Here is a 144179-nt window from a genome sequence, read left to right on the forward strand (position 1 = left end):
TGTTAGAACAATATTGATGTTGGACGTCTCCTGCTGAGTAATTGAAAACACAGATACTGTAACGCCGAGCTGTAACATCTGCATTTACTGAGGTAGGGCTGTGGTCGCCAACCTGTGGATCTCCAGAAGTTGCAAAACTATAACTCTCATCATGCCCTGACAGCCTGCATAACGGACGTTGGAGGAGCTGAGCTGATTGGTATATAGCTTTGGAAGAAAATAATTAGTATAACTTGTATTTTATTCATTTTCATCTCTCTTCATTCTATGCTTTGGAGTCCAGTGGGCGGTCCTATGAATTATTGACAGCCTTCCCTATACGACTCTGCAGAGAGAGAGCTATCTATTACTGATAGGACCGCCCATTGGACTCTTCCTCATAGGAAGAGCAAGGATTTAAACTAATCAAACACAAGTTGCAAGCATTTCCCACAAAACTATATATTAACCTCTTCAGCTCCTCCTGTTCTGCACCAGGCTGCACACAGATTAGACACAATATTCAATGTCATAGGTTCCCTTTAAAATGACCCTTTGATTTCAGGACAAACTTCTGTCTCAGGACAGGAGGGAGAGGGGTATATTACCTGCAGTTTTTGTTCTCAGCCACCCTTTTGATCCGCCAATTTCAGGCAATGCTTTCAGTCATCCAAGATGGCTGAAACAATTTTCCAACTACCTAATGTACACTTCTCTCTGATTGGCCAGTGCTAATCATGTGTGTAGCTCTGTCCAATCAGAGAGCAGGTATAGTGCATTGGTAGTCTAACACTACCAATGCACTTGGGGGAATAGTCTGAAGATGCCGTCAGCCATCTTGGAAGTCAAAAACAAGACTTGGAAGGGGACGGCAAAGAAGAACAGCTGCAGGTAATATACCCCCTCCTGTCCCGGGAGAGAAATGTGTACCAAACATGGAATGTTACTTTAAGCTGTATTTAATGCACCATACAATGCAGACACTCAGTTCAAAAAGTCCCAAGAAAGCCACACATGCATGACTATTGTACAACTGCTCCCATGCTGTAGTGTGACTCAAAAAGGGCAATGTTGCATGAAGTCATCTCATGTAGTTTACACCTGGGGTCCTCCATCCCTGGATTTCATTGCAGTCCTCCACTCTTCATGTTCTGGATCTCTGGACTCTCCTCCTTGTATATGCAGCTGCTTCTCGTCATTACGCAGCAGAATACACCTCCTCCCTATTCTCATAGCGTTCACAAGACAATGACGTCAAAGAGCAGATGGCATCCTCCTCCTCCAGTGCCCAACAGGTCAGAACCATTGAGATTGTGTTGATAAAACTTATCTCCCCATCACAGAAGTAATTACCGTGGTCAAACTCCTGCCAACCTCTCCTGGCCAGGAAGCCAGCTTTGTACTCTTCCCTCCTGGAGAAACAAGTCTCATTGAGTCGCAGGGTCACTCCATCCTGATTACAGAGATCACAATCTCTGTAACAATGAAGGCATTTTCTATTCCCTTCCATTGTGCGTCAAAGTCAGACGAGATGATTGGGTGGATAAATGTTTCTACTTTGCAGCAATTTGGAGACTTAATTATTACATTAGTGGTTAAGGAGAGGTAAGGGTCCTGTAGTCTTTAAGTGGATTATTCCTTTATTGTTTTATTAATCTACAAACAGTACATAAGGGTGTACTTACCACAGAGGCAGCCAAAAGAGTGATATGGGGTCCATGGCGGAGAGGAAGAACCAACTCAATGCCAAAGCTTCCGGGCTTTAGTGCAAAATATGTACCAGGACCCCTACCATGTGTCATTTATAATACCAATGGGACCTTTGCCCCCCTATACAGTAGCTATGTCCCTAATGGCCACCATCTAGTTTCTTATAGATGGGTCTTCTTGCTATGGACACAGCAATTAATGACTTGTATATGATGATAGTAGACCCTGTATCTACTCATGCATATGGTGCTTATAAAGGGATGCTTAATGGAAACGAATGTTCCTAATGACAAATGGGTATCCGGTAGGGCCACCTATATGGGAGGAGTTGGTAGATAGGGTATAAAAGCTGTGTGGTGTGTGATAATGTCCTCCCAGGGGGTGGGGTGGCACAGACACTCTGCACTCAGTGGGGATAAACTTGCTTCAGTTTATTCAAGAAAACAGAAAAAGCCCAATTCAATGTCATCAACGCAAAGGTGCGCCACGCAGGGTGCTCAGGTTCAGGATGCAGGAGGTTGCTCTCTCCTCAGCTTGACAGACACTGACTCCCTGGAGCTGCAGTCTTTTATGCTCCAGTAACGGGGTCAGTGCCCACAGCTGAGTTGAGAGCTAGGTTGAAGCTATGGACTGGATCTCCACCCTGTCCAGACTAGAAGTCTGGGAGGGAGATATACTCCATCCACAACCTCACCTTTACCTGCCTACAGGTGGCATTAATGAGGGGTTCGCGGAAGTGAGTGCAGTGCTGGAAGACATGAGAAATTCAGTATGATATGAAAAAAGTCTGACTGTGGACAGAGTGGTGATCCTGAAGCCATCTCTGACTGGTGTAATGTGCCTGGATTGCACAAAGGGTATCCCACTTTCTATAGGTCGAAAGACTATCTTTGTAATTGACCATGCGGAGGGCCATAGCACACCAAAGTATACCACATTCTAACCTGTACCTGATCCCTGTGGGCTGTAAGGCCAAAGAATTGTTATAAGTACATGTCAGACTGCATATAAAGTTCTGTTTGACAACTGTCCCATGTCTTCAAGTGAAGGTCTAACCCCAACATGTCCATGGAAAAAGAGAACCCCATCTCAGGCTGATCCCATTCCCAATGGCTTGTAAGAACCCCAAAAAACTCTCCACTGTCTACTGGAACTACAACACCAGAGAACGGGGGATAGAACTGGACAAAGGGTCATGATACTTTTCTTTCCCACAATGGTTGAGAAGGAGATACCTGGAGAAGGAAAAAATTCTAGGTCCTTTATGGGATAGATATGGGTATCGCGGCCAGAGGATGAAGCATTATTCTCTGGAAGGTGATGAGGGTGCAAATAAGCATCAGACCCTTTATGCCCTAGTGGCTATGTGGTGTATGCATCAGGTTCAGAAGGGGTCACTTTAAATGTCCAGTGTACATAAAAGATGTCAGATGTAGTAAATGTTACCACAGCATCCCAGAACACAACCACGAGCTCCAGGCGAGAATCAGCCCAGAACAGACATATCCAGATGAAACCATAACCCTCTTGTAATGACTTCTTTAATGTTCAGCGATCGCTTGAGATCTTTTCCTGTGTTTTGAGAGTAAATACGCACTCAGCGTTCCCAGGCTTACTCAAAGAAATATTTTTATCTGTGTGAAAGAGTCTTTTATTTAGGTTCATTTCTCCCCATGTCCAGAAGATGTGTGCAGTGCAGCGTGGGACAGATAACTGGCCTGGCACCGTGCCATGTACATCGACGCTATGGCCGCTCCACTGGTGACCCCCAGCTTCCAGAGTCCTTCAAGGTTTCCTGAGAATATATGTAAAGCTCCATTGTGTGACAACCTTTAATGGGATCGGCCGGCTCTTCCCATGAAAATGTTGTTCTGCAAAGTCTTAAAGATCAAACGTTCATAATGTTTATATCTGAAGATGAAGAAATAAGACATAAAGACTTTTAGAAAAACATATTAGAAAACTGGAGAACGCATGAGAACGTTCCAGCCATCGAGAACATCCGTGATCATTATCTATCAGGATAGGGGATGCTACATGAAACCAGAATGCTGTCAAATGGGAAAATGCAAAGATTTGGCCACGCTCAGACAAACGTGTTAATTAAAGCAGAATATCTCAAGAAAGTCCCAGAATCCACGTGTGTAGTCAGTGTTTTTTTTTCTCTCCAGACCTGCCTTGACCTCCCAGTTTCCTTCACAGAGAAGAAACTTCTGATCAGCTTGTCCCTTGTAGGAAGTACAAGGAAATGTCGATGTACAGTAATGCCATTGGGGTGGAAGGTCCTGTCAGGGCTCTACATAGATATCTCTTCTTTCAGTGTCTCCAGATCTTATCGGTCTGGAACAAAAAACTTAAAGCAAGTCTGGTTTTACATGGGCAGATATTCTGCCCATTAACCAGTGTCAACGGACAATATAGCATGTCAACCGGAAGCACATTACCTTATTTGCATGGGAAGATTTGTTAGAGCATGTACCGGCATGCTGGAGCCCCCTCAAAGGGTTAATATGTTGTGCAATGATGTTTTATTATTAAGGTATTGTCTCTATAATTACAGTTATGTTGTACAAGTGCAATGGTGGGCAAAGGTCTGGTTGGAGTATGGCGGTGGGAAGGGCTGAGGTATGGGTATGAGGAAGGTGTGTGAGGTCAGGAAGAATATTTTGGCAGTGGTGTCGGACTATCTTGAGATTATCTAGAAAAGGATGTCATCAATGTATCTTCTGGTCCTCAAGAAATGCTCCTGAGATAACTCAGCCATGTCCAGTCTATCTCATCATACAATGACATGGGTGACAGATTTCGCATTGTTTTTACCAAAAGACTCGAAATACAGTTTTCTTCCCCTGTATTTCTTATTGACAGGTGGATCATGAGTATAATTGTAGACTACAAGCAGATAAACATTTGGTTACATGGCTCCAAGATGGAGAGACTAATGACTTCATAGATCCCATCTAAGATAGATATAAAACGTGGACCGACATGACGCGGGTATCACGGAGTGAGCCTCTGTGACCTATCCCCCCACTTCCTTGTAACCCTCCAAACAATACGCTATTACTTCTAGTTTGGATAATTTTGGCCACAGCGGCCATTTATTTAACTTTAAATTTAACAATGGGTAAAAAACACATAAAAGAATAGACAACCCACCAAAAGGGGGGGAAGTCCCCGGAGCCTACAACCCCCTCTGTCGCCTCACTACAGGGAAAAGGATCTTCCGTACTGCCTCCCGCCGCTCTCCCACTATCCGACCGAAGATCCCTCCCGCTACCGCCCTCCCGTCGCCAGACCGCCGACTCGGGAGGCAACACACACACGGTTGCCCCTAGTCGCCCACCTCCCGTCTCAGAGACCCGCTAGCCGTTCCTAGGCCAGCCCACTCATCTCCGCAGGGACTTCGGCCTGACAGAGCCGGGAGGCGACAGACCGACCACACACTGTAAACCAACAATGGGGCGGGAAGGGGGGACAGGCAGCCATCGGCCCTCCGCTCTCCCCCCCCCCCCCCCGCCTCGCATCCGAACTGGCTCCGAGAACTCCACCCCCTCCCTCCAACTGCCGCTATGACAATGTAAATATCACCTATAAACCCCCCCCTCCCCTAACTAAACCTTAACCCCTAGTTCCTAACATATGGGCGGGTGGGTGGGACTTCCTTGCTGTCTCCGTCTTCTTCTCCTTCTTCCTTCTGCTGCCGACTGAAACTCCTCCTCCTGCTTTTCCCGCACTTTCTAACTGCCTCCCCCCTTTACTCCTCCCTATTCTCCCCCCCCTACCTCTACACTACTGTTAACCCTAGCCTCCCCGTTAACCCCGTCATGTGCTGCCTACATATATGCGCCTGCGGCTGATATTCCGGCGCTTCTGTCTCTGTCAACCTCTCCCCCTTCCATCAATCATACCCCCAGTTATAAAGCTCTGGACACCTTATATGCTTTGATGTCATCATCTCATGCAACATCATTGTCCGTACTTAGAAACTGCCTATTGACTTCTGCCTGGATCCAACCCTTCTCCTGCCTTTTCTTGACCCTTTGGCTTTGTCTGGCCTCTTCTGATGTTTGACCTTGACTTAATTTGTTTGTCGTCTAACTTGCCATCTCTTTGTATTCTTCCATGTTGACTCCTACTTGTTCTGATAACTTATTTGTCTCAACTTTAGCTGGCGGCAATTATTTCCCTGCTCTTGCATGCCATGTCAGCTGCTAGGAGACCACTACAATCATCAGGTCCTGGGAGGTAAGTACACAAGCCCTTGTTGTGGACCCTGAAGAATACCAGCCAAGGTTAGGCCACCGTTTGGAGACTACTAGGTTTGACTCATTACCTTATTTCATCCTGGGCCAATCCCAGGTGACATTTGACGACATTGTAAAGTCTCTGCCTTTCTCCTTAGAATTGATATACAACTTACAGAAGTTTCTTGTTTGCTTCGTCCTTTGCCTTCGCTCCCAGTCTGGACGGAATCCATCAATGAAGGGGGAAGAGCTGAATATAGCCTCAGTGCCGCTGTGTATTCTGTATACTGATATCATTCTGGCCCTGGACCACAGGCATCTCCTCTCTGCCCTTCACCACCATACCCCCACCAAACTGCATAATGTCAGGAGCTACGGTCAGGTGCTTGCCGTGCCCACCTGGAAGTCATTGACCTGACTTTCCAGCCTCCGTCTTCTCAGATATGCAAAATAAGATAATTTGCCAATTAACGGCAGAAGGGAATTGCAAACTTTGAAATCGCTTACCATGCAAGTGGCTTAGATACCTACACAAACAGCTTGGGTGATACACAAGGGCTTTATATACCTCCACAGATGACTTGCATGCATGCAGGAGGAGCCGGGATACCTAATGATTAATTTCGCTTTCTAGGAGTGTAATTATACTCGGCTTCCTCAGAACGTTGGGAATAAGATCCTTGGTCTAAATTCCAGCGTGATCGCGGGTGACCCGTAGAGTATAATTACAGGAGGTGCATAAAATCACGAAATGTGGTTGTTTTAGCTGAGACTTTTACAGTAGGGCTTATTCATAGGGGTGTAATTCTTTTGCATCTGCCGTCCGTGTATGTAGCTGACTGCACACGGACCCGTTACATTCAGTAGGGCTATTCAGGCGTGTTTTTTTACATGGATCAGTGGTCCATATAAATGCAGCAAGTCCCATTCTCATCCGATTTCTCAAATGACAATTGTCCCTTAACCCCTTAATGACACGGCCTATTTTGGCGTTGAGGACCAAACGATTTTTGGTATTTTTTCATCTCCATTTTTCAACAGCCATAACTTTTTTATTTTTCCGTCAACGCGGCCGTATAAGGGCTTGTTTTTGGCGTGGTGAACTGTGGTTTTTATTGGAACCATTTAGGGGTACATACGTGTTTTTTTTAATCACTTTTATTGCGGTTTTTGGAAGGCAAAATGCTAAAAATTAGCATTTTGCCTCAGTTTTTTTTTGCATTTTTTTAACACTTTTTGCTGTGCAGGATAATAAGTGTGTTCAATGTATTGTACGCGTCATTACGGACGCGTCGATACCAGATACGTGGGATTTTCAATTATTTTTATGCTAATATGAGAAAAAGCATAAAAAATGTTTTTTTAACATTTTTTTACATTTTTATTTTTTGTACTTTATTTTGCTCTTTTTTTTTTACACCATCTGTGTTCCTCTGAGGGACTTTCACCACAGCACTGCAGATCGCTACGATAAGGCATGGCAGGACGTCTCTACTGCCATGCCTTATCGCTTACTATAGCGATCTTAGGCAATGGCAATACAGGACGCCGGTATCTGGCCTCCTGTTGCCATAGCAACCAGCCGGGCTCTCGCGATGTTATCACGAAAGCCGGCTGGAGTCACAGAGGGAGCGCGCTCCCTCTGTGAACCCTTTCCCTGCCGCGATCTACTTAGATCGCGGCAGGGAAGGGGTTAACAGCGGGGGGCGCATCTCCGATGCCCCCTGCTGTCGCAGCTGGATGCCGGCTACTAGTACCCTTACGTCATGGGGCGGGAAGGGGTTAAAGTCAATAGGTGCACAAAAAACACCGCAAATGTCTGTGTGCATGCCGTTTTCCACAGAACATGGCTAAGTAGCACTAGAAAAAAAGGAATTGGGCTGGATTCAGTTATTTTTGGTCTGTCAGATACATGGAAGTAAAAAAAAACAGAGCATGCAATCATACGGATGCAACAGGGGTCATATGAATAAAGCTGGTATTATACGAGCGCTAGCGGCAGCTGCTAGCCCTTGCGGATTCCTGACAATTGTCGGGCTGCACCTGCAAGCGCCATTACACGAGTGGTAACGGCATAAGATACACATGTGAAATACTCATGTCGGAATACACATATGTAAATCAATGATGGTGCATGCTGTCATCCATAAAAAATAGGTACTAGAGATGAGCGAACGTGTCCGTAACGGACACATCCGCACCCGGACACCGGCTTTAGCGAACACTGGAGTGTTCGCGCGTAAGTGTCCGGGTGCCGCCGGGGGGCGGGGAGATGCGCGGCGGCGCGGGCGGCAGTAGCGGGGAACAGGGGGGAGCCCTCTCTCTCTCCCTCTCCCCCCCACTCCCCGCCGCACCCCCCCGCGCTGCCACGGCGGCCCCCGAACTTTTTCGCCCGAACACCGAGGTGTTCGCAAAGTTCGGTGTTCGGGCGAAAAAGGGGCGGGGCCGAACGTGTTCGCTCATCTCTAATAGGTACATAATACAGACAGGCCCTAAGGAGATCTGGCCAATCAATGCCCTATACATACCTCATCTACAAGATCAGACATAACCAATTAAAAGGCCACTCCAGTAAAGAAAATCATTCATTACATAACTAGTCGCCCACACAGCTACTATTAACTTGTTTAGTTATTCCTTTGTGTCTGTAGACTCCTAGAATCCTTTTCTTCAGGTGGGTCATGTGATTTCATTGTGATTACCTGGGAATTACTTGTCCCTTTTTTCTCTCCAGCAGGCATATTTTTATATTCCACAACACTTCTGCTTGACCCAACCCAAACAACCAATCACTGTGAATCAGCCAACCCAAACAACCAATCACTGTGAATCAGCCAACCCAAACAACCAATCACTGTGAATCAGCCAACCCAAACAACCAATCACTGTGAATCAGCCAACCCAAACAACCAATCACTGTGAATCAGCCAACCCAAACAACCAATCACTGTGAATCAGCCAACCCAAACAACCAATCACTGTGAATCAGCCAACCCAAACAACCAATCACTGTGAATCAGCCAACCCAAACAACCAATCACTGTGAATCAGCCAACCCAAACAACCAATCACTGTAAATCAGCCAACCCAAACAACCAATCACTGTGAAATAGCCAACCCAAACAACCAATCACTGTGAATCAGCCAACCCAAACAACCAATCACTGTGAATCAGCCAACCCAAACAACCAATCACTGTGAAATAGCCAACCCAAACAACCAATCACTGTGAATCAGCCAACCCAAACAACCAATCACTGTGAATCAGCCAACCCAAACAACCAATCACTGTGAATCAGCCAACCCAAACAACCAATCACTGTGAATCAGCCAACCCAAACAACCAATCACTGTGAATCAGCCATCCCAAACAACCAATCACTGTGAATCAGCCAACCCAAACAACCAATCACTGTGAATTAGCCAACCCAAACAACCAATCACTGTGAAATAGCCAACCCAAACAACCAATCACTGTGAATCAGCCAACCCAAACAACCAATCACTGTAAATCAGCCAACCCAAACAACCAATCACTGTGAATTAGCCAACCCAAACAACCAATCAGGTTGCGAATCTAGCAGAAGTGTTGTGGAATATAATAATATGCCTCCAGGAGTCACCACAACTTCCTGTATGATGAAACTGCATGGATTATACCACACAGGCTCTTCACAGGGGGAACAGAAATTCCCACATCACATTACGGGTGCGTTCACACGAACATATATCGGCTCGGTTTTCACGCCGGGCCAATATACGTTGTCCTCATGTGCAGGGGGGAGGCTGGAAGAGCCCAGGAGCAGGAACTGAGCTCCCACCCCCTCTCTGCCTCCTCTCCACCCCTCTGCACTATTTGCAATGAAGAGAGGCGGGTGGGGCGGGGCTAATTCGCCCTTAGCCCCGCCCCATCCTGCCTCCTCTCATTGAAAATAGTGCAGAGGGGCGGAGAGGAGGCAGCGAGGGGGCGGGAGCCTCAGTTCCTGCTTCTGGCTCTTCCAGGCTCCCCCCCCCCTCCTGCAGACGAGAAGGACGTATATCGGCTCGGGGTGAAAACCGAGCCGATATACGCTCTTGTGAACGCACCCTACTGCTGATGATTAGAGGCTCCTGTCACACACTTATAATAGAGATGGCAGTGCATCCTCCCTGACTGTATACTTATGGTCTGTAGCTTATTTAAGACCTCATTCACACATGCGAAAATCGCGACCATGTGAAGTATTGGATTTCAATGCATTCATTCACATGGGCAATTTTCGGGCGTGTGAAAAAAATTGCACTGTAAAAATGTCAAATCGGCAACCATTATTGGTCGTCGATTTTTCACTCTGCGTCAAAAGATAGATCTTGAGGGAGTTTACCTGCAATGCGGCTGGTGTAAAATCACAACACTCATGTGAATGAGGCCTAAGTGAGTATAGAAGGTAATCACACTGTCCTCCCAGAAGGCAGAGATGGTACTAGCTCTAGCTAGTCTGATACATTATGAAATTGCTAGCACAGCATAGAGGAATAGAAAACAGGGAAAAATCTAAAAAATTAAGATGGTGTCTGAAAAGTGCCAGACAGGAGGCTGCACTGCATGGAAGTGACTGCAATATACACAGGAGACGTCCATACTGTGGCAGAATATCAGGTGAGGCGATGGAAAAATGTGTTTTCCCTAGAGTGGCCTTTAATCTGCCGTGGAGCGTATATTAATAAGAAACCTTTCTCACTGCTTTGCCTCTGATATCAACCTTCAGTGTGTTTCCTGACTCCACTGATGAGATGATAACAAGCAGTTTTGCTTTTCATGCGGGGGATCCAATGTCCCTGTCTGTGGGCGCCGGGCCCCGGCTCCTTACATTCAGGGCTGTATAGGGTATAGGGAATGAAGCGGCTTATCTAGGAACTTCTTGCTGGGATGAAATGTACAGTATGTGCTCAGTGTGCAGACTATCAGAAGAGATATCTGTATCACGGCGGTCTATCAACCCATAACACCAGCACTGACATGCAGGGAGGACGAGGAATGTGCAGAATTATCCCAGGACCTCGGAAAAATCACCACCACTTAAAGGGATGATATCCACAAGAGACAGCTGTTCCATTTATGGGGGAAATCATGCCAGTCTTGAGGGGAGAGAAATGAATGGATGAACTGATACAAGATGTTAGCATTTGTGGTTTAGTTTATAGTCATGTGACTATACGGAACTTTGATTAGACCAATATAAACAAATCATGGACAATCGTGTCTCGGCCGATCGATTTGATCATCTCTTTTACACAGGCCAACAAATCGCTCAAATTCCGACGATCAGAGAGAATCTGAAGGATTGTCCTTCAGGCCTCTTTCACGCAGGCGGCAGCGATATCGGCGCTACAAAATTGCTGTGATTCCCGACCGCGCCGCCTACATTCACCGAGCGACGATTGTCCCTGTGTAAAAGTCTCGGTTCGGATAAAGACCAACCAAAACTGCTATGTAGAATGCAGACATAATCAAAAGCTGGTAAATGTGCTAGGATATTAAGTCATCTCATAGTCACCAGAGATTTAAAGGTGTTGTCCAGTTGTAAACTAGTGGTGGCCTATCCTTAGGATAGATCATCAATAGTAGATTAGTGGGGATCTGTTTGCAGGCACCCACGCCGATCAGCTCTTCTCTGGGTCAATGTGCTCCTGTACTGAGCTGATTTCTGTAGGAAGCAGACAGCTCCATTACCACTGCAGTGGCAGGGTTTGGTATTGCAGGCCAAGTTCCCATTGAAATGAATGGGAACTTGGCCTGCAATACCATGACTAGCCACTATGGTAAGAACTAACCTGTCTGCTTCCCGCAGAAATTAGCTCAGTGCAAAAGGGCGATGGCCTGGCAAACAACTGATAGTGGTCTCAGGTGATGCATCCTAGCCAATCAACTATCGATGACCTATTCTATCACTGGTTTACAACTGGACAACCCCTTTAACTTGAAGCTCCTGGACCTCAATGTCAAATCTGCTCCAAGGCCCCCACCTACCATGCACCATTTGTCTTCTTTTGCTTCGGATCCTGGGTGTGACTGCTACCTCTACACCCTTTACAGCTGCATCCCCTGAGGGTGACCCCATATCCTTTTTATTTTCCAGGATGGCTGTGAGAGAGGGTAGATGTTGAAGCAGTAAGTAAAGCATCCCCTTACCAAATAGGTGAACTGAATTGTGTTACCATTAGTTATGTTGTAGACTGCCAAATTTCTAGTAACCATAATGATGACTGTCAAGTTTGTACCACCATATAACTCTAAAGTGATTTGCACATTATGTGCTAACCACATTTAATTGCAGATGCCTGATATGGCATTGCCTTGGCGCCACACGGGCTTCGTCAATAGCAGAGTCAGAGATTGTAATTAGGGCTGCTTCGTGTACCTCGTGATGTAGTGGTAGAGAGTGCAGCAAGTTTAAGACTCACTGGAGTACAAGAATCATATGCACTTTCCTGTGAGATTGGAATTGGATCCAGCCAGTGTACAGCTACACCAAAGACCCTGAGATCCTGTGGGTGATCTGCTGCCCTGGCTTCCCGGACTGTGTACTGTGGACTTGTGTGGAGCTATGGCCCGGAAAGAGTCCGCTTCAGAAAGTGGGGCGGTTCCGGACTACTATCCAGAAGTCTGCAATGTGAACTAGTCAAGCTATGGGAGAGCTGCCAAGTAGATCAAGTTATTGCAAGTAACCTCTTTGCCCTATCTTTTCTTTGGTTCAAGTGAGTGCCCTGTGAAAGTAACAACAACTGTAACTGATAAGCTCTGTGCCTTGTCCAGACTCTACAACCACTAAGCTCTGTGCCTTGTCTAGACTCTACAACCACTAAGCTCTGCGCCTTGTATAGACTCTGTAACTAACAGGCTTTTGCCCATTGTGACTGTAACAACTACAATTTGTGCCTTTTGTAGTATAAAGTATTCTTAAGTTCACCCACTGTTGCCTGCCTCAATTATTGCACTATCCTTAGGTGGCGCCCCACAAGTGGGTCAAGGACCATACATAAATACTGACCCTCCTACACCTCAGTATTTGGGCTGATGTGTTTTCTGCATAGCTATTCAGTCATAGAAATTCAAACCAAGAAATCAGGCAAATTGCAAGGTCAAGACTGCAAGAGGCATCACTGTGGTAGTAGGAGATAGTTGACTGTTATGTCTTCAGATAGGGCCTCCAAACCTGAACAATCAACCATAGGTTGAGCCGAGACATAGATCTATTTATACTATTAAAATACAATATGATACAGTATTAGACATGCCCCCCCACCGTCTCAGATCAGATAGGACAGTCCCAGATTTGAACTGTACCTGCAGGAAGATTTTCTGTGTGGGACATAATTGGGAATACTAAGGGGGATTTCTGATGGTGCAAAGGGGAATATGCACTGTTGGGAGCATCTCTGGGGGCACTAAATGGGCATTTTTAGTATGGTGTCATCAGTAGGGAGACTGAGGAGGAATATTCACTGTGGGAGGCGTCCCTGCAAGCACTAAGTAGGCATCTGTGAGTGGGGGCACTAAGGGGGCACCACTAGGGTCACTAAGGGGAAACATCACTGCGACACTAAGGAGGCATCTTTGTGTTTGGCACAAAGTGGACATCACTAGGGGCGCTTTTTCTGTAAAAGAGCAATAAGGGGGAATCTTAACTGTGGGAAGTTATTGCTGGGGGTGCTAGGGAATAATATTTACTTTACTGTGGAATTGCTACTGTGAAGAGGCACAAAGGGGTCATCTTTTGTGCACTGGGCAGTAAGGGTGTGGGAGGCACTAAGACTGCACTACTATTGGGTGCTATACAAAGAGGGCACTATGAAAGTGTGTGGGGTACCAAAGGGGCACTATTACTGCGTGGGACACTAAGGGGGCACCATTACTATTAGAAAAAGAAAGGTGGGTTTAGAGAGGGGACTGGAAGGGGTTTAAAACAAAACACCGCATCACTTCTCCCTCTTTTTTGTTCATTAATAGCTGGGATTAAGGTGTAGGCTCAGCTGTGGTGGTTCCTATAGTGATCATGGAGTAAACATTCCTTCACAGTGAGTTTCTTCACAAAACTAGTAAGAAATAATAGTGTTTTCTCAAGGATTCTTTTTAGCAATGTTGTTCTTGATGTTAAGAAATGGTGCAGAAAATCCACATTTTGATCTTTTTTGTCCTCATGAGAAGACAATGAAAACAGTGGCTCCTAATTACCGTCATGGTGGACCTGAAGGGAGAAGAGCCCTCGACATTCCTAGCAGGAACAGTGCAACAAGTGTGCGAGGTGGAGTTGAGGAATTGTTTTTGGGGCCTGCAGTATATAGAAGAGATCATCAAATGTGATGTGTCCCTGGTAGTGACCCCCATGAGAACATCCCGAGATCCTGCAGAAGAATGGTTAACAGCAGTCAGTATAGGCAACCACTCAACCGTGACTGTGACAACATATTGTTACCAGGCACTTGTATTAATTGGGTTGGAGGAAGGTTTTTTTGGTGTATTCTTCACTTCTTCTTGATTACAACTTTCTTAATTGTCACTAATATTCATCCTCTCCTTGAATGAACCTGATATTGCTACAATAAGAATGTAGCTAAATCAGTGAATTCTTGACTGAATCAGCCAAAACCTTCCACTTGAAGCACAATGGACCAGACGGGAGCTTTGTCTTATTCTGAACATTTTATGTGAAGACCTAGCTCACTGGAGTAGATGGTGATGATGGGACGAAAAGAATGGAGAAAAGGATGATTAGTAACAAGGTAGATGAAGGTAATGACAAGAGTCATGAAGCCTGAAGAACCAAACAGAAGACCGAATCTTCTGGAGAACACCCAGCCTCCAAGAGACAACAATAATAACAGTTCATAAAGAATGCCACTAGAGGTGGGAGTTTAGGGTCACTCAAGAGAGCAATAAGCTACTTTAGCAGTGATCAGTCATCACTAGCGGTCATCAAGCTTCTAAGAAGATAATTTCTCATGCAGCACAATGACAAAAAGCATCATCAAAATTAATTTAGGTAATACGCATTCATTGATTTGTCATTTGAAAGAGCAGTTGTTACCGTGTCCATCAGAATATGGGCCCCACATGTTACTGTGTCCAACAGAATATGGGCTCCAAATGTTGCCGTGTCTACCAAAATATGCGCTACAAGTTACTGTGTCCATCAACATATGGGCTCTACATGCTACCATGTCTACAAAATATAGGCTCCAAATGTTACCATGCCCACCTGAATATGGGTTCCACAAGATGTCATGTCCACCAGAATATGGGCTCTACAAGATATTGTGTCCACCAAAATATGAGCTGCACAACTTACTGTGTGTTGCAGCCGTTCTGAGGCCTGCACCTGGCTTGCCTGTTGTTTGTGCTATTGTGGTTGCACGTGCGGAGGACGCAACACTGTGTCTACAAAAATATGTGTTCTACAAGTAACTATGTCCACCATAATATGTGTTCTACAAGTTACTATGTCCATCGGAATATGTGTTCTACAAGTTACTACGTCCATCAGAATATGTGTTCTACAAGTTACTACATCCATCAGAATATGTGTTCTACAAGTAACTATGTCCATCAGAATATGTGTTCTACAAGTTACTATGTCCACCAGAATATGTGTTCTACAAGTTACTATGTCCACCAGAATATGTGTTCTACAAGTTACTATGTCCACCAGAATATGTGTTCTACAAGTTACTATGTCCACCAGATTATGTGTTCTACAAGTTACTATGTGCACCAGAATATGTGTTCTACAAGTTACTATGTGCACCAGAATATGTGTTCTACAAGTTACTATGTCCATCAGAATATGCATTCTACAAGTTACTATGTCCATCAGAATATGTGTTCTACAAATTACTATGTGCACCAGAATATGTGTTCTACAAGTTACTATGTCCACCAGAATATGTGTTCTACAAGTTACTACGTCCATCAGAATATGTGTTCTACAAGTTACTATGTCCATTAGAATATGTGTTCTACAAGTTACTATGTCCACCAGAATATGTGTTCTACAAGTTACTATGTGCACCAGAATATGTGTTCTACAACTTACTATGTCCATTAGAATATGTGTTCTACAAGTTACTATATCCACCAGAATATGTGTTCTGCAAGTTACTATGTCCACCAGAATATGTGTTCTACAAGTTACTATGTCCACCAGAATATGTGTTCTGCAAGTTACTATGTCCACCAGAATATGTGTTCTGCAAGTTAGTATGTCCGTCAGAATGTGTTCTACAAGTTACTATGTGCTCCAGAATATGTGTTCTACAAGTTACTATGTCCGTCAGAATATGCATTCTACAAGTTACTATGTCCATCAGAATATGTGTTCTACAAATTACTATGTGCACCAGAATATGTGTTCTACAAGTTACTACGTCCGTCAGAATATGTGTTGTACAAGTTACTATGTGCACCAGATTATGTGTTCTACAAGTTACTATGTCCACCAGAATATGTGTTCTACAAGTTACTATGTCTATTAGAATATGTGTTCTACAAGTTACTATGTCCGTCAGAATATGTGTTCTACAAGTTACTATGTCCATCAGAATATGTGTTCTACAAGTTACTATGTCCGTCAGAATATGTGTTCTACAAGTTACTACGTCCGTCAGAATATGTGTTGTACAAGTTACTATGTGCACCTGAATATGTGTTCTACAAGTTACTATGTCCGTCAGAATATGTGTTCTACAAGTTACTATGTCCGTCAGAATATGTGTTGTACAAGTTACTATGTCCATCAGAATATGTGTTCTACAAGTTACTATGTCCGTCAGAATATGTGTTCTACAAGTTACTATGTACACCAGAATATGTGTTCAGCAATTTACTATATCCACCATAATATGTGTTCTACAAGTTACTATGTCCACCAGAATATGGGTTCTACAAGTTACTATGTCTATTAGAATATGGGTTCTACAAGTTACTATGTCCGTCAGAATATGTGTTCTACAAGTTACTATGTCCATCAGAATATGCATTCTACAAGTTACTATGTCCATCAGAATATGTGTTCTACAAATTACTATGTGCACCAGAATATGTGTTCTACAAGTTACTATGTCCACCAGAATATGTGTTCTACAAGTTACTACGTCCATCAGAATATGTGTTCTACAAGTTACTATGTCCATTAGAATATGTGTTCTACAAGTTACTATATCCACCAGAATATGTGTTCTGCAAGTTACTATGTCCACCAGAATATGTGTTCTACAAGTTACTATGTCCACCAGAATATGTGTTCTGCAAGTTACTATGTCCACCAGAATATGTGTTCTGCAAGTTAGTATGTCCGTCAGAATGTGTTCTACAAGTTACTATGTGCTCCAGAATATGTGTTCTACAAGTTACTATGTCCGTCAGAATATGCATTCTACAAGTTACTATGTCCATCAGAATATGTGTTCTACAAATTACTATGTGCACCAGAATATGTGTTCTACAAGTTACTACGTCCGTCAGAATATGTGTTGTACAAGTTACTATGTGCACCAGATTATGTGTTCTACAAGTTACTATGTCCACCAGAATATGTGTTCTACAAGTTACTATGTCTATTAGAATATGTGTTCTACAAGTTACTATGTCCGTCAGAATATGTGTTCTACAAGTTACTATGTCCATCAGAATATGTGTTCTACAAGTTACTATGTCCGTCAGAATATGTGTTCTACAAGTTACTATGTCCATCAGAATGTGTGTTCTACAAGTTACTATGTCCGTCAGAATATGTGTTCTACAAGTTACTATGTCCACCAGAATATGTGTTCAGCAATTTACTATGTCCATCAGAATATGTGTTCTACAAGTTACTACGTCCACCAGAATATGTGTTCTGCAAGTTAGTATGTCTGTCAGAATGTGTTCTACAAGTTAGTATGTGCACCAGAATATGTGTTCTACAAGTTACTATGTCCATCAGAATATGTGTTCTACAAGTTACTATGTCCATCGGAATATGTGTTCTACAAGTTACTATCTGCACCAAAATATGTGCTCTACAAGTTACTATGTCCGTCAGAATATGGGTTCTACAAGTTACTATGTCCGTCAGAATATGTGTTCTACAAGTTACTATGTCCATCAGAATGTGTGTTCTACAAGTTACTATGTCCGTCAGAATATGTGTTCTACAAGTTACTATGTCCACCAGAATATGTGTTCAGCAATTTACTATGTCCATCAGAATATGTGTTCTACAAGTTACTATGTCCACCAGAATATGGGTTCTACAAGTTACTATGTCCAACAGAATATGGGTTCTACAAGTTACTATGTCCACCAGAATATGGGTTCTACAAGTTACTATGTCCACCAGAATATGGGTTCTGCAATTTACTATGTCCACCAGAATATGTGCTGAGAGTCTCTTTCTCTTCTGTCACCTCCTTCTCCATCCATGTTGTAAACCTGATAACTGTGAATAATGGTAGATGAAATCTAAGGAATGTACGCACTGTCATTCTTGTTTCATCCTCCTCATCATTGGTTGGGTACTTTGGAGTCACCAGTCTATTTTGTAGGATGACTCAAGGTTTTCCTTAGGTTGCATCTTGGCTCAGAATTCCCTTCCTTTGCTATAGTAGAAGATGATTTCCCTACTTGTGTGTCCGTGAACTGGACAATTATCTCCCATGGTGTCTCTGAGGTGACATGGGATGAGGCCTCTTATAGTCAGTGTTGATGGAATAAATGAAACATAGTAGCTGACATGATGGCTATAAAGTGTTGTTGATGGATACTATAGAGATGTTAAACTTTCCTTGTTCTGGTTTCCAAAGTTTCATTCACAGCTGCAGGAGTGCAGATGGATTTGGAAATACTGTAGATGGATGAGGACTGCTAATTAGACTAATCCCTTGGCCCCTTTCAATGTTTCCTTTTCAGACAGCCATAAAAGCCTAGGATATATTTAAGACTCGGTGTGTAATTACCGTGACATCATAGAGGGCTCAAGTTTCAGCAGAGTCATGGGATAGTAAGTGTACATCTTAACGTAACCAAAGACCAGTCAAGGTGGAAAGGGTGAGAGGAGCACGAAAGGGAACTATACGAGCAAACAGCAGAAAGAGGGGGGTAAGGGAGGAAGAAAGAACAAGTTTGAAGGAAGGGAGGACGCATATACAATGGAGGGGAGGAAGGACACATAAGCAATGGGAGGGACAGACAGCGACAAAAAACTTTTTCCACACATTAAATCCTATTGTTCCGTTGAGGTTTTCATCTCAATACAATTTTCAATATGTGATTTAAAGCGGGGTATGAGAGGAAAGCATAATGTGAATAGAGCCTAATTGACCATATCCCATGCATACACAGATACAGGCATAATCTGAAGAGTCAAAATATATTTAGGGGTCTAGCCTGTGGTTTCAATTTATTTCTCTTGCTGTTGAAGCTGGAAATAGGTGCAAAAGCAAAGAGTCAAAGAACTCTTGACAGAAAACTTTAAAGTTGTTCAGGAGAAGTCATCATGGCGGTTTGTGCCAAATATGAAAGAAAAGGAAAGGGAAGGACACCAATCAGAGAAGATGTCACCTGAGAGTCATTGGATTTATAGAGAAAGTGTCACCCTACTGACTTGTCTATTATAGTAAATCTTTGTGTTTGGCCGGAGGGAGAGGAAGGTATATTACCTGTAGCTGATCTTCTCTCCCGTCCCTCTGGTTTGGGCCCCATTTTTGGATGTCTAAAATGTCCAACGCAATCTTTGGACTACCTCATCAACCACAGTGATACTGTAGTGTTAGACTACCTACACATTATACCTGCTCTCTGATTGGCCAGCCAGCACTACTCACATCATTAGTGCTGGCCAATCACAGAGCAGTTCACAGTGTGGATTAGAAAGCTAGATAATTATGGTGACCTTCTTGGCCACCTGAAAAGGATGGAGCAACAGCAGAGAAGATCCTCGCCACTGAGGCTCTGGAACAAAGTTTGGTCCTGAAAACGGAGGGTTGCTTTAAATTCAGAAATGGAGGAGAGTAGAGATGAGTGAGCATGCTCGTCCGAGCTTGATGCTCAATCGAGAATTAGCATACTCGAAAGTACTCGTCACTCGAGCGAGCACCAGAGGGAGAGCGAGATCCCCTATACCGAGCATGGGGTACCTTAAAAAATGCTCGAGTCTCCCATTGACTTCAATTGGGTTTGTTACTCGAACGGAGCTCTCGAGCATTACAAAAAGCTCGGCTGGAGTAACGAGCACCTGAGCATTTTGGTGCTCACTCATCTCTAGAGGAGAGACATATTAAATGTGAGGAAAATAGAAAGTGAGGATTTGCAAACATTTGCTGCTCAGAATTTGGCACTAGCATGCTTACTTCACACATTGTTTTACTCAAGAAAAAAAGTGACAAAACGCATGTAAAGATGCCAATGTTTTTTATTAGATGGTACATGTGACTTTTTACAGGTGTTTTGGTACTATTTTTTCCATTTGCACATTTTTAATGTGTTTTATTTCAGTATTTTTAATGTCCTATATGGAATATTATGAAAAGATGCCAGAAAAATGCCAAACCTACAGACAAAAATGACAGTGAACCAAGAAAGACAAATAAGTGAAAACCAGGCAAAACCCCTCAGTGTCTGTGGCACACTTAATATCTCCCTACTGACTTGCAGCTAACATCTGTAAGATGTTTGTAGGCGCCGTTGGTGACATTAGACGACCTAATATAATGCATCTTCGCTACAGTGGAATCGAAAACAAAGGCTATGCCAGGAAGCGTCTGGGTGGAACCGGATACCAACTTGTCATCTGCCATGTCACCAGCAGCGCCCACATCCAACATCTGTAAGGTGCGTTATAAACTCATTCTGGCTGTTCTGTGTCATTACATCTATGAATAAATCAGCGTTACTTTTTGCACCCCTGTTTTTGAATCGCCCCATATAAGCTAAAGTCACAGAGGTGAGGGGGAACACAAAAACATATTTCACTGAAAAAGAGCCAAAAATGCAATACCTGATAAGGTGCGAAGCAGGCACGATAGCCGCTAAGCAGGCATGATTGCCATAAGACCGGCATGATGGCCGTAGGACCTAATAACATGCAGCAAGCCAGACTATAAACCAGAGGAGCTGAACTGTCCACTGCAGACCTATATGCAGCCACCCACTGAACCAGCCCAGATTGGGGAGGAGCGACTGCATGCAACTAAATCTGCAATGTGAACGATACCACAGAAGCCAATAGATGGGTGCGTCCCACAATACAGGATTACAGCTCACACTGACATGACAGTGGGTTGCCCTATATCTCAACAGTGGGCACACTGGCTGACATCTTGGGCTCCCCCAGAAGTCTATAGCAAACAACATAGGAGCTATTGATACACACCAATAATATGCGGGTGTAAGTTAGCATTTTGGGCTGGTTGAGTGGGTGGCTGCATATAGATCTGCAGTGGACATTTTAGCTCCTCTAGTTTATAGTCTGGCTTGCTGCATATTGTTAGGTCCTACGGCCATTGTGCCGGTCTTATGGCGATCGTGCCTGCTCTGCACCTTATCAGGTATCGCATTTTTGGCTCTTTTTCAGTGAAATATGTTTTTGTGCCCCCCCCCCCCCCCCCCCACCTCAGCTCTGTGATTTTAATTTACTTTACAGTGAGATAGTGTAGGTTCTGATGGACGCGGTGTGGCCTTGACGTCGGCCCGTCAGCTTATGCGTCTTGGCCAAAATGCTAAACTAACACCCGCATTTTATTAGTGTGTATCAATAGTTCCTATGCAGTTTGCTATGGACTTCTGGGGGAGCCCAAGATGTCAGCCAGTGTGGCCCACTGCTGAGATACGGGGCAACCCACTGCTATGCCTGGTTTATAGTCTGGCTTGCTGCATGTTCTTAGGTCCTATGGCCATCGTGCCTGCTCTGCAACTTATCAGGTATTGCATTTTTGGCTCTTGCCCTATTTAAGCTACTTTATGTTTCTCATACACAAGTTTGTTCAGCAGATGTCCAATAAATTTCATGCCAGGCCCCTAGTGCCAGCAGTAATCTGGGTCAGCGTAGGACTCCCCCAAGTGCAGGACCTGGAGGTGGAGCTCCAAGCGCTCCAATAATGATCCAGCCCAAGCGGCACAGTATATGGGATGTATTAGCAAATTTGCCCATTGAAAAAGCCTAAATCTGCATGTTTGATCCACGGTCATACATTTGCATATGCCGCGCTAATCACGGTACAACGCCGCCATTGATTTCAATGGGGCTTTGCAGACTAGAACTTGAACGCCACAATTTCCTAACGCTGTCTGCTCTATTTCATGCGTTTTAGCACTTTTTAACGCACCTCATAAGATACACGGTATCTAATATATGTATGCTTTAGTGGGTCCAGTGTTGGTTTGTAACTGAAATACTGCCACCATGTGGTTGGAAGACCCCATGGCATGCTACAGCATTTATATATGAGGGCCAATAGAGGGGGACTTGACACCTAATTGTTAATACTGTAAAGGACACTGTGGCCCATACTCACCAGCCTGGGGGTGGGGGTTGAGGGAGAACGATGCCACGCCGCCCATTCACCAGTGTAATGGAGAGTGACTCCTGCTACATTCACAGTCAACGCGCACACAGTACAGTGTCATGTGGGCAGTACCAAGCAGGGGCGTCAGGGGGGGTGAAGGAAGTCGTCTCATCCAAACTCACTCCACTGTGCCCTCCACTCAGCAGTATGGTGGAGAGCGGCTCCCATTATACTAACCTGCATGTTTGGCTCAGCTGCTTCTGCTTCGCCAACCTGTGGCTGCATTCAGCGCCTATAGGGATGTACAGCGTGATGTGGGTTATACCATCTGGGAGGGCAGGGGGGTGGTGGTGCTCCCCGGCTTCTGTGCCTAGCGATTTCCGCTGCATTTAGTGCCCACATCAAAGCGCTGTACAGGGATGCACAGCGTCATGTGGGTGCTAGCAAGCATGAGGGGATCCATGCTTGGCGGCTCCTGTGCCAACTATTGTTCCCGATTCCACAAAGTAATTTTCATTTGCATGGACATTTATATATAAAGCCTGCAGTCGCTATCCTGGGACAAGAATTCTGTGCTTAAGGGGATGCATTTTTTATTACAGTCACCATCCTGGGACAGGCTATCTACTAATATTGAAATGTGAAAGTTTTCTGGTCTCTAAATTGGTGTTAGGGGGTCACCAGGCCAGCGTGTTATCTCTGATATATATTTCTCTTATACTTTACTCTATCATGAAACCTTTTGAAATATTTATGCCTGTGATGAGAGCATTCAAGATTGTTTTAAATTTGTACTTACAAATTCTTCTATACAGGCTTATTCAGATAGTCATATATCGGCTGGGTTTTCATGCCCGGCCAATATATACGCTGTCCCTCTCTGCAGGGGAAGGAGGTGGGCCTGGCCGGGAGCAGTGCACTGAGCTCCGGCCACCCCTTGCCATTGCTTGCAATTGGGGTGGTGGGGGGGGCTAAGTTCCACCCCGCCCCTCCCACAGTGGTGAGGGGCAGAGAGGGGGCGGGAGTTCAGTGCACTGCTCCCGGCCAGGCCCGCCTCCTTCCCCTGCAGAAAGGGACAGCGTATAACGGCCGTGCTTGAAAACGCGACCGATATGCGCACATCTGAATAAGCCCTAAAGTTGAGACTTGTAGTATAAGGGTGCATTCAGAGGATCGTATATTGGCTGGGTTTTTACGCCACTCGCCACTATTTGCAATGAGAGGGGGCGGGGCTACGTATGGGAACTTAGCCCCTCCCCCTCCCATTGCAAATAGTGGCAAGGGGCGGAGAGGGGGTGGAGAGGAGGCGGGAGCTCAGTGCACTGCTCCCGGCTCTTCCAGCTTCCTCCCTCTGCAGAGAGGGACGCCGTATATAGGCTGGGCGTAAAAACCCAGCCGATATACAATCGTCTAAATGCACCCTAAATCAGGGATTATCCACATGATCGCATTTGCGCAGCGTATTACGCGTCCTACATTTGCACACACAATAAGCAGTGAATAGAACCCATTGATTTCAGTCGCACAAAAAAATGTAGCGTGTCCTATTTTTGTGCACATTGCGTACAAAAGTAGCACATGTTAAACTGATTACACTTAATTGCCCATTGAAACCAATGGGAGCGTGCGTGCGCCTTGTAAATATGCAGGGCATGCTCACATAGAATATACAGTAAGATATGCACACACGTGCAAAAACACAGCGCCCACCGCGCACATGCGTGCATAAATACGCTTCCACCCCTGTGCAGCCGGCCTTATAATGTAGCTGCAGCTCCGGATGGCAGTGCAGGTTGGTTGCAGTCTGTATTAATGCTGAATCAGCTGTTATCAGCCACAAGTAGCTGTGAGGTCATTAACCCCGTGTTGATAAAGCTCACAGACTGTTGGTGATTTCAGCGCTCACAGAATGGACTTTCAAGTTGTTTTCTTTCTCTTCAGGCATTGTCAGGGCAGCAGCCGCCCCCTTGTTTAATAAACAGAGACTGGCACAAGAGCCGCTGGCACAGGCATCAACCACTCCAACTACAGGGGGCACAAGTTAATCTCCCCTTGTATTATTTGTCTTTATGTTTCCTGTGTATCTGCGCTGGGACAACCTGTAGGAGTCCTATTATTGGTGTGGGGGGGCATTACAATATAGGGGGAGCCCTGGATTATACATGAATGGCAGGGGGGCACACCTTATTGTGCCATCTACGATAAAATCTGACATCATGAAGTGCCCCCTCCCCCTGCGCCCCGTGCTCCGGAACGTTCCGTCGCTTTCTTTCCTCTAGCTTCTGGCAGCGCCGGCCTCTTGAGCAGATTTTAGTTTCATGAAAACACAATAAACCAGGACAAGTTGCTCAATCAACATCTGAGAGTTCTTGTCCTCGCCTTTCAGTCGGGAGCGCACTTAGTCGTCGATGGAAAAGTTTCAGTACGGTTCACATTTGCCGTTTTTTTCCATTCCATTCTGGCTGCAGAGTACAGCAAAAAGTTATTAAAGGGGCAGTAACATGCTCTGTGCAGCAGGAGTGTCCTATAGGGGGGGCAAAGCTGTCCAGTCCGGCCACTGGCCGCACATCCCAGGTCTAGATCTCCCTGCAAAGTGCAATCATCAGACTCTTGCACTAAGGAGATTCCCACAGATGATTCCGCTTCAGCACCCTCATCTATTAGACAGTAGCAGCAGCTTCAAGGGCCATCTCTCGATCCGAGGATCCCATATGTCCATGCATTACACCAGTGTTTCCCAACTTCCTTCCTCAAGGTACCCCAACAGGTCATTTTTTAGGATATCTGATGACCATAATTACATCAGCTATGGAATACTGAAAACATGACCTGCTGGATGCCTTGAGGACGGGAGTTGGGAAACACTGCATTACACAGACAGACCATTGAGGTCCATAAGGTGCTGCAGGGAAGTTGAATACTTGAGGCTTCCTACAGATTACAGTAGATCATTGGAGCACTCCATCGGCAAGGATAGGAATATGCTATGTTCAGCTGGAGTGTCCTGGTGGTGGGACAAGGTGTCCAGCCCGGCATTCTCCCCTCAGAGTGCAAACATAGGACTTCTGTACTAAAGAGATTCCCATAGATGATTCTCCTTCAGGACCATCATCTATAGTACACAAGGATCATTCCTTGCTGTGGAAGACCCTGCATGTCCATGCATTAAACAGACAGATCACTTGATATCAATGAGAACTATGTAATTCCTCAGTTCTCCTGTGGAGGTGCTGCAGGGAAATTGAATACTTGCTGCATCCTACACATTACATCTGCTGATTGAGTGGCCCCAGCAGCAGGACATCTTGTGATTATCTTAGTGTCAGGAGACCCCTCTAAAATTACAAAGGGATTGTCAAGAAATAGTGTAACTCAAGGTCACTCAATGAAAAGAAGGACCCCAATAGTAATGGGGCCAATCATTTGGGATAGGGTCAAAATATCACACCTTATCACCCTAGGGCAAGAGAGCCTATAGAATCTTCACTCTACCCTATTGCTCCTATCCTCAAAAACTGAGTTGGACCCCTCTTCTCCAGGGTCCAATGCCAGTCATGCATTGCTCTATGAAGAACACATACCTATAATAATGACATTTCAAGGGTTGGAGGTGCAGAGGTTACAGTCACACCTGGGTCCTGGTGCCCCTAAAGTCCTTCTTTCACATCGGAAGACCCCAGTGTTATCAATAGCACATGGTACATGGGGCCCCGGGTCAGATTTTACATTGCATTACAAGGGATCTGAGCTGTGCAGTGTTTTGTCCGGTTCTCTGGGCGTAGAGATGTGCAGATGAAGAAATTCTGTAAAGGATGGAGTTGTCCTCTGGGACATTCACAAGGCAAGATGTCATCAATAACTATCAGCATCAGTGAGCTCCTGCTGTGTGCGAGGGATTCTGACGAATGACGTCCCTGGGACTTTGGCTCATGTGGAGTTTAATTCATTAATTAATCACAAGGAATTCATTATGTGACTCTGAAGAAAAATGAGATCAAACTGCCAGGAGTCCAGAGTCTTCCAGGAGTCCAGAGTCTTCCAGGAGTCGAGTCTCTCAGGAGGACAGAGGAGCTGCTTGGATCTTAAGTGAAGACCATGGATTATATAACTCTGGACAGTGTATGGAGGAAGGGAGGCTGAGGTCACTGGAGAATGAGCCCAGAGCGGTAAATGAGCCGAAATTTCAGGGACTTTTAGTAATAATTACAAATAACGACTAATGATTTTTCGGAGAACAATACTAAGGATAATATTAGACATGTGGCCCCAACATCCTCCAGGCCCACAGCTGGTAAAGATGAACAGCAGAACAAGTCCTATCCATAGGTCCCACTAATATTAATAATCCATATAGCACAACCATATTCCTCAGTGCTGTACAAATATGTCAACAGAAATGGACAGAGAAACAAATTAACATGCTACAGGAGAGAGAAGTCTGCATGATGACTATTGGGGAGATAGATAGGGACAGGGTGTTGTGGAGACATCGGTTACCAGAATTTAATAACCTGAAAACCACCTCTTTAGCAGCAATCTAATGCTGCAGATAAGATTTGTACAATGTTGAGGAGGAATTTTGGACCATTCGTACTTGCAAATGTCTTTCAGGTCATCAGTATTTCTGGGATGCCTTGTATGAACAGCCTTCTTCAGGTCAGGCCACATCATCTCCGTAGGGTTAAGGTCAAGAATGACTTGGCGATTCCAAAACACAAAACTTCTTTTTTTTCCACCATTCTTTAGTTGATTACCTTGTGTGCTTTGGGTCATTGTCTTGTGGCATCACTCAACATCTCTTCAGCTTGAGGTCATGGATAGCTGCCATTAAATCCTCCTGTAAGATGTTCTGATGCACCTTAGAATGTGTTGTTCCCTCAATGAGCACATGGCATCTAGGACCTGAGGAGCAAAACCACCCAAAACATGATGTCCCCCCACCATAGCCCCAAACCATGATGCCCCCTCCAACAGGCTACACAGGTAGATGAGGTTTTTGGGTTGGTGTACAATGTATTTCTTACTCCAAACATAGCATTATGCATTTGTTCTACAAACATCCACCTTTCTCTCATCAGTCCATAGAGCATATTCCAGAAGCATTTTGGCACATCCAGGTGGTATTGAGTAAACTTGAAACGGGCGCTATGTATTTGTGGCCAGAAGCAACTTCCTTTGTGGTGTCTTTCTATGATCACCATTCTTGGTCAGTGTTTCTCTAATGATGGACACATGGACAGAGGTCTTTGTAGTCTGTAGGTTTTTCTGTAGATCTTTTGTTGGTTCCCCTTGGGTTCTTTTAGGATTGCTTGTTGTGCTCTTGGAGCAATATAACAGTAAAACTGTCCTGAATGTTCTCCATCTGTAGCTAATAACGCGAGATTGATGTATAGTCAGGTCTTTAATGTCACGACTGGAGTCTAAGCAGGTGGAGGTCCTTAGTCCTACCCGCAACCCCTGTCCCTACCTACTTGCCCCCCTAGGCTAGGCCCTAGGGCGACAACTGGGTTACAGTCCCTAGGCTCACTAGGAATGAGGGGTAGGAGTCCGACTAACAGACAAATACAGGAAAACAAACAAACACAAAAGCAGGTCAGGCAATCCGGGTCGGAGACAGGAGAGAACACGGTACAAGGGGTCAGGCGAAGTCGAGGTCAGGTCCAAAGCAAGCAAGTCAAAACAGGACATCAATTCAGGGTACATGTGTGCAGCTGGAGACCAAACATACACTGGCAAGGTCAGAAGGTAACTAAGCAGTTTAAATGCTCTCAGAGCTCCCGCCTCAGAAGCTGATTGGGGTGGGGAGCCTGACAGCAGCAGGACCCAATCATGGGACACTGAAAGAAACAGCCCCCAGCACCTGCTAAAGACAGGCAGAGACAAAGCAAGTGTGCCCGGTTGTCAAGGCAACGGTCGCGGCACGGGACAGCACCTGCCATATCCCTAGCACCCCGGCTACCTGGGCGCCCGCTCCCTGAGCATGGGAACATGCGCCCGGAGCCGGCGTCCAGGATTACGGTGGCCAGGAGAGGTCACAAAGACCGGGGCTCTCCTGCGCCGCACCCCCGCAGCCTGGGTGATAGGACCGGTGGTGCAGGCATGGAAACGGCGACTTTTGTGGCCGTTTCCAGCTTTATGTGTCTCTATAACACATCTTCTGAGGTCCTTTTAAAGTTGGTTGCATGAAGGTGCGGTTCACACTAACCAGTCTTTCCTGGGAAGAACAAATCTGTCAGTAACCAAGCTTTATGTGCCTTTATTTAATGGGCAGAGAACCTGTAAAACCTTAACTGCCAATCTCATCTACTTCATTGAATCATCTTTTGCAAATTAGCTCTTGGAGAAGTCACTAACACAGAGGCTCACTTGTTTCCCTACAATACATCTGACTGCGTGTTATTAGTTATACTGTGTCTGTCTATAATTGTGACTTAGGGCCCCTTTATATGAGCCAATAAATCCTTCAGACTCCCGCTTCCAATGAGAATCTGAATGACTATCGCTCAGCGTAAATGCTGCCCCGACTGAATGATGAATGAGAATTCCTTTGCTTCTTGTTCATTGTTCAGTTTCTGCATGTATAAAGTTGAATGACAGATCAGGCCATATAAACAGCGAATGGAGGAAGGTTGGCCAGAACGATCATTGGCCCACTCCACCTCCATTCCCTCAGCAATGCTCGTTCCTGTGTAAAAGCACAGGAATGATCACCGCTGGGATGACCTGCAAGGCACACTTGTATACAGGTCTTCCCGTGTAAAAGGGCCATTAGATACAATCAGACTACATTTTATTAGTAAGCAATGCAGAAGTCCAGATAATGCCAAGGGTTCATTTACTTTTGCTTGTAGTGTATATTATGAGCCTGGTGCCATCAGTCACATACCACTGTCTCTAGTGCCAAGTATCAGTGATAGTATGAGATCTCTGGTACCATCATCCAGTGCTGCTGTGCAACGCCTGGTGTCAAGTTCATCAAGCCTACCCAAGTCCTAGATCGTGGTGGTACTCTGCTAACACGGATATCAAGAGCCTGAGGTCACAGCAATGCCAAGGTTCAGTATAGCAAGAAGGTCCATATCATTGGTCTTCAACCCTCTCAAGATTCTGACAAGACATCGAAGACCGAGGGCCCTTTCACATGGGCCAATAATCATTCAGATTGTCGCTGGATCACGGGAATCTGAACGATTGTAACTGTCATTCAGTGTAAATGCCTGCTGAAACTCAACGACGATTCATTTGGTTATCCTTTGTTGTTCAGTTTCTGCATGCAGAAAAAACGAAGAATGATCGGTCCGTATAAACAGGCAGTCATCTACTGCCTGTTTACTGTGAATGGAGGGGGGCGGCTGGAACGATTTCCATCCCTCTCTGCCTCCATTGACTCAGTGATGATCCCTTCTGTATGAATGCATAAGAGCAATCATCTGGGACGCCTATTGTGCGCATCTGTTAGGGCCCTAAGAGGGGAAAGAAAGCCCCCTTGTCTCCCCAATTCCGGGCTCTTGGACCTTCTCCTATGAATGGATCACAATGTATATGGTGACAGCTTCAGATCTGTCGTCAGCCTGGATACCTGCATATCTATCTATGTATCTATCAATCTCATATCTATCTATGTATCTATTGATCTCATATCTATCTATGTATCTATTGATCTCATATCTATCTATCTCATATCTATCTATGTATCTATATTCTATCTATCTATCTATACATCTAGCTCATATCTATCTATCTATACATCTATCTCATATCTATCTATCTATCTATACATCTATCTCATATCTATCTATCTATCTCATATCCATCTATCCATCTATCTCATATCTATCTATCTATCTATCTATCTATCTATCTATCTATCTATCTATCTATCTATCTATCTATCTCATATCCATCTATCCATCTATCTCACATTTATCTATCTATCTATCTATCTATCTCATATCTATCTATCTATCTATCTCATATATATCTATCTATTTCATATCTATCTATCTATCCATCTATCTCATATCTATCTATCTATCTCATATCCATCTATCCATCTATCTCATATCTATCTATCTATCTATCTCATATCTATCTATCTATCTATCTATCTATCTATCTCATATCTATCTATCTCATATATATCTATCCATTTCATATCTATCTCATATCTATCTATCTATCTATCTATCTCATATCTATCTATCTCATATCTATCTCATATCTATCTATCTCATATCTATCTCATATCTATCTATCTATCCATCTATCTATCTATCTATCTATCTCATATATATCTATCTATTTCATATCTATCTATCTATCTATACATCTATCTCATATCTATCTATCTATCTCATATCCATCTATCCATCTATCTCATATCTATCTATCTATCTATCTATCTATCTATCTATCTATCTATCTATCTATCTATCTATCTATCTATCTATCTCATATCTATCTATCTATCTATCTATCTATCTCATATCCATCTATCCATCTATCTCATATCTATCTATCTATCTATCTATCTATCTATCTATCCATTTCATATCTATCTATCTCATATCTATCTCATATCTATCTATCTATCTATCTATCTCATATCTATCTATCTCATATCTATCTCATATCTATCTATCTATCTCATATCTATCTCATATCTATCTATCTATCCATCTATCTCATATCTATATATATATCTATCTATCTATCTATCTTATATCTATCATCTATCCACACACAGTATATTAGCATTTGCTGTGGCGCTGATAATGGAGGAGACATCATAGAGCCTCGTGTGGTGCAGAGTGTAAGCTCTCGCCTATGACCTGGAGGTTGCAAGTTCGATTCCCACATGAATCAGGTAGCCGGCTCAAGGTTGACTCAGCCTTCCATCCTTCCGAGGTCGGTAAAATGAGAACCCAGCTTGGTGGGGGGTAATTAAGTAACAATTACCTGAAAGCGCTGCGGAATAAGTTGGCGCTATACAAATACCATGATTTGATTTTTTTTTAGACGTTCGCAGGGAAGGAGCTGATCCCCGCTTCCTCCCATCCGGCGCTGATCTCATTTGCTGATGACAATTAGATTTGTTTGTGAAGAGGCAGTAAGATATTTTCTGTCTTTAATTTCATCACTGGCAATTTACTGAAACAGATGAATTTATTAAGGAGCACAAAGAATTCCCAGAAGTCCCTGCACAAATAATCAGCGCCAACAGCTGGCATCTTCTATCAGTGTCACCCCTGGTTGGTACCAGAGTCAGGCAATGACTTCTACTAAAATCCTCCTGTAGCCCCTGCATATCTCTCAGGCCTCATTCACATGAGTGTTTGCATTTCTACGGTCACCCGGAAGCGCCATAAAATCGCATAAAAGAAGAATAGCCGCGATCGAGTCTCCAGCTCAATTAGCGTTTTTTCGTCCATTCACACGGGCGTATCGGCGGAAAAATACGCTGCAGCGCGGAAATCCTTCGGTCGAAATGACTTTTAATGCTTAAATAGTGGCCGCTGTCTTCTTTTCCGGATGCCGGAGCTTCCAGTGTTTTTCAGCAAAAGACAGTCGCCAATGTTCTATTTTTAATGGCACGATTTTTTTTTAATGCGCCCAAAAATCGTTAATGTGAATGAAAGCATTGGAATCCAGTGCTTCACACGGCAAAAACTGCAACTATCCTTCAACCCACTAATTGCCTGAATTAACAGGAGACTTCTAAATGAGATCACCATAAACGGGACAAGACGGCCCAATTTAAGTCAATCTGGGAGCTGTGGATCACCTTTGTCAGTATCCCTAACCTTCAATCCCACCTCCAGCTCTAACCCCTACAGAATACAATAAGTGGTATAGAGCCGAAGATATTGGGGGCCACCCCCTCCCTCTGCAAAAAATAAATGCCCAGGCCAATTAAACCTAAAGCAAGACATCAAAGGGAAAAAAAGGAATAAAAAACAGAACTAACCTTACCCGACATTTTCTAAAATGCCAACTAAGTGCCTATAGGCTGCCTGACCACAGGCGTGGAGAAATCCCGCAGCGGATCTTCTGGGGTAGAAGATACGATGTAGCAGCAGAATTGTAAGTGCAGCTTCGGATGTGGTTGGAGTAAAAGACATGATGTAACAGCAAAATTGTGAGTGCAGCTCTAGATGTGGCTGGAGTAAAGATGAGATAACAACAGCCTTGTGACTGCTGCTCTGGATGTGACTAGAGTGCAAGGCCCAATGTCCATGGGCGGATTGGATTTTCGGAATCCGCGCAGGTGCCCAATTTGTGAGATCCGCAAATCGAGCCGCCCATAGGGAAACAAATGAAATATAGCATGCGGATTTGATTTGCGAACCTTTTGGTCTGGAACAATAATCGCAGCATGCTCCATTTCACTGCCGATCCCGCACAGATGGCTTCTATTGATGTCAGTGGAAGCTTTCCGATCCGCAGCAATTGGACAGCGGACGGGCCGCGGATTCCGCGGGAAAGCAGGAGATTAAAAAAAACAAAACTGTATTGTGCATGTCCGACAGCGAGCCGTGCGAACCATTCACACACGACACACGGAATCCGACCCGCCCGTGGACATGATGTGGCTGTAGTAAAATATATGATATAACAGCTGAATTGTGAGTGCAGCTCTGGATGTAAGTGTAAGCCATGATGTAACAGTAGGACTGTGAATGAAAAGTTGCTTAAAATGATGCTGCGGCTACTTACAAAGTAAATGGGCTGTTGACAGATCTTATCTGTATGAAATTAGAAACACCGTATTATCCAAACGATGGCGGCTCCTAACCCTTGGGGCTCCTCGCGAGGGCGATATCGGCCCGCGATTCACAGTGTTATTAGTATGCTTGGACGACTCTTGGGTCTCTGGCTGCACTGTCAGCAATGAAGATTGACCTGCGTGTTGACATACGGTCTCCGGGCGCAGGAAGACCAGGACTCTGTTTTACCATTATTTATTAACCCTTTCCAATCCACCGTCTGACCTCTGAAGACATTATGATTTAAAGGGGTTCTGACATCACAAAAAAAAAAAATTGTACTCACCTTGCCTGGCCTGGCCCGATCGCCAGGCATGTCCCCTCCAGCCGGCATCTTCTTCTGTGCCTTTAAAGCAGAGCAGGAGCGGTCAAAAAGACCGCTTCCTGCTCTGGTCCGTCCGTCAGGCACTTCCGAGGTGAACAGACGGGCGCTACGTCACAAGCAGTGCTTGCTGTGGGCGGCCCGTCCGTCCTGCTGAACTCCGGAGTGCTGCGCATGCGCAGTGGAGACGCGGCCCGTCCTGACTCCTGTCAGAGGGCACCTCTCCACTGCGCATTCGCGCGCAATCCCAGAGCGGCGCGGCTCGTGCAGACAGAAGAGGAGGAGCAGCGCCTGCCGGGAGATGACCCCCCCCGATGTCAACAACAACAGAAGACAAGGTAAGTATTATCTTTTTATGCTTTAGCAGCCATTAAACCATGGGTTCCCTGCGTCCATTAGGCAGACCAGGGAACAATGGCTGCTAAAGCATAAAAACATTATTTGTGTCAGAACCCCTTTAAGGCTGTACAGCTCCGATGTTGGAAGACGTCCGTCGGGGCTCTCTTACTGTATATTGCCAGCCTCTCTGCTGTCGGAGCCTATCCAACGTGTCACCTCATGCAGTACTGGCTTTAGCCAGCAGATAGCGCTGTTGTATAACGGCAGAAAAAGAGTAAGCCCCCTAGGAAAACCAGGATACAAATTGGATTGGAAAGGGTTAAAATGATAAAACTTTATTACTTTTACGATAGTTATATTCTGTGTAAATTGTGAAAAAAGACGTAAGGGCGGGGGAGAGCAAAAGACTGGGGGCTGGGAATTTTTATTTTGTTACTTTGTAATCAAAAACCTACATAAAAAACATTTCAATTAAAAGAAAAATTGCGAATGCAGCTCTAAGGCTCCGTCACATTGGCGTATTTGCGCACGCAAATTTGTGCGCACATCATGCAGAGAATAGGTCATTCCGCAAAAAAGCAGGGCTGTCAAAAATAGTAACCTGCGTTCGAAAAAGCTGATAAAAATCGCCATACCCGATGACCTGTCTGTCCTTGATCTTACAGTTTCCATTGACGGCAGTGTTCCCGCTAAGCAGTGCATGCTGGAAAGGAAAGTGTTAAAACAACATCCTAATGAGGTCTATGAGCCTCATTACCAGAGGGGCGGTATTTTTGTAACTGTACCATTTGCAGAGCGCACAGCTTGGCGTGACCCGCGTTGGGGGGCTACATGAACCTGTTATGTGCCCCCTGCCTACTCTTGGCGTTCACCGCCTGTAGGACGTCCGTCTATTGCCGGATTCGTACCTGGAAGCCTCCGGACAATATGCTGATGGCGACGTTGTAAAGAATAGACACCTCTTTCTCGGAATTGTCTCCCAGAAGCCTTTGTGCCCGGACGCACCCTCCTGATTACTTGGCGCTGCTATCAAAACACATCTTAATGAAAAAGAAAGGTTCAGCTTCTCCGGTTATTAAATTACTTTCTGGAAGAAGGTGCCTGGCGGGGGAGGGGAGCGCAGCTCTGGAGTCATCTACAAACTAAACACAAGTTGGCAAGGTCATTTGTTCGGGGTAATTGCCCTTCAGACTTGTCCCACGTTGGGGGCCCGGGACTGAGAAACCTGAGACAGCGGCGAAATCTGAATGACCGAAGAGATGGCAGGAGAGGCGCAGAACCAGACTCATCACCAGGGGGCACATGTGCAGGAGGCTCCGCAGTGACTGGCAATGTAGTATTGCTGGCCTCATCTCCGCAGGATGTTGGAGCTCTTGTTGCACTACAAGCTCTTCACTTTCTGTCCGGGTGACCACCAGAGGAGCACTTGTGGAAGTCCTTACTGCTGTACAGTAGACTGCCTCTCCTACAACACACAGACCTGCAGGTCTCCTCTCATGCTTTCTCTCTTATGGGTATTGAAGGGCAACATTATTCATTCCATGTGTTGCCAAGGTTCGTTTCTGGAAGCTTCCTCAATTGACTTATTGAGTCTTTCAATTGTTGGCCCATTCGGATAGACCCTGAATGCCGGTCTCAGTGTTAGTCTACTCACATTGCACCTATCGTCAAAATCAACTGGTTTTACCGGATCACGTCTTTCCCCGCTCCGTTTGCAGATGCTTAGTCGTCCACCCGATGCTCTCTCATTCGGGTCTGCACAAATCCAGCTCCAGGTCAGCTCTGCTGCAGCTCTCATCAGCTGAGTCTTCTTCCTTCCTACACTATCTGAAAACTGCAGAGTCACACCAGGACCACTGTGTTATACCCAGCCCTTCAGGCAAGCAGTGTGCAGCTCAGGGCATGTCAGTCCATAGCAGCACATACAGGGTGCACAAACCTATGTGACATCTCTCTGAAGGTCCTGGCAAGAACATAAATACAGTATAGAAGTAATATATACTCATTGATGTTTAACTCTAGATAGATAGATAAATGCTAGATAGATAGATATGAGATAGATAGGTAGATAGATAGATAGATAGATAGATAGGAGATAGATAGATAGATAGATAGATAGATAGATAGATAGATAGATAGATAGATAGATAGATAGATAGATAGATAGATAGATAGATAGATAGATAGGAGATAGATATATGGGATAGATAGATAGATATGAGATAGATAGGTAGATAGATAGATAGATAGATAGATAGATAGATAGATAGATAGATAGGAGATAGATAGATAGATAGATAGATAGATAGATAGATAGATAGATAGATAGATAGATATGAGATAGATAGGTAGATAGATAGATAGATAGATAGATAGATAGATAGATAGGAGATAGATAGATAGATAGATAGATAGATAGATAGATAGATAGATAGATAGATAGATAGATAGATAGATAGATAGATAGATAGATATGCAGGTATCCAGGCTGATAACAGATCTAGAATAAATGCTAGATAGATAGATATGAGATACATCAATAGATAGACATGAGATAGATAGATAGATAGATATGAGATAGATAGATAGATATGAGATAGATAGATAGGAGATAGATAGATAGATAGATAGATATGAGATAGATAGATAGATATGAGATAGATAGATAGGAGATAGATAGATAGATAGATAGATAGATATGAGATAGATAGATATGAGATCAATAGTCTAACAAGTGGGCTATACTCATCGGTGATGGAACATGCAGCCTTTCCAGTTTGGCATGAACACTCTGATATATCCTGGCGTCCCTACCTATAATTATCTTAGATATATAGGCCATAATTGGTTGTCAAACACAGAAGGAGGCTTGCCATATATCCTCATAGGGGAAGGGCTTGTTCTCATATGACCCGGGTCATGGAAGGATGGATAAAGAGAACATCAAAAGGACACAGTTCTCCACAGACATTCTACAACGACATCAGCATCTCTTACCAACTACATTAGGGGTTGTTGTTCAGAGCCCCCAGGTTACTGTCATCAACCAATAATAGAAGGGAAGCTGAAACTTTTGAGCAAAAATGCAAAAATTGAGGGTCCTAAAATATGACCTGTCATTTGTACTGTAGTACTGAACTTCTCAAAGGAGGCAAAGGGACCTTTTGGACCCCCTCAAGCTCCACGTCCCTACAGCCGATGGTTGAAGTGCACAAGGACCTATGGGAAGACATGTTTGGAGGATCCAGATGTATGAACACTTCCATCAGGCGGCTCCCAACGCGCTCCGTACAGATCATTCCCACATTATACAAGTTACTGATGGCTTTCCATTACTCAGAGTGATTGTTATTATGTCTCGCTCTGCGTTGGGCGATATTTTAACCTCCAGATATTGATTGTCTTGTCACATTTATAAGATTCGGAGGAAGGAAACAGCCTGGAGATAGATAATAAGAATCCCTGGAGACAGAAAGAATAACCAACAACCGCACAAAAGACGTTAATACTGATGTAGTATGATACAACAATAATGTAATCTAGCGTAATCTAATATTATATAATGTACCAGAAGATATAGTTACATCATTTAGAAGGTTGAAAATAGACGCCGGTCCATTAAATCCAACCTATAATCCTACCATGTAGAAGACAGATGATTAGAGATGAGCGAGCGTGCTCGGTTCGGGTGTTTTTGCACTTGAGCACCACTTTTTCGAAGTAACTGACTACTCGGACGAAAAGATCCGGGGGCCGCCGGGGGTGAGCGGGGGGTAGCAGAGGGGAGTGGGGGGGGGGAGAGCGAGAGAAAACTCCCCACTGTTCCCCTCTGCTACCCCCCGCTCCACCACGCCGCCCCCCGCCCCCCGAATCGTCCGAGTAGTCAGTTACTCGGAAAAAGCGGTGCTCGAGTGCAAAAACACCCGAACCGAGCACGCTCGCTCATCTCTACAGATGATTCTATACTCCTGATAATGCGCCACCTTTGAGGTCCGAAGATGCCGGATTATCAGAATCTTATAACTTCTCTTACCTTCTTGTCTCTTATTTTTGATTTTTGTAGTTTTTGTTCCTCTCCAGGTCTCCTCACCCGTTACGTCTCCTCACGCTCTCAATGAGACTTCATGGTAACCAGAACGGCTTTGATCAAGTCTCCGGACCCTTCAGATGCTCTGACGTTTGCTCTCATCCACGCACCATAAACCTGCGCTGCTCCATGCTTCCAGGTTATATAATCCCTCTTTGTTTCACAGACTCACATGGTAAGTTAACTCTATATAAGGGCGGTCTCATACCTGCGCTCAGCGTTCTGCTTTCCTGTTCCATTCAGGGAATCCCTACGGCCGGACAGTTCCATCTTTGGATGGAACCAAACAGTGCCCAATGACCCAATGGTCTATAATGGGGTCTGTTCGCTTCCACTCAGCTGTCCAGCATTTAGCCAGAGGACAACGTGGTGCATGCATTTTGTGCTGGATCTGCAACGGAACGCAGATGTGAAACCGCACTAATATAACTGATATACTGTATTGTGTGAATAGGATATATACTATAATAATAATAATAATCTTTATTTGTATAGCGCCAACTTATTCCGCAGCGCTTTATATACTGCATATATATTACCGTGTGTGACTCTTTATACAACTTGTCACACATTACATACGTTGTTGCAACAAACTTTCAGTTGACACTTTATATAACAAAAGCCATTGAAACCCACAAGTTAAAGTTTGGGACTGATGCTGGATGGTCTAGAAGACATAATGATTGGATAATCCTATTTTAGTCTCCCCTGTTGGAGGTTTTCCTCTTTTCTCGGCTATCATCAAATGCATTGTGGGTTTTCCTGCATGAACTGCCCGTCACTTCTGTACTGGATGCAGGTACCGTAACTTCTGTACTGGATGCAGGTACCGTCACTTCTGTACTGGATGTAGATACCGTCACCTCTACTGGATGCAGGTACCGTCACCCGTACTGGATGCAGGTACCGTCACCCGTACTGGATGCAGATACCGTCACCTCTACTGGATGCAGGTACCGTCACCCGTACTGGATGCAGATACCGTCACCTCTACTGGATGCAGGTACCGTCACCCGTACTGGATGCAGGTACCGTCACCCGTACTGGATGCAGGTACCGTCACCCGTACTGGATGCAGATACCGTCACCTCTACTGGATGCAGGTACCGTCACCCGTACTGGATGCAGATACCGTCACCCGTACTGGATGCGGGTACCGTCACCCGTACTGGACGCGGGTACCCTCACCTCTGTACTGGGTGCGGGTACTGTCACCTCTGTAGTGGGTGCGGGTACCATCACCTCTGTACTGGGTGCCGGTACCGTCACTTCTGTACTGGGTGCGGGTACCGTCACCTCTGTACTGGGTGCAGGTACCGTCAGCTGTACTGGGTGCAGGTACCGTCACCTGTACTGGATGCAGGTACCGTCACCTGAACTGGGTGCAGGTACCGTCACCTCTGTACTGGGTGCAGGTACCGTCACCTCTGTACTGGGTGCAGGTACTGTCACCTGTACTGGATGCAGGTACCGTCATCTGTACTGGATGCAGGTACCGTCATCTGTACTGGATGCAGGTACCGTCACCTGTACTGGATGCAGGTACCGTCACCTGTACTGGATGCAGGTACCGTCATCTGTACTGGATGCAGGTACCGTCATCTGTACTGGGTGCAGGTACCGTCACCTGTACTGGATGCAGGTACCGTCACCTGAACTGGGTGCAGGTACCGTCACCTCTGTACTGGGTGCAGGTACCGTCACCTCTGTACTGGGTGCAGGTACTGTCACCTGTACTGGATGCAGGTACCGTCATCTGAACTGGATGCAGGTACCGTCAGCCGTACTGGGTGCAGGTACCGTCACCTGTACTGGATGCAGGTACCATCATCTGTACTGGGTACAGGTACCGTCACCTCTGTACTGGGTGCAGGTACCGTCACCTCTGTACTGGGTGCAGGTACCTTCACCTGTACTGGATGCAGGTACCGTCACCTGTACTGGGTGCAGGTAACGTCACCTCTGTACTGGGTGCAGGTACCGTCACCTCTGTACTGGGTGCAGGTACCGTCACCTCTGTACTGGGTGCAGGTACCGTCACCTGTACTGGATGCAGGTACCGTCACCTGTACTGGGTGCAGGTAACGTCACCTCTGTACTGGGTGCAGGTACCGTCACCTCTGTACTGGGTGCAGGTACCGTCACCTGTACTGGATGCAGGTACCGTCACCTGTACTGGGTGCAGGTACCGTCACCTGTACTGGGTGCAGGTAACGTCACCTCTGTACTGGGTGCAGGTACCGTCACCTCTGTACTGGATGCAGGTACCGTCACCTCTGTACTGGATGCAGGTACCGTCACCTCTGTACTGGATGCAGGTACTGTCACCTCTGTACTGGATGCTGTTCCCATCACTCCGGTACTGGTTGCTGGTCCAAGCTATGCCTCTAGAGCCTTCATGTTGCATCTCCTCAGTCACATGAAGTCTTGTGTTCTGGATCATTATCTCGATGCATAATCCAACGACAGCTGAGCTGAAGGTTCTGGACAGATGATTGGATGCTCTTCGAAGAATCTTTGGGTCTAGTGCAAAAGTCATGGATCCCTTAGTAATGTCCAGGTCCTGAGATAGCAGCGCCCCTAAGATGTGTGACTGCCGTGGGAGCAATGATGTTCCCTTTTGGGTAGTAGTACTCTCCTCCTCACATCATTGTAGAGCCCTGAAGCTGCTGCAGTCTGAAACAGTCTGTCACCTCTTAGATGAAATGTCCTTGGATCCTGGTAGTCATTTAGACTGCTGGAAAGATTCATCCAAGTCTCCTCCATGTGCAGATAATGGACATCACTGAGGATCCTGGAGTCCATATATATATATATCCATTACCAGTGGGGAGCCCAGGCAGAATTTAATAAGTCTTATTCTTCTCTCTTCTTGTTGACATGAAACATCTGAGAGACGTCCCAATGTGTCGGAATTACATCTGTTCTGCAGAGGAGAAAATTGCTCAGGAGCGATGTGACGACATGCGATCTTATGATATGAAGTGTGCTTTGGGAATTCTCTGCTTCTAGAGGTGATGCCGTCCGTCATTCGGTATGAGTTGCAGATAATTCTGTGTATGGATGTTGGGTGTTGTAGTGTCATGTGATCTTTATCTTATAACTATCAGAAACTGGATAGTGCCAAAATCTGCAATAATAGACAACATAAGGAAGCAAGTGAATACACTGAACAATCACTGCATTAGGAACACCTACTCAATAACTGGTTGATCCACCTTTTTGGGCCATCACAGTTTTCAGATGTCGGGGAACAGATTCCATACGGTGGAGAACATCCTCTATGCTTAACTCGGCCCATGGCCGCTGCCGCAGCTCCGTCTATTGCTGCACATTGTGGGGAGCAGATCTCACCGCCCTTTCCAGCATGTCGCAAACATGTTCATTGGGGTCATAGTCCGGTGCGTTTAGTGGCCAAGGCAGTGTGGAGAATTCATTGTGGTGTTCCTCCAACCACTCCCCAGTGATCCAAGCTTAATGAGTGTTGTCCTCTTGAACGATGGCACTGGCCCCGGTAGCGTTCATCATTCACCTGTTAAACCCCAAAGAATAAGACTTCATGCTGTTTCTCCAAATGCGGACCTGGCCATCCATATGTTCAGCAGGAAACGGAACTCATCACTCCAAATGACCTTCTGCCATGTGTCCAAGGTCCATTGACATCTTTCCTGGACCCATGTGAGGTGTTGTTCTTTATGGTGTGGGGCCATCAGCTGCACCTTTGTCAGTCTTCAGCTATTGAACCCAGTCGATGCAAGGTACGCAGCATGGTCATTGTAGAAATTTGTCTAGGTTCCCTACTGCTGAGTCAGTTGGTTCACTGTTGCATGTTGTTGCTGAGACACCAGACGTGCCACGATACGCTCGTCTCTAGGATCATCCACACGTGGCTTGCTGCTGTGTGGTCTTCTGTTGGATGTCTGTCCATGGTCCAACCAGTCTAGGTACAATCTTAATAGCATGGCTTGGAATCACACAAGTGAGAATGTTACAGAAGTACTGGCACCACGCCTCTGGGCACCAATAATCTGCATGCGGTCAAAGTCACTCAAGGTGCCATGTTTACCCATGACTGCCAAATGTTGCCTTTTGCTGCGCAGAGGAGACATCAGCATAATATGAGAGCAGATCATGACGCGGCCATCATGTGGTACCATATTACTGATGGCAAGATGTCACATGCCAGCTATACCTAATGCAGTGATTGCTCAGGGTATATGTTACCTATATATTATATATGTCAGTTTCTGGCTGTTATCAGCGAATATCATGAACAGGAATTTCAAGAGTGCAAATATTAGGCATCTTGCAGGCAGTGGCTCCTTTGGGGGAGGAGGAAGACCAGCTTTTTATTTGTTTGCCTTGGCTCCTCCACTGTGACTTTTACAGTTTTAATATTCCAAGTAGGAGGATGAGGGATGTCAGAGCGACATTCCAGACCTTCCATGATGGTTCTCCATGGGCCGACCTGTCCTATTCTGTCCGTACATCATACATGGACAGGTGGCTTGGTGCCAGATCAGCTGCCAGCATATACCAATGTCATGGAGCAGCATATACCATAGGGTGGTGGTGGTAGGGCGCTTCGCTATGTCTGGTCTATACACACTGGTCAAGCCAGAAGATGCCCATATGCTCTGATGCTCCAGTGGTATGGCATGCTACTGCCCAGCAGCAGTGTTGGCGCCTGCAGCTTACCAGGCTGTGTTTGTTAGGAAAATGCACCTTGAATCAAGGTGGATCTACAAACGTGGAGCAGATAGGAAGCAGATTGTGACCCATTTAGAGGCTAACATATGTCTGGTGGAAGCATGGATTGTCACATATAGACCTCTCAATATCGGTGTTGATGTGATCAGGAGCTTGCACCACTGGTGGGGGTGGTGGATTTTGCTAAGAGGCAGTTATTCCCAGGTACTGGCTCAGATTGGGAATGCCGTGTTAGGACCCCTGTGACCACTGACCCCCTTTCCCCCCGACTCATCCTCTAGGGTCAGTGTCCCATAATCTCCCCAAGCGATACAATGACTGATCACCTGACCTGTTCCACTCCACCATCTCATACAGTATTGTGCCAAGTCTGTGCGCACTTCCCTATTGAGGGGTAAAGCAAATAGATCTTAATCACTGCAAATTTCAATTAACCTTTTTTTATATTCCTTACTATTTTCAAGATTTCTGCATACTTTCAGTGAATGGGAACTGCAGGCGGATCTGTTGAAGGTTTTGTATCTAGTCTAGACGATCCTCTGTGAGATAAGCATCCTGGACTCCAGATTGGTACATGCTACCAGTGCCATAGCTATATGGGTCACAATTGTGACCGGGCCCCTAAGCCAGGAGGGCCCAAATGCTTCCTTTGCCACTGTAGCTGCTATTGTGTCCCCCACCTGCCCCAAACCACCACTGCACCCTGTACTCAGTGTAGTAGAACAGAGATGTCAGACTGATGTTCTTCAGCACTCAGGCTGCTTTGGTCAGGCTCCATGGCGCCATATACAGCATAAGAGCACAAGCTCAGCAGAAAACGGGGGGAGGAGTTGGGTTATGCTGTACACGGGGCTGGATAGCCTGACCAAAGCAGCCTGAAAATCAATTTCACATCTCTGCTCTTCTGGTTAGAAGTTGATGGGGGGAGACTTATTATTTGAGGCAAAAGGGACAGAACAGAGGATCTATATTTATATTACTTTGATGGGGCTCAGATGGCACTTTTAGGGGGGGGGGGTATAGAGGGGCTCTTGTACTTTAGGGGACTCAAAGGGAGCATTTTTACTTGGGGAGGGGCACAGATGGGCTCTATTAGGTTGAGGAGCTCTACTTTAGGGGGTACAGAGGGGCTCTATTAGAGGGGTTCTAGTATTTTGGGATAGCTCAGAGGAAGCATTTTTACTGGGGGGGGGGGGCGCAGAGGGAGCTCTACTACTTTTAAGGGGTCTTATTACTTTATAGAGACACTGAGAGGGCTCTATTATATTGTAGGGGCACTGATAGGGCTCTGTTACTTTGCATTAGCTAGAAGAGGGCACTTTCACTAAGGAGCAAAGAAGAGCTCTTACTTAGAAGAGGCTCTATTACTTTGTAGGGGCACTGAGGGGGTTTGATTAGTTTGAGGGGGCTCAGAGGGTGCACTTTTACTTGGGAGACACAATGGAGCCCTGTTTCTTTGTGTGGGCACTGAGAGAAACACTGGTCGGATAGAGAGAATGTGCAGAGATAAATCATTGAATAGAATAGAATGGTAGAGTTGGAAGGGACCTCCAGGGTCATCGAGTCCAACCCCCTGCTCAGTGCAGGATCACTAAATCACCCCAGACAGATATTTGTTCAGCCTTTGTTTGAACACTTCCATTAAAGGAGAACTCGCCACCTCCCATGGTAACCTGTTCCACTCATTGATCCCCCTCACTGTCTAATATCTAATCTGTGTCTCCCTTTCAGTTTCGTCCCATTGCTTCTAGTCTTTCCTTGTGCAGATGAGAATAGGGCTGATCTCTCTGCACTGTGACAGCCCTTCAGATATTTGTAGACCGCTATTAAGTCTCCTCTAAGCCTTCTTTTTTGTGGATGAGAGAAATCTTTGATGATGTCTAGGCCCAGATAGAGAAAATGAGGGGAAGTAGTTGACCCTAATCAAAGGAGACATTACCTGTGATCACTGGAGGTAACTGCACTGCAGTCACTAGCACATATCTATGTATATTTTTTTGAGGGGGTGGGAGCCGGTGGCGAAACATAGATCTTGGGGTAGAAGGTTTCAGGAAAAGCATGTGTGCTGCAACAACCGAGACACGAGGCACACACTGAGGAGATGGCGGGGGTAGGGATGGCACTTGTCATGGTGGCTCTACCAAACTCCTCCCCAGAGGGACATGCGTAACCTCAGCCAAGGCACCGCTAGGCCTCTTCAAGGCAATGCTGGGGTTGCAGTTATCTGAATAATGGTGTAGTGGACCTGAAGAGTTGTCACACATGACGCCACTGTTCCTTTACTCCGTTGGATGTCTGATGGGTAAATAACAGAATCCACACACAGTTAAATTAGAAACCTCAATCACTGGGAACAGGGAAGTGACTGGAAATTTCACACAAGTGCAGGAAGAACAGTTCAAAGAGGTCAGGGAAGAGAACACAGGATGAAACCGGGCCTACAGTCATAGTTATCTGTATGGCTCCGCTTCTGGACACACACACAGGAGGAGGAGAAGAACACTCCACTGACACTCACTTGTAGGTGGATATCTGGGCACTGCATGGCAGGGGGTCTGGAGTTGGGACATCAAGGTACTTCTCCTCTGCTTCCATTCTTCACCATATGAGGGTTGAAGGGGTAGTATTGTATCTTGTCACCACTGGAAGCTTGGGGTTTGACAGGGCTTCCATAAAGAAATGCCCCTGTCACACCCCTAGCTCCTGATTGGTGGAATAGTGGAACGTTCTAGGATGCCTTTTTCCCAGCCCTGTGACTGTCCTCTCCGGCCTCTGTCCCCCGCGCTGTATGGACTCCCTGCTGTCCTCCTGCTGTGGCGGTCAGCAGTGCTCACATGGACTGCCAAGTCTGGGCGGTGGCTTCTCCGCCACTGCATCAGGCGGCCCACCGCCGCTCACTAGCGCCCACATGTGGTGGACAGCGGCTTCTCTCCTACACCATCAGGAGCAGGACGGCCTACAGCGGGGCAGGAGGTGGGACACTACAGCCGACGCAGACACTCCCAATGCTGCGCTGCCATTCCCTCAGGCTTCCCCGGCAAAACAGCGGCTTCTTCTTATCCGGTGGCAACACCGCCTTCCCTGCCTGTCAAGGAGCCTGTATCTTGTCACCACCCACACTTCCGGTGGTGACAAGATACAATAATACCGGTTGAAGGTACCCCCATGTGGCCGGCACTCTCCCTCCACACTCTACTGTTTAAGAAATGGAACTCAAAAGCCTGACAGAGTGACCAACCACACCTTTTGGCTTGCACTCATATTTATATCTTACATACCCAAGTGACATGACAATTGGTTACAATTTCCAGGCATATCCCAGACACTCATAGACATTAACCTCTTGCATGCTGCAGCTGTGCAATACACATAACTAGAGACAAAACAATTTGCACACTGCAACCACATAGAAGACATGACATGTATGACATTTATGGAGGGGCTAGATATATAAACTTCGGGCCACTACACATGGCTGGCAGCTGAAAATTTGCACCAGTGCCTGTGAGCCTCCAGCTACGCCCATGCATGTTACCAGTACTGATACATTCTAACAAACTGACAGGACAGGAGAGAAATTTGTGCTGCTAATGTATTTAAGTTGCAGAAGATTATCTGGACTGATACAGTGTAACAAAGTAACAGGTATCCGTAAGAGATCTTGCAAATGGTGTGGAGTAAAATGCAAAGTCTATTGAAAGTTGGAGAATTTTCCAATGTATGATGTTTATTCTTTATTTACAGACAATAGTAGAGAAGCCAATTAATGTGTATATAATAATCAGTGACAAGGCAGAACCTCTAAGAAAGGGTTAAATGTCTTCTTTTGACATATTTGCGGGCACCTCCCAGGTCCATTGTGTGTGGGATGCCATCCATTGTGCTTGCCATGCTCCTGCCAGGACGGGGTTAACTGTGCCTTTTCCCAGTGGGCATAATTGAAAGGAAATAGCTTCTCATTAAGATGTGTCGGCTTGGATGTCTTCCAGATACAATTGTTTCACCTTTAGACTTTTTTTTCCTTTTCTTTATGTCAACTTTGTGAAGTCCTGGCAGAGGTCTGGCCTGAGAGTGGCTCACACATCCTGGAGCTGACTCTCCAAGGGATGAAAGGATTGTCTGCCCGAGCCCCTAGTGGCCCCACTGGGCCCCAAAGGAGAATTCTCTATTGCCCCATGAGGGACAGAAAAGCAGAACGCATGGCTATCGAGATCCACAGTATACAACAGTACATAGAGTACTAGAATATATACAAAGTACCAGAAGACTCAGTGCCATCTGCATGTATATCCAGAAGAAGCCCAACAGGAGAAGATGGCACTTGCAGTCCTATGTAACACCACAGATCCCCACAGTGATAACGGAGTACAGATAGGCCGCCTGCAGAGAATTCTCTCAGCGGTATGCGGACCCATGCCCCTGCACAGCCCTGCGGCTCACCCGCTCCCGGCATCTCTCCTGCTCTGTGGGCGACAGCCGGCGCATGCGCAGAGTGGAGCCGGCGCCTCACCAGTGACATTTCCCTGCGGCCTTCTGCAAGACCCGCACAGAAACAGAACATGCCGCGATTTGTTTTCCGCGCATATTGCAATGCAATCCTATGCAGACTGGCATGGGCGGAAATTCTGCAGGAAATCCTGCCGCAGAATTTCCGCCCGTATGCAGGGGGCCATAATGTAGTAGATGTGACCTGCAGTCCCATGTAACACAACAGATAACACAGTGCTAACTGAGTACAGATAATGTAGCAGATGTTACCTGCAGTCCTATGCAGTCCCAGAGAAGCATGGATGGCCTTGTAATTCCCTTCACACACCTTTTAGGTGCTCTCCTTATCGAGAAACAATACCCTTCCTGACCCACATCTATAGGCTTCTCACTAGCCAAGCCAGAAACCTGCTGCGCACTGATGAGGGGCAATCACCCCGAAACAGCTGTCTGTGTTTGGTTTTCTGCTTTTGGCTTACAATTCCAAGTCATTGTTAGAAGACTTGTTTAAAATGTTTAACATTGACTTGCAGGAATGCAGCCTTCCAATGGGTGGCGCTGTCGAGGTATTGGTCCATCTTACATATTTCCCAGAGGAGCATGAATGGCCTTATAAGTCTCCTCACACAGCTTCTGGGTGCTCTTCTGATACCCTTCCTGATTGCAGTAACACCACAGATAAAACAGTGATAACTCTCTGAGTACAGATAATGTAGTAGACGTAACCTGCCTGAAGAAGAACCCTGCGTTGGTTCGGAAGCTCGCATTAAAGGGGTTGTCCCGCGGCAGCAAGTGGGTCTATACACTTCTGTATGGCCATATTAATGCACTTTGTAATGTACATTGTGCATTAATTATGAGCCATACAGAAGTTATAAAAAGTTTTTCACTTACCTGTTCCGTTGCTGGCGTCCTCGTCTCCATGGTTGCCGTCTAATTTTCGCCGTCTAATGGCCAAATTAGACGCGCTTGCGCAGTCCGGGTCTTCTGCTGTTCTCAATGGGGCTCCGTGTAGCTCCGTGTAGCTCCGCCCCGTCACGTGCCGATTCCAGCCAATCAGGAGGCTGGAATCGGCAATGGACCGCACAGAAGAGCTGCGGTCCACGGAGGAAGAAGATCCCGGCGGCCATCTTCAACCGGTAAGTATAGAAGTCACCGGAGTGCGGGGATTCAGGTAAGCGCTGTGCTGTTTTTTTTTTTAAGTCCCTGCATCGGGGTTGTCTCGCGCCGAACGGGGGGGGGGGTTGAAAAAAAAAAAACCCGTTTCGGCGCGGGACAACCCCTTTAACATCATGTATTTTTGTTAGCCATTAAAAGGTATCATATCTACAAGATGACGCGGTTTCTCTTGCTGGGAACAATGACATTCTGCAGTCCTATGTAACACTACAGATAACACACAGTGATAACTCTGCAGTCCTATGTAACGCCACAGTGATAAAGACTATAATGTTCTGCATAAGACCGGGCTCATGTGACCGTATGCTGATTGCTTATTACCTGCGCATATTTTGCATGCGTAACACGCAATATATATTGGCCATACACTTACATTGTGCCGCTCACACAAACTGTGAAATACGTGCCCCCAAAAATTGCAGCGTGTTGTATCTTGGCATACACAGTGCATGGCGATTGGCGGCACGCAGCAAGTATGCATTGTCATTTCATACCAGGCACGGCCCTCGTGGGCGCCGAACAGTGAATTACAGCCGTGTGAGCCCGGCCTAAGATGCGGGTCTCCCACTTGAATGGCGTCATTGGAATAGGGTCTGCAATATGGGCATCACCAGAGACTGACCACAAGTGACTGCTGAGTTGGTGATCTGAGGCTGAAGTCCATTCAGGCAGTGAGAGGTCACAGTCCTGTCATGGTGCCAAGTGCACGCTTATAAGGAACAGGTCACTCTCTCAGAAATATTTGGGGGTGAAAGGACACCCCGGTGTGTAAAGCCTGTGCTTTAACGATCATCTACTGATTCTGAATGATATCTTCCATCCAGTATCTGTAAGTGGAGTATAAGACATAAATGGCGCAATCAGAAGGGTGTTTACAGGCTGAGCTGGGGGCCAATCAGATGACAAGGATGTGACAGTTGGATACAGTTGAACTCAAGGATGACAGTTGGGAGCGAAAAGAAAAAACTTGGTGACACTGTGACTCCGACTAGAAAGCCTGTTATTATTGAGACACAGGATCAGAGTTCTGGCATATGCGATGGTGAAACAAAGGGGCTAAAGAGTACGGACCTACAAGAGCTTCCTGTGAGTTTTACAAACTGTTGGGACTTCTATTGAGTCAGTTCAAACTCGGTTCTCCATCATCAGCTCCCAGGTGATTAAAGAGGTTTTCCAGCCACCTCCAGTTGTCAGTGTCGCTGCTTCAAACCTGTTGTAGTGCTCGTAATTGCAGGTCTGGGTACCATTGATTTCAATGAGAGTTGCGCCTGCATTTTTAAGCACTGGCCACTACACAGGGGTCGGAGCAGCGGCCTCTGTTTTAACCCCGATGTAGTCCAGCAATAACAGCGGGAGTTGCCTGGCAAACCCCTTAAACCTGTAATACAATAGGAGTTCAGTAAAAGCTATTGAACTAAAGTGCTGTCAGTGTATCACCCTTTTACATGTTCAGTACCGAGATTGACCAGTATATAATATAGACATCCAGCATTTATTAGAGAGTATGCAATACAGAGCTCCATCGTATACTGACCAGTATAGGAAATGAAGATCTATTGACCAGTTACAGAGATCTATATTCTACTGACCAGTTTATAATGCAAAGATCCATCATCTATTACCAATGTACAGAATGTCCCAGAATTGTGGAAAACCCCATATAGAATAAAAATGGTTTGGCAGAAACTGGTCCAATTTTACATACAAGCTGCAGGAAAAGTAGTAAACCTGTTAGGCCCCCTGTCCACGGGCGTGATTTCGCCGACGGTAAATCACAGCGAATCACGCTGTCTGGAGCGTTGCCATGGAAAGTGCCAGCCCCCTGTCCACGAGCAGAGAACCATTGCGATTCTCCGCTCGTGGCCGGCAATTCACAGCATGCTGCTAATTGCCGTAAATCTCCGCTGTCAGCCTATCTGTCAGACAGGCTGACAGCGGAGATCCGTCTGCCGGCTCCCGCTCCTGGGCGGCAGCTGCCGCTGCGGAGATCCGCCGTCGGATACCGCAACGCCCCGTTGTGTGATTTTTTTTCATTACAGGCAAAGTGAATGATGGCGTTATCTCAATTACCATTACCCACAGTGCAGTGGCCAAACGTCTTTCCAAATTCCAAGAAGCAAGTTCAGTTGCTGATAAACCAAAATCTGGAGGACCAAAAACCACTACTGATGAAGCGTCATAGCGCCATCATTCACACTGCCTGTAATGAAGAAGGATCATTGGGATAACATGACAACAAATAAAGTTACATTAAAATGAAGCCCACCATTGTTTTTTTGGTGGACTTCTCTGCCAGTTTAATGTATCACACACCTATCTTCACATTGGAAAATTTTGAATTGAATGCAAGATGGCAGCATTGAAAATGGCCATCGTGTTGGGGACATCGCCTTACAGGATAAGTTTCTGCCTTTCCCACAGCTTGTATGCAAAATTAAATCACCATCTGCCAAACCGTTTTCATTCTATATGCGTGTTTCCACACTTTTGAGACATCCTATATGATACAAAGATCCGTAATCTATTGACCAGTATACAATACAGAGCTCCATCATGTACAGTATACACGGTATATAATACTTTGGATATAGCCACCCTCACTCTTCTGGGTTCCAGATCTCTTGGACACTTTGGCCCTCTTTGGGGCCTCTTCTTTCTTTGGTGCCTCCTGCAGCGTCGGACTAAGTCAATGATTGATCACAGAACTAATATTAGTGGCTGAGATCAGCAGAGTTCCTGTTTCATAAATATTGACTCCTGAGGCCAAGTGAGGAGCTATTAATACCAACGCTTCCCGTTATCGGTCCATCCACCAGATTGTGAGACCTCCATGTGCCAATTCCCCCTTCCCCGATATTATAACATTCTTCCATACTGGACTTCTTGTATCTTGTACCTCAGAAGCAAATCATGGCATTTCCTCAACCTCACACCTCCCCAACTTTTCCAGGAATCCGAAAATGACAAAAGTTATTTGTAGACCAAGAGGAAAACAGGGTGGGGCAACTTCTGCTAGGATAAGGGATTCTTCTTTCCACACAGGAAAAACAGAGGAGGGAAGATGCTGCCCACCCACTGTCCGCCAACCGTGTGAACGGGGCGTGATAGTTTAGTTTGAGGAGAAGTGAAGCACGTGGGCTGAGGGCGCAACAATTCCAATCAAGAAAAGTGAAACAACAAGGAAACTACTCAGTTCTTTATTAGTTTTGTTAACAAACAGCCATCCTTAACGCGTTTCGGTAACACAGCCCCTTCTTCAGAATCGGCTGTAATAGTGTGGGAAAGATGAGTCTGCAGCCGCATTGTGAGGAAGAATTACGGGTCGACCCATAATTAATCCTCACAGTGCGGGGGCAGACTCGTCCATATACATTTCCTCCAGTCTTACAGCCATTTCTGAAGAAGGGGCTGCGTCCCCGAAACGCGTTGACGCTGTCTGTTTTTAACAAAACTAATAAAGAAGAACCGGGAAATTCCCTCTTTGTAACATTTGTCTTGGCCAGAAGTGTTGTGCTCTCATCCCACGTGTTTTACTTCTCCTCAAACGAAGAGTTATTTGTAGCCCAGGAGCGCGGTCAATAACTCGCCAAATAACAGCGCTCGCTGAAAGTTGGAAGAAATGTTCCATTAATTATTAGGTTCTCTGTTGACTGTTTCCATGCTGATAGCCAACAGGAGATATATATAGATCACCGGCATGTGAGACGCTTATCTGAGTCAAGGGGACCGGGCAATTTTAACGCAAAATATTCCAAGTCAGTGCGGCCTCCATGACCGCTGCTACAGGGGTTGTTGCCCTGGTAAACAGGGTAGGGGTATTGGTGGCTTCAGAGGATCACTGAGCTATGCATTTAGATAGATCCATCAAAAGGCCTGTTCCCCTCAGTTCTCCTGGCAGAAATAGCGCAGCCTGTTCTGCATCGATTGTGAATAAAGCCTAATAATCAACCGTGTACAAGATAACTCCCCTCGAACCAGCCGTGATTGGTTGCCAAGTGTCCAGAGAAAAGCTGAAGTTTTTTTTTAAACTGCTTCAGCTCTTCTCTATTTAATTGAATGTAATACCAGACACAACCATGGACAGGTGTGGCGCTGTTTCTGGGAAAAACAAGCCATGTTCTTCTAATGCTAGAAAATCCCCTTGATGAATGTGTTCTGTAATAATCCTGACGGTTCGTGTGATTCTTATGTAGGAGGAAAAAAATTACTACACAATAATAACGTCCCCTGCATGTCTAACATGACCCCAAAAGTTAATATTACACCATCCTAATAAATCTTATGGCAAGAGTTTTGGAAAATTTGATTTTCATTTGTAGGGATCCATTTTTTATATAGTTTTCAGTAAAAAAATGTCAAAAAATTCAGACGTGGAGATCAGTGGACCGATCCGAACCATGGGCCAAAACCAATCCAGCTGGTAACATCCAATGGACAAATTAGTAACCAATCACAAACACACCCAGTGCAATCAGTCATGGAGGATTCTGTATCCAACTTCATCTGGGATGTGATGACGTTTGCAAACAGAAATCCTCTACTACTGGGAGAATGGAAATGGCAAGAACTTATGGTGCATTGTGGGTCTTTTCTTACACCTTAGTGCAGTGTACTTAAAGGCTGCCGCACACTAGTGAGAGTGATATCGCTCTTGCAATCGTTCAGAAGCCCCGGATGCAAGGCATTTCCACAGGGAAACAGCCTCCCATCCCTGCAGAGCTGAAGGAATCTCTTGCCATGGCTATCACAGCCACGGCAGGAGATAGTGATTTTCTCACATTGTTTTCATTGGATTTGGGGGTGGGGGGTTGGGGTGGGCTTGAAATATAAGCCCTACCTCAAAAATAATCAATATCTGTAATGGCTAGGGATTGAAAATCTCCGCCTCCTGAAGCACTGCCTCTGATTGGCTGAGCACTGTGACCAATCAGTGGCAGCGCTCAGCTGTCATTCAATGTTGAGCGCTGCCTCTGATTGGTCACAGTGCTCAGCTAATCAGAGGCAGCGCTTCAGGAGGCAGTGATTTTTAATCCCCGGCCAGAATAGCAGCAGAAGAAGAGTGCTGGGATCAGCAAAAAGACATGCCAGAGATGACAACGCTTCCCTGGTGATGTATTCTTTTTTTCTTCTACAGATATTTTTTTTTTTTTTTTGAAAATCATCGTTCCAGAGAGTCCCCTGCCGCCGGCTCCATTGGAAACAATGGGCGAGATCGCAAAAATAATGGACATGCGGCAATTTTGATTTAACGCTGCATCGCAAGCGTTAAAACATTGCAAATGTGCATAGAGTCATTGAAAGCCGTTGGCTTCATTGTTTTGCGATTTCTCAACGCTGGGAAATCGTGTGGTTCCCTCCCAAGTTTGAAAGCACCCTTAACTCAGCTAATACTAATATCTGGGTCTACCCTATGTGCTGTCCTCTGCATCACTAATAGTGACGTGGCCTCTCCTTCTTTGTGACCATTAACATCCTGATAAGTAAGTAAATACACGGCTGATTAATTTCAGTAATAATGGTGTTTTTACTGCCCAGCTCACTGATGGATGAGTTAATAAAGAAACACAACCATAAAACCTTGGCCACACTGCTCTGAGCAATAGAGTGGGATCAGGCACCTCAATATTACAGCCTGAGAACTCATGTCCATGGCAAAAATGGAATTACCAAAACCGCATGGGTCTCCTGTGCATGCGATCTGCGCCCATAGGGACTCATTAGGCACCACAGGTAATTAAATACCTACAGATGTCATTTTTTCCCGGCGTGCGGATCACACTCAGGGGAAAACGACTGCAGCATGCTCCATTTTTGTGAGGTTTTCCTGCATGGACGGCTTCCGTTGAAGCCAATGGAAGCTGTCTGGATCTGCGGTACAGAAGCAGCTGTCACTGTCTCCATGATGCGAGACCATGGGAAAGCAGGAGTTAAAAAAAAAAGACGGCACACGCGCCCCGCACACTGCTAACATCTCGCGCACATCTGCTGTGCAGAAGAAGATCCGTCCGCCACGGAGGAGAGCCCCGCAGCGTCCAGACAGGTGAGTATAATGTATTTTCTGGCCTCCTGTCTTGGGCTAGGTGGAATTCGCTGCAGGATTCTGCACGGGGAAACCGTGCAGGCCCATGGACATGAGACCTAATCCTCATCTCATAACACAAATCTGAAGCCCGAGAGCTTTCAATAGATTCCTTCCCTTCCGTAAAAAGGAACCCCTGTAGGGTTAAATGGAAGATTTGCCCAGAATTAGATGTATCCACCTGCACCAAGCTCCCCTAATCACAGCAACATTAGCAAACAAATAGCAAATAAGTGGGACTCAAATGTGAAGTCTTGCTGCCCTATCCTGGCAGAGCGGGGTATTATTGCATAAACTGGCACAAGTGGGGGCCCAGGAGAAACAGGAAGCAGGATCTGTAGATAAGGTAGGATAGTTCCTGGCTGTGCTGTCTGGCTTGCATGTATAAAAGAACTCAAGAAGGCACTAACTGACGTGGTGACATATTGATCTTGTTCCATTCCATTGTATCAGTCATTTCCTAAGGTGTGGATACTTTGTTTCTGACTTCGCCAAATGATTTGGGCAAAAAGTGACAACATGCCTAATGCATAAGTTTATAAAAGACTAAAAATTGTGATTGTTCCTTTAAATCTCCTGTGAGAAATCCTGGGGTGAGTTGAGTGCCCATTGCTGTTCCCTTAGATAACACATGAGGTCACAATGGCATGAAGCAGCATGTGGGTCCTATTAACAACTGTTTACAGTCTGAAGAAATGAATGACACTCTCCATGTCTCATATACATTCAATGGCTTATTTATTAGAGACATCGGCTCTTTCACAGTTGGTGCTTTCCTCAACGGAAATTATCAACGTGACCCTGGAGTGCATCATAAAATTATGTGACAAGTTTTCCATGGAACAGGTTCAGTGTGAATCCACATTAAAATGGGACAATCCAGTGATCTGAGAGACTTCCAACAAAGCCCAGTTATCGTTGCTAGACTAGCCAGGGTCGGATTTCACTGCCAACTCTGTGGGGTTTTCTCGCTTAATGGTGTGGAGAGTATTCTGAGAATGGCGTGATCACGGAAAAACATCCTGCAAAAGTGAATCCTGTCGATGAAAGCAATTCATTGTAAAAAGGGGTCAGAGAAGGATGTAAGGAACCGTTCTGATAAACAGGTGCTGCACAGTCAAGAGCAGCCAAATACAATGTTGGTGCTCCAACTAACATGTCTGAAAGCACAATTTGTTATTCCTTAGCACGTATGAGCTATAGCAGCAGATGAGTATTTGTAGCACATTGTGTGTAAGACCAACAGAAAGATGAGAATGCAGCAGGAAAAGGGATGCAAAAATGGGATGACTAAGCAGTCTAGAAACATTGCCTGGTCAGATGCATCCAGATTTTTGCCGCACCAAGTTGATGGGTCAGAATTTGGTGCAAACAGCATGAATCGATGACCCCTTCCTGTCAGCTGGTCAGAACATGTCAGCGGTACTGATGCAATATGTCTCCACAGGAACTATGGGTGGAAACATGGGTTGGGCAGCCAGACTGACAAGGAACACCCAGTTGTTATCAGTACAGCTTTCTGTGGACTCCCAACTGACAGGGAAGGCCCAGTAGTGATCAGTACGGCTTCCGGCGGACTCCCGAGGACTGTCAGCCCGTGTCCCGGCTCCCTCCCCAGCTGGGAACTGCCTTTCTCTGTCGGCGGATAGCTGTGGCCGAGGTATGCTGCAAAGCCCCTGTCTCTGCTCCTCAGCTGGCAACTGCCTTCCTCTTTTGGTGGATTTCTGTGCCCAGTAACTGACAACCCCTGCTACTTCTCAGTGTACCCAGCGGGTCAGCCAGAGTGGAGCTCCTGACATGCGGCACCGTTGGGGTAAGTTACACGCCCTTCAACTTTTCAGTGTAAACGCCAGAGAATGCATCCAGTGGGGAGCTCACGTCCCCCTGAAGGAGGAAGAAAAGACAGCTGCCTTCTCCATGCAGACATGGCGAAACGTTACTGTCCTCACTGCACCAGGGGAGCTAAGGAGGGGTGAACCCTGGGAGTTCCCTGTCACTGACAGCAGCCAACCTGCATGCCCTGGGAGTTCCCTGTCACTGACAGCAGCCAACCCGCATGCCTTGGGAGTTCCCTGTCACTGACAGCAGCCAACCCATGTCTCCACCCATAGTTCCGGTGGAGACATATTGCACCAGTACGCATGTCAGCACCTCCAGCTAACCTGCGACAACTACAAGAAACCTCCTGTCCAAAAGGCCCAATGTTCCAGAAAACGATTTCAATACTTAGTGGAATCTACGCCATGACAAATTGCTGGAGTTCTGAAGGTCAAAGGAGGATCAGCTGTTACTAGATGGGGATTTCTAGCAAAGTCATCATTCAGTGTATATCTTTGTAATTGGGTCACATAAGTACCATAGATATTACTTCATGGACTTTAGTTATCCTCGATTATCCTCTGCCCCCGAGGTTCTACTTCCTAATGTGCTATGTGTAATTTCACTTATGATTCTAAATCCATAAACATCTGCACTAGAGATGAGCGAGCGTACTCGGCCACGCCCCTTTTTCGCCCGGGGATCCGTGATTTTTGAGTACTTCCGTACTCGGGCGAAAAGATTCGGGGGGGCGCCGTGGGTGAGTGGGGGGTTACAGCGGGGAGTGGGGGGGAAAGGGAGAGAGAGAGGGCTCCCCCTGTTCCCCGCTGCTACCCCCCGCTCCGCGGCGCCCCCCGAATCTTTTCACCCGAGTACTGAAGTACTCAAAAATCGCGGCGCTCGATCGAGTAATTACTGGAATGTTCGCTCATCTCTAGTCTGCACTTATACTGAGATCTATAACAGGTCAAAGAACACCAACAAGATGACTGAAACAAAATCCAAATACTCCACATATGCTGGGTCCAGGCACCACATGCGTTATACTGCCCTGATCAATGACATGAGCAGAACATGTTAACAGTGTGTTAAAAAGTATTCACACCCTTGGTATTTTCATGTTTCATTGTATACCCACTTAAATTAATGGTGTCATCTTGACTACCTGTTTTCTAGTGAAGCTGGACTGATGAGCGGTCATAAATTAAGGAAACTGCTGCTGACTGCACATTTTCCTTGCAGTAGCAGCAAGGAAATGCAAATATTTCAACTTTTTTCAAGTAAATATTTAGTAGTCAGAGCCTTGAGTCTGTACAGGGAGGTCTCAGCTTTGCATGGACAGACAATGAAGTCCTTCAACATTCTTTGCAAAACTGTTCACAACTCTCTGGCAGGTAGATGGGGAGCGAGAGGGGATATCTATTTTCACGTCCAGTCACAAATTCTTCAGGACGTTATTATATGAAGCTTGAGGTTTGAAGTCTCTGTCTCAGAAAATGTCCCTCCACAATGACAGTTCTCTTGTAACTTGCAGCAGGTTTTCCTCCCTGAATGTGAGTTTTCCCAGCAAGAAATACCATGTAGTCTTGTAGATATGATACCTTTTAATGGAAATACACACATACTTATGACAAAGCACAGACATGGATATGAATAATTTGCACTTATTCACATCCATGTCTGTGCCTTATAATAAGTATATATATATATATATATATATATATATATACACACACAATCTTCAAATCTATTTAATTTTAGCCTGAAGAACCCTCTGTTGGTTCAGAAGCTCGCATTAACATCATGTATTTTTGTTAACCATTAAAAGGTATCCTATCTACAAGATTACTTGGTTTATCTTGCCGGGAACAATCACATTTTGCTCTTCTGGCTAACATGGTACCAAACGTTTCCCATTCCTCCCTGAATTCACTGTATTTTACAACTTTCCTATTCTGCCTTCCAGAGCCTGCAGGGAGAAACCTCCACACAACATGATGGACTTTTATGGTGGCATTGAAGTGTTTTTGATGGCTTATGCTAAACAGTTGTATACTCTATATATATCTACTTTATGTAGTGGTATATATCTACAGCTGGTATGTTTTTATCTCCCTCTATATAGCGATATAAACCATCCTGGTATAACTCGGGTATCTCTGTATATAATTTTATATGTACAACTGGTATAAGTTATTAATCCCCCCTGTAAATAGTGATATGGACTATGCTGGTATAACCTTGGTATCTCTTGTATATAGTTATAAATGTACAGCTGGTATAGTTATACATCCTGTATATAGTGATATAGAGCATGTTGGTATAACCTGGGCATCTTCTGTATATAATTATATATTTACAGCTGGCATAAGGTTATACATTCTCTGTATATAGTGATATGGACCATGATGGTATAACCTGGGTATCTCTTGTATATAATTATATATGTACAGCTGGTATAGTTATACATCCTGTATATAGTGATATGGAGCATGTTGGTATAACCTGGGAATCTTCTGTATATAATTATATATTTACAGCTGGCATAAGGTTATACATTCTCTGTATATAGTGATATGGACCATGATGGTATAACCTGGGTATCTCTTGTATATAATTATATATGTATAGCTGGTATAGTTATACATCCTGTATATAGTGATATGGAGCATGTTGGTATAACCTGGGAATCTTCTGTATATAATTATATATTTACAGCTGGCATAAGGTTATACATTTTCTGTATATAGTGATATGGGCCATGATGGTATAACCTGGGTATATCCTGTATATAATTATATATGTACAGCCAGTATAATTTATACATCCAGTATATAATGATTTGAAGCATGATGGTATAACCTGGGTAACGTCTGCATATAATAAGATATATAAAGCTGTTATAATGTGGGCAGTGATGAAGATGAATTGATCCCAGCTTATCTCTGAGCAGAGCAGAAAGTTTCCAGTATAATCGTCCATATCCGGGCATTGCCGGTGAAGTCTTTGTGTTTTCTGCGTAATTTTGATCTTATCTGAAGCTCATTAGCATTTGGTTTGGTTGTTATAGATAATAACGAGTAAATATTCCACAAAATAAGTAATAAGGGATTGGAAATAAGACAAGAGAACGGCTAAGTGCCTGCACAATATGACTATACAGTTACATGTAGCATTGGCACTGGGGCTGCAACTATTATGTACAGAGTGACTGGCAATAATATATTTGTACTAATACTTGTTGGTTCTATCATATAGACACTATATGGCATTTTAGTGTTTGCCAGTATTACTTGGCTATTGTGTGACATAATACTGTGTTTCCCTGAAAATAAGACACTGTCTTACATAAATTTTTTCCCCAAAAGAGGCACAGTGTCTTATTTTCAGGACGGCTTATACTCACCTGGTCCGCGGCATCCTGATGCCTTGTGATGGTCTCCAACGACGCTGTGGCAAGCTGCAGTGTCTTCTGCGATGACATTTCAGCTTCTTTCTGATGACGGGGCTTTCAATACCCCGCCTCCAGCAAAGCAAGCGCTGTAATTGGATCGAGGGCCAGAGCGGAGGACACTGCAGCTTGCCGCAGCACCGCTGCAGACCATCCCAAGGCATCGGGACGCTGCCGACCAGGTGAGTATAAGCCCTCCCCCAAAAAAGATAAGACACTGTGCCTCTTTTGGGGCAAAAATTAATATGACAGTGTCTTATTTTCAGGGAAACACGGTATTAAAAATAATAGGGGCCTATACTGCCCCCTGTGGTACCCCGCTAGTAACGGTGACCCCTCCAATATTGCCCACCTGTAGTACCCCACTAGTAACAGTAACCCAATCAGAGTCTGTACTATAAATAACCATCCTCTACTTTCTATCGCTGAGCCAGTTACTTACCCCCTTACACACATTCTCGCCCCCGGACCAAGCATTCTCATTTTATAGACCAACCTTTTATGTGGCACAGTATCAAATGCTTTGGAAAAGTCCAGATACACAAGATCCAGTAACTCTTCCTGTTCCAGTCTAGAACTTACCTCCTCGTAGAAGCTGATCAGGTTGGTTTGACAGAAGCGATCTCTCATAAACCCAAGCTGATACTGAGTTACACAGCTCTTTTTCTTGAGCTCCTCCAGGATGGCATCTCTTAGAAACCCTTCAAACATTTTACCCACAATAGAAGTCAGACTTACTGGCCTGTAATTTGCAGGTTTGCTTTTTAAATATCGGCACCACATAGGCTTTGCTCCAATCCAGTGCAACAGATCCTGTCACCATAGAGTCCTTAAATATAAGAAATGTTTATCACATTACTCAATTCCCTTAGAACCTGGGGTTGTATGCCACAGGGACCAAGTGATTTGTCTATTTTATTCTTTTTAAGGCAGCTTTGCACTTCTTGGGTTAAACTGGTGACATTTAATAGTTTACTTTATCACTCTGCATCTCATCTGACATTTCATTTTCCTTTGTGAATACACTGAAGAAAAAACTTTTTAATAGATTTGCTTTCTTCTCATCACCCTCTACAATTTCTCCTACATTATCTATTAAAGGGCCAACACTTTCAGTATTGATCTTTTTTACTATTTATATAGTTGACGAACAGTTTATGGTTAGTTTTACTCTCTTTGGAAATAAGCCTATCTTCATCTTTTCTGCTTTTATCTGATTTTTACATTATTTATTTATTTCCTTATAGGTTTTTAGTGCCTCTTTGCTGCCATAGGCACTCTCTGGTGGTTTTAATTGTGTTAGAATATGGGCACTGTAAGGTTGTATTATTTTGGTACCATATAGACAGTGTTTAGTGGTATTATATTGATAGCATATGGACACTGTATGGTAGTAGTGTATTGTTTGTAGTATATGAGCAGTTGGTATTAATTTCATAGTACATAGGCAGTGTGAATGGTGGCATTATATTGGTTCCTTATGAGCACTGTATGGTGATATTATTTTGATTGCATATATGCACTATACAGTGGTATTGTTTTCACAGTATATGGGCAGGGATATTAGCAGTGTGAATGGTGGTATTATCTTGGTACCATATGGGCACTGTATGGCGGTATTTATTGGTAGTATATTGGTACTGTATAATGGCATTATTTTACTAGTACATAGGAGCTGTATGGTGGTATTATTTTGGTAGTATATGGGCACTTTGCTTTTTTTTAGAATTTTAGTTGAATATAGATACTCTATAGTGATTTTAATTGTGTTAGTATATGGGTACTGTACGGTGGTATTATTTTGGTAGCATATAGGCCATAGTATTATTTTGGTGGTGTATGTTACTATTATTTGTACTCTTTATACCCCCGTAAATAGCCTGTTTCTTGCCAGTTCTACAGTGAAGGCTGGCACCAGGGCAAAGGAGAGGAGGAAATACATAATTGCACAGATTAACGTCATTCGGTTTCATGTTCGTATTTGTGTATAAATTGGAGTTTGCTATTTGTGTTGCTTCTTTTCTTCCTCCTCCGCAGTGTAACAATGCTGTAACAATACACCGCTGGAAGTATTACAGCTCATATCGTCCTTTGTTTCTAGTGATTTCGTTTTTTTCCTACTTATGCATCAAACGTATAAAGCGTTTTCCCTTCAGCTTTTCATAATCAGGGACAATGTGACTGTTGTTTCCAGCTGAACGACAGAAATATTTCATTTATGGGGAATCTGGGTGATTCAGGGTCGTCACACTAAGGAAAAATTGTGTAGTCCCAACTGGTAACACCTGCTGCTGCCGCACATGCATGGGGGATGAATGATTGGGTCCTGATAGTCATACCACAGCCTGGAACCTCCCAGTAGGAAATAAAGGACTCCGGGGCGTCTCATGTCTACAGCTTGGGATAATACATGGTCTGGTGTCCTGGGGTCAGGCGATAGTTTGTATCCTCAGAACCCACCCATCTCTGACGTTTCGAGGAGCGATGAGTGGATCCGATCTTAATCAGGGCTGAATTTACAACTGGGACTTTCTTGTCATTATGGAGGAAACTTGTGGTGTGCAAAAAATGTACAAAGTTATACTTTGTGATTCCTTGCCCCATCCCATTAGATACTTTGTTACTTTTGTGCACACTTTGCCTTGTATCCAGTGTATCGGCAGCAGTACATAGACCCAGGAGGCATTACAGCGGTTGTCATTCCTTGTACACAGCATATGGTTAGCACTGGCTTGTTACATGTCTCTGTTCCTCCAGGAATACACTTACCTTGTACTTATCTGTTGGTTCTCTGCTTCTCTAGGAATGTACTTTCCATTTCCTTATCTGTAGTACACAGTGATACTCTGATAGGAGCTGCACAGATGCAGCAAACTTTACACTGACATTTAAAGGGAATCCGGCACCAGTTTTTTAGCATATGACGTGATGCTATAGCACAGGGGTGTCCAACCTTTTGGCTTCTTTGGGCCACAGTGGAAGAAGAAGAGTTGTCTTGGCCGCATATTACATACACAATCACTAACTAAGGCCAGCTTCACACGGCCGGGTCGGATTCCACATCCTGTGAAGCTGGCAGGTGACCCCGCATACCTGTGGTTTCTGCATTGTGTATAACCATGGTCATGGGCAGTATAGAATTTTTTCCCTATATTTGTATTTCCCACACTGTCGCTTAGCGATGATGCGGATACCCATGGCCCATATGCAGCTGCGACGTTTCCTCTGCTCGCGGAATACGCAATTTGTATCCGTGTCAGCAAAAAAACGGAAGTACATGCCTTTCAATGCGTGCGATTTGCTGCGGATCCTCTACATGGAAGTCAATAGGAATGGGAATCCGGACAAGTGAAGCTGGCCTAAAGCGGATAAGCAAAAAAAAATTACAAATCCGTGCATAGCGGTCATGTTATCTGTCACCAGATAAGCAAAAAAGTCCTCCCATAATAATCCAAATTATGCAGCAGCCCATTTGGAGAGTCCTTTAAAATCGTTGAGCAAATTCAAAGTTTGTGATCAGTGAAACAGAAATGTACATTTCTAAGTTATTATGTCATCGATGATTTTTACGTTTTTTAAAATCTAAAAGTAAAAGAAAAACTTCTACCGCCCCCCCAAACAACCCCCATCATCCTCCAAATAGCCCCCGGTGAGGCCAGGCCATATGGACTTCAGACTGGAGTCAGTGCCTGCTTCTACCTGCACACAGGAACCTGTCCAGACTCACATGCAGCTGACGATCACAAGGGTGGGACACACAGTGTTAGTGGCCACAATGAGACCACCATCTCTAGTCCTCACCTTGATGGTGGATAGCAGCTATCAGGACTCGAGAGGGCATGGAGAAGAATCACCTCCGCAGGCTGCCCGCTGGACCCGGAGTGACCCAATCAGTCAGACAGTCACAGGGCTGCAAGTGCCACCCACTGCCTCCTCATCTCGTCTCCCAGGTCTGGTGGCGGTGGGGCACACTGTGTATGCAATCATAATGCCCCTGCCCTTAATAATGGAATATGAATGCCCACCTGCCTCGCTAAGTCACTACAAACGCATAACGTCCGATGGTGTAAAGAAAATCTCATAATGTTTTAAGTAAGTTTACAATTTTGTGTTTGTTGAGGCATATTCAGCACGATCCCCGGCCGCAGGTTGGACACCCCTGGTGTAGCACTTGTAAACTACTTTACACACCAACTTAGTTCAAAAAATAAGGACATTTTCTGCAGTAGAAATTTCATTATGGCAGGCCACTCCCATTTTGCATTAAACCACACCCTGTGTGCCCCCTCATAATCTTAGTGCCCCTTAGTGACCCCCTTACAGTAATAGTACCCATTAGTAACCCCTTCACAGTAGTGATCCAATTTCAACAAGTTTTATGACATGGTGAGCTCCGGTACAGCGACTCAGCTCTGGTATACCTCTATAGAGTGCAGTCAGTACATTAATTAATAGTCGGATACCAGTTCTACACAGTGATTACAGTGCAGGTACCCATTTTTTTAATAGTGCCCTACTCTATGGCCCACTTGCTTATACTGTCCCGTCTCTGGCCTTGATTGTTATAATGCCCCACTCTGTGGCCCCACTTACTTATAGGGTCCCTCTGTGGCCCACTAAAGTGCTGCACGCTATTTACAATGGGCAACATCCTATAATTCCTATATTGAAGAGTTCCTTTAATTTCGTAACTATTCACAGAACCATGGAGGGTTAATTCTCTGCAGGACTTTTCTTCCAGATAGAACGATCAGGTGGAAAGAACCAAAATAATAGAAATCTCGACAAAAATAAACATTTGGCTTTTCTGAGCAGTTCCAGTGATTTTCGTTGTTTCCTCCTTAACTGAAAATCTCCCTTCTGGCGCGGTGCCTACACTAACCTCTTCATGTGGCTCTTGGCTTGCTAGCACAAACCATGATTAGAGCTTTTCTGCTTGAAGAGATGTACCGGCTTTCGGAGCAGACATTTTGGGTGGCCGGGAGACGGACAAATTGGTGTCGCCATAGGCCTCTGGCGTCAATGGCCTCTGCGGACGGCGGCCCAAAATGGTCTTTTCTGAGAAAGGGAATGTTCTTTCTATTTATGGAGAAAAGCGAGACACAGAAGAGAACAATGGATCTCAACATGGTGAAGTCTCGGAATTGTTCTAGGTCACCACCATAAATATAGAGCTAACTAGAGCTGAAGAAAGCACCAAAAACTGAAGAGGTCCAGTCTGAGGGATACGGTAATCCATCATGCAAGTTCTTATCCTCCGAGAGGAGTAATGTCATCATCTTAGAGTGATTGTAGAAGGAGCGATTAATAAACGTTTAGCCTAAACACGCACCAAGATGGAACGACGAATGATAACTCCTGGGGAAGACAATTTTTGGCAACTGAGATGTTAGAACTTTATTAGGGTATTTTGGGGTCATGGATTCTGAAGGTGTCATTACTCTTTCTCCATCAGGTCTGCTTATCAGGATATGACGCATGTCCATATAAATGTATCCATGCACACATATTGTATTATATATGTAATGACGGCCAATCAAAAGCTGAAGGTACAAACATAAATCCCAAGAAGCCTAGAACACAAATAAAACAATTATTTTTTCATTGAGATGTGGATGAAACTACATTTCTGTGATTTCCTGCGATGAGATGTTCCTGGACATTCGTGTGGATGTTTCACCAGTAGTCCGCCATTATATGTGTATCCCATCGTCCGCAGTCCTGTTCTTCCACGGTCCCTATTTCCTGGTGAAATCGTTCACCCTGTTCATTATTTCCATCATTAATCTGGAAATCCATCCAGAATGACTGCAGCTCCTGCAATCTGATGCTCATGTTACATCCATGTGTTCAGAAACAGAGGTGCGCATATTCTCCACAAGTCATAAGGTCTAAAATTCCAAACACCAATGAAAACATTTTTCTTTTGGTCCCCAGTGTAATCATTAGCTTTTTGCTTATTTTATTACACTGAGAGGTAACACCTATATGTAGATAACACGGGATCCACCAGTCACAAGAGGTGATCCATTGGGACTACCTCCTCCCCCTCCCTGCACAGGTCACAGTGTGTCTAGAACAGTCTGCCATACAAAGTGATTGGCTCCACTCCTGTCCATTGAGAGAATGGCCTACGAAGCTGCTGCAAAGCATGACTGTAAATGCTGTTAAATGTAGCTCTGGAAAGTTGACCACCCCCACAGTCATGTACAGACTACAAATTTTAAAAATCCTACAATGCACATGTCTTGCAGTAAAAAAATTATTGAGCAAGGTCCCAGAAGCAAGAATCTTGACAGGACCTTTCGAAGGTGAAGATGTCTTCTTTCCTCACATTCCTATGATTCCAACAGATATGCCATTTCAATTAAGAGATTCCAATTCTCAATTCGATTGGCGTTTGCAATCATCATTAACAAAGCTGTGGGCCAATCTTTAGAATCGTGCGGTTTACATCTAGACACGGATTGCTTCTCACATGGACAATTATATGTTGCGTGTTCTAGAGTCGGCAAACCAGACAATCTCTATATCTGCCCAGACAATGGAGCAACTAAAATATATTATACCCACAAGCACTGTGACGTTGAACATATCAGAATCGAGCGCTCTCTCTCTTTTCTTTCTTTTCCATTTAGTCGGGAAATAAAACTAAATCACAACAATGGAAGACGTTTCTCTATCTGGTTTTCATTAGTAAAAGAATATAGGTGACGTATTCTCTTTAAAGCTTGTAATGTGAAGTGACTGGAAGTGAAAGCTCTGCAGATCACAGATAAGTGACATAAATGCTCTCCACTATTACGGATTTCCAGCAGATAAGGGAAAGGCTGATAACACACAGCAGAACTCATCAGTCATCGTGGAGAAAATGTCACTGGTTTGCTCAATATTTTCCTCCACCCAGAACAGAAATACATGAGACATCCTGAGGGAAAATATAGAACAATGTTATTGTCCGGCATGACTTATATCCTGTACTGCGCTCACTATTCTGCAGGTAAAGTCACTGTGTACATACATTACTTATCCTGCACTGATCCTGAGTTACATCCTGTATTATACTCCAGAGCTGCACTCACTATTCTGCTGGTGGAGTCACTGTGTACATACATTACTTATCCTGTACTGATCCTGAGTTACATCCTGTATTATACTCCAGAGCTGCACTCACTATTCTGCTGGTGGAGTCACTGTGTACATACATTACTTATCCTGTACTGATCCTGAGTTACCTCCTGTATTATACTCCAGAGCTGCACTCACTATTCTGATGGGGGAGTCACTGTGTACATACATTACTTATCCTGTACTGATCCTGAGTTACATTCTGTATTATACCCCAGAGCTGCACTCACTATTCTGCTGGTGAAGTCACTGTGTACATACATTACTTATCCTGTACTGATCCTGAGTTACCTCCTGTATTATACCCTAGAGCTGCACTCACTGTTCTGCTGGTGGAGTCACTGTGTACATAGATTACTTATCCTGCACTTATCCTGAGTTACATCCTGTATTATACTCCAGAGCTGCACTCACTATTCTGCTAGTGGAGTCACTGTGTACATACATTACTTATCCTGTACTGATCCTGAGTTACCTCCTGTATTATACTCTAGAGCTGCACTCACTATTCTGCTGGTGGAGTCACTGTGTACATACATTACTTATCCTGCACTGATCCTGAGTTACATCCTGCATTATACCCCAGAGCTGCAATCACTATTCTGCAGGTAAAGTCACTGTGTATTAACATTACTTATCCTGTACTGATGCTGAGTTACATCCTGTATTATCCTCTAGAGCAGCACTCACTATTCTGCTGGGGGCGTCACTGTGTACATACATTACTTATCCTGTACTGATACTGTACTGAGATATATTCTGTATTATACTGCAGAGCTGCACTCACTATTCTGCCGGTGGAGTCACTATGTACATACATTACTGATCCTGTACTGATCCTGAGTTACATCCTGTATTATACTCCAGAGCTGCACTCACTATTCTGCTAGTGGAGTCACTATGTACATACATTACTGATCCTGTACTGATCCTGAGTTACATCCTGTATTATACTTCAGAGCTGCACTCACTATTCTGCTGGTGGAGTCACTGTGTACATACATTACTTATCCTGCACTGATCCTGAGTTACAGCCTGTATTATACTTCAGAGCTGCACTCACTATTCTGCTGGTGGAGTCACTGTGTACATACATTACTTATCCTGTACTGATCCTGAGTTACATCCTGTATTATACTCCAGAGCTGCACTCACTATTCTGCTGGTGGAGTCACTGTGTACATACAATACTTATCCTGTACTGATCCTGAGTTACATCCTGTATTATACTCCAGAGCTGCACTCACCATTCTGCTGGTGGAGTCACTCTGTACATACATTACTTATCCTATACTTATCCTGAGTTACAAAGAAACAGTTCTGCTGTTTTCCCAGCTTGCGTGCCCCTCTTGTGCACATGCCTGGTATTCACTTATATGTGGTTGGGGTGCAGTATCAGACATGCCCATGAACAAGAGCGGTACTGTGTCAGAGATTTTCTACTTCCATATAAGTAGTTCTATAAGTTCACGTTATGACTTGTAATCCTGCTGTATATCTTCATGTAAGTTGGCGCTTTCATGCTTCCAAATATCCTATACTAATAGCTCATCATAGTTCCATATAACCTACCTTCACCTGTCAGCGCTCGCCTACCCCTAATAATCATCTAATGGGTCCGGCACAGTGGCCCTATTATTAACGTGCACAATGGGGCCCGTTTGTACATTGTAAGTAAAACCTTACAAACTCTGACCAGTTCGCTATTTCCCTGTTCTACAGGGACCCCTGTAATATAAGGTGTGTATCCCACAGATCTGTAGACCATGAATTACGGGGGAATCACATAATCTGGGATATGCAGATGCATAGCTATAGGGGATGTAAGGGTAGCATTCGCACCCAGGCCTCGTACATGGGGGATATGCTCTGTAAATAACATGGCACTAGTAGTATAAATGGCACCTGCTAGATTTGGGGTCCTGTTACGGATTTTGCATTGGGGCCCTAGAGTTTCCGGTTGCACCCCTGGCTCCTCTTTATTATTACCTCTACATCTTGGCTGCTCAGTACGATTCTCCACAGCAGCAGAGATTCATATAAAGGGAACCTCCGGTAATAATCCCATTCATCCGCTTATCCCTGCTCCTTGTTATAAGCCAGTTTTGTGCCATAAGGGTTAATGTCAATGCGATTAATCTGCGGCGGATTATCTGTGATTGGTGGCAGGGAGGATGCACTGAGGTGAGAACGTGTGATATGTCCACGGACCACAGTCACGAGGCCTTATAATATGTTTATCAGAGGTCAAAGCGCTACCTGCAGACTGGCACGTCGTAAGTTGGAAAGAGACCGAAGCAGGCAAAGAAGTAAGAGGAGGAAAGTAGCACAGAGGTGAAGGAGCAGACTAGACGTAATCTCTGGTCCATTGACAGAGGAGGTCATGGTAGGAAGAAAAGTCCTTTTACACGGACCAATGATCCACATGGGAACGTTCATTGACCCGGGTGAATACGCCCCCTGTCAGCATAAAAATACTTGCATTGTAAGGGGGGTTAAATCCTTGTGTTCCAACCCATAGTATTGGCATATCCCTGTCAATTATAGACTTTATTATCGATAAGAAAATGCTTTTGGGTTTTTTTTGGTAACTTCTTTACATTTTTGTACCTCCAGGTTGCTCAGCGGAGTGGCGTGATCATGCAGGGGGAATGTAGGGATTGTTACCGCGAGAATAGGATATCCCAAAAGCTAATAACAGCATGGCGGAGAATGGAAGTCAGAGTAGTGACGCAGTAGCGTTCCCACCAGACAGAAGGGAGGCCTGAGCAGTAGACCTGCCACCAGTGCCAGAGACTGCTGCTACCTAGGTGAGGGCATCCTGCCGATGGTGCCACCCATGAGTGCCGTGATGCTTGCAACCAAGAGACTCCGTATCCCACGCAATGCACACCGAGAAAGGAGCTCTGTGTTACTGACTAAAAGTCTGCACTGTCCAATATGTCCACGCACCAAGCTCAGCGCCAGAAGATTGAAGCCACTAACGATACTACTGCTGTTCCTGCTGACGTTTTGTGTTAATAACGGTCCGTTTGCATAAGAGATAATGTGGTCTGGGCATGTGCCAACCGGACATATGCCGCCTGGTTAGGCCTGTGACAAGCCCTTCTTCCTTCGGTTCCCATGAGGGCTTGCAAAAAAAATAGACCTGACCAGCCTTGCGGTGTTCGTCACGGTGAGTTTAGTGTAGCGCCTACCTGAGGACTTCCCAGCCAAGCAGCTCTTTCTGTTTGTTGACAGCACATCTCCTGGTCTTAAGAGAGCCCCAGCAGGGAAAGTATAGGAGGGTAATAAATCCCCAAAAGGGAGAATATGTCAGTGTAATAAATTCCCAGCAAAGAGAGAATGTCAGGGCAATAGATCCCAAAAAGGGAGAGGAAGTTTGTCAGGGTAATAGATCCCCAGGAGGGACAGTATGTCAGGGTAATAGATCCCCAGGAGGGACAGTATGTCAGGGTAATAGATCCTCATCAGGGAAAGTATGTCAGCATAATAGATCCCAGGAGGGAAAGTATATGAGGCTAATAGATCCCCAGGAGGGAGAGTGCGTCTAGGTAATAAATCCCCAGCAGTAAGAGTATATTAAGGTAATAGATCCCAAGCAGAGAGAGTATGTCAGGGTAATAGATCAACAGGAGCAAGAGTGTTTCAGGATAATAAATTCTCACCAGGGAGAGTATATCAGGGTAATAGATCCCCATTAGAGAGAGTATTTCAGGTAATAGATCCCCATTAGAGAGAGTATTTCAGGTAATAGATCCCCAGGAGGGAGAGTGTGTCATGGTAATAAATCCCCAGCAGAGAGAGTATGTCAGGGTAATACATCTGCAGCAGGGAGAGTATATCAGGGTCATAGATCCCAGGAGGGAGAGTATGTCAGGGTAATAAATCTGCAGCAGGGAGAGTATATCAGGGTCATAGATCGCAGGAGGGAGAGTATGTCAGGGTAATAGATCCCCAGCAGGGAGAGTATGTCAGAGTAATAGATCTTCAGGAGTGAGAGTATATAAGGGTAACAGATCTGCAGCACGGAGTGTATATCAGAGTCATAGATCCCAGGAGGGAGAGTATGTCAGGGTAATAAATCTGCAGCAGGGAGAGTATATCAAGGTCATAGATCCCAGGAGGGAGAGTATGTCAGGGTAATAAATCTGCAGCGGGGAGAGTATATCGGTAATAGATCCCCAGGAGGGAGAGTATGTCAGGGTAATAAATCTGCAGCGGGGAGAGTATATCAGGGTAATAGATCCCCAGGAGGGAGAGTATGTCATGGGAATAGATCCTCAGCAGGGTGAGTATGCAAGGTAATAGATCCCCAGCAGTGAGAGTATATCAGTGTAATAGATCCACAGGAGGGAGAGTATGTCAGGGTAATAAATCTGCAGCAGGGAGAGTATATCAGGGTAATAGATCCCCAGCAGTGAGAGTATATCAGTGTAATAGATCCACAGGAGTGAGAGTATATAAGGGTAATAGATTCCCAGCAGGGAGAGTATATTAAGCGTAATAGATCCTCAGCATGGAGAGTATATCAGGGTAACAGATCCTCTGGATGGCCATTAAATCAGCCTAATAGATCCCCAATAGGAAGAAGGTAATTGACTATTAGTGCAGGGGCTATTATCTCTAGGCCCCCTTCGAGGGGCAGTAGAAGAGGGTAAAAATGGAAATAGCAGGATTACAGAGCACAAGTGTCAGCAGCAATGGATAGTTCAGAGTCTACACTCCTCGCTGGGGAGAGTCTCTCCTCAACAGAAAGTCCAGCTGTAATCTAATCAGTTCACAAGTGCTGGAATTTTCACTCTCAGAAAACAAGTGATATAGTGCAAGTATGTGCGGCGGGATATCTAAGTACAGAATACCCTACAATAACATCCTCATGTAACGTGACTGGGTAGTCTCTGCAACCGATCATAATATCACAGGTGGAAGAATCTGACCTTGAATGGTGCAGAAATGTATTTATTGGTGGCAGAAATGGGAACAAAGTTGACTGTAATAAGATTACAAACAACCCTGGTCGGGCGGACAACTTACAAAAGTGTGTTGGTGGTGGTATTCACACCGGGAGACTTGGCCTTTGCCAATGACCACACCAATTAGACGGAGAGATGCCTCCCTCTCTTATATTCTCCTCCACCTCTTTTGGAGTTGTCATCCCCCATAACGTAGCAGGTAATTCTACACATATCAGATACTACAATAACCGAATACAAGATTAGCGACCTCTGATTTCTATGTCTAGAACAGGCCATGTAGCCAACAGTGGAACAGAACAGTAGAACATAATACAGTCAGTAACGTCTGATATTGAGAGCCATCAGAGTCTCTACTGATTACCTTGTGGAACCGAGATTGGTGCCTTGAGGGCTTTCATAGACTGCCTAGCCCTCTCTCTGGCAGCCACTTACCAGGACATCCAAGCAGCTTGCCCAAATGAAGATCAGCCCCCCGGTGCTGGTCATAGTGGGGTTACACTGAAAGGTCACGCCGGAGGCGTAACTTGAAGCTTCTGGGCCCCAATGCAAAATCCGTAACAGGGCCCCAACTATAATGGCTTATTCATAGTACTGGATTCCTTATATGGAGAGGAGAGGCCTTATGGATCCCCCAAGGCTCCTGGGCCCGACTGCAACCGCATCCCCTATGGTTATGCCAGTGGATCACGCTACATCCTTCTTGGAGGAACAGGAAGAAGCTGTTTATTTTGGTTTCTCCTCTCAAAGTTCCATAAAGGATCTGGCCCCCCTTTGGGAACAGGGTGGGGGTACTGGTCCAACAGCCAGAATGGGAACAAAACACCTGGGTCAACAACCAGCATCTGCTTCCAGAACTCCAGTTTTGATTGGGCTTGGGTTATTCCTGTGGTCAACCATCCTCTGCATCCTTGTAGTCTGATATATAGGTTCACATAGTCAGGTTATCTTGGTTGACATAGTGACAGTGAACAAACAGGTGCTCTCCTCCATCATCCTGCTCTCCAAAACTATACCCATGGACAATGCTGAACCAGAAGGCAGTCTAGCATACTAGTGTCTTTGAGTCTTCTCCTTCATAGGGCCAGTCATCAACATCCGAACCCACTTATTCAAGCACAGTTGCTAGTCCTCCGATTCCACAACTGCTGACCTCCTTTTACTGAGCCAGCTACCAGACACAATCTCTCCTTCTGGGACTGGAATTTGTGGCTTATAGGATCCCTTCTTCAACTGGATGCTCCTTTTCATCCACACCGTCTACCGTAACCAGGGCTTCCATCTCCTCCACTTGGTCCTTGGTATCTGGCGGTGACCACTGTTCTTTTTTTTTTTAAAGTGACACATTAGTGCCGTGACGTATATAGTCGCCTGGGCATATGTGCTGCCCTACCATATTTGGAGTTGCTCTGTAAACCAGACCATATCCTCCTCTGGAATCACAATGCTACCACCTCGCAAGAGAATGACGCACCAACTTTAGATTATATCATTATACAGAATAGAAGTACACCAATTAGAGGGAGAGATGTCTCCCATTCGCTTCCACCCGGAAAACAGGAACACGCGGCCTTAGTGCCCTGCACTGATGGGATGACAGATCTAAGACAGCGATGCAGCCCTGTAAATGCGTCTTATTCCTTGCGATCTCCCAGTACTTGTTGTGCACTGAGGAGAACCTTTGTGCCATTGTGAGGACACAATCACAGGTCTATGAAGAGCCTGAAATGACAGTGATTTTTCAGAATATCCGGTAATTATATGGTGGTCCGGCTGCAACCTGTAATTGTGCAGAACTGGCTTCATTCTAAGCGCAGAAAAAGAAGAGAAGACAATGTTTCCCTGTAATCCCACTGCTCTCCTTCTATTCCCACCTCCCTCATCCTATAAATCCAGAGGAGAATCTGCATGTGTCATAAATGCATCGGTCTCGGTCAGGACCCACTGGAATAAAGTGGGGCTTTAAGTAATGGGTTCCCGTGCAGAGAATATGACTCCAGCACGGTTGCGCAGGGTGTTGGAGCGAAACACAGAAGGGCTGAGCTGCATGCTCATACATAAGTTGTGCTGAGGAGGACATTGCTGAGCAGGCCTGAGCGTGTAGAGAAGTAGCCGGCGTAGTGGTGATACCCCTGCTGAGTGCCAAGCTACTGCCAGGCTGAGCTGGAGTTCCACTGGATGAGTAATGCCTGGGAAGAGAAATTGCTATAGACTGAGTAGAGCCAAGCTACTATTGAGTGCCGTTGCCATACGCTGTTTCCGCCAGAGACCGCTTGTTATACTATTCCTTGAAAGTCTCTTCAGTAAAGAGCTAATATAGCATAACTATTCCATGTTCACTCAACATAGTGTATGGAGTGGTATGACTTCATGAAGCCCCAGTTATCTATAGGTGATGTGAATCGGCCATACATGGCGGCAGCAGCCAGTCCCGCTCTCTCTGGACCAGTTGATGAGCCTGAGGTTGGCTTACAAAATCCCTACGTGTTAGAAAGGTGCTGGGACCCCGACGATCGGCTGTAAACTTTGGGAAAACTTAAAGTAGGTGTTCAATTTCTCAATTTCCCTGCAGCACCCCTACAAGAGACATAAAAAATTGCTTAGGGTCCTATCAAATCAAGGGGTTGATCAAGTAATGTAGGTCATGACAGGTCGTCATTGCAACTGTTCCCCACTCCGGACGAGAGATGAAGACCATCTCTGCATTCTCACCTTCCACGAAACATAGCTGTAGGAGGGTTTATGCGGGACAAATTGTATATTTCATTGGTGCCATTTAGTGGCAAGTACTGAAGTACCTAAAAAAATTTTAAGTGGGGTCCAAAACCCCCTCAAATGCACAGAGTCATTACAGCATTCAACGTCACATGTTAACATTATTCTGTGGGTCATTAGGATTACAGCAATATTAAATGTATATACCCTGTTTCCCTGAAAATAAGACATACCCTGAAAATAAGACATAGCATGATTTTCCAGAATTTTTGAGGATGCAAAATGATTTTTCAGGCTTTTTGGGGATGCTTGAAATATAAGCCCTACTCCAAAATTAAGCCCTGCTAACAGTTAATTAAAAAAGTCAATTTAAATAGTGTCCAGGCAGCTATACATGTAAAAAAAGTTAATCCTTTTTGAACAAAAATTAATATAAGACACTGTCTTATTTTCGGGGAAACACGGTAGTTTTTATTACATTGTACTACTTAAAAAAATAAATAAATAATTGCTTCTTATTGCCTATTCTGACCCTCAATAAGGCCGGCTGCACACGGCCGTGACGGGCTCCGCGGCGGAATTCTAGTAGCATGTTGGACCTTCTTTGGTCTTCAGAACCACAATTCCTTGTGTCACGGCTTCTACTAGGTGGGAACAGCAATGTCTGCAGCTGCACAAGAGAGAACAGTGCAGGCACAGCTAAAGCGAACTCTTCTGCTAAGCTGTTACACGAAGCCGGATTTCCCTAGCAACGACTTTTACTAGCGATTTTGAAGGAAAATGTACAGAATAGGCTGACAAAAGCTATTGCAGAAAAATGCTTAGAATCGTCTATTCTGTACATAATATTTTTTTTTATGACAATTGCACTTTAAAACAGGGAAATCTTTCCACCAAGAGTCTGTATGGAGCTGGTTGTAGATCAGCTGCGTCAGTGGATGTCATACCAGCTAAACATCTGCAAACCAAGCTTCTCAGGAGCTTCAAGAGACCCATCACCCTCCCTTGGGATCTGGACATCTCCTGAGAAACTGGCAGAGCCACACAGACTCCCCATTCAGTGATTCCCACTTCTGGCACTGTTCCCTGGAAGGAGTGGAAGTCAGAACAATGTTATATACATTCCAAGACAATTCTTCTGGCTAGGCCAACCAATCATAACCTCAGCCCACATCAGCATACCCTGAACGCAGGAAACTGGTCAACTGGCTGTTGCCGGATTCTGGGATCTGATTGGTTACTGCAGGGAGGCAGTGGCTGGGTGTGAGATGCTGCCTTCTGCATTGTTTTGTGTATTGATAAACAGACGTGAACGGAGTATTAACCCTCAACATGCGTCAGAAGCCAACTGTGGTGATTTCAAACCACCCAGGATGCACCAGGGTGTTGGGGAAGAGACCTCCCAAGTGCCAGTGAGTGCTCCTCATATATTAGATTTAGGACCCACATATCCAGTATTTACCTCTTGCCGTCCGCTACAACCTCCTTCCAGCTGTTAGAGTTATTGTAGAGGCTTTGCTCTTCTTTTCTCCTCAAGTTTCTCACTTCTTGCTCCCAGCTGAACTTGCATCCTATTGGGGAGGAGCAGCAGGGTTAATTGCTGGTTCACATATGGGAAGCTTTAGCCTGTTCTGCTATGACAGATACAGTATACTCCTTGCAAAGTCATTCTGCAATTCATAATCCTGTAAAGATTTATGGTGGGAAACCTTGCTCCGTCTTGGGATGACTGTGCTCTGTTCTATGTCAGGCAGGAGGTGGAGGTGAAAGAATTAGGAATTGTTACTCTCTTCGTTTTTCTGTCTAGTGACTACAGAAAGAGTTCATTTCATGACATATAAACCAGTTGCAATCTGATCACAAGCATTCCAGTAAAGTAGCTTTCACACATCATGATCATCGGGCATGAAGATTCGCTCCAATACGGCATCCGTCCAGAGAAATCAGAGGACCTAGGTCGTGCCAAGTAAACATATCAACACCATTACTGCCCCTCCACCAGCCTGATAGGTAGGCGTCATCAATTCTTGCTGCTTGCGCCAAATTGTGACCCTCCTATTAGTATCGCACAACACAAATCTGCATTCATCTGACCAGGGGATGTTTTGCCACTACTGAGTGATACAATGTTTCTGCTCTTTTGCCTGCTGGAGTCTCGCCTTTCTGTTTCTCTTAGACACAATGGCGTTGGCATTGGTCGTCTGCTTTTATAGGCCATCCGTGCTAAGGAACGGCGAGTTGTGTGCTCAGACACATTAGTTACAACACAAACGCTGTATTCGATTGTCTGTGCAGCACTGTTCATCAGAACCATTCCTGACATCCTCCTCTGACCCCTTTCTTCCACAATTTGTTTCCATTCACACAATCACTGGATGTTTTCCTTGATCGTGCCATTCTCGGTATACTCTTTTTACTACTGTATGAGAAAACCTCAGAAGTTCAATCCTGACCCCAACTAGCCTAGCTTCTATGACCAACCCCAATTGGACGTCGCTCAGATTGCTGGATTTCTTTCCTTCTAGTGTGAATTTACACATTTTATACTGCATTCCGGGGTCACGGCTCTAATTTTCATACAAGGCAGCTCTAATTGTGAGGCTTGGGGGCTGTAATAAAGGGGGCATTCAGTGTAAGGTTACCAACATCTTTAGTCATCGTCTTAGACTGAAAGGAGAGAAGAAGACAACGACCCTTGAGTTATGCTCCATCCTGACAGTCCTTCTAGACTATGGATGGATGATTGGGTAATTTTGGGTAATTTTATTTTGAACCCTGATAGGGAGGGACACGACACAGCAAGCAGCCACCGCAGATTTTAGAGAGACTGTTAAATAGCCACTTTATTTGGCCATGGGCCCCTCAATGCTCTCTTGTGTGACCTTACTGTAAAGCTACACTGAGACTTTTCGTAGAGCTACTAATTGATCTTAAAGAGACTATCACCTACCTTTAGCCCTATAATCTAACATTATAGGGTCGAAGTAGGTGACCCACCGAGTCCGGGGATGCGTTATACTCACCTCCTCCATCGTTCCCCTGTTGTCAGTGCCGAAAAGCCGTTGCTGCTGTGCATTGAGTGGTACTGCTAAGTAGTCTGTCCATTATAAAATTAGAACTGGCAGAGTCTTAGCGCATCGCGTGTTGGTTTTCAGTGTTGACAGTGGGGGGACAACGACAGGGGAGGTAAGTATAACACATCCACGGACCCAGCGGGCCACCTACTTTCAGCCTATAAGCTTAGTTTATAGGGGTAAAAGTAGGTGACAGAATCCCTTTTAAGGCTATGGAAACCTTAGTGGAATGCGTGTATTGATTTTTCATGCACATAGGGGCGACATTTTTTTCTAGAGACTATCTGGTTTTTTTTGCAATGAGTTTTCCTTCTCATGCATTAACTAAAGCCCCATCCTCATAAATGTGTACAAGTCAGCTCCTCCTCCTCCCAACTTTCATCGTAGATCTAAAAATACGCTTGGCAACTTACGGTTGCTTAAGAACAGGGTCACCAAAAATTTCAGAGCCCAGCAGTTTATGTACATACAACTTCTCATCATTGACTATACATCGCGGCCATTGGGCATTTCCTTAGTCTTCAAGAAAGCCATAGTCTTAGCAGATGTTGCCTTACAGCAGGAATATCTGTTGATAAAGTCTATATTAGGTCCAGATTATTAGGACTGCTCGTGCCAAGAATTATTCCAAACCTAGGAGGTGATGAGACGATTAGATCTGACAACTTCATCCAGTACGGCAGGGGTACTGTTATGTCTTGTGGAGAGCGCCAAGTAGACAGGAGGAGACTTATAGGCCATTCATCTGGGAAATTTAATATGCAAATTGCAGCTGGTATCACGTTTGTCACCCGGCCAACCAGAGCTCTTCTCTGTATGTGCTGTTGATGGGCAAGAAACTCTAAACAGCTGTCTGTAGATGGGTGTCGTTACCTTATGGAGAAGACTTTGGCTTATATCCTTAGTCATATTACAAGGCCTGTCAGAAGGTTGGACAATAACGTATAGGGAAGCTATCTACCAATAGGTGGCGCTACAGAGGCACGATACCATTATCCATTTGCATTCCAGGAAGGTAGTTATGATGAGGGAGAATCAGAGTCATCCAAGTCCAATGGGTCAAGAAAAGAGGTCTGCCATGTGACTGAATGTGTATTATAAACACAATACCATGAGACTCAGGCAGGCCAGGGATGAACAGGTATGATCTGCGCTGATGTGATCACCTGAATATCCATCACATTCCAAACAAGGGATTTTTAGAACAGGATAAGCTTGCTCGTATTGCAGAACCTCCAGCAATGATGCACTCAAAACCTTTCCAATGGATCAGATTATCTTACAGTCCACCATCATGCTAGCTTCAGTCTGATGGGTCTAAGGAGTGGTGAACCAGGGAGACGGAATCTTTAGCCACACCAGTAATGTCGAAACCTCCATGTGTGGCCCGATTGGAACCCTGAGGCTCATGGTATTGACTCGGTCTGTGCCGGTCTCATCATTGTAGGCGGACGACTCTTCTGTACATCTTAACTAAACCAGCCTCCTTCTCTGTCATGGCAGATGGAGAGACAGGAAAGTGGGATGGCTTAGTTATTAAGATGAGCAGATGAATCCAGGACAATAACCAGGCCACTGAGAAAAAAAGGAAAGGAAAATTGAGTTACTATGCAAATAAGGGCCCCAGTGGGTGTAGCCACCGAGGGAACTACTATGCCACGGCACCTCTAAATAGTATAAGGGAAACACTCTGCATTGGGGCTTCTAGTGTAACTTTAGAATCCAGCAAAAAAATAAGCCAAGGCTTAAAGAAAATTTTTTTTTTTGAATTTATATGGCAATTAGTCAACTTTACAAAAAAAGGCATATGAAAAAAACCATTTCAATTTCAAAATAATTAAAAAATGATTCTTCTCAGTAAGTGAAACAAAGTACCGTATATACTCGAGTATAGGCCAAGTTTTTCAACACAAAAATGTGCTGATAAAGCCCCCCTCGGCTTATACTTGAGTGACCAAAAAAAAGAAAAAATCCTCAATACTCACCTATCAGCCGGCTTCTGTGTCCCTGGCAGTGCGGCCAGCTGCTACAAGTCTTCTCCCTGGCTTGCTTTTGAAATCCCGCCGTCAGCGCTGTGATTGGATCGAGCGCCGGCCAGTCACAGCCAGCGCTTGATAAACCAATCCCAGCCATTCAGTGATGTCATTCTGAATGGCTGTGATTGTTCGGCGCTCAATCCAATCACGGCGCTGATGGCGGGGATTTCAAAAGCAAGCCAGGGAGGAGACTGTAGCAGCTGGCCACACCACGTGGGAGAGCATTGCGTCGGGGACACAGACACCAGCTGATAGGCGAGTATTGCTTTTTTTAGGCTTATACTTGAGTCAATAGGTTTTACCAATTTTTTGTGGTAAAACTTATTGGCCCGGCTTATACCCAAGTATATATGGTAGTCTTGTAGAGATTATACCTTTTAAAGAATTAATTTTACAGCAGGCTTTTGAAACTACTGTACTTTGATTTCTTCATCAGGCTTCTAACAGGATATATCTGAAGCAGCATGTACTAATATATATATATATATATATATATATATATACACACACACACACACACACACACACACACACACACACAAAATGGCACAGGGATGGGGTTGTTAACTTGCACTTAGAATAATAACAGAACATGATGCGCCAACAAGTAAATACTTAATAAGTCCAAAGAGAAGGATGTGAGAGTTTATTGGTCTCTAAATTGACCTTAGAGGATGCACCGAACTTACCAAACTTTTTTCTTAAGATTTAATTGGGACCAAACTGAGTAGGAGGGAAACTTGCATCAGTTTACAAGAGAAATGAGACTTGGAAGAAGATTTATAGAAAGTGGATGGCTGGAATACTGTAAGTGTCCAGGAATGGAAGAGTTCAGAGCTCATTCCAATGGGGAATTTACTACTGTAATAGAACGCAGCTATTTCCTCATGGGTCCAACGGCCAGAACGTGGATGGTTCTCAGATTATCTGCATCTACACGGCAGCCATTTCCGTATAGACTCTGCCATCTACTACTAAACGCCGAGGAGGTAAAATGTTCTGTATTCAATTATTTGTTGGTTAGGAACTGTAACTAATTTAAGACATTTTGTACATTTTCTTGTTTCAAACCAAATGCGATTCAAAGCTGTTACACAATAACAAGAAAAGGGTGTGAATACTTAAGACACATTCTGAGGCTTCGCACATCTTATACACCTAACTAGAACATCTGGGTCCATTTATCCGGAATGGGGGGTTTCTTATAATCGCTGGGACTGTAACAATGTTAAAGATGTAAATCAGAGACGCAGGATTTACAATACAAACCTGCATGCAATTATAGAACTAGGTCAATATCTACCAATAAAGGGATTGTTGGTGATTGTTCCTTAAGGGCTCCTTCACACTGGCGAGAAAATTGTGTGAGATTTGTGCATTGCGAGACGCACAAATATGAAACCCAATCCTATAGAAAACAAATCGCAGCATGTTCTTTCTTTTAGCAATATCGCCCATCGTTTTCAATGGGAAATTGCGAGACAGCCTGGGGGGCTAAAGGAATCCCCCATAGTGAGGAGCGAGAGGGGGCGGAGCTACAGGAGATCTCCTACAGATCTCCCCATATTTGGAGAGATAGAGGGCTTTCACAAGAGCGGGGGTCCTCATAGAGTTTCCTCTCTAGCCAAGAGAGGGGCGGGGTAGAGGGATCCGCCATCTAGCCTGGCCCCCTCTCTTGGCTAGAGAGGAAACACTTTGAGGACCCCCTCTAGCCCCACCACCTCTTTCAGGGAAGCCATTTAGCCCCAGAAAACCTATATATCTCTGCCTCGCTATGGGGGATTCCTTCAGCTCCGCAGGGATGCAAGATCGTTTCCTTTTGAAACCGCCTCGCATCCAGGTGTTTTCTGAAGGAGTGTGAGGGCGATATTGGGCCGTGAATCACGGCCCGATATTACCTTCGCCAGTGTGCAGGAGCCCTAAAAGGGATTACAGGTCCTGCAAGGTATTCCCCATCCATGGGATAACTAGATGTTCAGTGGAATTCCGACTGTTGGGACCAACTGATGAGCTAGTTATCGCCAACCCCTTGGATAAGAGATAAAGGGGTATTCCACCTCCAACAAGTTAAGTCTTGTGTGGTACATTCTCTAAGAGGATGCAGCAAGTGTGTAGTATGTAGAATACCTCCGACCTCATAGCCAGCCATATTGTTCGATGAAAATCCAATGTGGTAGAGCGAATCATAGGGGTAAGCTTTACTGGCCAGTAGTAAATTGGTGGGAGGTGCTACTCCTACTTACCAGTCAACGTAATCATTTACTGTGTTATGAATATAAGACTACATACATTTTTTGGGTGCTACCATTCTGACTTGCAGTATATGCTGATAAGCCCCTTAATTAGAACCCCTGGTTAAGGATTGGCGCTTCCCTTTATGGATATTAAAGCTATGACCCAGCAGTACTGCCAAAAAAAAAATCAATCACGTGACAAGGTTTCCATGGATCAGTTGCAGTGTGAACCCACAGATGGGACAATCCAGCGATCTGAGCAACATCCAATGAGACCTAGTCATCGGTGCTAGACTAGCCGGGGCCAGGACTTCACTACCGACGGTGTGGGGTTTTCTTGTGTAACAGTGTGAACAGTATCCTGCAAAACTGGGTTCTTCAGATGGAAACAACTTGTCACCGAAAGGGGTCAGAGGAGGATGTGAAGAATCATTCTGAGCAACTGAATATAATGCAAACAAACATCACCCGAATATAGATTTCTGCAGCACTATGCTGATAGGAGGATTAGAATTTGGCAGACAGTGTAAATGGATTAACCCTTTTCTTACCGCACCTTGGGTCCTCTTGATAGTTATGGATGGACATTTGAACTGTAAAAGGTACCTTTTAGAAGAGTTGATAGCTGTCTGAATAATCTTTTAAAATGAGTGATTATGGGCAACTGTTAGCCAGTGTACACACGGACCCCCAAAGGGCACTAAATGAGAAGTTGCTCAGTTGTCCCGTTTCTCACCGAATCATAATGACTACTGAACGGCTTCTCGTTCACCGTTGAACGGCTCCTTTTCGCAGTGAATGGAGGCTGGAAGAGAGCTCTAGCCGCTCTGTCTCCATTCTCTGACAGACTATCGCTTCTGGGTAAAAGTGCAGGAGTGATACTAGCTGGGACGGCCATCATATGCGCCCAACAGTCATCCCATGTAAAAGGTACCTTAAGGCTTGCCTAACCATCCTGGCCAACCAAGTTGACCCTTTCATAGTAGCTCTTTAGCCTAAGGCAGGACATTGTGCTATACAAGGGTTGTAAAGTCACGGATTGGTAGCAGAAACATGTTTATCTTGCTTCTCCCGCCTTCATGGTTCCCATATCTTAATTCTATAGGGCAGCTCTAAGACTATGTAGAAAGGGCTGTATAGAGAAAGTCTGTACCACCATCTGATTTGTGGAAACTACAAGAAGCTTCCTGTCGACATGGGCTGATAGTCCTGCAGCACAATGGCAACACTTAGTGGAATTTATGCCACAATGAAATGCGGCGGTTTTGAGGGCCAACATTCTACTGAATGTGCCGCAATGAAGTTGCCATTCAGTGTTAACAGAGAAATAATGTGGAAGTCTTGTTTTAAAGCCCTGTAAGGTGGTTTAGGCGAGGAACTAATAGCCAAAGTCCCTTTCGTCAGCAAACAAAAAAGTTTCTCCTTTATATTTCATCTGAATTGCCAAGTTTATCGAACATCTTTCTAGTGATGTGCAGATGGAGAAGAAAGGAGTTGGGATAAATGGTTGTGGGAAAGCTGCCCGTGAGCGATTTCACTAACGTGGTTGTCATAACACATCAACGGCTACAGCTGTTTCCTGCACTGAACTACATGCAGTTTTATATGAAATCTGGTGGAAGTTCATGGCCTCTTCCACCAAGAGGAACCCAGCCAACACATTCAATAGACCCTTACTGCTATTAATTGTGCAACGTCCCACTCTTGAAAAGAAAAATGTACCCTTCCTGCAAACATAACAGCGGTGTTCCAGTTGTCAAGCAGGTCTACAGTCCATAAGTTTTATATTAGTAGTCCCCAATCAGTGACTTGGGGCTAACAACCCCTTGCTGTGTGGTAGTCCTCAGTTATGACCATATGTGCTGGCAATTGATATAGCAGACATGGCCTAACACAAAGAGTGTCCATTCAGATGGTACAACGCCAGTGTCAAAATTTCATAATTAGTTGTCTTTGCATTTAGACTACGGTCACTTGGTTACTTTGGGACTGACAAATCGCATGGGCAAAGATCACCCTATAGCCCTTTTATATAATGCCTCTTAATGAGAGATATTGTAGCGGTCTTGTGATTAAAAGTGACCACACCCACAATTTGACAAGCTCAACAGATCCATCAGATTTGGATTTCTTGAGATTGCATTTACTTACAGCAGGATGCCATATAACAGGGTCATAGTGCAACCTGTGGCTGCACAATGTGCGTCGCTGTGCTCCGTAGCGTCAAACATTTTTCTCCATTTTTGAATTCAATGTGGCTCTCACCCATTGCTACAAATATATAATGTGTCTCACAAGCTAGAAAAGATTGGAACCTCTGACTTACATCCATTGGCCGAAACCCATACTAACCTAGCCTGGCTCACACAGGTGAACGAGCCGCTGAAGTCTAGATCTGGCCTGAAGAAGCCGCACTGGATCACTACATAGAGGATCATGGAAATACAAAAAAAAGTACAAGAGCCACCGATTCTAATAAAAAGGCACTTTTCATTCAGATGGCCCCTGGATTTAGGTTTATGGCCTCTCACCTAGCTAACCACAAAAGCTGTGCACCAACGAGGAGCTAAAACCCAGAACAGATCTGTACACGAGTACTCCGGTTTGGCTCACATTCATCGTTATGTTGCAAGATCTGTTAAAAGGTTGGATACTGACTCACTAAAGGTCAATACCTTCCAATAGGTGGCGCTTATTTGCACAGCTTCCTCAACACTTAACCAGCACCACCACATCTAGCTCTGACTAGAACCAACTGTCCAGCTTCAGAAGTCCCGCTCATCCCCGTGATCGGCGGCAGCTTTCAGTCTTTGCACTGCTGCAGAATCCGCCCTCTCCCTGTAAACCTGACTACGCCACCTCGGGAGCCAGGGCAGAGATTTAATAAAAACAAAGAAAACGTAGGTATTTTTAACATTATCTTTATACTTTCTTTTAAAAAATAAATATGTTTCTACATAATATTTAATCTGCAGGAGAAAAGAAGTGTTAATGACTGCGTCTCACAACAATAACAAATGATAGCACCAATAAATAAAACACATATTACAATTAAAAAATAAAGGTTAGGCAGAATTAACTTTTTGTGTTTTTGAATTTATTTACAAAAAGAAGGAAACCTGTAGTGTTTATGCTTAAATGCTTGATATACATATATTAAACCCTTGGCTGGCAGAGGCCTTGTGGTGTAGACTTCATTGTCACTAGGATTGTAATGGCTTATACCGATTACCGACACAGTGCTAAATGGTCAGCATGCAGCTTCTGCAGCACGGCTCTAGTCAGCAGGAGGAAGCACACCATACTCTTCAGCGCTGCTCCGTATAGCCATCTGACGGGAGTGTGGTGGAAAATTAGATTGGCTTTTTTGATTGACACGTGGCATATCTTCAGCCAATCTACAGAAGGCAGCACACTGAGGACTTGGCGATAGCCACAGAAAGAGTCAAGTTGGTAGTACAGGAGGAAATGTAACTTTTAAAGTGGACCAGCCACCTGAACACAGGTTGGAGGAACAAAAATGAAGCCAAAACAGAACTAAAAAAAAAAGGGCATAAACATTAAGGCACCTCATGCCTCAGGGACAAGAGTCAGGTGGAAGAAGAAAACCAAAAAGTGGAAAAAACACAAAAAAGGGATCCCGGGTGACTAGGGTGAGTCAATGGAATGGTGACTCCCTGTATTCGGAGGTGCTGCCAACCAGGTGCACGCTCTATTAAGAGAAAGTGATCAAGCAAGATTGTGTTAAAAAAAAAAAAAAAAAGGACTGATCAACTGGCGCAAACCTCCAAGGACGAGGCAGAAGACAATGGACATAACATCCAAATTCTCTTTTATTAGTTGTTAAAAACCGGCAGTAAAAAAGACATTTTGGTGTTGAACCCCTTCAATCAGTTATAATGGGATAGGTACTACAGCCATCAAGAAAGAACAGGAGAAAAACAAAAAAAAAGGGACAGAAAATAAATGCCGAAGGATTAGAGGGAGGAAAAACAAAAACACGGCTTAAGAATGAATATACATGTGAACATAAATAAGTCATGTAAACAAGTAGTTTTTAGAATCTTATTTAGTATTTCTAAGATGGTTAAACTTCATTTTATCATGTAGTATTTATGTTCACTCACATATTCATGTTTAGCCTTAGGTTTTCCTCCCCCATTCCTTCTGAATTCATTTTCTGTCACTTAGGTACTACAGCAATCAAGAAAGAATAGGGGAAGTAACAATTGGCGTAACTGATGAAGGGGTTCCACCCCCAAAATGCATTTTATTGCTGTTTTTAACAACTAATAAAAAAAGAAGTTGGAGCTTATGCATTTTCTTTTGACTCATCCCTGGGTGTTTGCGTGAAAAGGACTGGTCAACTGGCGCCATCTTGTAGGAGTTGAGTAAAAGTTGATGTGACCACCTTACGATGAGGCTAGTCTACTTTAAAGCTCTATTTCCATTGCCAGCCCCCTTTGGATTCCAGTGCCTGTGACCGTTCTGCTTTACGCTGTATGCGACCATTTATTTTATTTTTATGCCCACAGAAATACAGGGCAGCGTCCTGTTCTTCTGGAGTTGAAAGCGATTACCTACGTGGAAGAACATAGAGCAAGGGACTACAGAAAACACACATTTTGTGTAAGCACTACTGTTCATCTTCACACTCCAGTGGAAAGACTAAGGGTAAGAAGTCATCATTAAATATTAGATCTGGGGAGCTGAACCTTTATGCCTTCCAGAGCGATGAACACAGTGTGCATCAGTCTGGGAGGTCTCATCTTCCCTTCGCCAACTCACGAGGACACAGAAGAAGGAAATATAACCAGACGCTCTGCAATGGACTGAGCAGTTCTGGGATGAAGGCAGCAAAACCCATGAACACATTGGATCCATGTGTGCAAAATCAAAAATGGCTTCTGCCCCAATATACACAGTTCACACAATAAATACTTAAACCTAGAACTGGATTGGCCAAGATACCAAGAGACCATGGGCAGCAGAAGGATGGAATTACAAACAGAGTATTGGACTGAGGACGACTGTTCTGCTGGAATAGACATTTGCTTGCTACAGCCGACGCGTTTCACAGGCCTAAGAGTCATTATCTGTGGGCACGGTTACTAAAAATATGCGGTTTATCAAATAAATAAAATAAATACTGCCATTCAGACGTTACTGCTGCGTTGAGCTGGTTTTTGCAGTCATTGGGACATGGCTGGGTGAGGGACTTATTAGACATTGCTTTAGATCACAGGTTCCACAGGCCAGGCAGTCAAGACAAAAAAAAAAGTGTGATTCTCACCAACAAGCAGCTATTGCTACATATATTTGTCAAGGTACCTTTATGGCGGACATGTAGACAACCTCTACCGCTAAGTTGGAGTAAAAAGCAACAGGTAGATGGATGCCGAGCTTGTCTGGGTGTTCAGCAGACCCCAATACTTCTCCCCTGCTCTAGAAGAAAGGAGTAAATAGCATTGTCCTTCTGTTACCATAGCCCCTGCTTACTAATAAGCTGAAAAAAGGGAAGAGAGAAAAAAAAAACAAAAAAACAAAAAAAACAACAAAGAAACCCCCCCCTAGATTTCCAAAGAAAAAAAAAAGCAGGATGCAGGTTTGATGGAAAGGAGGACTTCATCAATACAAGTGCTGACCTCCCTCGCTCCACCCTCCATTCCTGCAACTGGCTGGCCTCCTGTACCTGTGAAGGTAGCAATGACTTGTCAAAAAAACAAAACAGCGAGAACGGCTAAAAACCTTGGCTAATTAGTGTATTTGTATAAATTATTTTTTAAATATATCAAGAAATACTGTACCCTCCCAAGCTCTCTCAATTTATCAGGTTTTTAATAAAAAGGGACATGAAGTGTGGCGAACCGCTCTGCATCCATGTATACACAGACACACACTAAAAGGTTCTGCTGTGAAGTACTGATCCTTGTCCGCAGACTGACACATGCTGCAGATCTGTGGCTTGTTACAGACACCCCTTGGTACCTTATATCCATGTTCTACATATTCGGGGGCCCATCGATAGACTTGCAGTGTACTTTAGATCCAACAGAAGGCACTTATTGAGTCGCCCACGTCCGAATTTGGCACTCGAGTAAAAGGGCTCTGCTCTCAAGAGTCTAAATCAGAGGATTTAAAGGGGTTGTCTGGTTACCAGAGAACCTCCACCCTTCAATAGGGCTGCCAGGGGAGAAAACAGATACACTTACTCCTCCACTGCTGGGATCTAGTGCTGCAGCTCCCACTGTGACCCCGGTGTCTGTTGTGAGGAAGTCAGGTGACTGCTGCAGCGCCATGTTCTTTAACGAGCAGTGACACTGCAATCTACGAGGCTGCAGCAGTCAGCTGACTTTCAGAACAGCTACTGTTACAATAAAACACCAGGCCCACAGTGTGGCTGCAGTGCTAGATCCTGACAGCAGCGGAGAGGGTAACTAGCTCAGTTTATTTTTTTTTTTACTCCTGGTAGTTCCAGTAACCAGACAACCCCTTTAAAAAGAGTAACTGCACTTTTTAAGAAACTTTTGACAACTTTTGATCAGTAGGGTCTGAGTGCCAAGAACCCAAGTGATCGCCGAAATGAAGGGGCAGAAACGCTCACCCGAGCACTGCGTTCCTTTGGCCATGAAAGCTTCTTGCATCACTTCCTAACAGCTGAATACGAACACAGACTTAAAAATGTATCCGTGTTCAGCTACCGAAAAGATCCAACAAGGTTACAGTTGAAGGAGCAGAACGCTTGCCTCTGCCGTTCAGATCAGCGATCACGGAGGGTCTCACTGATCAAAACATCTGATAGGTCTACAGTTTCTTCCAAGTACAATTAGGTGCTCTCATACACAATACGCTAGTGTCCCTGCCTCCAAAGGGATAACAATATTGACCACAGACCACATATATCCGCAGTGTTACCTTTATAACCCTCCTCCCTCAGTTAAAAAAAAAAAAAAGTTCCCAGACAACTCCACAGTGGACACAGGGATTTCGTTTTAAGACAGTCTAGCAGCAAAAGGAGCCAACTCCCTCACGTAGGGATCAACCCTTTATTTGTGTCATGTTTTAGCAGTTAATCTTTCCAAAATCGGCACTAAAGTCCTGTAACCAGAAAACAGCTCAGGGTCTCGGAGCAAAAAGCCTCACTCATTTCTAGGGTGCAAGGCACGTGGAACCTCAGAACAGGTGTGTGTGTCTGTATACATGAGATACATAGACGAGGCTATACAGTGAACATGTTTCTATAACTTCTAGTGGATTCCACCAGCTGCAACTCCAGGACTCACGGAGATTACTTGGTGCTCAGACCGGGTTGCTTCAGATTCTCAGACATGCTAAGCCAGTCCTGGTTCTATGATTTGGGTGTGGAGGAAGGGGGTATGGGGGAAGGGGGGGGGGGGGAACCGTTCACCCACTGGAAGGCAGTCTCACTCAACATAAACAAGTCTTATTTCATTAAACAGCAAGCTGCACTCATTGAGCGATTCGTACTCTTAATATAGTCATTTCCACTCATTATGAGTGAGAGTCTTCCTCACTGGGGTGAGTAATTAACTCAAAATGTACAAGAGTTCACGTCATTTGCCGATTGCTCCACCGGGAGAATACAAGTCCCAATGAATTGTAGTGATTACCGCCGGATCTGCACACTAATCAGGAACCATTCCTTTTCTTTTGTGACCTCCTCAATTTTTTGGTCCAGTCCTTGCTTCTGTGAGATCTTGAATTTTTTTTCCTCAGTGTTGTTTTGAGAGATACAACGGGCACTGGCTCAGCATACATCTGACAAAATGGAGCCGTTGGGTCCAAAGGGCTTTTTTTTTTTTTTCGTTAAATCCTTGACAAGCAAAAACGTCCAGACATCTTTTTTTTTCCCCAAAAGCCTTTCCGTTTCTTAACAGAGAAGATACCCAAATCCATACACACACCAGCGACATTAGATGCCAAAAAATAAAAAAAAAGTTCCTCCAGGGCAGAAGCCGTTCATGAAGGGCAAGGTTACAGAATGACGTTGTCTCTGACCAACCTATGGCACCGATTAGTCTCCATTTCCTCAATAAGTCTATCTGCAGAGGGCACAGGGCAAGTTTCGTGAAGGATCGAGTTTTGCAGCTATAGGACTCCAGAACATCTCAGCAGGGCTTCTTTGACCTTTGATCTGAACTTGTATTGGTTTAGCAGAAAACTTAACGACAACAGATTATGATCCAGAATAATTAATATCATCATTAGAGGTTAGCATCGGCTGAATAGCTATCCCCAATGTACGTCAGTTAAGAAAAAAAAAAAATTTGTTTGGCGAGCAAAGTCCAGTAAATGACTAATTTTAAGAAAAATCCAATATATATATACAAATATATATATTTATATATCTATATTTAATAATATATTTATAAAGAATCCAAAAAAAAAAAAAAAAAAAAAAGTTATGACCCCGCTGTTCTGGCTCTCGATGTGTAGCAGCATCAATTTTGATAAAGGAGAAGGAGAAATTGCGTTTTGTGAATACGGCGATTCTTTCCCTCCTTAGGGACACGGAATGCATGAGAACCAAAGTGCTGTGCCGAGTTTTCGATCCTTCATTTTCACTCCATTTTGTCTCTTTCCAGAGACTCGCTCCTCATTTCACCGCCGTGGCTTTTCACATCTGGACAGATTTGGGAGAAACAAAATGAAACCGTTTTAATTCTCAGCAATATTACAGAGAAATAGTTCAATTTGGAGGAATTATTTTCTGAGAGGGCGAGAAGTAACGCCTACGCCACAACATACGTATAGATCTGTGTACTAGTGTTAGGGCTGTAACGTTAAGACTGCGGGAAGCAAAAACTCTGGACTATGCACACAGTCTTCTATATTTGACGGGACGCAGAACTACATTGCTCCTGAAGCAACCCAAAGCACAAGTCGTAGCCAATGTTGCATAAACTAGAGGAGTGAAATGTTTGTCACAGAGACAAGGTCACGAGAAGAGAACGACTTGTCCTTGTACAGTTATAGCGGGAAGAAAATGAGAATGTTCCAGAAGTTAGACCTGGCAAGTCTTACGTTTCCATGCTAAAACCTTGAATTCGACACTAGCCTGGCCGACACGTAGATACGACCTACAGGATGTGTACGGCACTAATCAACTCAAGCTTCACATTGGGTTTTTGCAGAGCAGCGCTGGTTCTGTCCTGGTTCTTTCCTCCACGCATTGGCGGAGATAAACAGGACGGAAAAGATTGGGTTGGGAGGAGGGGGGGGGGGGGGGGGGGGGGGGGGGGGGGAACGACAAGACACCATTGGGCTCAGTTTTACTAGATTTCATTCCTGCCGTCATTACTGGAGGGTCTTTTCCTTCCAGGAGGTCTCTGTCTCACATACTGTACTCTATGGCACCGTCCAAGTTCCCGCCTCAAGCGGCTTTCAGCATGGAACGGAACCCAGGCCAGAACAAGCGCTCAATTGCAAAATGCGATATGGAAGGGGTCTTAGACATTGCTCATGTGTCATTCCTTCGTTTTAGTTTGTCTGTTCATGATTACCACTCCATACAAGCTGCTGGAAGACAAACATATAGAAATAATAGCGGAGGCATCTATATAGTGTGCAACCTTATTCTAAAAGCTGAACTGGTAACAGAGGCATTCAGGGTACATACAGGTGTTATTTGGGGTAACTTACTTTGCTGCACAGGGGTGGCAGAGCGCATGTTAGTGAGCGAGGTCAGCAGAGTAAGGGGCCGCATATGACTGGTCTGCGCTAGACTTCTTGCCTCTCCTAGTAAAAGACAACAAACTGCTCTAAATGGGCTCTTTGAGCAAACTCCAATATCCAGCATCAGTGCCGACGAAGGACTGCGGTTCTATAGAGTGCCAAATGATGCTGGAAGGGGCTCAAAACTCCCATTAAATTGACGATGTATAGCAGGGAGGTTCCAGGACTCCCCTTTCCCTGCACAGCCATATTAGAATGTGGATCTATGGACTTCTGCATTCAACGTTTTTGTCAAATGCCATGCAAAATGCAGGCTGCTCCGCGCAACAGGAGGACCTTGTTCCAGAATGCTATGTGCTGCTCGGCTAAAAGCTTTCCTCTCGTGTCAGTTAGAAGAACAGACTGTCACATGTGTTGGATAAAGCCACTACCAAGATTGGCTGAACTTGTGCATTGTAGACACTCATTTAGTGTGAACTCCAGGAAATTAGCAGTAAGCCTCCCTGCAGGTATAAGAGGCGGCTGATGTATGGCAGATGTGCACCATTACTGTACAGGTATGAAGCAAACAGTAAAGAACATTGAACACAGCGCTGTCCCCTGAAGACAGAACGTCAAGCAGCAATTAGCAGTAAGAAGCAGCTTCTAATCTTTGCACTGGATCTTTTTTTTTTCCCCACATGTACAAAAAAAACCAACCTGCAAGTTTTTTCGTTTAACTCAAGCTGCTTCGTTTTGCAACGTGAGTCTGTGTTTTTACAGGAACATTTACAGGTCTGGGGGTCTTGGACAAACAAGTGTTTTCTCCTCTCTGTGTCTGTGCAAGGCTCACAATGACTGCAAAAAGCAAAAGGAAAAAAAAGAGTTCTAAGCTACAGCGCAACAGCAAGAGAAATGTCAACATGCATTACTCCTCAACACATTACTAGTAATCCCTCCATCCCAACACTCCCGAGTGACCACCCCAACACTCCTGCTTTTATAGCTCCCATCCGCGCATGGATATAAAAGCAGGAACTCTCAAAACTCGGAAGGTGGTCATCCTGACTTGTAACACCGTACAGAGCGGTGCTGCCATAAGTTATGGTAACACAACCCAACAGGTCGGCCGCTAGCTTTAATAATGTCTCTTCAGCATAGACATCTGCCCACCCTGGGAAATACATAAACATGCGGCTGGGTCCTTATCCCTCACCAGCCACCTTCTCGTGCTATGTTCTTTCTCAAGAGGCAAGACAAAGCAGACAGCATAGCATTAGGAAGCCAGAAGCTGCATTTGGAAGGAGGGGGAAAAAAAAAATCAATTATGGTGTAATATTGCATAGTCTGTGAGAAGACTAGTATGGGAATACGCAGGACTGAAATAGTTAGAGACAATGCACACAATTTTAGAACTAGACAAAGAACTGAGTAAAGAGAAAATGGCTTTTCCAATTAATACTGCCTTCCAAATGCAGACTCCAGGGTTACAGTTCAAAAAAAAAAAAAAAGAAGGTGAAGCAAAGAGACGAATGTGACATCAGAAAATAAGCCACACACTGCCTGTCTGACTGCTGTCTTTGAGGTTCCAGTAATGATGTAATACAGCAAGGCATGTTGTGTGTGATGCGTAAAACCCCCAGGAGATGAACATAAATGGCTGTGCGGCGCGGTGACATCACGCCTACCTCTACCCTATCGCTGCAAAGCTTTATAGATGAACATCAGTGGAGAAACTTTTTGCACTGGACAAAGTTTCTCTTTAGTTTTCCCGGTGTGGCAATAAGCTCAGCCATTTCAGTTCTTCTCCAAAAGTTTGAAAAGTCCATACTAAAAGTTCATTACTGCAGTCTCACTGAGGACCCAAGGCGAAGCGCACGTAGTCTAATGACACATCAAACAAAACGGACTCTCCAGTGGTGAATGTGCTCTATGTATCGATAAAACCTCCCGATATTTTGCTTATTTTCAGGATCAGACAGGATAAAATCCCACCCGTTGAGTCCTAGTTTGGACTATAAATCAGGTCCCCAGTTCTGGCAGGATCAAAATCAGAAGGGATGCACCAAGAAATATCTAATGCCTATAGCCAGGTGTGGTCTGATAGGGACAACACTTTCACTTTGGCTTAAAGAGAGACTGCCATTTTTAAAGACCTGGTAAAAGGGACCCATGTTTTACAGTATGGGGTGTTGTGACTGCATCGCTGGTTCTGGACAGCATTACAGATGCAGATTCCACTGCAACATGGAAAAATAAAGATTCTCAAAGGAACTGAGCCATTGGCATAAAAAGAGCAGTTTCAAGTCATGACCTTATGCCTCAGAAGTAGTCACATTTTGCACTGGAGAGATTGCTCGGAGGAGCTCAAATATCGCTATAGTCAAGGTACCTAAAATGCAAAGTGTCCCACCACCAATGCTGCCACAAGCCACCACCAATAAGCCAAGCTGCCCTAATGTAATCATGAGATCAGACAAGACAAAGAGAAGACTTGTATCCATATACTACAAACTGAGGTCACATCGTACAAGAGACCTACTGCTACCCCGAAATCTGAAAACATGTCAATTTGGAAACAGCTGCTGCAAAGGTCTACTGCAGCAATGAATCAAGAGCCATTACCGGGACAGTAAGTCTCATGATGACATTAAGACAGAATAACCCCCCTCCCCCATCATCATCACCCCCCAAAGTTACCCCCCTCCCCCATCATCATCACCCCCCAAAGTCCTCCCATCACCATCAAGGCCTCCGATTAAATCACAACAGGCGGAAGATTCTCAAGTTTCATTGAGATCCGCACCCCCCATCCACGAGCCACACAAGCAGATTAATGGGATTAATTTAGGGTACGAGGAGAAACAAATCGTGGTTGGGATTTTAGTGAGCACACGATACAAACGTACAAGCGGTGCGATTTGTACCGGATTTTCTTGCGCTTTCGTTTATGGCCCTTCCCCCGTTTTGCTTTTCTGGAAGAAAAAAAATAAACAAAGAGCGAGAGACAAAGAGAGAAAGGGCAAAAAACGAGAGAAACTGGAGCGAGACTAGGGGAAATATGGGCAGAATATTGCAGAGTAGAGGCGCCACACAGAGTGCGGACGAGTTATCTACAGCTGAAGATTACGGCGTCAGATTGGATAATTGGGAGTCGTAAACGTACCTCTTTGGCATTATGATCGTACGAAACGGGAGGAGACATTAAATCCATTGGACTTTGCCATCACATTGGTGATCAGTGCTAATGACAGTTGCCAAAAGGGTCTTTTATGTAATTATACCCACTAGAGTCACAGGGTCTGCACTATTCTGTATCAGATTACCCTGGAACCTAACACTTAAGAAAGCGGTGACATGTAGCAGTCGCCGCAGCAATGCAGCCGACAACCCCACCAGTGACACATGTCCGTGCGACTTCTAATGGCTGTAAGCGGTTACTGGCAGCGCGCTTTGCCTAAAACCGTGTGGCCATTAACAAAATTCTGACCACTGGACACCTGGCTCATTAGTAAGGCATCACCATCAGGATTATCAGCTGCATTCCTGTAGCAACTGAGCTGGGGAGAACGTTGTGCGGCAGCGGCTACATTGTAGCCAACCCTAACAGGGAGTTCCTAAATTGTATCCATTACCCCAGGATGGAGCCACCTGCAAAGCGTTTCTCTGTCACCACTTTTTATGTACTCTGCAAGTATATTTGAGCAACGCTGCCTTGTTTATGATGTACGTTTAAAGGAAAAACCTGGTGCAATGATTAACGAAGCCCACATCTGCGCGATAGGAGGAAATAAACGTAATGGCAGGAGAACGGGCTCAATCTGAATAATCTGTATACTATGCTGGAGTGTCAGCTTCCCCATGAGCGGGCCCATATAGCAGCAACAGGGCCACGGCTAATCTGCCCTCCTCTCCGCACAGGTGCCGCTACGGGCTGGCTTCTGTTCATAGACAGCACAAGGCGGCTTTATCAGCCGGGTGGAGAGGAGAGTAGGTCTCCGTTATCTCGGTCTCTACTATCTCCTCGGCATGGACAGCAGAGGTGACCTTTCCCACACGTGTCTGGATATTAATAGTAAGCTTAATAGGAAAAACATCTCTCTCCAAGAGGCCTTTCTACAGCCCACAGCATTATGGGATATACCCACTGGCAAATTGTTTTATTCCCAAGCCGCACTCCCAACACTTCCAGCACACGGAGTCCCTATGACAAGGATGTCTACATTTGGAGAATTTGGGGTTCAAGAGACTATGGGCCAGAGCACAAAATTTGTCCAGGGACAAGAGGGGGAAGTTTTATTACGTAGCGCCTTTCTCCCTGTTCTGCTGCCGATTGTTTTGTTCCTCAGGTCTCTGTGGTTTTCCAAGATGGCTGCGGTTGTTAATATTCAATACTGTGCATTGGTAATCAGATCCTTTTACTCAGAAGCTGCCTTTAGATTGGCAATCAGAGCAGCGTGTAATGTCAGACTAGCGATGTACCACTAGTGCTTAGCGTGCAGCATATTGCCTAAGAATCACCGCAACCATCTAGAAAGAATGAAAAGAGGCCCCAAGAACAGGTGGACCGGCAGCAGAATGCTATGGAAATACGGCAACAGGTAATACAACCCCCCTTCGTCCCGATCTAAAGGACAAGTTTCGTCTCAGGACTGGACAGCCACTTTAATATATCAAGTAGTGACATTTACTAATAACTAGACATGAGCGAGCGTACTCGGATAAGCACTACTCGCTCGAGTAATTGGCTTTATCAGAGTATCGCTGTGCTCGGAGCTAAAGATTCGGGTGCCGCTGCGGCTGACAGGTGAGTCGCAGCAGGGAGCAGGGGAGAGCGGGCGGGAGAGAAGGAGAGAAAGATCTTACCTCCGTTCCTCCCCGCTCTCCCCTGCAGCTCCCCGCTCCGTGTCGGCACCCGAATCTTCAGGGACGAGCACAGCGATACTCGGATAAAGCAAATTACTCGAGCGAGTAGTGCTTTTCCGAGTACGCTCGCTCATCTCTACTAATAACCACTAAACATCTGGACCATGACTGGTACACGCCGATAGATGCTGTGCACCCCTGCTGGGAAATATGGTGCATGTTGATATAGGATGATGGGTTGCATGTTAAAAAAACTAAATAAAAAGTTGCAAAAGCTTTGATAAATCAGCGGTGACTGGAAAAACTAAGCTGACTTACTGACAAATGAGAATTCTGCTGGCAAAAGCAGTAGTGGACCTTCATATCCAAGAAGGCTACTAGATTGGACACCAGTTTTGAAATGGTGTAATTGGAAGAGTATACCTCCACACTTGGGATTTAGTTGTTTTTTTTTACATCTGCAGTAGTCACTATGTTGGGTCCATACAACATTAGAGAACACACAATGCCTGTCCAGACTGCTAGACGTTGTCTCCTGATATGAAGAGGTTAACGTCTCATGGACCATACAGCGTTTCCAGCAGGATAGATGAGCGTGCAGCGGCAAGAGTAGATTTCTGGAGGAGAGCTCTAGTTGCATCTATGCCAGTTGACAGGTCCTGACAAGAGTCTAAAAACGCCTCACCTTATCCCCCCCTGGCTCCTCTCCCACCCCCTCCTCTACCAACCACCTACTTTTTCTAAGCATGGATTGGAATGAGAAGAGACATTTAGGGTTCTACATACAGGGAAACAATTACAAAGCATGGGGTTAGGTGGACAGTCACTGATAGCACTGGACACATGTGGAGAAAACATCCAGGCATTAAAGGGAACCTGTCAACTATAAACACCATAAACTAAGTCATGGGGCTTATAGTTTAAGTGGCACGGAGCCTGGGAAGCCATACCTCATACACACTTGGTTCCCCATTCTTGCACTGACCCCGTGAAGTCAGCACAAAGCCAGCATAACTTATCAGAAGGCTGTGAGCGCACATTCCTGTTCATCTCTTTGGGAGTGCGGAAACAGCCTTCTGAGAAGAGTCACGCTGGTTGTGCGAGTGCTGACTTCCCCAGGGGACACTGCAGAAATGGGGGAACTGGGTGAGCATCCTGGACTCTCCAGCATCTAAACTGTAAGCACCGTAACTTAGTTTATGATACTTATAACTGATGACCGCTTCCCTTTAAAATCTGTATCTAAGCAGTATACACATGGAGCTATGTGGATCAAATCCATACTACTCTTCAGCAGAAAAAAGAAAAAAAAAAAAAATCGGATATTATTTGTACAAGTCTGTGGCCCGTTTTGCTCTGGAGCAGCAGAGAGATGTGAACATGCGTGTGATTCATGCTCCACTCAGAAACCATCACCACAGCAAAGGCCAAATACCCCAACTGCAAGCATGAGTGTTAACTGGGTATTAAAGTGCCCACCTAACCTCCTACCGCTACTTAATAGCATGGTTAGAGAAGCAGAGAACAGAGGATAGCATGGCTTCTAGCCGATAATGTCATGTACAGGATGACTTGTCCACTGAGGAGCATCAGTGACAATAGAAATCGAATGTACATCCTGGTGGCCTTATCTTTATATCAATGCCCGGGGCCTTCAGAGAGCCAACCATGTTTTTGCAGCACTTGCTCTCTGTATAGGGAGGTCCTCCAGCATGGTATATAAACCCTTCCAGAGCTGTAAAACTGTGGGAAGAACATATGCAGAATCACAAAATAAAAACGGGGTCACTTACTTTTCCTGTTTGCCTTTAATTTCTTTCTTTTGTCTGTAAAGTATAAAACAAACAAACGAAAATTTAAAAAACACATAAAAGGAGAAAAAAAAGCAGCCGATTTTTTTTTTTTTTGTTTTTGAGATGAACGGCAGAGAATGTGAGTCGTTGGTTCTCACCTGCATTCACAACGAGTGTGCTGCTGAAAACTCTTATCCACAAAGAGCTGACTCATGTGAGGTCTCATCCTCAAGATCTAGAAGAAAGAAGTAGAGTAAGTCTTACAAGTACATGATGCTCCAACTTTTACCAGTCACCTGAGTCGGAGGTTTAGGGCTTTACTTTACGCACAAACAACATGGAGTCCGTGTGAAATGAAAAAAAAAAAATACTGGAATATTAAGTGGCTCCTGATTTTTGGAAACTTTGCAGACTGAAACTTCCCGAGGGATTTAGCCTTGGATGTAATAACGTGGTATTATTGCATGTCAGCTGCTGGTCACGTACAAATACGCAGCCATGTCCTAGTTACTGAAGAATGTTAATCTTCATGTCTCAGTAAAACTTTATAAGAAGCTGAAATGGAATTACAAGCAGCAGCCCCTGTGCTTTAAAACAAGGCAGGCAAAAGCGCGATAGGCACAAACTTACCTGCATGGTGACATTGGACCACTCCGTGGGTACACACTCGAAGTTCTCATCGCTGCAGCACCCCGCACACCTCATAAGGGGGACGCAAGAAGGTTTGAAGATGAACTCCACCTCATCAGGATACTCCTGGTAGATATCCACTAAGATTTCCCGCACCTGACACATGCTGCGCTCGTAGACGTTCATAAAGGGCACCACTGGGGGAAAGACATTGTGATCAGAGGTTTACCCTTAAGATATTTATTGTTATATATATAGGAAAGATACTGAAGAGCCTAAACATCACTGACATCTCCATCCATTCAAAAGTCTATTTGTCTGCCACATACAGCTCAAGAAGGTCGTTGAACATGGGCATTATATGAAAGTCAGCTGACCATCTTACAAGGAGTACGCCTATCTTGGCCTAGATGAGAACACGTCTCCACGCACTGCTGAACGGGCTGCCCTACGCAGTTTTCATAAGCCCCATAGGAGTGGGAATTCTGGAACGGGCGTAACACATCATTACTGTTTTTGGGGCTACAGAAACACCTCGCTGTTCTAGATTGTCGCTGAAGCTTCCGGTTAACTTCTGTGGAAGTTGCAGAAACAGCGTAAAGACAGTCCACTTGGGTAGTTCTCTTCTGACCACCAGGTTCAGCCAGTCTAGAAGTGGTTGGGTTCAGATCCCAGAGGTTAGACCCACATCTATATCCTGTGGATATGCTATAAAACTCCCAGCCACAAGAATGCCCCGTCTCTTCCCCACTGGCAGATGAATGACAAGGCATGTTAGATTTCATCATGGCCAAACTCTTGTGGAAGATAAACCATTGCTACAGGGGTTCGATTCCCCTTTTTCTTCTTGATGCATGCTCAGCTCAGTCATTTATTGCAGAGTCTGGAGAAACAGCTATCTCGTGCCTGAACCCAGAAAAATGCATTTATTGACAGCCTACTAGAAGTAACAGGCCCGATTACACAATTTCTTAAGATGCATAAACAGTCCAAGCCTCAGGATGGTCGCAGGTAAATTGACGATATTCAAAACGCAAGGACTTTTCTTCTCACTTTATCAAGCAGAAGCTGTGCCCGTTCCCAGTTCTGGCTAGCGAGATTCTGCTACGTGTGAGGGAGTTAATTAGACGCCATATCTCAACAAGTGGACAAAGACTCCCAGTCAGAAACCATGGAGCCACATGGTGCCCGGATTAGCAGCAAAAAATTCCCCTGCAGTTACTGCATCCCAGGACGATTGTTTCCCTGGACTCTAGGATTAGAAATAAAAGCTCTTAAAAATCCCCCTAGCATCCCGTCAGGGGACTGGTAGCAGTTCTGAGAACTTCCAGCTGCCGCACCCCTGTTACGACACTCTGCAGAGTCTGGCTCTGAAAAGGGGTAACAAAGTCACAGCACTTTTTGCAAAACTCACTCCCATGGGCTCCGTCACATGAAGATGCAATACTAGTCTCCTAAGCAGTGCAGAGGACAGCAAGGAAATTTGCTTGAATCCCATTTTGCCGTCCTCTGCACTAAGGCACAAGGATGTACGCAACCAGGAACCAACGCCAGCTTTCAGGAGCAGTCTCACCCTACTGAATCTGTGGGAAGTCCTCTGGTTAACTTCCAGAAACTCCCTCCCCGTCTGCCGGTAGTGGTCCAACACTGGAGACCACCAGAGCAGCTGCTGGGAGAATCTACCCTCCCCCCCCTGTAGACAGGCCCTACCCCCATCTAGGTTCTCTTATGTGCATCTCAATTTTGCTTTAGCAAGCCTTCTAAAATACAATAGCCCCTCCCTCTTGACTTCATGTCAAGTCAGAAGACCCTGTATTCTCTCCAATGCTCATAGTGAAGGGAAGAATAAGAAAAATGTGGTTTCGGGTTCCCCCCAGATTGTATATACAGCAGATCCCTCTTCCAGGGTATTTGACAACTTATCCCCATACTGTTAGGGCTTATTCAGACAAGCACCTCCAATTTTGTTCCATGAAAACCATACATGATTAAAATCGGTTTATATGTCCATATGGTTTCCTTTTTTTCCAACCTACATGCGTCTTCCTTTTCTTTTTCCTTGCGCGCAGAAAAGACGGTAGGAGGCCCAATTTTTTTCCTTCTAGCATTGTTCAGCAATGATCCATGAAAAACAGAGTGCCCCCGGATGTAATCCATGTGCGCTCCAGATTTGTGTGTGCGCAACCATTGACTTGGGCGATTGATATCTGAGAACCAGAATAGGGCATCTTGCCATATATAAAGTTTTAATACACCCAGGCCGTCAGTCTGCTTTTCGCCATATTAACAAAGTTGAGAATAATGCATGAGTTCTATGCAGATACGAGACGTACAGAACCCATTTGTGTGCGATAGTGGAACTTGCAATATGGTGTCTGTGTGCGGTGAGTTGTGCTCAAGACTCATGTAAATATAGCCTAAGAGGGGACCCCTTCCCCTGTAACCCCTGCACATCTCTATTGCATGGCCCCATTAACTTAATGAATCAGTGTTCTGTCCAAGTGCAGTCAATTCAAACACTGACATGAGAAATTTGCCCATGTGATTATGCCCCAAGTTGCACAAAGTATCTGGTGTCCCGTGTACAATTTTGCCTTTGCAATGAGGGATGCACAGTAAGGGAACAGCACGCCGCTGCCTCACGTTTGAGCTTATCTGGTGCAGCGGCGCAAGGGTTGATAAACTTCGCTGATAAATTCAGCTGCTGCCATCACGGAAACTTGTCCTCCACACAGAAACTACTTTTATCACATGCACCGAGGGCAGTTTCATGCACTACGTGCTCTGTCAAGTCTCTATTCAGATACGGTAAATGCCACTACGCCAATAAGGTGGTAAAAAGTCTTGACCCCCGTCTGCTGCCAGCAGCAAAATGATAATGAAGGGTGTTCAGATCTAAGCCGACAGTCATGCGACAATACAGCCGTATGAAGAGTCGTGACTATGTAACAATGCAGGAACATACAGCACCCCCCTTACTGCTGCACGATCTCCACATATCAGGAGCTTAAAATAAACGGGCTGACTAATCACCAACCACCTGCAGGCTAAACGATAATAAGAAAGCACAATGAGCCATACTAGCCTTTTATTATGCCAGACATTAAAGGGTTATCCCAATTTTAGAATGCGATAGCCTATCTATCACTTAATGATTGGTTGGGGTCTGACCTCTACGACCCCCACCAATCCTCAGAATGAAGGAGACACAGTGCCGGTCCGAAGTTGTGGCACCAGTCACAGAGTCGTGGGACTGCAGCTGACCTTATTTCCTTGAATGAAGTTATGTTACAGTTTCACTTGCACATCTGGGGGTGCTGTGCAGGGAAAGCAGGAGAGGAAAAAAGACACAAGTTGGCTCCTTCATTCTCAGAATGGATGGGGTCCCAGAGGTCAGCTCTTCATCGATCTTAAAATTATGCCATCACTTTAAGAGATGGGAATATCCCTTTAATCATCATTAATGCTAGGGGGGCGAAACAAAAAGAAACTCCAGCTCCTCAAAAGGAGTCTTCACGCTAACTGCATTTCTCCGCAGGATAGGGGGATAAGTGTCCGATGGCTGGGACCCTCAGTGATCCCAATACTTGTGCACACGAACACTACATGTAAATACAGAGAGGTGCACGTGACCGGCCACTGCTCCATTCACTTCTATGGGACAGGCTGAGATTGAGGTGTTCAGCCATCTCATAGAAGTAGTCACGCTTGCACACATCATTGCCTCATTTACACAGGTCACTCAAGTGCACTAGTCTCCAAATCACTGGGAGTCCCAGTGGTTGGACCCCAGCAAGCAGACATTTTTTCCCCAATCCTGTGGATACAGAATAAATCTTTTTTTTAATGGGAAAATCCCTTTAAAGGTGCAGAAAGATCCAGCACTAACAGCTAAACTTACACAAGTGCAACCTCCTGAATAGAAGGGATTATGCAGCTGTGACCCCCTGTCCCGGACAATGTTCTCCTGGATCAGCCACATTAGACATGGAGCCAGCGATCACATAGGTGCTCCTGCACCACATCTGAAATATGGGGACAACATATAAGCTCATCTGGGGTTTTAAAATTATAGATTTCCCACTATCACAGACCAGCTAGGAAAAGCCAAGTGTTCACATGTGTTCTCCCTGCCTTGGTTTTAACTTATAAAATGGAAAGTGCCCTAAGACAGCCTTCTTGGCAAAAGCCACCAGATGAATGCCAACACCTAGTTGCGGCAGAAACTTAACAGAGTCCTCCCACCACAGCAAGGTATCTGCTATCCACAGAATAGGGGGTAACTTGCTGATTGACTGGCGGTAGTCCCTCTGCATCCCTCAAATTGCAGCGCAGCCCGTCCTGCAGTGTGGGTAGTGGAGGATGCGCCTATGCTCAATTCACTTCAGTTGGACTGCTGGAGATGGCCAAGTTCAAGTGCTTGGCCATCTCCAGCAGTCCCATTTAAGTGAATAGAACAGATGCACGCATGCATATCCTTCGATGTCCAAATTAGAGGACATGCTAGGCTGCAATCTCAGGGGGTCCAAATGGTTGGACCACCACTGATCAGCAAGACCGTGCTGCAACGGGTTTACCCCTTTAAGCAGTACCAACACACAGCGAGAGCTCTGCTTATCCATTTGCTCAGATATCAATCACCCAGAGCGTTCGAGAAAATGGGATTTTACCCCCCCCTCCAGCTATAGAAATGTGTGTGATGAGGTTACAGTGCAGTAAAGCCCGGCTTCAGAACATACAAGGACAGCTGTTCACAATACCAGATTAAGAAAAAGTAGTTCTGGAGAAGTGTTCCTTACCTGTGGGTTTCGGCTCTTTTTCGTGTGTGGGGGCCGCCAGGGAAAACTACAAGAGAAACAAAAGAAACTTATGAGAACATTTATTAGGCAAGATGCAAGAAAGTAAAAGGGCAAACTCGCGAATCAAAGAAAGTTAGAGCGGGAAACGGATAGAAAGTCTCCCACACTGCACAAATCCCAATCGGATCTCATTCCTGACCCCCAAGGATCCCACGAGGCCCAGACCAGCGATTTACACAATGTATGAACTTCTCCTGCCATGATCCTAGGCTAAAGCAGGGAACAGATCCACGTAGTCGGCCTTTCCCACTATTTACATAGAGAGCAGGATCCTCCCCATACATGGCCATGTTATTGAAAGGTGTAACTGCAGCTGGGCAAACTAAAGGAGTTTTAGGTTGTGGGCATTTATATAGGGTGAGTGTAACGAGCGGGCACAGAGTTCTGTAGGGCAGCATCCCGTTTGCTCCCATCTTCTGTTCTCGGTGGTCTTTTATTTGATTTGGGGCTGGTCTTAGTTTTCCTCTGTCCTTGCGATCTTTCCAAGTGTCAGCTTGGGGATGTTTGATTAAATACAGGCGGTCATATAAGCGCTGCAGTTACAATTGTGTTTGATTAGTGAAGACATAATCAAGAGCACAGGAAACCATTAAAAGAGAACAATAGGAAACAATCATCAGAGTGACGGACGGTGAATGACTTCCTCAAGTCTTAAGCTTTGCTTCCATGGCTTCCTGCTCCTACTACTCCCCGATCACATCCCTCATCTGTCAGGGTCAGTTTGTGTTCAGTGCTATACACGGACGACAAATACATTTTTTTTTATGCCAGCTTAAAACATCAAATCAGCGGCCGAAGAAGCGTTTGCTCATTTGTTGCCTGATCATTGACATTCAGATGGGCCGATGATCAGGCAAGCGAACATGTGTGAACCGCTGGCCCATGTAAAAGGCACTTACAGAGATTGTCCAGATGTAAACTATTAATGGTTGTCAAATAGTAGATCAGTAGTGATCGGTCGCCTGGGACCTCTGCGGGTCTGCTGTGACTGTAATATGAAGTCTGGCCACTGCAGTGGGACCTGCAGAAATCAGCTGTGATCAGCAAAGCTTCCTTATGACAGATCCCCACCGATCTACTGATAATCTATCCTGAGGATAGGCCATCAATAATTTACAAATGGACAACCCCTTTAAGACCACCTGCACACAGACAGGTCGGATTCTGCATGCGGGAGCACGCAGCGGACTCAGATGCTGACAGCAGCCGGCATTCGTGCGTACCTGTGTCTCTTCTCTGCGCTGCCGGCAGACATGTGCAGTACAGATTTTTTTAAAATAGGTTTCTTTCCCACGATGACTCAGAATCCACGACCTGTCCGCAATGTCAATTGCAGAGGGGACGCAGGTCGGACAGCTTCCCACTAAAACAGAGCATGCTGTGATTTTTCCTCTGCTCGCGGAAACCAATTGCAGTTTCCCCCGAGTGTGCAGGAAGGATAGATTTCCCATGGCATGCTTTGAACGGCGTTTGCTGCGGACCCCTGGTGCGGACGCAGACTGCGGATTCTGCAATGCAAATCTGTTCACGTGCAGGTGGCCCGAGTCTAATTTAATACTGCGCTTACACTGTAGATTTATCACATAGAATGGGAAAGCTCCAGGCACATCTCAAACATATTCACAGGCCCCATTCACCCAACTGGTTTTTATTAGTCTGCGTCTGAAGACAGGCAATGGCCCCATAAATGGCCTTCTGTTTACAGCAGGCCCCTAATACTAAGGGCGAAGCATCAGAGGTGTGAAACAAAACTAAATCAGCAGAGTATAAAATGTTCTAGTATTAGGAATCCCAGCTCTGTCCAGCCCTACGTGTTCACGGCCCGGCGTACGGTTCCTGTGCTGTTCATATCTGAAGGTCACTCAGTGGTAAAAACAAACAGCCTGCAGAGGTGAGTGCGCGTGTTGTGAGCTCCACAGACATGTTTCAGGCTTGGCTCTTATGGGTCCAAAGTCTATGATCCAATAACCGAAGCAGCACACACAGAGGGGAACATTGTGCAACACAAGCAAACTTCATTGTGTGTTTGTTCCAGGGCCGAACTAGGATATAGTCTATTCTATACAGGAGCGCACTACTGAGGAGAGAATAGAACAGCATATAAAGCATGGTGCGCTTAAACATGGCAGGGAAATACATTTTTATAATTTACAAATGTAGCAAAGTTGAGCTTGACAATTCATGCATTAAATAAAAAACTGTGGCACACGCATGCATACACATACAAACAAAACAAGAAGCCCCCAGAAGAAGCTGTAATTTTGCTGTAAATCCCGTCCTGCGGCTCCATCTCATGCAGATCTGTAAATGATGAGAGTTGTGGTGATTAGATGGACGGTCTTGTCACCGGAGGCCCTAAAATTGGTTCCCCCCTTGGCCTATAAGAGGCTCTCGGAGGCTCCTTGTATGTAGTGACCTCTTCTTCTGCTTGTTGACCACTAGACGCCTCTACGACGCAGAGAAGAGATGTCACCCCGTTACCAAAATCTGAAAGGGGCGCATTATTGGGATGGAGCTTGATAGTCGTATTGCCGAATTGTCCAACTTCAACAGCATATGAGTTTACACAAGCTCACTTCCCCGGCTCTGTATCTAGAGGCTCAGTTACAGCAAATGTGGACCAATATGCCACAGGATACCATACAGAACCTGTGTGCCTCTATGCCCGCATCCTGTATTCAAGCTAGAGGCGGTACAACAAGATACTAATGCCTTTATGCCCCCTATATCACATCTTGTATCCAAGCTAGAGGCAGTACAACAGGGTACAAGAGCCTCCATGCCCGCCTGTATCACATCTTGTATCCAAGCTACAGGCAGTACAACAGGGTACTAGAGCCTCCATGCCTGCCCATAACACATCTTGTATCCAAGCTAGAGGCGGTACAACAGGGTACTAGAGCCTCCATGCCCCCCATATCAGATCTTGTATCCAAGCTAGAGGCGGTACAACAGGGTACTAGAGCCTCCATGCCCACCCATATCACATCGTGTATCCAAGCTAGAGGCGGTACAACAGGGTACTAGAGCCTCCATGCCTGCCCATAACACATCTTGTATCCAAGCTAGAGGCAGTACAACAGGGTACTAGAGCCTCCATGCCCGCCCATATCACATCTTGTATCCAAGCTAGAGGTGGTACAACAGGGTACTAGAGCCTCCATGCCCACCCATATCACATCGTGTATCCAAGCTAGAGGTGGTACAACAGGGTAGTAGAACCCTTCTTCATGCCCATTGCATCATATCTTGTATCCAAGCTAGAGGCAGTATAACAGGGTAGTAGAACCCTTCATGCCCCTTGTATCCAAGCTAGAAGTGGTACAACAAGGTACTAGAGCCTCCATACCCGCCTGTATCACATCTTGTATCCAAGCTAGAGGTGGTACAACAGGGTACTAGAGCCTCCATGCCTGCCCATAACACATCTTGTATCCAAACTAGAGGCGGTACAACAGGGTACTAGAGCCTCCATGCCCCCCTGTATCACATCTTGTATCCAAACTAGAGGCGGTACAACAGGGTACTAGAGCTTCCATGCCCGCCTGTATCACATCTTGTATCCAAGCTAGAGGCAGTACAACAGGGTACTAGAGCTTCCATGTCCCCCCATATCACATCTTGTATCCAAGCTAGAGGTGGTACAACAGGGTACTAGAGCCTCCATGCCCCCGTATCACATCTTGTATCCAAGTTAGAGGCAGTACAACAGGGTACTAGAGCCTCCATGCCCGCCCATAACACATCTTGTATCCAAGCTAGAGGCGGTACAACAGGGTACTAGAGCCTCCATACCTGCCTGTATCACATCTTGTATCCAAGCTAGAGGCAATACAACAGGGTACTAGAGCCTCCCTACAAGGGGTCGTTTCTCCACAATAAATGCTCCTTTTGCTCCGATATTGTAGTTACTTCTATCAACGTTACAATCACAGAGAAAGCGTCATTCAATTCCAATCGCTCCCTTCTGTTTAACAAGAAGCACTAATATATATTACACACACGGCTAACAGTTCTGTAAAGTAGACTTCTCAAAATGCGGATCTTCTATTTCTGGACACCAGAGAACAGACCAATAGATTACATTCAGCTTCGGTACTACAGAAATCCACTACTGCTAAAACTTGTATTACATGAGGGAACTACAGCTCCGGAGGTAGCAATCATAGCACAGAGAAACACAGACAAGAAGTTGGCTGAAGTGGGGCAGGCCAGAGGCAGCCACGCTGGTGAGGCGACTACACAAGGCACATATAGAATGCTTATGTCTATTGCTTGTGTAGAAGGAGGCAACACATCTGGTCCTCTTCTGGGTATTCATCCCAAATGTCATCTAAGGATCTAATGAAATGATTATTAGGATGGAGGTCCGGTTACCTCAACTTAACAGCTTGTACTAAGTGACCAATGAAATTGGTGCTTGCACGTAATAACTAAAAGGCCTTGGCGCTAACCTTTATGCTATGAAGGCCAGGATTAGGAAGGACCTTGACTGACAGCGGTGAAATAAACTAATAGCTAATTAGCTAACTACCATTAACCCTTCACTGCCATTGGGAGAAGCAGAAGCACAGAGTCCTGCTCAGGAATACTGTCTCCAAGGACAGAATTAAACCTCAACAGCGATGAAGGGTCCAGGCTGTCCTTGTGGTCTGTGCCAGTCATAAGTGGCTGCTGCAGTGCCCGGCTATGTGGGGTGACCTTTTCCCTTGCAGTAAAGCTAGAGTACTGCTGACATTGCTGAGCTAAAACTTGGAAGAAGCTCCTTCTCTGCACGGCGAGCTGCCATCTCACCCAGAAACAATGCCCATAGCACCTGACCACTCGCTGGCACGGTCAGGGAAAAAAAAAAAAAAGTGCACAGCGAGATGGAGACTGTAACTAGGGTTAAAAGCACGCACATGGAACATAAAGCAAGCATAGGTGTGAGCAGCACTGCCAAGCAATGTAGGTAAGCAGCCAAAGACAGCTTTTCCAGCCTTACAAGATTTCCTTTTCTCTTCTCCTGCTTTTATTGTAACACTTAAAAACCCTGCGCCCCACCCAAAGAGAGATCTGAAGAAGGATTCCAGGCTGTCAGATCGCCTTCCTTCACTCTAACCATTGCCATGTTACACTAAGCCGCCGGCTGTGACCTTGGAAAGTAAGTCCCAAATGGAACGTCTGTGGCCATGAGGAAGTCAAACCAACTGCAACCTGGTGACTTCCAGTAGAGCCGAGATGCTGGTAATAGTCGCTTATGGGCATTAAGCGCATTTCTTGCCACTTTGCTCCACTTCATAGTCAGACGTTGGTTTGCATTCGATTACACTGATGTACTTGGGTTCCCAGATTATTTCTTACAGGGGTGTAAGGAGGCCCTGACGTCAGAGCCCTTTAGCTTTACACGCTGGGGTACAGAGGCTGTAGATCGATTTAATATCTGAATGGACAACGCTATACATAGGAATGTATCTCTAGAAAGAGCTTTGGATCCTGCCCAGATTTTCCAGCCATCGCTGTGAACAATGACTCCTTACAGCAGCCAATAACAGTTCTGGAGAAAACCAGCGCTGGATTCATAGGAAGCAGCCTGCCCCCGCAGCAAGGTCCCCCCCCAAAGTCCGGCACAACTTGTCAGGACTGAGAGGGAAGTACATGACATGACCTTGCAGATACTCCGACTAGGACACCGACTAGTTCCTCCCTTGACACTTGTCTGAGGCTCTATGGAAGCTGCAGACAGACAATAATCAGTTTTCTTTGGAGCCAAGCCGTAGAAGTACAGTACAGGAATCACCGCTGGTGATGTCAGAACCAGATCCTCGCAGCGCTATGGAGGTAGCCGGCGCTAATGGAGGCACTACAAATGCAGGAAACCTTAGCTTGACATGTATGCATTATGATAACTAAAGGGTCCTTTTATACGGGATGATTGTCGGGTGCAGAAGTGTCCGACAGCCGTCCCAGCGATAATCGCTCACGTGTTTTCACACAGAAGGGATCATCGCTCAGTGAATGGAGGTGGAGCAGACGGATATTGTTCCACTCCCTCGCCTTCATCTATGAACGACTGCCTATTTACTGTGAATGAGTGACTGCCTGTTTACATGGGCAGATTGGCGTTTCATTATTAATCCAACATAACTCAAACTAAGCATGAATTATCGTTTGTTGTTCGGATTGGGCATGCATTTACACTGAACAATCCAGCTAGAATCTGGAAGACAATCCTTCAGTGTAGAAGAGCTCAGCTACAATGTATTACAATGCTGTAAATCAAGTTCATCACAATGAGCTAGTCATGTTAACGATCAATCAATCCCTCCATTGTGGGTTATTTCTACCTTACGAGTTCATACATATAGAAGGGGCTAGTCAGCAACCAGGCTTTGTTATTCTTTGGGAGGCGTCACGCACTGTTTTTTTTTGTTTTAGAAAAACGCACTTGCAGTTTTTTGAGGCTCTGCCAGAAAGAAGAAGTCCTTTGTTTATAGTTTTCATTTTTTTTTTTAATTCACTTCTGGCTTTGGTTTAAAAAAAAAAAAAAACTGCATCAAAAACTGCAAGTGGGTTTTTCCAAAATATGCAGCTTGTGAAACCTCCCTTTATCTGAATGGCATTGGCCGCTAACAGCTACTCCTAGGAGGTTCGGGCGAGGAAGTGAAGCAGTTAAAAGTGTCTCACTCCGCCTGTCTTGCCACAATCTCTCCTTCCTCATTAGTTGAGCTTTGTAACTGTAAATGCTTGGAAAAACAATTAGGGCTCTACTTGTAAAAGCTGCTGGTGAGCACACAAGGACCCTTCCCAAAACCTCAAGCAGAGCAAGAAAAGAAAAGCTTGTGATCTGTCAGAGCGAGGAGCCTGCTCATTCAAGGACATTTCCAACTCACAATGTGGACTGAGGCCTAGCGACTGCTGGCAATGTGCACACACAGATGAAGGGGAAGAAGAAAAAAAAAAGAGAAGCAAAGCTTGGCCCAGTCACATGAAAGAGATTTAAAGGCCTTTAGTCTGTCTCAAGGCTGGTTTACATTTGGAAAAAAAAAAGTGTACGTGCAGCATGAGCCGCCTGGCTTAACCCGGCCTACTGATCTGTCGTCAGAAAGAAAAGGGGAGCCAGTGGGAAGGAGGCCTGCTTACCCCGACAAGAGGAGGAAACTTAAGTGACCCATTAACAGTCCAGTCACACGCTGGCCGCTCACTTCCCCGGCTCTGTATCTATGACAATGCTCTGGGGTGATGCACATTAAAGCAATGCTTCCACGTTAGAAGCCGGGCCCTCTCTTTATGTCACAGTCGCCAGTAACTCATTGTACACCGCTGCAGAATAGGTGAGCAATCCATCAATAAAAGGATTAGAATTTAGGCGCTGCCATTTATTACCACCCCTACAACATCCAATAGTGTTCCTGTCCCCGTAAGCCAACGCTAAGGCAACGAGCCCTGGGGGGCATGCACCTTGCTGCCTGAAGTTCGTGTAACTCACGGGGTTCCGTAGTCCTAAGGCTGGACACACGTGCTGCTGTATAGCGAAGCCTCGCAGTGCCGAGCCTTGGACTAGGGGGCTATGATGGCATCGCCCAGGGGCATAACTAGAATGGGTACAGAGGATGCACCTGGGCCCTGGAGCCTTAGGGACACGTGTGGAATATTTCTAAAGTCGCTTAAAATCTGCATGTATACAGCAAAAATCCACAGCAGCAGATTAAAGTGCCAGAAATGTTCCACATGTGTGCAAGTCCCCTTAGAGGGTCTCGCAGTACTATGAATGAAGCATTATAGTTGGGGGTCCTGTTACAGATTTTGCATTGGGGTCCAGCAGCTTCGGGTTACACCTCCGGCACCAGCCCCCCCCACTGATTTCACACGAGATGCTGTGCATTAATTCGCAGCCCTGCAAAAGAAATCCAACTTTTGCGCCCGCACGGAGGCAGCGATCACCTGAGTCCAGCCGCACGTATTGTGGGTATTTATGGAAAGCGCTACGTGCCCAAGGAGAGAATGATGGCATGTGCTGAGCTGGTACAAAGCAGGAGAGAGGCAATGACATGTGGGCACAGAGCTGTCAACATCACCCCAGGACCCCCTGTGCCAGCACTCTTACCTGGGCAGAGTAGATATAGACCAGTGAGCCCCAGTATATCCAAGAGAACAGAAAGTACATGGTTCCCAGTAACATCCGCAGAGGAGCCCCCCGGGAGTGCGCTGTAGCAGAGGACCCCCACTCCCAGGTGTGACTGTAGATCTTCAGAGCCCGGGAGCCGGGGTCATTCCATGGATCCCCCACCACCCTGCTCTCCGCGGCTACAACAGATCCCAGGCAACGAGGACAAAGCAAAAAGTTGGAGCTAAACAAGTTTCAATCCATGTTTGCAGTAATCCCGGTGAAGGCGGCGGGTCTCCCGGGAAGGTAGCCGGTGAACTCCACAATCCCAGTGGTCGGTGTGAGGAGCCGGACCTAGCGTTCCCCCGGCAGCTTCTGGTAGCTGTGTGTCACCCAGAGCTAGAACAAGCGATAGACTAAAGCCTGCTGCGCCCCGCCCCGGGGCGGGGCCTGTCCGGTATAAGAGTGTTGGACCCCGGGCACATCCCTGGCTACATCAGCGGTCAGAGCCCCCGGTGACTGCTCGGCTCCGGTACGGCCGCTGCACCACCATCACCAGCGGTAGCAGCAGCGCTAGTGCTTGTATCATGGGTTCCTCTCCTCCATGCTGCAGTCAGCCGTCCGCTCGTATACAGCCCCACCGCATCAGGCCACCAGGTGGCGCCCGTCACCTCCTCATAGTCTGTTACCCGCTCACAAACCAGTCTGCACTACAGTCTGTACTGGAGAAAGTCCAGAGGAGGCGAAACAAGAGACCCCTGCAGTCTTCTATCTCCACCACTCATATAGCAGAGCTCAATGGCCTACCTGCAGTCCTATGTAACACCAGAGATAAGTGCTAACCCTCGAGTCCAGATAATGTAGATGTGACTTGAAGTCCTATGTAACACCACAGATCAGTGATAACCGAGTACAGATAATTTATTAGATGCTACCTACAGTCCCATGTAACACCACAGGTAAGTGATAACCCTCTGAGTACAGATAAGGTAGAGGAGACCTGCAGTCCTATGTAACACCACAGATAAGTGCTAACCCTCGAGTCTAGATAATGTAGATGTGACTTGCAGTCCTATGTAACACCACAGATCAGTGATAACCGAGTACAGATAATTTATTAGATGCTACCTACAGTCCCATGTAACACCACAGGTAAGTGATAACCCTCTGAGTCCAGATAATGTAGAGGAGACCTGCAGTCCTATGTAACACCATAGATAAGTGCTAACCCTCGAGTCCAGATAATGTAGATGTGACTTGAAGTCCTATGTGACACCACAGATCAGTGATAACCGAGTACAGATAATTTATTAGATGCTACCTACAGTCCCATGTAACACCACAGGTAAGTGATAACCCTCTGAGTACAGATAAGGTAGAGGAGACCTGCAGTCTTATGTAACACCACAGATAAGTGCTAACCCTCGAGTCCAGATAATGTAGATGTGACTTGAAGTCCTATGTAACACCACAGATCAGTGATAACCGAGTACAGATAATTTATTGGATGCTACCTACAGTCCCATGTAACACCACAGGTAAGTGATAACCCTCTGAGTACAGATAAGGTAGAGGAGACCTGCAGTCCTAGGTAACACCACAGATAGTGATACATATGTACAGATAATCGAGTAGATGTCACCTGCAGTCCTATGTAACACCACAGATAAGTGCTAACCCTCGAGTCCAGATAATGTAGATGTGACTTGCAGTCCTATGTAACACCACAGATCAGTGATAACCGAGTACAGATAATTTATTAGATGCTACCTACAGTCCCATGTAACACCACAGGTAAGTGATAACCCTCTGAGTACAGATAATGTAGAGGAGACCTGCAGTCCTATGTAACACCACAGATAAGTGCTAACCCTCGAGTCCAGATAATGTAGATGTGACTTGAAGTCCTATGTGACACCACAGATCAGTGATAACCGAGTACAGATAATTTATTAGATGCTACCTACAGTCCCATGTAACACCACAGGTAAGTGATAACCCTCTGAGTACAGATAAGGTAGAGGAGACCTGCAGTCCTATGTAACACCACAGATAGTGATACATATGTACAGATAATAGAGTAGATGTCACCTGCAGTCCTATGCAACACCACAGATAAGTGATAACCCTCTGAGTACAGATAATGTAGTAGATGTCACCTGCAGTCCTATGCAACACCACAGATCACACAGTGATAACCGAGTACAGATAATTAGATGCTACCTAGTCCCATGTAACACCACAGGTAAGTGATAACCCTCTGAGTACAGATAATGTAGATGAGACCTGCAGTCCTATGTAATACCACAGATAGTGATACATATGTACAGATAGAGTAGATGTCACCTGCAGTCCTAAGTAACACTACAGATAGAGTAGATGTCACCTGCAGTCCTATGCAACAACACAGATAAGTGTTAACCCTCTGAGTACCGATAATGTAGTAGATGAGACCTGCAGTCCTATGTAACACCACAGATAGTGATACATATGTACAGATAATAGAGTAGATGTGACCTGCAGTCCTATGTAACACCACAGAGTGATACATATGTACAGATAGAGTAGATGTCACCTGCAGTTCTATGGAACACCACAGATAGAGTAGATGTCACCTGCAGTCCTATGCAACACCACAGATAAGTGTTAACCCTCTGAGTACTGATAATGTAGTAGATGTCACCTGCAGTCCTATGTAACACCACAGATAGAGTGATACATATGTACAAATAATGTAGTAGATGTCACCTGCAGTCCTATGCAACACCAAAGTATTATGTAAGGCAAGACCCTGCCTCTGTACAATCTGTATACATGTATCAGTAGTAATGCCCCTTTTTACACGGGCCATAAACCTCACAATCTTGTTTGCCCGAGTGAACGAGCGGGTGATGTCATCACCAGGTTGCCCCTTTAGGCTGTATGATTGTTGATGATTGTGCAGTTCTCGCTCGCCGTTTCGCATCACTAGGAGTGTTTTAACGGTACGAGCCGATGCTGATTTTTATGCCAGAAGCGCACGATCCTTGTTCGTCATTCAGTCATTGGCTGTGTTTAAATTAAGGCTAGTCGTTCGGTGGAGCCGCAGCACAAGGTATAACGAGGCACACGGGGGTACACGGCCTTTAGTAGGGGAAACTCTTCGTGCAACAAAGGCTTGGGCACATTGAGGCCGGTGGTGCCCACTCATCATTTCCCGGACGCAGTCATCGTCAATGAGCGGTTAGCAGCTCTGTGAGGGCACCTGCTGGACACACTGGGATCATCCAGCGCTTCACATTTTTAAAGATTTTTTAATTTGCTATCATATGCCTGGAATGATGGTGAATGCTGGGATGAAGCAAATGAGGAGGCGCTGCGGCCTCAGGAAAATAGAGAACGCAGCAGAATTCCTTGTCTGTTTTGCTCCAAGCACCATGTCACCGGCTGCTCAAACTGTTCCAGGACCTCTCCGGTGATGTAGCTAGCCCCCAGTATATAGAAGCAGGGTCACCGGCTGCTCAGACTGTTCTAGGACCTCTCCGGTGATGTAGCTATCCCCCAGTATATAGAAGCAGGGTCACCGGCTGCTCAGACTGTTCTAGGACCTCTCCGGTGATATAGCTATCCCCCAGTATATAGAAGCCATGTCACCAGCTGCTCAGACTGTTCTAGGGCCTCTCCGGTGATGTTGCTATCCCCCAGTATATAGAAGCAGGGTCACCGGCTGCTCAGACTGTTCCAGGACCTCTCCGGTGATGTAGCTATCCCCCAGTATATAGAAGCAGGGTCACCGGCTGCTCAGACTGTTCTAGGACCTCTCCGGTGATGTAGCTAGCCCCCAGTATATAGAAGCAGGGTCACCGGCTGCTCAGACTGTTCCAGGACCTCTCCGGTGATATAGCTATCCCCCAGTATATAGAAGCCGTGTCACCGGCTGCTCAGACTGTTCCAGGACCTCTCCGGTGATGTCGCTATCCCCAATATATTGAAGCAGGACCTCTTCAGTGATGTAGCTAGCCCCCAGTATATGAAGCCATGTCATCGGCTGCTCAGACTGTTCCAGGACCTCTCCGGTGATGTAGCTATCTCCAATGTATATAAGCCGTGTCACTTCTCCGGTGCTGAACTTATCCCCCAGTATATAAAAGTCGTATCACCGGCTGCTCAGACTGTTCCAGGACCTCTCCGGTGATGTCGCTATCCCCAATATATTGAAGCAGGGTCACCGGCTGCTCAGACTGTTGTAGGACCTCTCCGGTGATGTAGCTATCTCCAGTATATAGAAGCAGGGTCACCGGCTGCTCAGACTGTTCCAGGACCTCTCCGGTGATGTCGCTATCCCCAATATATTGAAGCAGGGTCACCGGCTGCTCAGACTGTTGTAGGACCTCTCCGGTGATGTCGCTATCCCCAACATATAGAAGCCATGTCACCGGCTGCTCAGACTGTTCCAGGACCTCTCCGGTGATGTAGCTATCCCCCAATATATATAGAAGCCATGTCACCGGCTGCTCAGACTGTTCTAGGACCTCTCCGGTGATGTAGCTATCCCCCAGTATATAGAAGCTGGGTGACCTGCTGCTCAGACTGTTCCAGGACCTCTCCGGTGATGTAGCTATCCCCCAGTATATAGAAGCAGGGTCACCGGCTGCTCAGACTGTTCCAGGACCTCTCCGGTGAGGTAGCTATCCCCCAGCATATAGAAGCCGTGTCACCGGCTGCTCAGACTCTTCTAGGACCCCTCTCTGGTCATGTAGCTATCGCCCAGTATATCATATTCGGCTAGTGTTACCTTGCAGCGGTTCCGCTTTGCTGCAGGAATTTTCCTTTCCTGCTCCCTGAATGGAGCAGGAAAAATGCCCCCGTCGCAGATGTGAAACCACCATTATGTGTTCATTTTCTAGACATTACCTTTAGTCTGTGTGTGCTGTTACACATGACCTGGCTGAAGGGGCGTACAGACATTCCTGTCATAGTTACTGATGATCGCCACACAGCTATGATAGAGGAGATCACAGCTCATCCTCCTGACTGTATACTTATGGTCTGTGCCTTATTTAGAAGACTGTGGGAGCTCAGCCAATCGGAGGCAGCGCTCAGCCATTCACTTAGATCGCAGGGAGCCGTGCGGGTGTCATGGCAATTGGGGGCCTTCTAAAAGGTCCCAGGGCTGTCATGGCAGAATGCCCATCAAGCCGTCCCCATGGGGTGGCTTGATAGAATGCCTGCCCGATCGCAGTATGATGTAATGCTATAGCAGTACATCATACTGCAGGAGCGATCAAAGCATCGCAAGTTGTTGTCCCCTCTGGGGACTAAGAAAAAAAAGTAGAAATAAGATCAATAAAGATTTACTATTTTTTTTTTAATAAAGTAATAAAAAAGTTTAAAAAAAAACAACGAAACCTTTTTTACCATATTTATAATAAAAGAATCGAAATGATAAAACAAAAATACATATTAGGTATCGCTGCGTCCATAAGAGTGCGATATATCAAAGTAATGCATTATTTACCCCGCTCGGTGAACGTTGTCAGAAAAAAATTCCAAAATGGTACCAACGCAAACTACGGGACATCCCGCAAAAGATGAGCCCTTGCAACGGAGTATGTCAACGGAAAACTAAAAAAACTACTGCGCACAGAAAATGCCGGCAGAAAAGAATTAGTACAGCAAATAAACCCAAACTATACAAGTTTGTATCATAGTAATCGTGCTGACCCGTAGAATAAAGTTCTCATGTCATTTTTGTTGCTGTCTGTGCGCCGTAGAAACGACGCAGTGAAAGATGGCGGATCTTCTTTTTTTCCCATTTCTCTGCACTTAGAATTTTTTATAAAGCTTCTCAGTACATTATACGGTACATTAAATAGTACTATCGAAAAATACAACTCGTCCCGCGATGCAGAAAGGAGTTACGATTTTTTTTAAAAGGAGGGAGGAAAAAACAAAAGTGGAAAAACGAAAAAAAAAGCTTGGTCACCAAGGGGGTTAAGTTAAAATCTGCACTGATGCTGCAGATTTTGACTCTGTTTTGGATGCAGAAATGCTGTGGAATTCTCTTCTCTGGAAATTCCATAGCCTCTTCGGCCCGTGGGAACGACCCCTAATGCAGCCTGATAATTGGGCAATAACGTTTGTATGAACATTTATTCATAGCGCAAAAGCAGAAATACATAAAAAATATAAATTTGGTATGTCTATAATCGTATTGACCCACAAAAAAATTAACGTGTTTTCTTATCCCTAACACCGCTTTCACACAGCTGAGAAAATTGTGTGATATTTGTGTGTTGTGAGACCACCCCATTCTTTTGAACGGGGTCATACATATGAACGATCTGCATCGCAGTACTGGAAAAAAATCACGGCATGTCCTACCTTTGGGTGTTTCCTTTGAACACATCGCCCATTGTTTTCAACGGGCTGGCCCTAAAGCACGGCGTGGTGTGTGATGTGCACGGGAGTGCGATGTGAGGTTTTCTATGGGAAACACTCTGCGATCCTCTGCCGCGGCCAAAAGCCAGTCACATTAACGGAAACCGGATGGAATGACAGCAAAATGAAACTAAGTCCTATTGAAATCAATGGGTATTTTACTCATCAGCTTTTTTCTGTTCTTTCATAGAGATGAGCGAATATACTCGTTTCGAGTAATTACTCGATCGAGCACCACGATTTTCGAGTACTTCCGTACTCGGGTGAAAAGATTCGGGGGGCGCCGGGGGGCATGGCGGAGCGGGGGGTAGCAGCGGGGAACAGGGGGGAGCCCTCTCTCTCTCCCTCTTCCCCCCACTCCCCGCTGCAACCCCCCACGGCGCCCCCCGAATCTTTTCGCCCGAGTATGGAAGTATTCGAAAATCGCGGCGCTCAGGCGAAAAAGGGGCGTGGCCGGGTAGGTTCGCTCATCTCTATTCTTTCATCATGTTTTCCTGTCCTTATGAATGAACAGAAAAATGGAAAATGAAATGCTGACATGAACTCAGTTTAAATTTTATGTAACTCAAAATGGCACCATTGAAAAATACAATTTTTCTGGCAGAAAAAAAATCCCTTCATACACCGAGACTGAGAAAAAGAAATGTAATTCCTTAGTGACGGAGCCAAATTTTGGAAATCTGACATGTGTCACTTTACATAGAATAACTCTGTAAAGGTTTTGCATCTCCAAGGGATTCTCACATTGTTTTTTTTTTGCCATGTAATGTACTTCATTTAGGTGTTAAAAATAGACCAATAGAATTTGTGCCAAAATTGGGAACATTTTGGAAAAAATGTTATTTTTTCACATCTTCAACTGTAATATCTCAAATATGTGCAAACATACTATACTGTACACATTTTTGCTAAGATATATATTTCCATCTGTTTACTTTATTCTGGACGTACATTTGAAACTTTAGTCTTTGTTTTAACCATTAGGGCTGCCTGTCCACAGGCATTGCGAGCCAGTAGACGGATCTCCGCGGTGAGCTTATCTGACAGCATGCTGCGATTTGCCGGCCGCGAGTGGAGAATCGCAATGATTTTTCCACTCGTGGACGGGGTGGGGGGGGGGGGGGGCGGGGGCTGCGCTTTCCATAGCAACGGCCCGATGTACGTTAAGATCTGACGCATTGGATTCCAATGCATCAGATCACAAAGGCATATTCCAGTGGCGTAAAAGAGCCAATATAGCGCTGGGTGGGGAGGATAGTCCTGGAACTATCTTTCTGCCCGAAATACGTTGGCTGCTGCATAGACTCCTATGGGAGTCAATCACTGCTAAACTCCCTCCTTTTTCTCTCATCCCCTCTGGCTGTTTAAAGTGGGAGGGGGTGAGGGCAGAGCTAAGCTCCACTCCTCCCATTGCTGGCTGCGGACAAAGGGCAGCGAAGGGGCGGGAGCTTAGCTCCACCCCCTCCAATTGCAAACACCCAGAGGAGAGGAGGGAGGACGTGCGTCGGCAAGGGAAGGCGGAGAAAGCTTAGCAGAGCTAAACTGTCTTCCCCACGCCTAACGGCATTGCAGGCTCGGCGTATATGCGCCGGGCCTGTGCCATGTGCACGGGCGCACAAACGTTACATTTCTGCACCCGTTCACGTGTTATTATGGCGCCAGCGGGCACGCATAAAAACGCATGCGCCTGTGTGAATTCAGCCTCAGAATGATAGATACCTCCACAACGGACTATTTTAAAAACTACCACTAATCTATTCACTGAGGGTTGTCAGGAGTATTTTTACCCCACACTTTTACCCCAAGAGAAAACAAAATTGCATATTTTTGCAAATATGTCATTTTAAAGACATATTTTTTTCTATAGTGCACATGAGGATTGACACCCCAAAATGGATCCCCCTGTGTGTCCCGTGTTCAGAAACACAACCATTGTGGCCCTAATCTTATGTCCGTATGTACAACGAAGCCCAAACTGAAAGGAGCAGCCGGTGGCTTTCAGAACAGACATTTTGCTTGGAGGTGTTTTAGGCCCCATTGCACACTTGTAGAGCCCTTGAGCGACCAAAACTATAGAGAACCCCCACAAATGACCCCATTTTGAAAACTAGACTCCCTAACGAATTCATCTAGGGGTGTCACCATTTTGACCCCACAAATTTTAAATGAATCTAGGCAAAGCAGAAGGAAAATTACGATTTTCATTTTTTTCGGCAATCGTGTCATGTTAAAAAACGTTTTTTTTTGTACAGCACACATATGAATGAAGACATCACGGAGGACAGGGGTGAGTATTTTCACCTCCCCTCATGGATCCAATCCATGAGGGGAGGTAAAACTTTAACTGTATTTAACTTTTTTGAACTTTTTCATGATTGCCGTTATCCATTGGATAGCGGCGATCACGGTACCAGTGACCGCGGTCCTCGGTGACATCTCCTGCTTCCCGGCTACTGAAGGTAGCCGGGAGCCATGAGATTTCAAATGTCCTGCGGTGATCCGGTCTTCTGCGCATGCGTCGCCATCTTTCCTTTGACGCGCATGCGCAGAAGACGGCTGAGGGATAGCGTTGATCGCATGACCGGGAAGGAGCTGTCACGTCCATGACCCATGTGGCTTTAATCCTCAGAGGAAGCATGTTCTTACGTCCCTGAGGATTAAAGCCCACTTAGCTAAAGCGTAAAAAGTTAATGGGCCGTCACTAAGGAGTTAAAAAGTTATGGCTGTTGGAATGCAAGGATGGAGCAAAAAAAAAAAACACCTTTGTCCTAAAAACCCAAAACAAGTCAATCCTAGAGGGGTTAATGGTATACCCTATATATAATACATAGACTGCTCAAGTCCACCAGAGTTTGGGCTCTTAACTGGTGGCATCAGAGCACCATCAATTCATACCTGCTCCGGACAATATGGAAAAAAGAATAGGCAAAAAAAAGAGCATGCGCCACCTGTAGATGAATCCACAAATCCAGAAAAAAATAATCAATCAATCACAGGCAGGGCTCAGCCATTAAATGACAGCTGACCGCTGTTTGTGATTGGTCACAGCGCTCAACCAATCACAGGCAGCGCTCATCCATTCATTGAAATATGAATGGCTGAGTGCTGCCTGTGATTGGCCGAGTCCTGTGACCAATCACAGGCAGAGCTCAGCTGTCATTCAATGGCTGAGTGCTCAGCCAATTAGACCAGCACTTTCTGGGGGGTGAGGATTTTTTTAATTCCCCGCCTCCAGAAGATGACTGGCGGGGCCGGGGAGAAGAGCCGGACGGCGTTTCTAGGCGAGTAAATTTTTTTTTTACTTTTTTCAGCTAGGGATGATTTTCAGGAAAAGGCTTATTTTAAACACTTCCCCGAAAATCATTGCTGCGGGGTTGCCTGCAACCAACTGCTTTTAATGGGGCCGCAGCAGCGCTAGCCCCATTGAAAGCAATGGGATAGCATCGCAGACATCTGCCACAGCTGTGACAGCTATGGCAGAGGATTCTTTCATCCCCACGGTCCCCGCACGGATGAAGGAATCCTTTGCTATAGATGTCACAGTTGTGGCAGAAGTCCGTGATGTACTCTATGTATGAAACCATTGAAAATCATTAGTTTCATAATCCTGCGTTTTCACTTGCTCTCGCATCGCAAGAAAACATATCGCTAGTGGGTATGAGCCCTAAGGGCTTATTCAAATGAGTTTCCTTTTGATTCAATGTAGCGCGCAAAAAAAATAAATAAATAAAAAATAGAGGCTATTAGAACAAATGGTTTCCTATGGAAACATTTAGGCAATGGAATTTTAGCCTAAAAAAATTTGTGCCTCCAAAAAAATAAATAAAAGACCTCAGTGACTGAAATTCAGCAACTCTAATTCCCTGCTGCACAAAAAGATAGGACCTGACTGGTGCGCGAGGCGCAGGACAAAAAAAGAGCAGACTTCAATCCAAACGGTGCAGGCTTGTATATGGATTTTGGTGAATTCCATTTATAAAAACCACAGCTTTCTGCCGTGGATCTGTAATTGATTTTGCCCATTAACAGGACCAAATTCTGCATGCAGAATTCCGATGTGTTTCCATGTCAGAATTCCGCATGTAGATTTTGCCCATTGACAGGGCTAAGTCCGTGTGCGGATCCTCAGCAAAAACCGCGGCAGAAAGACAAGGATTTTGCAGCGGTCTTTAGAGGTGGAATTCACAAAGAAAAAATTCAGTGGCCAATTCTACCACATAAACATATCCTTACAGGGTCCCCGTGGACACAATAGTTCACAATGATAGGCTCTCACAATCTTTATGGGGGACTTTCTGCCTCTCAACACTTCAGCAGGCCCACGACTGGAGCTCTGACCTCGGCGCACACCTTCAGGCCACACCAACCTATGCTATCTGTTCTCTCCACCACTGAGACAATAATGCAACTCTCCTTGCGTGCCATACCCATCATTTTCACCTACTACAGGCCCTGCCATTTGTTCAAAAGTCACACATGCCCCACCTAGCGGCGTAACAGATTATGCAAACTTTCGGAATGGCCATTCTGAGACCACTTGCACAAATAGGGGCCATAGCAGTGTGTTGAATCAACCAGACGACCTATTTGCATAGTACACCGTAGCAGTTGCCTTATTACATAAAGTTAACTTTTTCATCCACCTTCCATGTGTGTTACAGGCCTGACAATGGTGCACACATTTGTGATTGCTTGTTTTTGCAGTTGGCTTCCTTCACACACTTTTTTGCGACAGCGTTTTTGCGCTTGTAAAACATCATAAAATTCATGCATTTTTTAAAAATATTTTTGACGTGTTGCCTCAGCCTTCTGTCTTTCCTATGGAAAAGTCTATTTTTAGGAAGCGTTATCTGCTCTGCCCTGATACTAATGAGGCCCATACCAGACCTATTTGCCTTATGTCACCTTAAGGGCTTATTCACACGAGCGTATATCGGACGTGGTTTTCACGGCTGGCCGATATACGATACCATGTGAGCTGTCTCCCCTCTGCCGTCTTTCTGCCTCTCTCCTCCCCTCTCCTCCCCTCCAGCTGTTTGCAATGGGAGGGGGCAGGAAGGAGCTAAGCTCCTCCCCTCAGCAGGCAGCAATGGGAGGGGGTGGAGTGGAGTTTAGCTCCGCCCCATCCCCTCCCATTGCAAACAGGCGGAAAGGAGGAGAGAGGCGGCGAGGGGGAGAAAGACAGCTCAGATGGTAGCGTATATTGGCCTACCGTGAAAACAGCTGCCGATATACGCTTATTTGAATAAGCCCTAAGGCCGCTTTTAACATGGGCGACAGAGATATTGTTGCAAGAAAATCGCTGCCATATCGCAGCTGTGTTCTGTGCGACATTGCTGCATTTTCTCGCGGCGATATCACAATTTTGTGGTGCTTCTTCTCTGGCAGTTCGCTGGCACTTGCTTGTAGTCTTCAGCCAGCGCTTCCTGGTCAGGGGGTTAAAAAAATCCTGCCTCCAGGAAGCGCTGGCTCTGATCGGTTCTCGAGCGCCACGGCTCTGCCAATCACTGCAGCGCTCTATTGGTTCAATCACGGCCATTCACAGCACAAAAGTGTGGCGGAGTGGACAGCGCCTGTTAGGTAATGTACTAATTATTAGGAAATTATAGCACCAGTGTTTCTTGTGGTGCAATGCGCCACACAGCTATGCTATATCCATTATGATCCCCAAACATCACACACACAGCTCTACTACATGCATCCTGATTCACACACATCACACACAACTGTGGTACATCCATGCAGATTTCCAGACATCACCAGCTCAGCAAACTCCTGGATACAGTGATCAGCTCCTGGTCATGTGAGCCCTGACTCCACCCACACAGATCACGACGGTGACGTCATCACAGGTTCTGGTGGCTGCTGTTTGCTTATCCAGTAAACAGAACTTTCTACCAAACTGCACAATGTCTCTTTCCACAGCAGTGATGTCACCGCAGGTCCTTCAGCCCACCCGATCTCTTTTACCAAACTGCACAATGTCTCTTTCCACAGCAGTGATGTCACCGCAGGTCCTTCAGCCCACCGGATCTCTGGTGGGATGAAAGACCATTACGGGATGGTGGTGGTAGGTCGGTGTCTTCTGTCAGGACCGCTGAGTTGTGTCTGAGATAATAACGGTCTAGTTGAATTCTCATTTTGTTTTTGTCCTCTCCTTTCAAGAGCCCTAACTTTGTTGTTCTTCTGTCTGTCAGGCTGTGTGTTTTATATATGTTGTAGGACCTGCGATGATGTCACCAAAGGGGGAGGGGGTGAGAAGGGTGGCGGAGCGATGACGTCACCAGGGGTGGAGCATGAGAAGCACCCACACACAAACATACATACTTACGGTCAAGTGGTTGTTAGTATTTTTTTTGCTTAATGTAGCTAGGGCTTATTTTAGGGACAAACAGTAGGACTTCCTACTATAAAAGTTGCATCGTACCACACGAAAACCGCAATTTTGTGTGATGCAACACAAAGGAAGGCTCCATAGGTAAACATGGGCTACAATTGCAAATCACGATTTTTTTCCCCCTGGCAATGTAACAGCCTAGAAAACATCACTAATGTGCAGGAACCATTGGAAAGCACTGTCGCAGCGCAAGAAAATCATGTGATTTTGTCATCTGGGTAAAAGCAGCCTAATACTTTTGTATCCACTTGAAATTTATGATGGTTATGTGTCACCCTCAGGATGAAGGTATCACAGGCCGATGGTCTAAGATACCCTGGGCCTCCTGAGAGGATTGGAAAGAACACGCTTACCCCTTTTTTATCATGTATATTATGCAATGATCATTCTGCGTGATCCTATCCACACATGTAGGGTTTGGTCTCACAGTGCAGGTTTGCTTCAGATTTTCTGCCGAGGGAAAACTGCGGTGAATATGTGCTAATCCACACAGGCTAAATGTGCACCTAAGGCTTTATTCCCACGAGCGCATATACGGTGCGGTTTCACGCCCGGGTGCATATACAGTACCCATGTGAAGCATTGATTTCCAATGCAGCCCTTCGCACAGGCTGATATATGGTGTGTAAATACAACGACAGTGCGAAAGAAAGAACATATATGCGGGCGGTGCATATACACTCAGCCAAAACATAGTTCTGGAACTATGTTTTGGCCAATATACGTCGGCGGGTCCCATAGACTCCTAGGGGAGCAGGGAAAGAGAAGGGAGGGGAAGGCACTTTTGCAGCGTCGAACGCTCCGAAAAGCTTACAGGTGCCTCTATATAGGCACTGGAAGGCATCCCGAGAATGTTCGCAGAGTGAGGGTTTTCTAGGGTGCGGTGTATTTTCTTTTCGCTAAAAACAACGCTCGCGGTCGTGTGAAAGGACAAGAAACCGCTGGCCGTGATCGGGGAAAAACGCCTATTCAGGCTCTTATATGGTGAGGGCGTGAAAACGCCATCGCCGTATATGAGCTCGTGGGAAAGAGCCCTCATGGTGTGGACTTTGCTGTGGATTGCACCCTGAAACTCACGTTCAAAGCTTCAGCACCCAATTAGGGCTCAGTCACGCAAGCGACTTTTATGCGCGTGTATAGTTGCTTTGTTTCTACGCCATACACACTGCAACAACGACATGATGACTTATTATGCTTTTTGCAGTACTACTTTTTTTAAAGATATTTAATTTCACCATCTTCTGAGCACAATAACTTTTTTTATTTTTCCGTTAACATAGTTGTGCATTTTGTGCTGGACATCCTGTACCGTGTTTTCCTGAGAATAAGACACTGTCTTATATCATTTTTTGCCCCCCCAAAAGGGCACAGTGTCTTATTTTCCGGCAGAATGACCTCACTGAGTGACTGCGATTGGCTCATTGAGTGCCGGCTGTAATTGGCTGCCGGCACTCAATTAGCCATTCACAGTGCTCGCTTTGCTGGAGGCGGGGTATTCAAAGCCCTGTCACCAGCAGAAGCTCCGCTGTGAGACGAGGACGCAGCTTACCGCTGCGCTGCATGGGGACGCCATGGAGCAGGTGAGTATTCTGTTTTTTTGGGGGGGTGCATCTGAGTTGGGTCCTATTTTCGAGGGAGGCCTTATATTTCAAGCCTCCCCCGAAAACCCGATAGGCCTTACTATCGGAGTAGAACCTATTTTTGGGGAGACACAGTAGTTTCCGTTGGTACAATTTTTGAATACATCTGACTCTTTATTACATTTTTAGTTTGTAGTGCTGTGGGGACATGACAAGTTCCCTTTAAATGGTCATAAAACTTGTGATAACAAGCAAAAGTGTAAATAGCCTCATTTACTTAAATTTATGTTTTCTGCTGAAAAATCCCTCTAAAGTGCTGGCCACTATGGTCTCCAGTTCTTCTAATTTGCTGTCCATTGCCTTTGGGAAAGTCAAGTCTGTTTTAAGTAACAAGACAGATTACAAGAAGCAGGGGCGGGTGTTGTCTCATTCAGTCCACTGAAATCTACAGCGAGAAGGAAGCTGCTGCAGAGGGAGAGAGGCTAACATAGATATGCTACTACAACTAACAGTAAGTGATATACTGTCTCGCAGCTGCTAAAATCACATCTACACTGCACAGTACCGCTGTATAAAATCCTCCATGATGCTATTATTTCTTTGTATGTCTTACAAAAAGTTAGGCAGCTGAATCTACTGTTTTAGCCATGTGCAGTGTATAGAAGACAGCATGGCAAGTAGACTACACCACCAGCTCAGAGAAATCTGAAAATTACAGATGGAGCCTGAAGAGGGGAAACCTGGTAATAAATGAAGGAGTGTATGTTTGCATACATCAGCTCATTCTGGTATACTTTATTTCCTCCACTGATCTCAACAGGCAAAATTTGCAACAAATATGCAACAATTTTTGCACCAAAAATTCCTGAAATGTGTTCAAACCTTATTTATTTTGCTAATTCCCTATTTTCCAGGGATACTCTGCGTGCAAACCTAGATGAACATTCTCAGCATTGCAGACCTGTTGTGTCTTGGACTACATGCAGAGGCTCCACCGGTTTAAGTTTCCATCATTTGTGAGGAGGTTTCAGGTGGTGTACTGAGACTGTGGATACGTGTAAACGGAGAATAAAAGGAAAGCTGTACAGGCAGTCTAGTCATTCATGTTAGGGCTACCTCTATGTTAGATGCCCAAATGACTAAGGTTATGTTCCCGTTTCCGTCATAAAAGCAGAAAAACGGAAACCAAGCAGTAAATGAATTTATTCTAGACGGAACCAGGCGGCGCTGGATGGATCCCATTGACTATAATAGGCTCAGTCCAGCCTCCATTATGCCGTCTGACATCTTCCTGTTGAAAATAATGCAGCATGGTGCACTATTTAATCTGGGATTTTCAGACAGATCTGCGCTGGAGGCCCCAAGGCCAGCGGCACACAAAAAGGAGGGGGGGTATTTCCTGCGAATCCTCGGTGCAGACTCCGCAATGCAAATCAGTTCTTGTGCCGCCAACCTAACTGAGATGCGAATAAAGCCTTAGATCTCCAGTTCAATAAGACGAAGAGGAGTTAAACAATGACCGTGTTTGTCAGTGACTTCAGGTGAATGTTGTCCTCAGCCGCTCTTTTAACTTGTATCATGCATGTGACCTTGTCTCGCTGCCAGGAGTTACAAGCAGGAATCTGTCCAACCACACAGCATAAACTGGAGGACACACCTTTTACACTTTACATGTGTCGGCCAGCTCTCCTAGATCCCTGGACTACGCACCTTCACACCAGTAAACACGTACAGTACGGAGAAAGACGTAGTCGTCTTAACTCCTTAAGGGGATGTTTGAGTGGGGCGTTAATGCTGCAGATTTTCAGCAATTTATGCATTTTTAGAGGCATTTGTCAGATTGTCATCTTTTTCTAATTTAAACATTTTTACTAGGGTGCCTACCCAATAGCGATATTTTTTTCTTGCGATGCTTATGAAACCAATGATTTTCAATGGTTTCATACTCAATTGCATTTTTCACTCTCAAACCTCGCAGCGCAGAGAAAAAATCTGCGATATCGCTCAGTCTCTTCAATGGGGCTGGCGGCAGCAGCACCAGTCCCTTTGGAAACATAGGGAGTACATCGCAGACTTCTGCCACGGCTGTGGCAGGGGATTCCTTCATGCCCGCGGGTTAGTGAGTATAATTTTTCTTTTTTACAGCTAGGGATGATTTTCAGGGAAGGGTTTTTATTTCATATAAACCCGTCCTATCTTTCCGTGTTCCTAAGAACGTATCGCCCATTGTTTCCAATGGGACAGAAAAACACATGGATTGCCGCAATTTCCCACTGTTTTCTGCAGAAAGCCGCGCCGAAGGATGGCTACTTTACTAAAGCGATGAGAGGCATTTTTGACATAAAAACACAGCACATTTCAGTGAAAACGCACGTTGACTAGCGTGATAGGCGGCTGAGTTTCCTGGGCCTGATATATCACACTCACCTGCGTGGAGGTAGCCTTAGGCCAGTTTCAGATGAGTGTCTGTAAGATGAATACGTACTAAGGACAACTGTATGTTACCATATCTTTCTACTACACAAATACTGAAATGTATGTGTGCAGTAGAAAAGAATCCCAAAACTGAGGCAAAAGTGGAAAAAATAGATTAAAAAAAAAATGGCAGTGAAAAAATATACATTAACTTCATATGGTCCACAAAACACTAAATACAGAGCTAAAATACGCTCATCTGAAAGCAGTCTTTCGGCCGGTGTCACACCGGTGTAAACATATTTATGCGCTCATTAGCACAATGGGTGTTGCATATTCGTGCCCGCATGTACGATTTACTGCATTGAGGACAAAAACCAGGACGGAACCAGTGCTGGACACCCAGAAAGTAATTTGAAAGAACCTTCAGGGGTTATTCACACTTGCTTTTATTACAGTTTTGGATTTCTGTGTCTCTGTTCCACTTTTAGTGGCAGGTTTATTATTAACATATTATGGCCGGGAAATCTCCGGGGCTTGCTGCGCTAAGTATGCAGTAAAAACCCCATAAGATATCAGATGACAGCTTAGTGCTCTGAACATTTCAGCACTAGAGCTGTCCACGGAAATTTTCCAGGGTTTAACTGCATGGTCAGTGCAGCAAGCCCCGGAGATTTTCCAGGCGTGCCACTAAAAGGGTTAAAGCAGAGAAACCGAAGTAAATCTGAAATGAAAGAGTTTTTTTTCTCCCATTGATTTTAAAGGGTTTAAATTAAAAAACAAACAAACAAACATAAGTTTGCTTCAATCTGTAGCAGTCCCTTTTATTTTCTGGAACAAATAACGCAGTCTACTGTGCCATTTATTCCAGTAAAAAAACTGTAATAAAAAGGAACTGATGTAAAATGAAGCAAACGGAAAGCACTGGGGGAAAAAAACAACTTAAAATCAGTTAATTTCAGATTTACTTTTGTTTCTCAGTTTGGAACAGAGAAACAGAAATCCAAAACTGAGATAAAAGCAAGTGTGCATAAGCCCTACTGGAGCCATTTGTGGTACCGATAGAAAAAAGAATAAAATCGATACTTTGTGACTACTTTGGTAAAACAGTGTGATTTTTCAGCAATTATGTCTAAAAACAACCAAAAAAAAAAACATGATACGACTGCATTTTAGGAATACATTTTATTTTATCAGTACACTGAAAGAGTTCTATTCCACATCAAGACGCTACTCCATGTTTTCTATGCACTGACCGTGGACTGATACAGAAGGTGATTTTTTTTGAGGTAAGGCCTCATGTCCACGGGGAAAATCAGGCCCGCTCCGGATTCTCCATGGAGAATCTGCAGCGGGTCCCTCCTGCCCCGCGGACATGAGCGCTGAAAATAGCAATTTAAAAGCATTTACCTATCCGTAGCGTGCGGCGAAGCTCTGCTCTTCCTCACGGCCGGATCTTCATTTTCGGCCGGCGGATGAATTCCTGACGCCGGCACGTCGTCGACGTGCCGCGCGCATGCGCCGGGCACATCCGCCGAGCCGAAGCAAGGGAGATGCGGCCGTGAGGAAGAGAAGACCTTCAGCGCCCGCTCCGGGTGAGTAATTCTTTTAAATTCCTATTTTTGGTCTCCTGCGGATCCGGACGGCTTCCATAGGCTTCAATAGAAGCCCGCGGGAGCCGTCCCCGCGGGAGACCCGCATGAAAATGGAGCATGGTCCAGATTTTTTCATGCTCCATTTTTTTTTAAATCTCTTTTATTGATGATCCGCGGGTATTTATCTACCCGCGGGTGGTCAATGCATCCCTATGGGGTGCGGATCCGCGCGCGGGAGATCCGCTGCGGATCCTAAATCATATTTTGCCCGTGGACATGAGCCCTAAGGGTTCTTATCAGAACAATGAGGAGATATCCATATCTGTGTCAGAGCCTCTGATGCAGGTCTGGCATAGAATGAGGACAAAACAGTCAGACATGTAGGACTTTTTTTGTCCAGTAAAAATGCCGGACCTATGCAGGAACTGAACGGACCCCATTACAGTCAATGGGGTCCGATCATCATAGTTTGGTTCCATTATGAGACTGAACTGTTCATCCAGGGGATTCCATTTTTCTGCTCCCATAGCACAGCAGGAAAATAGAATCCCAAGTGCAGATGTGCATTTAGCCTAAGCTGAATAATGTCAGGATCAGAGATGAAGTAATACTCCAAAATGCACATTAATGGAGTTCTGTCATTAGAAAAAAGAAAATCAATACTTACTTATTGCTCCACAGTAAGTCTTCCTACCGCATCTTCTCCTCCCCGATCTTTTCCTGCCTCCTCCAGTGCTCAAGGTCAAATTACCTCCAGTCGGCAAAATCCTCTTCTTCTTGCCATGAAACGTACATTCACAGCTTTCTCCTTCCTGTAGCTCTGCGTATGCTATGTCACTAGTGACGTAGTTAGTGGTCACTGCCTAGCACGGAATGCTGAATCCTAGGCTGGGCTATTGCTGGGACTGCGCATGCATGCTGTCTCGTGGCGATAGTATACGAACAATCACTGTGACACAGCACGCATACACAGTTTCGGCAATAGCCGAGCCTAGGATTTGGCAATCCCTGCTAGGCAGTGAATGATATGTCACTAGTGACACAACATACACTGACCTGCAGGAAGCAGAATGCCTGTGAATACACATTAGGTCACAGGAAGAAGAGGATCTGGCCGGCTGGGGGTGATGTGAACCGGAGGAGTGGAGGAGCGAGGAGAAGATAGGCGGGGAGAAGTTGCGGTAATGTAGTGGCCTTAAGTGTGACACTAAAGTAATAGTACTTAACTGCAAGTCAAGAGCAACTGTCCTAACTACAGCAATTTAGCAAAGGGTAGTGAATTAATTGGAATTAATTTAATCAAAAGATGGGGCCAGAATAGGGAATCAAATAGTTAATTTAATTTTCATTCAACAGTCATTTCACTGTAAATAATCATTTTAGGACCTGTGGAAAACATTTAGTGTGCAGCAACAGGACCTTCACATCACCCGAACTAGCAGAAGAAGCTCCCTGATTTGTCAAGGGGCGGAGCTAACTGCAGCCGAGCTAAAACATGTTCCCTGAATGGAGAAAAGGTGTTTTTCCATCTCCCCAGATGTTTCATAATAGGTAACTATAAAAGTGTTGAGGCAGGAACAAGGGGACAGTGGAGAGAGAGCGAGACAGAAAGGCAAAAGAAGGGGGAGGATGTTTTCAGCCCTCTTACTGGCTTCCCCCCTGTTCTGTAACTGAATAAGGTTACTTACAACTTCAGGAGACTTTGTGTGCAACTGATCAATCACCCACTATGCTGGGAGAAGCCTGTGCTTGTATTTAATACCTAAAGTCCTTCCAAGCTGTGCCTTCCATCCCTGCTTCCACCAAACAGCCAACACAGGCACAGCATTGCAAGCTGCAGAGACAGAGATCCTCCAGACGGTTCCACTGAGTGAGTACTGGAGAATTTTAGCTTGTGTTTCAGGCTGGCAATTTACTGTTAATCAGGTTGAAAGGGGTTTCGTCAGTCTCTCTATAGCTTTCCCTTCTCTCAGGTGCTGCCTCGCCAGGGCTTGTTTATCTGTATATCAAGGTTTAAACTGTGTATATGCAAGTTCTCCTGTTTATATTCTTGCAGGCTGCCACGTTCAACAGTAAATAGTGTGCCTGCAGTTCACTCAAATACATGTGTTAGTCTTATTTCTCTACCAAGACCTTTTAAGTGAGGCACTGGCGTCACGTTCACCTAATTCCATTAGTCGTCCCTAGCCTGTTGTCTACCTTCATTTGTGCACAAGATAATTTAGTGCACACTACACTCATCACCACCGTGACCACCATGGCTCCTCAGCCATCCCTTAGAAACCACTCAGAGGGTGTAGGCTAATCACACGTTGCAGTAAAAAAAAATGCCTGGGGAGGAATAGGTAAGTATTGATTTTTTTTTTCTTCTGAGAGAACTTCTTTAATCTTTTAGCAAATTTTGAACCCGGTGGATTGGTTCAGAAATACTGATGCAACCGTATTTTAATCACTTTCCAGATTATAATGGACATACTTTTTCACAAAAATGGACAAACGTTTTAAAAACACAGCCTTGAAAAATACTCCTATATCAGAAATATTGAATTGCATTAGCGTCTGCAGAAAAACGGAGCAAATACAAATTAAAAACTTTGCCTGAAAGTGACCTTGTAGAAATAATGAACTGTATTAACTTATCTGGAGATGGTGGACTTGCATCTGATGTGTATGGGCACCCTCAGGCAACAGCAGCAAATTTTTAGGTGCATTGTTTACTATGCTCTTGGGATTTGTCCAGTCTTGCGTGATAATTAATACCTTGCTTTGTTTGATCATTAATTATTGTGATGTTTAGCTATATTTAGCAATATGTAATTGAATGAAATGGCGATATGGATTGTGAAAAGTTCACAATACTGGGGCAGCAACTTCATCATACCCAAGACAGGAGTCTTTCCAGCACGGGAAAATAAAAGGATTTAATGGTAAAACTCTCATGTCAATCGATGTAGTGGCTACAACAGGTAATTGCAGTCCTGCACGAGATTGTGACACCATCTTTGAAAGAAAGCTTCACATCCTCAGTAGGACAACTCAGGAAAGGGTCTTTTTCCTATCTTCCCTTAAACTTTGTTAGAAGGTCTACAGAGTGCAGGATACCCAAAAAGTTATTTGGGGAAAGAATTGCATAGTCGGTGTTTGACTCCTCTTCAGGCTAAAAAATATCCTGGACAAAGCATCTGCCTTGTCATTTCTGGAACCAGGGCAGTAGGACACGATAAACTTGAACCTAGAGAAAAACATAAGTTCTTATGGTCAGTAAGAACCATTACTGGATGATGGATTCCTTCCAAGAAGTGCCTCCATTCGGTGAATGCAACCTTGATGCCCAGAAGCTCCTTGTTTCCGATGTCATAGTTTTTCTCAGCGGATGGTAAGATGTAGGACAGAAATGCATAAGAATGTAGTTGAATCTTATCTCCGACTCGTTTTGGCATGATAGCTCCCACTATGGAGTCGGCGATGTCCACCTCAACAACAAAAGGCAATTTTGGTCTTGGGTAAATTAGTACTGGTGCTGAAGTAAACAGAATCTTTATTTTCTCTATAGCGATTTGTGCCTCCGGGGACCAACAGGTCTCGGAAAATGACGTTGATAACATGTTGGAAGGTGCCGGGAGCATTGCAAAGGCCAAATGGCATCCTAGGTATTCGAGCATACCTTGTCTTAAAAGCAGTCTTCCATTCATCCCCTGGGTGAATCCACACTAAGTTATAGGCCCCTCTTAGATCTAGTTTAGTGAAGATCTTGGCAGAGCGGAGTCTCTCTAATAATTCTGGAATCAGGGGAAGGGGGTAGCGATTCTTGATCATAATATTATTTAATATGGGCTTTGATCTACTTGTAATCTTAAGTCCATGAAGTTTCCTCCTGCTCCCGAATCTAACATTGCTGAGCACTGTATCTTCCGATCTCCCATTGGGATCTGTAAGGTGAGAACAAAATGGTGGAATGGGGAAAAGGTTTTCCCGCTGTCTTGCATGATCAGTGAGAATGCTTGTTTGGCAGCATTCAGCTGTCTCGTAACGGCCGGATTGGTCACAACTTTGACGTTGGGTAGGGCAACTGACCTCTGGCACTTATTTGGGCAGTTCACGGCATAATGGTTAACAAGGTGGGCTGCATGTGGAAGCAGATGCGGCATTAGTTTAGAAACCTTTGATATTGATGGCCATCCCAGCTGAACTTTGCTGGCAGTGGCATGTGGACATCTGAGCCTGATTGATTTAAGTGCAGAAGTTGCCTCTGAAAGCTGATGATTTCCTTCTGCTGATCCAGCCACAGTGGCTGTAATCCAGCAAACTTCTCTTGATAGAAGGCACAAAATTCTTGGAGCTCTTGCCTCCACAAGGCGATCACTGTGATTATTTTGTAACGTCTTCCGGCAGTGGATAGGAATGGAGCCACGGTGCAGTTACTGTGCAGGTCCAAGGGTAGTCAGAGGGAAGCCACGGGTCGGTATAAGGTGATCTCTCGTTCGCAGTACAATGGATGAGGCGGGTATCATTGTCGGGGGGAAAGCTAGAGTTGTTGTGGAGGAGGAACAGAGGAGCTTGATCGCGGCTGAAGCACAATAATCATACAAGAAGGAGGGAACAGGGCCAGGTTTATATAGGAGGCTTAATTAGGAACAGGGAGGAGCTAGTACAGGGACAGGGTAGCAGGACCTAAGAACAAGGCTAAGGTATGCAGGGGAACTTGTCTAAATGACTGGATGACTCAACAGGGAGAGCCGCCGATCTGAGAGCAGGAGATCCCGGGTTCGAGTCAATCTTCTACCGATTTTTCCTCATAGGAGACAGTTGCGCACAATCTCTCCTCCAGAGAAGTTACTAAAAGAGACACCCCTGACTCCTTACAGGCCTCTCTAAATTCCAAGGGACCTAGTTCTAAAAGAGGATTTTATACTGTCACTACAGATGACCTAAATATGTACGATCATACCCAAGTTCTGATAACTCCTTAAAAACCAATATACTGAAAGAACTGCTTTTATTTCTTCAGAAAGATATTTTTTGAGATATGCAAAAGATTTCCCATCAACTACAATCTAACATTGATCATCTTGCGAAATGTACAGTTTATGTTCACCAAACAAATGTGAGATTTATGAGATTAATCATATCTAGAGATGAGTGAGTATACTCGCTAAAGGCAATTGCTCGAGCGAGCATTGCCCTTAGCGAGTACCTGCCCGCTCAAGACGAAAGGTTTGGATGCCGACGCGGGGGAGCGGTGAGTAGCGGCAGTCAGCAGGAGGGAGCGGGGGGGGGGGGGGAGAGAGGGAGAGAGAGATCTCCCCTCCGTTCCTCCCCGCAGCTCCCTGCCCGCCGCTGGCACCCGAACCTTCCGTCGCGAGTGGGCAGGTACTCGCTAAGGGCAATGCTCGCTCGAGCAATTGCCTTTAGCGAGTATACTCGCCCATCTCTAATCATATCCATTTTATGTTAGTGAAAGGATATTTCCCAAATTATTAGCAAGCTAGAATTTTTCACGATGTCAAAGAAACTGCTAATATTTGAAATGGCATCTTGATAATCGGGGGTGATTTTAATTCAGTCATGGACCTTCTCTGGATTCTTATTTCAGATCTAATTATCCTCGCGTATTGTTCCGCATTTATAAAGTATTATATGATGTTTGGCGCTGTCTGAGAGAGACTATACTTTATCTTTACTTCATTCTTCTTATTCAAAAATTGTTTTTCTTGGATGCCAGAGGAGTAGGGGAGGTCATACGGACCGAGATCGGAACCATTACCTGGTCGAATCATGCTCCAGTGTCTTTGACATTACATGAAAGGCTACCTTATTCGCTTTCCTTCCCCTGGAGATTTAATAAATATATACTCTCACACCCACAATACGAACCCAATCTGAAAACCAAATTAGATATGTTCTTTGCCATTAACTCCCCATCAGTTTCCAGCGTCTTTTGAGTATGGAATGCCCGCAAAGCCTATATGAGAGGCTTGTCTTTAAAATGCCGTTTTAGGGTCAAAAGAGAGAAGAGGAGCCAACTCTCCTAACCTCTTGAATTAACACCATCAACTCACTAAATAAAATTAATCTTTTAGCTCAAAGAATTTAAAAAATATTTAAAATTACGTGCCAAACTTCAGTCATTTAGCCATTAAACATGTTATCTCTTTTCGAAGAGTGAAATTTTAGGCTCACAACAACCATACTGGGGAACTACTGGCCAAACAACTTAAGAATCTTAAATCCAAGAAAAAGATTCGATATCTTTTAGAATCTACTGGACATAGGATCACACACCCCCCAAAATTGCCAAAGCATTTACATCACATTATTCTTCTCTTTATAATGTAAGAGAAGACTCAAATTTGCATCATCTTCAACCATCAGAAATGTCATGTTTTCTCCATTACATTAATCTCCCTTGTCTGTCAATAGACCAATTAAGCACTCTTTCTGCACCGATCTCTATCTGAAGTCCAAGAGGTTATTAAAGCGTTTAAACCTTTTAAATCCTCGGGTCCGTTTGGTTTTTCTAATGAGTACTGTAAGAAAGACTCTGAACTTGCTCCAGTTTGTCTGTCTTTTTTAAAGTGGGGTGTCCAAAACTGATAAAATTTGCCGACTAACACTAGGGTAGAGAGAGTATTTTAAAAGATCTAGAAAAGCTTGAACTGTGGGCAGCGACTAACAGAATGGTATTTAAAAGGAGAAATACAAAGTCCTACAACTGGGGAAGAAAAATGAAAAAAGCATAAATGAAAAAAAAAATTAAAAAGAAAACCTTTAACATGGCTGGTAGTTAACCCCTTAGTGACCAAGCCAGTTTACGCCTTTAGGGCTTAGTCACCTGTTACTGCAGGTAGAAGACGGACGCACTTCAGGACGGAACTCTGCAGCGCCGGAAGAAAGAACATGTGACCGGCTTCATTGCCGGTCATGTGTTCTTTCTTCAGCGCTGCGGGGAGTCGTCCGTCTTCTTCCTGCAGTAAGAACTCAGTCACACGGGCGCATCGTGCCTATGCGCCCGTGTGACTAATCCCGAAGGCTGATTAGTTCATTCATTATGCTGTTTTACCTCCCGGCATGTATATATAAGTGATCTAGTGTTGCCTTAGTTATTTCTTTCTTTTTATCTGAAACTTTTCTCTTCTTTTTCCTCAGACGGTCATGTGATCTCAGTTCTGACCATCTTAGATCAGCCTGGTGTTATGGATGCATTTTCTAGTCAGTTTCTTAGTCTGTGTGATGCTGTTGCATGGATCTACCACATAAACCATCTGGAAGGAGACACAGGCACTCCTGTCACAGTTACTAATGGTTACACAGCTCCTGTCACGCAGGTATAATGGAGGAGATCATAGCTCATCCTCCTGATTGTATACGTATAGGCTGTAGCTTATTTTGGTAAATATAGAAGGTAATTAAACTGTACTAGCTGCAAGCAAAAATGGTATAACCTCAGCTAAAGATGCTTTTACATGGAATGATAATAGTTTGCATTCCCACGACCCAGTGAGAATGTGAATATCATTCTGTGTAAATACATGCACCAACTGAACAACGAATGAGAATTCTTAAACGTCTAGCTCGTTTCTGCATGCAGAAAACAGAACGTACCATGCATGTAAACAGGCAGTCGTTCACCAGAATCGCCCTTTTAATGTTCTAGTTAATTGGTGTGTATAAGATAATTGCTCCTAATCGCAGATATTAAAGATTTATTAAATTGGCTCCAAAGGAGGAACTTTTAATTACTTTCAAGATAGCTTTGATATTATTGTATTATCACCAATCTCATAATATACTGCCATTCCCATTGTCATAGCACAAAGGAGGATGACCTCATGAAGGCTTCACCCTCAACACTTTACAACGGACAATTGTACATGTGACTTACTATACATGTGGACACATCCTTGTGTAGGGGGGCAGGTATGGAGGGTAGTGTAACTTGCCATTTGTTTTGTATTAGAAACGTTGGTGCTCCAGAATGATGGATGCTCCTTGTTCTGATGGCATCTAGTTACATTTGTACACACTATTTGCATTCTTACTTATTCTCCAGTCCTAAGGCCGGCTTCCCACTGCCATGACGGGCTCCGCTGCGGAATTCCGCGCCGGAGCCTGTCACGGCGCCCCCCCCCCCCCCAGAGACCCCAATACTTACATCCGGAGTCCTCCGTCCCGCATGGCGCTTCGGTGCGCATGTGCAATAGAGCGTGCGACGCGCCGGCTGTGTCATATGACACGCCCACAGCGTCACATGACGCGGCTGGCGGGGAAGCGGTTTCAAGCTATCTTCCGCTGTGCTACAGCGGAAGATAGCGTGACGGATGGTTTCTATTGACCGCAATGGAAGCCGGCCGCGCGTACACCCAAATGGAGCATGCCGCGGGTGAGGTCGGGTGATTTAACGGTGCGGAATTCCGCGATGGAATTCCGCACCGTGAGCATTGAGCTATTAGGTTCTATTGAACCTAACAGCTGCGGGCAACGCGGTGGAGTTTCGCCGCGTATTACGCAGTGGAAATCCGTCCGTGGGAAGGAGCCCTAAATCATATAAACTCCCGAAACTGCAAGCATTTATTCTGTTTATTTGTTTCTGGGAGGTTTTATGAGGTAGGGTAAGTGATGTATACCTAATAGCTTCAGCCCTAAATTACCCAGGCAAAGCAATAAACACAATCAACAAGTACGAATACAGATGTGCCTATGGATCAGATCAACAAACCGCATATGACATGCCATGTGCTGCGCTCCTTCATATCACCATCCTGAATTTATCAACATAGACTTCAAGAGTTGTCCAAGAATAAGAAACCCCGGAGTTCCCCCATATTCGATAAGACCAGATGAGGTGGATATTTTCCACTGTAGATATGCCACAGATTTTAGTCTCTGCACAGCAAGCGAAAAAAAATGCCATTCTGTTATTTTCTTTTCTGACATCGTTCACCATGCAGGATAAATAATGCGTTACTTTGATAGATTAGACTTTTATAAATGCAGCTATACCAAATATGTTTTGGGGTTTTATTATTTAGATTATTTTATCATAAGTGTGGCAAAAGTTTTTTTTTTTTTTTAACTTTTATTGCCTTTGATTTTACTAAATAATAAAACTTTTTTAAACTATTTTTTTTACAAGAACTTGCAAAGCTTTGATCGCTCCTGCAGTATGATGTAATGCCATGGCAATACATTATGCCAAGATCTGACAGGCAATCTATCAGAAGATTGAGTTCTGTGCAAAGTATTTTTACGTGAGACATACATTCAAAATTAACAATTAAAAAAACTTGACATTTTCTGGTCGGTATTTGCAATTTTAACGTGAATGCTGGGAGTAAAAAAAATGGCAAAAGCAGCGAATAGCATAAAACAAGAAGAGAAGCATTGCCCACCGGTTCCATCGATCCAATCCCCCGCACCAAGGTTTGTTTACTTAGCGGCAACAGTAAAGTTCTGTATACACGTGACTGTGGCAACCAATCACAGCCCTCACTGGTCTCTGCCTATACAACTGGGGCCAGTAATTGGTTAGAAAAATCAGGGACCTTTCACAAAGGCCGTGAAACTCCAGCCTAATATCGCACTCGGGAATGCCTCAGGGAAGGAGCAGACCTTTGGGGTGGCTGTAAGTTGCCCCGGAAAATTGGCAAGTGCTTCGTATTGTTTACAAGGGGTAAACTTGCACCTCACTTGTGTGCGCCTCACGTCGTGCAATGTTTTTGCTGGCCCCATTGAAAACAATGGCAAGGCGTTCCGAGGGGATGCCTAAACATAGGACATGCTGAGATCATTTTACCACACTGTGATGTGGGGAAAAAAAGAAGAAAAAGTCGGTTATCTATATGACCCCATTCAAAAAAATGGGGTTCATATTCGTGTGCCTCACTGTGCACAAATATGAAAAAAAAAAAAGCTCGGCACCCGGCGACCTACATACAAAAATGCTCAAGTCTCCCATTGTAGTCAATAGGGTTCGTTACTTGAGTAGAGCTCTCGAATTTTACGAAAAGCTCGACTCGAATAACATGGACCCGAGCATTTTTGTGCGCGCTCATCTCTACACACAATTTTCTCAGCAGTGTGAAAGTGGCACAGAATGACATTTTTCTGCAACATACAGAAGAATTTAACTCCTTAGTGACGGGGCTATAGTAAAACTACGTCCTGCTGTCGCAGGACGTGTATGGAGGGAGGTAGCGGCGCTATCTCCCTCCATACAGCGCGGGCGTCAGCTGTTTATTACAGCTGACACCCGCGGGCAATAGCCGCACTCGGGCCGCAAAAAACAAGCCCACATACAGCTACGTCGATGGATAAATAAAGGAGCTACGATTTTTTAAAAGGGAGTAGGAAAAAACAAAAATGGAAAAAAGCAAAAAAGCTCCGTCACTAAGGGGTTAAAGGGGTTGTCTCGCGGCAAACCTCAAAATTTTACCTTACCCCATTCCCCCTGTCACCCCCCTGGCATAAAATAGCAATTTAAAGCGGTTTTTAAACCGCTTGCTACTCACTGATCCGACAAAATATGGAGTTATAAAAATCTTCTCCCCAAGATGGCCGCCGGTCCTTTCCCAGGGATGCACTGCGGTTTTCTCCCATAGTGCACTGCGGGTCTTCTCCCATGGTGCACCATGGGCTCTGTGCGTTCCATTGCCGATTCCAGCCTCCTGATTGGCTGGAATCGGCACAAGTGACGGGGCGGAGCTACGATGACGACGCGGTGACCAGCACTTCGGCACGAGCGGCCCCATTCACCAGCCAGAAGCACGGACTGCGCAAGCGCGTCTAAAAACGCCAGAAGACATCAGAATTAGACGGCACCATGGCGACGGGGATGCCAGCAACGGAGCAGGTAAGTGAATAACTTCTGTATGGCTCATAATTAATGCACGATGTACATTACAAAGTGCATTAATATGGCCATACAGAAGTGTATAGACCCACTTGCTGCCGCGGGACAACCCCTTTAAGGTTGTGGAAATGTACAGTCTCCAAGTGGATTTGATGTGGCATTGCCGGCAGCATTAAGCCATTTTTAGTTCCACACAACGGCACATTTCACTGCCAATTGCGCCCAGTGTGAAAGGTCCTTCCAAAACGTAGTTTTTAAATCGCCATTAGTAAAAGGTCCGGGCACGGAGGAACGGCGCCGCTGAAGTAGCGGGAATTTGAGCAGCTGAGTAGTTTTAGCTGCCGCAGGAATACCTGAACGCCATCCAAATCTCAGCTTGCTGTCAGTAAACTGAAATAGTTGCTTACATCCAAACCCATCCTGACACACAGCAGAGGGTTTGTCACAATGTGTCAGTAATCATAATACTCCAGCATTAAATGGAAGCTGACAACTCCCCACAGCACTGCAATCTAAGTTATGGGAGGGAACAGGGACCCCGGTGAGGGACTGTTTGTACTCTCCCACGCCCTGAGGGGCCCAACTGTGAAGTCCACGCCCTGTGGGGCCCAACTGTGAAGTCCACGCCCTGTGGGGCCCAACTGTGAAGTCCACGCCCTGTGGGGCCCAACTGTGAAGTCCACGCCCTGTGGGGCCCAACTGTGAAGTCCACGCCCTGTGGGGCCCAACTGTGAAGTCCACGCCCTGTGGGGCCCAACTGTGAAGTCCACGCCCTGTGGGGCCCAACTGTGAAGTCCACGCCCTGTGGGGCCCAACTGTGAAGTCCACGCCCTGTGGGGCCCAACTGTGAAGTCCACGCCCTGTGGGGCCCAACTGTGAAGTCCACGCCCTGTGGGGCCCAACTGTGAAGTCCACGCCCTGTGGGGCCCAACTGTGAAGTCCACGCCCTGTGGGGCCCAACTGTGAAGTCCACGCCCTGAGGGGCCCAACTGTGAAGTCCACGCCCTGAGGGGCCCAACTGTGAAGTCCACGCCCTGAGGGGCCCAACTGTGAAGTCCACGCCCTGAGGGGCCCAACTGTGAAGTCCACGCCCTGAGGGGCCCAACTGTGAAGTCCACGCCCTGAGGGGCCCAACTGTAAGGTTCACGCAATGTGGGGCCCAACTGTGAGGTCCACGACCTGTGCCTGCCTGTAAAGAGCACTTTGTGGTGCCCGTCTGTGAAGAGTGCGCCCTCCGGTGCCTGCCTGTGGAAAGCACGCCCTGCGGTGCCCGCCTGTGGAAAAGCACACCCTGCGGTGCACTTGGAAGCCTGTGCCCTTCGCAGCAACCTGACTCCTTGTCACACGCTCTCCTTTACAAGCCCATGTAAGGGCGAGCAAAAGAAAAAAAATCGGATATTCGAGGAGCGCAAGTTTTAGGCAAGGATACCGCTGAAATGAGGGAGCATAAAAGATACCGCCTGCCGGCCACCATGACTTATAGCGCGGTAGGAGGCGTCCTAAATGCTCATTCCTCCAGTTACCAACGTCCTGACAGGGCCGCGGACACCCGTCATAAGATGCTGCGGCGACATATTGTGCAAAAAATGCCCAATGTAAACCTACAGAACCGACTCACCACGGTCACGGCTGACCAGACTGACCACCGCAGAGAATGCTGCAGAACCTGAAAGTGGAGCAACATTTCCATGGACCTCCATAGTGCCTGCAGGACCAGAGGGCAGAACGGCTCAGGGAGATTCATGGGACCATTTAGGAGAGTTTCCCCTTCATGAGGGACATTTCAGCCCTACCTGTCACGGCTGTGAGGCGCAGATATAACCGCAGGGTTCCCGCCCTCCGCAGATACAAGGCTGATGCGCTTCATAAAATGGCCGCCCCCTCGGCGCAGGCAGCTGAGCTGAGGTAAAATTGGCGGGCAAACAACTGACCAATAGCAGCGCAGCTCATCTGCGGCCAGGCCCCGCCCCCGCTAAGGCGCTGTTTTACAATTGGATGTTGCGGAAAAAAGCGGGAAGGATCACGTGACCCGCGCTCTGGCGCTTGATATCGGTCAGCCGTTCTGAGGGGATGTGGCGGTCGGTACTGCAGTCGGTGCTCGGACGATAGTGTCGTCTCCTTGTCGCTGCTGCTCTCCCTCATGCTGTGGGGAGAACGTGGCTGTCACTCCTGTGTGGTGACAATATGGTTCCCGTTGCTGAGGGGGCTGTTGCTCCTCAGGGAGGTGAGTACGCCCTCAGACTCATCACACATTTAGCTGCCTCTGAGTGGCCATATGTTCATCTGCAGCCCACAGGTTTGTGTGCCGATCGGCCACAGATGTCTCCAGTTCGGTTCAGTGAAATGTGCTTTGATTTCACCCCAAATCTGCCCCTCTTGGAGCCGCTTGTGATACAGTTTTAGGGCTCGTTCAGAAGACCGTATTTACGTAGGTATTTCTGCGGCCCTATTTCCCACCATTTCCGTCCCCCCCCCCCTTTTAAAAAGTCGCACCTTTTATTTATCCATTTCTCTGTATTATAGACTGAAAAAATAATTTTATTTTTTTTTAATGAAGTGAAATGGAAAAACCCCAAATCCGTCCATTTTTCGGTGCGTCTTGTTTCTACGGCGCACAAGCTGCTACATAAATGACCCGGTAACGTTATTCTGCGGGTCGGTACGATTACTACGATAACAAACTTGTATTTTTTTTTTTCAAATATATATATATTTTTTTATAACTTTTTTTTATTTTTCCGCTGACATAGCTGAGCGAGGGCTCATTTTTTGCGGGACGTCCTGCGGTTTCCGTTGGTACCATTCTGGCGTGCATACGACTTTTTGATCGCTTTTTATTACATTTTTTTTTTCTTGGAGACGGGATGACTCAAAAAGCGGCATTCCGGCGTTGTTTATTTTTTTTAATCTCTGACAGCGTTCACCGTGTGGGGTAAATAATGCTTTTACTATAAATATGGCAAAAATGTATTTATTCTTTTATTTTTTTTACCTTTTTTAAAAATAATTAGTAAAACTTCTTTTTTAAACTTAATTTTTACTTTAGTTTTTAGTCCCCCCAGGGGATCTGAATTTGTGATGCTTGGATCGCTACTGCAGTAGGATATAATTCTATAGAGTTACAATATACCGCAATCTAACCAGCCATACCGCTGTCA

At 45.3% G+C, this 144179-nt stretch overlaps 1 protein-coding gene across 7 annotated transcripts; it reads right to left on the reverse strand.

The window, feature by feature from the left end:
* Window positions 1-55225: 55225 nt before the first annotated feature.
* VEGFA (vascular endothelial growth factor A) lies at window positions 55226-112285 on the reverse strand. 7 transcript variants are annotated; one of them, XM_066595235.1, is made up of 9 exons: window positions 111766-112285; window positions 103620-103665; window positions 98821-99017; window positions 98349-98425; window positions 98191-98223; window positions 94459-94506; window positions 92252-92389; window positions 91520-91615; window positions 84762-90500 (listed from the first exon to the last, which is right to left on the reverse strand). In XM_066595235.1, exons 1-8 carry the CDS (start codon window positions 111838-111840, stop codon window positions 91549-91551), a joined length of 681 nt encoding a protein of 226 aa, XP_066451332.1. In that variant the 5' UTR covers window positions 111841-112285; the 3' UTR covers window positions 84762-90500; window positions 91520-91548. The 7 variants fall into 7 exon arrangements, with proteins under 7 accessions (XP_066451338.1, XP_066451332.1, XP_066451331.1 ...); XM_066595234.1 differs by having other exon boundaries at window positions 94441-94506; window positions 111766-112280; XM_066595239.1 differs by lacking the exon at window positions 94459-94506 and having other exon boundaries at window positions 111766-112283.
* Window positions 112286-144179: the final 31894 nt, after the last annotated feature.

This window comes from Eleutherodactylus coqui, chromosome 3 (assembly GCF_035609145.1).
Source record: "Eleutherodactylus coqui strain aEleCoq1 chromosome 3, aEleCoq1.hap1, whole genome shotgun sequence".
Taxonomy (NCBI): Eukaryota; Metazoa; Chordata; class Amphibia; order Anura; family Eleutherodactylidae; genus Eleutherodactylus; species Eleutherodactylus coqui.

Bases quoted from the DNA above. Each gene is read 5' to 3' on its own strand.
- VEGFA (XM_066595234.1), bottom strand. From the start codon at position 111,840: ATGTTACTGGGAACCATGTACTTTCTGTTCTCTTGGATATACTGGGGC. The intron at 103,666-111,765 runs GTAAGAGTGCTG...TTTCTCTTGTAG, and splicing joins TCTATATCTACTCTGCCCAG to TTTTCCCTGGCGGCCCCCAC. The intron at 98,426-98,820 runs GTAAGTTTGTGC...TCTTTCTTCTAG, and splicing joins GGTCCAATGTCACCATGCAG to ATCTTGAGGATGAGACCTCA.